The 142,254-nt window shown below is 52.0% G+C and overlaps 1 protein-coding gene, 1 pseudogene and 6 gene segments (V, D, J or C); all 8 read right to left on the reverse strand.

Annotated features, from left to right (window-relative positions):
* The window catches only part of LOC123347477, a 508-nt gene extending 349 nt beyond the window's left edge, over positions 1-159 (reverse strand). Inside the window, 2 exon segments of the V gene segment in view lie at positions 1-25; positions 111-159. The exon segment at positions 1-25 is cut by the window's left edge and continues 349 nt beyond it. Coding sequence covers positions 1-25; positions 111-159 — 74 coding nt within the window.
* Positions 160-3,049: 2,890 nt separating this feature from the next.
* Positions 3,050-3,671, reverse strand: LOC123347478. The segment is given in 2 exon segments: positions 3,050-3,501; positions 3,590-3,671. Coding segments are annotated over 2 exon segments (498 nt in total).
* Positions 3,672-7,922: 4,251 nt separating this feature from the next.
* Positions 7,923-8,484, reverse strand: LOC123347479. The segment is given in 2 exon segments: positions 7,923-8,293; positions 8,386-8,484. Coding segments are annotated over 2 exon segments (417 nt in total).
* Positions 8,485-34,239: 25,755 nt separating this feature from the next.
* LOC123347480 lies at positions 34,240-41,437 on the reverse strand. The segment is given in 3 exon segments: positions 34,240-34,280; positions 35,375-35,744; positions 41,384-41,437. Coding segments are annotated over 3 exon segments (465 nt in total).
* Positions 41,438-116,147, reverse strand: LOC123347481. Its single transcript, XM_044984886.1, has 4 exons — positions 116,076-116,147; positions 52,411-52,715; positions 44,662-44,773; positions 41,438-41,688 (listed from the first exon to the last, which is right to left on the reverse strand). Exons 1-4 carry the CDS (start codon positions 116,119-116,121, stop codon positions 41,438-41,440), a joined length of 714 nt encoding a protein of 237 aa, XP_044840821.1. The 5' UTR covers positions 116,122-116,147.
* Positions 116,148-124,114: 7,967 nt separating this feature from the next.
* Positions 124,115-127,197, reverse strand: LOC123347201 (annotated as a pseudogene).
* Positions 127,198-131,932: 4,735 nt separating this feature from the next.
* LOC123347203 lies at positions 131,933-132,871 on the reverse strand. The segment is given in 2 exon segments: positions 131,933-132,735; positions 132,826-132,871. Coding segments are annotated over 2 exon segments (471 nt in total).
* A 1,233-nt stretch (positions 132,872-134,104) lies between these two features.
* On the reverse strand, positions 134,105-135,114 carry LOC123347202. The segment is given in 2 exon segments: positions 134,105-134,904; positions 134,999-135,114. Coding segments are annotated over 2 exon segments (363 nt in total).
* Between the last annotated feature and the right edge of the window lie 7,140 nt (positions 135,115-142,254).

Raw genomic sequence — 142,254 nt, forward strand, 5'->3', positions numbered from 1 at the left:
ACCAGCTGCACCTGAGAGAGGACACCTGGGGAAAAGAACAGAGCTGACTCTCGCCTGGAACCGGTGCACTCCCCACCTCGGTGTTTCTCAGCGTCCCATGAAATACTCACCTGATGGGGCGGCGAGTAGGAAAAGGGAGCAGAGCAGTGACAGTGTCATGGTGATTGTTAATGGAGACACTCCCCAGCGGGCAGGACCGGGCAGTTCTGTGTCTGGGGAGAGACTGAGGCTCCTAGAACCGGGGGTCTGTATTTAACCAGGAACCCCTGGGGCTGGGATTTGCATGCGGGTTCCCCAGGGTGGGTATAAGAGATGACAGGGGATGAGCCCTCAGTACATGGCGATGTCCTCTCGCGACAGTGTTACCAGATCTGCCCATTACTTTGGGGTCTGCTCCTTTATTTGGGTTACTCTTTGGGGGGCAGGGGGTTCTGTAATTCTATCAATGTACAGCTTGTGTCACGTGTGTTTTCATGTGAATCTCTACTTCTCCCTTATGTCAGCACGTTCAAGCTGACCCCTTATGTGTCCCTGGACTCAATGGACTGGGTCAAGCAGCACTTTCAAGCTGCCACCCTTATGTTTCCCAGATTCAGCAGGTCCCTATCCCCACTCTCACGTCACAATTGTACTGGTAGTAACCTACTTGATGAGCAAACCCCGCAGGATTTGCCGTGCTACAGGGATTTTTAGCTCAGGTGAAAGAAGCGTTGCTGCAGAGTGAATGGGGGAAGCTAAAAACACAAAGGAGTAAAGTTCAGCGAGAGAGAGAGAAGCAACCAGCTTAACCATAAAAGTTATTTATTGAATACAAGTGATAACTACACAAGGAGGCTAAACCCACAGAACATACATTATTCAAGGTTAATACCTAAGGTAGAAGGGAAAACAGAGAGAGAGAGAGAGAGACAAAGAGGAGGAGGATCTCACTGCTCCCTGAAGCTTGAACTGGTCGGTGTTCCCAGGTGATGGTGGTAGCTCAGGGTCCTGAGTATGGGAGACAGGCAGATCCCCCAGCAAGATCAGTCAGGAGATGGAGTCCCAGTGGAACTGATGCATAGCTTCAATCTAAGCACCAGAACACTGACTTGCATATAGGGAGGGTTTTTTGCAGAGAAAGAACAATGGAGATGTCTTAATCTTGTCACCCTTGTCAGGCGGGGTCTAGCTGTGTCTCCCAACACCCTTCACTGCTCTCTGCAGGCCTTTCTCTGGTCCCTCTTGGTTCAAGCAGAGTCGGGGGGTATCCCTCAAGAGTCAGGCCAGAGACTGCGCCCTGGTGCCCCCCAAGCACAGAGCAGACTGGTATCAACAGGTGTCCCCTTTACACCCCAGAGAGACAGTGCGCTCATCTCAGTGCCCATGGAATGGGAGGCGGCGGGTTGGAGAGTCTAGAGGAGAGGGTCCTGGGCTGGGACTCAGGAGAATCTGCTGGGACAGGCAGTAACATGCGGGTTGGTGGGGGGGGAGTACCAGGTAGACCTCTGTCCCGTGAGTGCCGTGTGGGGGACGGGAGAGCCACCCCCACCCTTCGTGTCACAGGGTGTGATCCAAAGGCTGCTGAAGTCAATGGGTGTCTCTCCAGTGGAGCAGGGGCTAGTGCGAAATGGGCTGGGTGAATAAAATCAGTACGTGCGATGGACGGGCCGGGTCAGTAGAAGTGAGATCGTCCTGGGAATCTGTTGGGGGAGGAGCCGCAGTGGCGGGGAGAGAAATCAGAGAATGGTAGGACTGGAGGGGACCTGGAGACGCCTTCGAGTGGAGTCCCCTGCACTCCTGGCTGGGCGCAGTGTGATCCAGACCAGCCCTGACCCGTGTTTGTTTCCCGGATCAGAGACCGAGAAATACCTTCAGTGAGCGGGGAGGGGGCTGGGCATGGAGAGAAGACGCATCTTCAGGGCTGTGTTGTGATTACAGAGGCGAGGGGCCCTCGGCTGGGAATGAACAGTCCAGCTACTGCGGGTGGGTGTGTCACGGGCCCTGCTGTGTGACCCTGGGAAGTCATTTCCCCAGGCGGTGCCTCGCCTTCCCCTTTGTCTGTGCAGTCTGTGAGCTCTTCAGGGCAGGGCCAGAAAGCAGGTGCCCAGGGCAGTGACCCCTTCTGGGCTGGGGAGTGAGGGCACCAATGTCACATTGACAATAACCGCAACTCCTAATGTCCCGTTATCTACACCAGGAACGAGAATACATTGAGTCCGCTAGGGAACGTGGCTGAAAGCTAAATGGGGTCATGTGGCAAAATGCGACATTTCCTCTCCCGAATCTGGGTTGTAAGGCGGGGAGGTGGCGCATCCAGTTTCTATTCTAGTCTATTCTGTCTGCACGTTCCGATACAGAGGTTACCACAGCATCTGGGCGCCTCCCTGTGCATTGCTCTCACTCACCTTGCAGTTCCTATCACTGTGTGAGGTTTCACAAATTCCCATGTCCGTCCCAGCCCTATGCACAGTGACATCATCAGTTCTTCCAGCGAGGCTCAGTGGTGAATCCTGAGGTGTGAACGGCAGGTGAGTGGGAGGGAAGCAGCGGGGGATGGGAGCAGGGCCGGCTCCAGAGCCCAGCGGGGCAAGCAGCCGCGTGGGGCGGTCCTTTCCCGGGGGGGCGGCAGCCTGGACCGGCGGACCTGCCGCAGTCATGCCTGCGGGAGGTCCACCGGACCCCCGGGAGCAGCGGACCTGCCAGTTCGCTGGTCCCGCGGCTCGGCTGGACCTCCCGCAGGCATGACTGCGGCTGCTCAACCGGAGCTGCAGGACCAGCGAACCGCCCGCAGCTGCGGGAGGTTCAGCCGAGCCGCGCGACCAGCGGACCCTCCGCAGTCATGCCCGCGGGTGGTCCGCTGCTCCCGCGGCTCGGGGGCGCCTCCCGGGCATGACTGCTTGGGGCGGCCAAATTTGTAGAGCCGCCCCTGGATGGTAGCAGACCGGGAGAGTCGGGGTTTGCCGGTGATTTCCTTGTTTAACCCTTAGTCCTGCAGTGAGAAGTGACATTGTTGTCACTGCTGTTCTGCAATATCAGGGTATCGACTGCTTGTGTGAACGTTATGACACCTTCACTTGTAGAGATTCTCGCTCCTTCTCTGCACCTGTCTCTGTGTGTCTGAGAGGAAAATCCCAGCATTAAATGCCCTGAATGTCTGTATAGCAACCGCTTCCCCTTTTTGTGCCAGTCCCGCTTTGCTCTGAGTCACTGTGTGTCTGGCGCAGTAATAGGTGCCGGTGTCTGCAGCTGTCAGCGAGCGGAGCTGCAGCAAGAACTGGTTCTTGGCGGTGTCTGCGGCGATGGTGATTCGGCTCTGGAAAGCCGGGGCGTAGTTGGTGCCCTGGCTAGGTCCGTATATATACCCCATATATTCCAAGCCTTTCCCAGGAGCCTGCCGGATCCAAGCCCAGTCGTAGTTAGAAGAAATGGAGTTACCAGACACGGTGCAGGTCAGTGAGAGGGGCTCTCCGGGCTTCACCACGCCGGGCCCGGACTGGACCAGCTGGATTTGGGACCGCGCACCTGCAAAGACAGGACACGTTACAGTTAAATCCTGACCTCTCTTCCTCGGGGTTCGATCATTTCCCCCGAAATTCTCCTCCTGACTTACAGGGCGAGATGGCGAGTAACACCAGGAGCGGCAAAACCTTCTCCATCTTCTTTAAAAGGTGAGAAAAAGGACAAAGAACGAAATTCACTTCAGCCCCTGGGCAGGCGGGTCCCGAGAGAACCCAGGAGCTGCTATTTAAACGGGGATCCTGGCCGGGAGATTTGCATAAAGATCAGACACTCCGACATCACCCTTGAAAAGAGGCTGAAACCGCCCCAGCTCTTCAGCTCAGTTGCGCTCTCATGTCTGTGTAATAGGGCGGGAAATGAACCGGCGGTCAGCGAACGCTGTGTGATCTGGCCTCTTTCTTTCATCAGACTAGGAGTCTCCCAATGAACTGAATAGGCAGCAGCTTTAAAACAAAGGGAAGTAGGTACCTCTTGAAAGCGTGCACAGCCTGAGCCAACCTGTGGAACTTGTGGCCAGGGGATGCCCTTAAGGCCAAAACTAAAACTGGTTTTTAAAAGAATTAGATGAATTCACGGAGAACATAAAGCATAAGCCAGGCCTTACTGGGTCCGCCAAATGTCCATCTGGCCCAGTCTCCTGTGGTCTGGAGGTGCCAATGCCAGGTCCCCAGAGGGAATGAACAGAACAGGGAATCTGAGAGTGATCCACCCCCTGTCACCCATTCCCAGCTTCTGGCAAACAGAGGCCAGGGACACCATCCCTGCCCAGCCTGGTTAACAGCCATTGATGGACCTGTCCATGAATTTAGCTCGTTCTTTTTTTTAATCCTGTTATAGTCTTGGCCTTCACAGCATCCTTTGGCAGGGAGTTCCACAGGTTGACTTTGCATTGTGTGAAGAAATATTTCCTTTCAAAGGCAGATTTACATTGAAACAAAGGGTTTCTCTGGCACCGGGCCCCCCAATGACAGGGGGCCCCAGGGACTGGCAGCTGGGGGGGCAGAAGCTTGGTCCTGCTGACGCCTGGAGCTCACGCTGCAGGATCCGCCCCCACCGGCAGTCAAGCTCCCCCATCTCCCGCCTCTTCCCCCTCCCTCCCAGCACTTCCCCCACCGTCCAACAGCTGTTTTCCGGTGCTCTGGGAGGGGGAGGAGCTGGATCGCAGCGCACTGGGGGAAGGAGGCAGAGAAGAGGGGGGTGGAGAAGGGGTGGAATCAGGGCAGGGCGGAGCAAATGCGGGGCCCCGCCCTACACATACACCCCCACGCCCCTGCTGTGAGCCTCAGGGAAGGGGGCTGGGGTGGGGCAGGGGGCTGGGAGCACCCCACCACCCCAGCCCACACACCATCCCACTGCCCTGACTCCTGCACCCCCCTCACATACACCCAGCCCCCTGTCCTCCCTGACTCCTGCACCCCCACAACATTCCTACCTGCACCCCTCGCACCAAATGGAGCTGCCCCAGGTAAGTGCTCCACACCCCAACCCCCTGCCCCAGGCCTGAGCCCCCTCCCTCACCCTGGCCAGATCCTGCACCCCAACCCCCAGCCTGCTCCTGCACCCTAACTTCCTCCCAGATGCTGCGCCCCCTGCCCTGAGCCCCTTCCCGCACCCTAAATCCTCGCCAGATCCCGCACCACAACTTTTTAAATATTATTTTTATAAAGTTCTCTTATCCAAAGCACTTTACAGTAGTTAGCTAATGGTACCAACAATACTTGGAAAGATCGTTAAATGATCAATCAATCAAGGTACTTTATTTTCACTTTACTTTCATGTACTTGATATTACCTAGAGGAGGAGGATGAAATGACAAACGGGAGCAGGGGGGAGATAAGAGAATTTTCTTTTTCTTGGCTGGGTCTCCAGGAAGGGCCCCCAAAATGAAGCTGAGCACAGGGCCCCAGTAACTCTAAATCCGCTACTGCTTCCTTTTCTTTGGTTTAAACCTGCTGCCTGTTCATTTCATGTGGTGACCCCTAGTTCTTGTGTTATGAGGCTAAGTGCATCCATGGCTATTAGCCAAGGTGGCCAGGAACACCCCCCCCCCCCCATGCTCCCGTTGTCTCTAGAACTCTGGCTACCAAAATCCGGGACTAGACGACAGGGGATGGATCACTCAACAAACTGCCCTTTTCTGTTCATTCCTTAGGCAGCACTTGGCTTTGGTCCCTGTCAGAGGAGAGGCTACTGAGCTAGATGGACCATTGCTCAGACCCTGTAGATCCAGCGCTATGTCCAAGAGCAGGTTCTGTTACTGGTGCCCATCACCGTAACTTTGGGCACCTCCTGTTTGTTATTTGATTATAAAGTTGTTGTTCCTTTGAGATGAAATCAGTATGATGATGTTGCCTTGAATTTTGCAAAGAGGGCTCTGCGATTCTTTGTCCTTTCCCGACATTGATAGGTCTTGTCCCGCCCCGCGGTGCCCTGGGAACAGGGGATGATATGACGGGACACCGGGAATTATGAGCTGTCCCCACCCAGGCTGCTGCATAATCGACTCCGCTCCCTGCCTGGTGCTGGCTGCGGTAGGATTCCATTCTGCTCCGGAGCAGCGCCCCCGTCTGGCCGCATCCAGAGCTGCAGCTCCTGCTGTCAGAGAAAGGCCTCACGCATCGCTGGCTGGATGTGGGAGTGAGACGCCCGAGTGGGGAGGGGGGATTTTTGTAGGTGGGGACCGGGCAGGGAGAGAGATGAGCTGAGTTACCCACTTCCTCTCAGGCGGTGTCTGGCAGAGACCGGACCGGAACCCGAATCTCCTTAACCCAGTCCCGCGCCTTTCCCCTAATCCTACCCCGGCTTCCTCCCCTAACGAGCTGCAGCGGGAGGGCTGATTTTTGGAGGCGCTGGGCCCCGGCAGCCAGGAGCGGCGCCAGGGTTTTGGGCGCCCTAGGGCTGGCTCTAGCGGCACGCCGCGGGGGGCGCTCTGGCGCTCTCCGGTCCCGCGGCTCCGTGGACCTCCCGCAGGCTGCTCCACCGGAGCCGCGGGACCAGCGGACCCTCCGCAGGCACGTCTGCAGGAGGTCCACCGCAGCCACCAGCCGTCCTCCCAAATCCTGGCGTCCTAGGTCGCCTAAATGGAAGCGCGGCCCTGCCGGCAGCTCTCACTGACTTCAGGCAGAGCAGTGCCCGCTTAGCGCCTCTGACACTGGCTCCTCCGGGCTGACATTTCCTAAAGCGGTGTCTGAGTTTGGCGATTCGCCTAGCGCCTTAGGAGCCAAGACAAAAATCTCAGGGTCTAAATCGTCCAGGCCATCACTGTTGCCATTGGGTAAATCCACGTAGGGGCTGTGGGTACCCAAATCCCACTCGTGTTAGTGGGAGGTGGGTGCCCAAATACCCTAGGCGGCTTGGGTAATCTCCCCCTTAGTGAGCCTGGCCTCAGTTCTTCGTCTGTAAAGCGGGGTTAATGAGGCTTCCCTGGCTCGGTGCGGATTGTGACGGTCAGATCCAGGAATGGTTGGGCGTCGCTTACAGATAGAGAAGAACAGAGACAGTTTGCGGTCTGGGCATCCAGCTGCCAGCGAAATCCCACGAGATTCTGGCTCCGAAATGCCGCGGGGTTCTAAATAACCCCGCACCCTTAATCCACGGAGCCCATCCCCTGCGTGTTGTACACCGGGGTGTGGGGCGGGCGTGCGGCTAATGTGAAATTTGCGGATATGGGTGGGGTTTTGGAACAGGATTTAAGGGAACTGGGCTCTCCAAACCCGCTGGATTTGGGCGCGTTTTGAATTGTTGACGTCATTTGAGTGGGGTTGGAAAGAGAATTTGGAAATCAATCCCGTGGTTGTAAAGAGGCAGATGCTCACATAAAACGCAGGAGGAACCAGCGCAGGGGAAGTAAGAGGATTCAGAATATGGAGCAGGGATTGGGGTAAAGGCGGGGCAGGAGGGACGCCGGGAAGTTGGCGGACAGGAAAGCGGCAGCTTCTGGGCTGTAGCCAAAGGAGGCTTGTGATTGTGGTTGGGTCGGGGCTGCCTGGGACACACACTGGGAAGGCGGCAGAATATGGCTGGCGGGGATATTAAACCTCCTTCTTCTGGGTTTGAACCAGTGATAGTCAAACCTCAGGGATTAAAGAGCCGATTTAGTGATCGACATTACCCGAGAGAGCCACAGCGTGAATGACAGGAGATGTTTAATGTGTCGATACACATAAATGTTTGTATCTTGTATTTGTATTGATATTTGTATATCTATAGCTATCAAACCTCCAACAGTGCTGGGAACGAGACCTGCCGGTGCTTGTCTGATTGGTTCTCCCTGGGGGAGCCCTGCGATGGGATCTCTGTGTGTCCGTGTTACAAGGAGCTGCGTTAGGAGACGAGGAACCCCCCCCCCCGCCCCAACCTCCTTTGGGCCCGTGTCTCACCCCGCTTCTAGTGGAGACGTGAGTGTGACAGGGCCCCGAGTGACTCTAGACAATCCGCTCCCCCTTTTTGTACCAGCCCCGCTTTGCTCCGTGTCGCTGTGTGTCTCTGACGCAGTAATAGGTGGCGGTGTCCGCAGCCGCGAGGGAGGCCAGCTGCAGGGAGAACTGGTTCTTGGAGGTATCCGAAGAGATGCTGGTCCGGCTTTGGAGAGACGCGGTGAACCACTTTCTCCCGTCGTGTGGGTATATACGTGCTACCCACTCCAGCCCTTTCCCGGGGGGCTGCCGGACCCAGTCCCAGGCGTAGCTGCTGCTAGTGATAGAGACCCCGGAGACAGCGCAGGTGAGTGCGAGGGTCTGTCCGGGCTTCACCGCCCCCGGGCCGGTCTGGACCAGCTGCACCTGGGAGAGGACACCTGGGGAGAGGGAAACAAAACATGGAGGAAATTAGCCACCGAAGGAATCTGTGCATCTGTCCCGATTCTCCCGCTGTCCGAGAGACACTCACAGGTGAAGGCGGAGAACAAGGGAAGGAAAAGCCACAGACAGTTCATCCTCCTTTTCAAACTCCCCAGCGGGCAGGACCGGGCAGTTCTGTGTCCGTGGAGAGACTGAGGCTCCTAGGATCAGGGGTTGGTATTTAACAGGAACCCCCCGGGGCAGGGGCAGGGATTTGCATGCGGGTCTCCCCAGCGGGTATAAAGGGAGGGACACCGCTAGGCAGGGAGCGCTGTCTGTGGGAAGCAGCGTCCCGCATCCTCTCACGTCTTAGCGTGTGACCCAAAGTCAATTCACCGTCACTGGAGCCCTTCAGGGAAGCAAGGGGCTGTGGATCGGGTCCCTACACTGGGGGCTTCCAATCCAGCCGCGCCTGGTGCCGAATGCCCCGGGCAGAGCTGAACAATAGAAACAAGAGAGGGGAGATGTCCAGAGACGTGACACTGTCCCGGGAGTGTTGGATGGGGAAGGAGCCGCAGCTGCGGGAGCCGCCCGCACAGGCTGTTTCCAGGCACCAGAGAGCGAGAATCCGCTTCAGGGGGAGGGAGCGAGCTGGGCACGGAGGGGCGGGGCGGGTTGTGGGCTCTGTCAGAGTAAAGGCCGTGACGGCAGTAACCCGGGGACAGTCTGAGCCCACGCTCGGGGGAAACGCATCGCCCTAGTGTCCGCTGCTGTTCCTGTAGCAGAGACACCTGTGAGGGGGAGAGACTGTGAGCTGAGAGACACACGCTGCTGGAGGGAGTGAAACCTGCTCCGTGTACAGGTGTGTGTTAGGCTGAACCCAGAGAGCCCCTTACACCGGCATGTAAAGTATCCGGTGACCCCATTCCAAGCTGCGCGGTTCCGGACACTGTTCAGAAAGGCAGGGAATGGCTCAGGGACAACCAATATTCTTGGGTCATACACTCTGCTCTTTCTCTCCAACACCGGGGCGTCCACGGAGACGGCTGACAAAATGTCTGCTCATGACCCAGAGGAGAAAGAGGGCAAACTGGACTGGCGTAAGGTGCCTTTACACTGGTATCACCTCATCCAAAGCAGGCATTGCACTGTTATAACTACACGGGTGAAAACATTATACCCCTACCTCAAGCAGTGTTATGAGTTCAACAGCTGTGTGCGGACTGGAGCTGAGTGCTCTAGGGAGTCATGACTGGTTTAGAAACAGAGTTACTCCGGTTTGTCTTGGGCCTTGTCTGCAGGGGAAATTAGTTTGGGTAGAACCTAAAATGTGAATTTAAATCCATGTACGTATCCTGGTCTAACCCCAAGTGTGCACTCTCCTTTGGGTAGAAAAGTGCCTTTCCAGGGTTTAGCGTCTATCCCCTGGCCTGCACTTGGACTAACTTCTTTCTTTCTTTCTTTCTTTGTTCACAATTGAGTAAAAGGTGTCTCTGTACTGGAGCGGTGGCTATTAGGAAAATGTGTTGGGCGTATGAAATTGATATAAATGGCCTCCGGGAAACGACACTCTTGTGGGAATGTCCGATGGGGAAGGAGCAGCATCTGAACGTGGGGGAAGGGCTGGTTTAGGCCGCAGAGCCTGAAAAGCAGCTGTGGTGAGAGGGATGGAAAAGGGGATGGAGAGAAGAGGCAGCTCCTGGCTTTGTCAGACCACAGGCTGTGGTGGCAGGACACAGGGCAGAATCTGACCCGCAGGCTGGGGAGAAACCAAGCGCCTTATAATAGGTGTGTTTCATGTAGAAGAACTGCCTCGGGGTGAGGGTGGGCGGGAGAAACACTGCTGCCCCCTAAGGCAGGAATGGGATCTGTGGTGCTGATTTGTGTTTCCGTGCGCTTGTGTCAGTGCTACCTTCTACTGCAGGGGCGGGCAAACTTTGTGGCCTGAGGGCCGCTTCGGATTTCAGAAATTGTATGGAGGGCTGGTTAGGGGAGACTGTGCCTCCCCAGACAGTCAGGCGTGGCCCGGACCTCGCCCCCTATCGGACACCTCTGGCTTCTGACCCCCTGAGAGCGCCCTGGCACTCCTGTCCCATCCAATCCCCTCCTGCCCCCTGTCAGCCCCGGAACCCCCGCCCCCGATTGCAGAAGAAATCAGGGAGAGGAGCCCCTGGGTCCTGAGTGATTTTGTGTAACTCCACACTCCCATTAATCTTTCCCTGCCTGTTCATGTAACCATTGTAATGAAACAAATGCATTTATTTTCTCAGGGAGTCTGACGAGATCCTGCGGTAGCTGAAAGGCAAACGGTTTGCAGGAAAAGGGGGTAAGTTCTGGATTCTCTGTGAAAAATCTATTCCTCTTCAACTCAGTCCCTTCTTTCCTCCCTGTCACTGGGCTACTTCTGGCACAGTAATAGGTTATAGCGTCTGCAGATGCGAGGAAACATTGCTGCAGGGGGTGTCCAAACACTGACGGTTAAAGAGAATGTGTGGGATTGAGCTTTTGTGTTAATTATTATCATTCAATGGCTTCCCCCCCCCGCCCCCAGAAAGACCTAAGGGAGTTAGGCAGCCAAATCTCATTGAATGTAAAATTCCATTGAGTTTTCATATAATTTCACTTCATTTGCAATCCCATTGGGAACAATTCAGTACTTTTCATAGCTATTAAGGCCAGACGGGATTACCAAGGGACATGATCACCTAGTCTGACCTGCTTAACACAGGGCACTGAACCTCACCCGACGATTCCTGCAACAACCCATAAATAATCTTCGAGTTTTAGTATCTGTTTTAGTAAAACCTGTGTGTGGCGCAGATTATCATCCACCTTCCTCTGAGAGACAAAGTGAGTGAAATAATATCTGTGATTGGACCAACTTCTGTTGGTGAAAGAGACAAGCTGTGTGGCTACACAGAGGTCTTCTTCAGGTCTGACCTTTTCCAGACCTGCAGAGACGCTCTGTGTTGCGCAAACACGTGTCTCTTTCACCACTGGAAGTTGTTTCAGTAGCAGATATTACCTCACCCACCTTGCGTATCTTAATATTTTTGGCACCATCATGGCTACAACAACAGTGCAAACATCCTTCCTCCGAAGCATCAGCTACCGTTGGAGGTAGGATACCGGATTAGACAGACCTCTAATCTCATCCGATATCTAATCATGTTTCTATGAGAGAGAAAAAAACTCACTTGTTCCTTTCAGAGTTTCGGATTACAAGAGCATTCTCACTCTCTCTCGCTTTCTCTCTGGGGATGCTTGTATCACTGCTCCTCCTACCGGAAGGAAATCTGGGGCGTGCGTGTGTGCATGTGTGTGTGTGTGTACACACGTTCTACACTCACAGGGGTGATGATGTAAGTATCGATGTGATTCCAATCCCATTGAGATTAACCGTTTCGACTTTCTCTGTGTGAACACTCATGCACTGGTTATAAACCTTGCTTCCAGCATTTTTCCTGGCTCCCAAGCTGAACCGCTGGAATGAATTTGAAACAGAAAAAAGAGCGTGCTCACACCAAAGTGGCACCCATTTAACTAAACTGATTTATATTGATTCGGAGTAATTGATATTTGTAGATTAGTCCCCAGGGAGCAGTAGCAGTTATTCTTTAAGGTCACCGTGCCATGATTCTCAGGAATGTTTAGCACAGGAGTCTATTTGGGGAGCGGGGAGGTGGAAAGGGGAAACAGAAGATGTCCCTTCATTTCCATCTAGTGCAAATGCCCTGGGTTTGTGTTTCCCTTTCTCTAGGCAGATAAATTACAGCAAGACAAGAGGCCTGAAAGTCTGCTCAGAATCCACGCCCCCTTTTTGCACGGTTCCCTGCGTGCTCTGTGTCACTGTTTCTGCCTGGCGCAGTAATACCTGGCGGTGTCTGCAGCTGCCAGGGAGCTGCAGGGAAACCTGGTTCTTGGGGGAATCAGGGGAGATGGTGATTCGGCTCTGGAAGGATGAGCCGTAGTTTTTCTGCCGGGTGGAACTGCTGTAATATCCCCGTCCCAGCCACTCCAGCCCTTTCCCGGGGGGCTGCCGGACCCAGTGCCAGGCGTGACCGGTAGTGATGGAGTGGCCCGAGACGGTGCAGGTCAGGGTGAGGGTCGCTCCGGGCTTCGCTGCTCCCGGGCCGGACTGGACCAGCTGGATCTGGGCACGGACACCTGCAAAGAGGAGGGAATTTATTTCAGGAATTATAATACTGTTCAGGTTCAGATACTCCCCGGGGACTCCCCCTGCTCTGTTGAAGTCAAGGGACATTTCTCGCTCCCGTACAAGCGAAGCAGAACTTTCCCTACCGCCTCCCACAGACACTCACCAGAATGGGTGGCTAAGAGGAAAAGGAAGGCGAAGAACGAGTCCATGAGGGTCTGAAATCACGAGCAGACTCCCCAGCGTCCGGCGCGGGCAGTTCAGTGTCTGGGGAGAGACTGAGGCGCCTAGAACCAGGGGTTTGTATTTACACAGGAACCCCCGGGGCTGGGATTTGCATGCGGGTCTCACCCAGCGGGAATGGGAGATGAAAGGGGCCGGCAGGGAGCTGGTTCTGGGCTAAATGGAGGAAACAGGTCGAGGTGCTGCTGCCCTGCAGCGGAGCATGGGAGAATTGACCAGCTGCTAAATTCATTCCGGTTGCAGGGGCCTGGCCCTTTCCATCTGGCGAAACTCGGGGTGATGATCTCTCAGATCAGCTTCGCGGGCAGAAAAGTAAAGAAGTGCATTCTGGGTAACTGGGAACTAACCTTAGGTAGAGTTAGCGCCTGGCTCTGCTCCCAGTGAAGACAGCGATGGAATGGCCAGGGTCCAGCCCCGCCCCCCCAATGACAGCAGGGAGGGAGGGAGGGAGATCTGAACTAGTCCCGCAGAGAGCAGTGATGTCAGGCAGGGTTTGAACCAGTGTAAATGAGCAGAATCTGGTTTTCATTGGCTGAACTAACAGGAGGATTGGGCCAGATGGAGACGGGTCTGAGTCCAGCAGAACTGGGTGGGAAATAGGCTGTTTCCCCTCAAAAACTTGTATCTGTCAGAAAGAAAGAAAGAAATATTGAAAAGTACAAATTTACAATAATCTACAAAAAACAAAATATCTTTCAACCAAATGCCCCAAATAGATATTTTCTGGAAAAACTGTAGCTAAATTCCTAATTGTCCATTGCAGAAAAGCTCTGACGGGAAATTTTTGCCATCCATTTCAGTCACTGATATGCCCTAAATTCCATAGTGTTTGAGCCCCTCACAATCTTCAGGTTTCAGAGTAGCAGCCGTGTTAGTCTGTATCCGCAAGGTGCCACAAGTACTCCTGTTCTTTTCACAATCTTCAATGTGTTTCCGCTCATAACTCTCCCGTGAAGTAGCGAAGTGTCATTATCCCCATTACACAGACTGAAAACTGAGGCAGAGAAAGACAGATTCTCAGAGGGATTTAGGTTCCTAAACATCCAGATAGGAAGGTATTGGGATTTTCAAAAGTACCCAGGTGTCAACAACTCATTGAAATCAGTGGGAGTTAGGGAAATACCTACACCGTAAGCACCTAAATATGGTAAAAACAGGTGGCCGTTGGTGAGCTAAACTGCTGAGGTACTTAGGCATCTAGTGGGATTTGCACATCTGCAACTTTAGGTGCCCAGCTTTGGAAATCTGGCCTAGAGGGACTTGTGCAAGGCGAGTCTTGTGCTTAGGGAGGCTCTGGAATCTCCATCACTGGAGATTTTGAAGAGCGGGTTCGACAAACACTGTCAGGGATGGTCCAGAAGATAAAACTTAGTGCTGCCATGAGTGCAGGGAACTGGCCTAATGACCTCTCGAGGTCCCTTCCAGTCCTACTATTCTGTGATTCTGGGGGAGGGGGGCAGTCACAGAGACTAACGAACGGCCGGATTTTTAAACGTGTTTCAACGGGAATTATTAGGCGCCCGAATGCGTTTATAAATCTGGCTCTAAGTGATTTGCTCAGGTCTTGCAGAGCAGTAAACGGGGCAGCTGCGCCTCTGGCCAGCTCCCTGGTCCCCGAGTCCCACTTTCTCCCGGTCAGTGAAGATTCGAACTATTTAGGGGAAACCCACTGGAAACATTTCAGGGTTGGAAACCAGCTATCCGCGCAAGGGGGCGGGAAGATCTCAGGCGCCTTGGGAGAGGGCAGGGCGGCTGTGACAGGGAAGAGACGTAGCCGCCCCATTCAGGGAGACTCTCCCCTCCCGGCGCTTGTCCCGGCGCGTATCACCGTGGGTCCCACCTGGTGCAGTAATAGGTGGCGGTGTCCGCAGCGGTCAGGGAGCGGAGCTGCAGGTAATACTCGTTCTTGGCGTCATCTTTGGTGATGCTCGCTCGGGTTTGCAGGCCGGGGGCGTAGTTCGTGCTCCCGGAGAAATGGATGCGCCCCACCCATTGCAGCCCTTGGCCGGGGAGTTCGCGCACCCAGTTCCACCAGGCGCGGGTAGCGATGGAGTCCCCCGACACTGCACAAGTCACCGTGAGGGACTCTCCGGGCTTCACCACTCCCGGGGCGGACGGGACCAGCCGGATCTGCGAGAGGACACCTTGGCAAAGGGGGAGACAAGGAGAAGTGACGCTCCACGCTGCGCTGGGGGCAGGGAGGAGAGCGGGGGCTGCGTGTCCCCGAAATACTCACAGAAGGGAGCCGCCAGGAGGCAGAAAAGACACCCCGGCAGCAGCAGCAGCAGCGCCATTTCTCCGAGGTGCAGCAGGAAGGGGACACCCCGCAGCAGGAAGAAACGGGCCAGCGCGGCGCAGTGCCCCAGGCTCGCAGGATCCGGGGCTGGTGTTTAAGCAGGGCAGGGATTTGCATGTGGGTTTCGCCCAGCGGGGAGGGGAGGTGAAAGGGCTGGGCGGGGGGCGGGGGGCTCTGATTTAGCCGGAATATTCTCCTGCCTCCGGCCTGCGCCTCACACCGGGGTGAGACACGGAACTGCTCTATTTGTGGGAGCCTGGGCTGGCTCTTGGGTGACAGAGTACACTTCTCAATATATTCCACACACTGCCACGGAGCTTGAACCCCGGTAGCTCTCCCTCCGCCTCGACTGAGCGCCCGGACCTGCGCTCTCCGCTGCTGTGTGTCTGTGTGGTGATGCCCCTGGCTGGGTGCGGAATAAGACCTGGGTCTTACCATAGGTGTGATTGTTCGGGTGTTGCGGACCCCTGCTGGGTGGCACGTGTGTGACTGTATCGCTGTGTGTCCCGGCCGCCTGTCACTGGAATTAAGGAGAATGATCTCCACTATAGGGACAGGGAAACTAAGGCACGGAGCGGTGAAGTGACTTCCCACGGTCACCCAGCAACAGAGTCGGGAACAGAACCCGGTTCTCCTAAATTTTAATCCTCAAGGGGCACCCTGCTTCCTTGTAGGACTTCTTGAATGGCGCGTGGGTGCAAATCCATGTGTGTCTCATTGCTGCTCTCTGCTGGATTGAAGGAGTCCCGCCCGAGGAGAAATGCCGGGTCTGTGGGTGTGTGTTTGTGAGGCCTCCTGGCTCCTGCTAGGTAGAGAAAAGACCAACTCGTTCTGTATGGGGGGGTGTGTCCCTCCCTGCTCGTCCGTATGGGGAATCCGGATCAGCTTTTGTGTGTTTCTGTCATTGCTATCTCTTACTGGGAGTAACAAAACCATCTCTGTGTGTGTGCGCGCGCTACCCCTTGTGTGTGTGTGTGTGTGTGTACGTTTGTGTATTTCATTGCTGCCTCCTGCTGACGGAGATGCGACCCCCGCCCCCCCATGTGTGTTTGCTAGTCTCAGTGGCAGTGCGTGACTTCTCGCTCGCTCGCCTGTGGTCTGTGTGTCCGTGCTGCCGCCTGCTGGAGGAAATGAGACGTTCTCAGGGTGGGTGTGTAGAAACAGGTGTGTTTTTCATTACTGCTCCCAACGAAACGGAATAAGACCCGTGAAGTCTGTGTTGTGTTGCAGGGGACTTGATACACGAGGTATTTTCCAACTTCCCCTCCTGAAAACCCCTCCTGTCAGCTAGTCCCTCTCCCTCTCAGCTCCTAACGCCCAGTGCTAAGGGGCGGGGGGATGGAGGGCGGGGGGGCTTTGCAAACCGGTTTCCCTTCTAGCTCCGATCCCTGCTTTGCTCCGGCTCACTGCCTGGGTCTGGAGCAGTAACCCAGGGCGGTTCCCGCAGCTGACATGTCACTCAGCTGTGGACAGAACTCGTCTTCAGGGACATTCCCAGAGATGTTGAGTCGGTTTTGGAAGGATGAGCAGTAGGAATGTAGGGTTCCCCGCCCCTGTAACCCTCCCTCTGGGGACTGGCGGATCCAGTCCCTCTCCACAAGATAACCACCGATACAAGTCAGTTCGAGGGTCTCCTCTGCTGTCACCAGCTCCCAGTCGGAATGGACCAGCTGGATCCGGGAATGGTGATACTGAAGTACGAGCAGAGATCAAAGAAATCAGTAAGTGCTACCACCCCGCTGGGGGTGAATGGCTTGGTGTGATGAAGTGGGATTGTTCTTAAAGTTTCCTCTGAACACTGTAGGGGTGCCTCCGTTTCCCCTATGCAGTTCTTAAGTCTCTAGGTGGTGGGATAAGGGGGTGTAATTGTTGCAGAGCAAATGGTCAGTGTACATAATTGGCCGACACTGTGTCTCCTGGCAGCTAATGGCCTGGGCCCTCCCCCCCTGAAAGGTGAGAGCTAAAGGTGTTGGAGAACAAAGGAATCCGGTGACCTCCTGGCCAGGGAAAGGAACAAAGCAGAGGAGGAGGGGCTGGAGGGGGTGTCAGTTTGGGGCTGGCTGGGGACATGGAGTGAGTGCAGACGTGGGTGTCTGGCTCACTGCCCCCCAAAATGGACCCAGCTGAGGTTTCCTGTTCTCTGTACCTACAAGCTCTGTTTTAGACCCTGTTCCTGTCATATAATAAACCTTCTGTTTTACTGGCTGGCTGAGAGTCATGTCTGACTGCAGAGTTGGGGTGCAGGGACCTGTGGCTTCTCCAGGACCCTGCCTGTGCAGACTCGCTGTGGGAAGCACACGGAGGGGCAGAGGATGGTAAATGCTCCAAGGTCAGACCCAGGAAGGTGGAAGCCATGTGAGCTTCTTGCCCTGGAGACAGTCTGCTCACAGAGAGGACACTTCCCCAGAGTTCTGACTGGCTTCGTAGGGAGCAGTTCCAGAACATCATCTAGGGACTCTGTGACACTAGGACTTTTCATAAGAACATAGGAATATAAGAACATAAATACAAACCCCTGATTCTTGAAACCTTGGTCTCTGCCCGGACACAGAACTCGCATTTCCACCTCAGACATTCTCCTCTTTCACCAGCTCCCCTCATGAAACCGGGCTTTTTCTTGTCCCTCTCGGCTGCTCCATCGTGTGGAGTATTTCCAGCTCCTGTATTGATTTGGGCAGGAGATTTCAAAGGAAGTTGGGTGAAATGGGATGGTGAAAGAGGAGAATGTCTGAGGTGGAAAGGCCAGTTCTGTGTCTGGGCAGAGACTGTGGCTCCGAGAATCAGGGGGTTGTCTTTAAAGAGGAACTCCCTGGGCGGGGATTTGCGTGCAGGTTTCACACACAAGGGGATGGAAGATAGAAGGGGGCTGGCATCAGGACCTCTGGCTAGATAACTATCTCCCTGTCCCTTGGAGTCTCCTTATAAAAGCACAAAGGAGAGACACAAGATTTGCCTTTGCCTGGAAATGTTCCCACTGCCAAAGACCTGCATGTGCTAAGAATGATTCCACAGAGGATGGAGCAGTGATGGGTGCATATATCATATGGGAGAAAATGGCGCTGTTTTGGGGGAAAGCTTGGCTCTGATCCAGGGTTATACACCCCATCTCGTTCTTCTCCAGTGTTTTCTGTTTGCTGTTGTCTTTCCATTATGAATTGCTTTAGCTTTGGCAGGTGTCAGAAGCTTTGCTCCACCTCCACATCCCTTTAGAGAGAGAGCAAGTTTTAGGCTAAATATTTACACAAGTGGTGTCTGAGGCCTTTCTTTCTTTCTTTCTTTCTTAGGAGGCAATTCTGGTTTTCAAAGTCAATTTGGAAAGAGGAAGAGCCAAATTTCTAAGGTGCCTGTGAGCGGCCTTCAAAATCGCCAAGGTGCACAACAGCCTTTGATTTCAATGGGGAAAAGGTGCCTGTTTGTGTTTTGAAAATCCCACTAGACACCTAGATGCCTTTACAAATGTGGCCCCAAATGTCTTGGGCACCTTCAGCTTCCCTTGGTTTCAGTGAGATTTATTGGATGACCAACACTTCTACAAAGGTTATCAGTTCCCCATGTTGGATTTTCTAAAGAACCTGAGTAATTTAGGAGAAATTCCTTTGACTTTCAATGAGATTTAAGCTCATAAATCACTGAGACATATCTACAAGGTACTTAGGAGCCTAAAGATGTTGATAGATCTCCAGTGGGATTTGCAAAACTCTTTAGGTGAGTTAGGTACCTGAGTCCTACTGTTGTAAATACTACTCGGTATCTATCTGTGCCTGTACATACTTGGGACCAGACTTGTAAAGATATTTAGGCACCCAGTGAGAATTTTCAAAATCATTTAAGTGCCTAAATACTCTGAACTCTGGCCCCTAGTTGCTTTTGAAAATCCCACACCTCATTCATGTGTGTTTCATTAGCAATAAGTGATGCAGCAGCCAGAGTTGTAGGGAACAGATATTTATTGAACCAGTGCTATGTCCTTGGAGGCCCATGTTTTTCTATTAGCAGCTTGAACAAGCTTGAAATGCTGAGCCTGTGGTGTGGCACCAAATTAGGCCTCATATAGATCCAGACCCTCTTTTATCCTCTTCCTCTCATCTTGTAATTCTTGGATATTTCAGTCAAAACTATTTCTTCTTCAAGCACAATCATAGAAATTATTTGTGGTAACACACACACACACTGACAGCATATTACATTCAGATAATGATGTGACCATCGATACATCTATCCAAAGTTGAAAATAAAATATAATGGTGTGACTGATCATCCATCCATCCATCCATTCTTTCCTGTCAAAAGCATGTACAGAGAAATCTCATTAATAGTGTGAAATCCATCCAGTCAGTTTTAATTAGTAAGAGAAGCCTAAAATGCAGCAAGTCCCCTCTCTCTGTAACGTGGAGAAATACACTGCCATTCCTTAACATCCCGGTGACATGATTTTTCAAATGGGTTGCATCACGGTGGGATGGTAGTATTTATTTGCAGCACAATGATAAGTGGCAGTGTCTTCAGTGGTCAGTGAATTCAACGTGAGATAATATCCATTTCTGGAAGTGTCCCTAAACAAGAAACCCAGATGCCTGATTTGCATGAAGTGTACATGCTTCAGTGGCAGATATAAAAGCAACCAAGTGGTTATTTTGTTGCTACCTCTCTCCTCCCCCTTCTGTTCTTTAGGGGAAGCATCTGCGCAGCTCAGGAAATGAATTTAAAAGCAAGTCAGAGCAGTCAGTGATTGGGGGGGGGGGTACTGGGGAGTGTGGACTCCTGGGTTCTATTTTCACTTTTGGAAAGAGAGTGTAGTTTAGTGGGTTAGAGCAGGAGAGATTGGAGTCAAGAATCCAGGTATCTATTCCCAGCTCTGTGAAGAGACTAGGGTGCAGAGTGCCAGAGACTCTGGGAGTCAGGACTCCTGGGTTCTATCCCAGAGCTGGGAAGGGAATTGGGTCCAGTGACTTACAGAAGGGGGGTTTTGTGAGCCTGGGCTCTTTCCCAGGTTTGAGAGCACGTTGGTGTCCAGTGGATAAAGCAGAAAGGGCTGGAAGTTCGCACTCTGGGGTTCTATTCCCAACTCTCAGGGGAGAGTGGGGTCAAGTGATTGGAAAAGGGGAGTTATGAAGCTCCCCATCTCCTGACTGAAGCACTGACTTTATTTGTGACCCAGGGAATGTCACTAGAGTAAGATTTTCAAAGGGACTGAACATTCCAATGACTTTAGGCTGGGGGTTCTCCCAGAAAACCTGGCACCTAACTCCCCTAAATCCGCTTGGAAATTCAAGCACTTTGTGATCGTTTAGATATCTCCATGCTTTAAGGTAATGGGATAATATGAAGGTACAAATGCCTCAAGCAATGTGCACTGCGGGGAGCCATAGAAATTAGTAAAATCCTCCTGTAATTCAGGATTACTTTTGCTTGATGCAAGGTTGGGGGTGAAGGGAACCTTGACAGCGTGAGAGCGCGCGCGAGAGAGAGAAGCAGAGAGAGAGAGAGAGAGAGAGAATGGATTTTGTTTCAATATACAAGTGAAAGTCATATAAATAGCCAATTTTTTACTGTCTTGGATCGGAACAAGAAACACCTCTGTTTCTTTCCCTTTCAACTATGACTGATTCTGTTCTTGCATTAATTTCAGTTAACTTACACATATACATGAACGGTCTGTCACTGACCTAGGGAGAAATTCACTGGAGCAGAAGTTACTGGAGTTATGTTCATTTACACCAGGAGAGAATTATTTATATATTTAAATACAGAGAAATTTCTTTTCTTTTCTTTTTTCTTTTCTTTTCTTTTCTTTTCTTTTCTTTTCTTTTCTTTTCTTTTCTTTTCAGTTGTTGGACCATGCAGCACATTCTGCAGCACCTGGATTTGAAGCAGGAATCTAGCCCGCTGAAACCAGTGGACATTGAAGTAAATAGGGAATCTCAAAAGCATCTAATACATTAGAAGCCTAAATTTCATTTTCAAAAATGACATGGAGTAAAAATTTCAGAAGCACTCAGTAACCTAGGAACCTACATCCCATTTTTCAAAAGTGACTTTAGGATTTAAGATCTTAAATTCCCTTCACTTCACATAAGATTTAGGGAAACATTCTCAAAAGTACCTACGTGACTTAGTGCTGGGTTCTGAAAGGTGTGTAACTCTGAAAAAAATGCCTCTGGGGGCTAAGGCTGAGGCCTGTTTTTGTCCTAGAGTGTATCATGGTGGTTTATACATCCGGTGGGTGTTCCTAGCATGTTGCTGTGTCTTGTGGACTCAGGCTGTCCACTCGCAGGTAGAACTCGTCCTTGGAAGGGTGGTGGCAGGCCAGTCCTCGCCCACAGACAACCTGCCAACCTGAAGCATATTCTCACCAGTAACTGCACACCGCACCATAGTAACTCTAGCTCAGGAACCAATCCATGCAACAAACCTCGATGCCAACTCTGCCCACATATTTACACCAGAGACACCATCACAGGACCTAACCAGATCAGCCACACCATCACCGGTTCATTCACCTGCACGTCCACCAATGTAATATATGCCATCATATGTCAGCAATGCCCCTCTGCTATGTACATCGGCCAAACTGGACAGTCTCTAAGGAAAAGGATAAATGGACACAAATCAGATATTAGGAATGGCAATATACAAAAACCTGTAGGAGAACGCTTCAACCTCCCTGGCCACACAACAGCAGATCTTAAGGTGGCCATCCTACAGCAAAAAAACTTCAGGACCAGACTTCAAAGAGAAACTGCTGAGCTTCAGTTCATCTGCAAATTTGACACCATCATCTCAGGATTAAACAAAGACTGTGAATGGCTTGCCAACTACAGAACCAGTTTCTCCTCCCTTGGTTTTCACACCTCTACTGCTAGAACAGGGCCTCATCCTCCCTGATTAAACTAACCTCGTTATCTCTAGCATGCCTCTTGCTTGCTTATATATACCTGCCCCTGGAAATTTCCACTACTTGCATCCGAAGAAGTGGGTATTCACCCACGAAAGCTCATGCTGCAAAACATCTGTTAGTCTATAAGGTGCCACAGGATTCTTTGCTGCTTTTAGTGATGGTAGTTCGATCTTGAATATCAGGGAGATAGCGAGTGTTCCCATATTTGTCTATAAATGCGAGCCACACCAGACCTTTTCCTGGGGGCTGCCTGATCCAATGCCACCAGTCTTCTCCAGTAGAGAGGGCAGAATCTGAGACAGCACAAGTCAGATTGAGGGACCCTGAGACTGTCATCTCTCCTAAACCGGACTGGGTCATCTTAAACCCCAAGATGGGGCCTGGCAAGAGAGGGAAAATCCATTAATGGAAGAGGTAATGAACCAGCAATCAAGGCTGGTTTTCTCAAAGATGTACACGCAAGGTCCCACTGAGACTGAACGGGAACTGGACACCTCATTCCCTGAAACCCAGCCCAAGTCATTATTTCCCACAGTCAATCCCCAAATACACGTGTGGAAGGATGAGATGAAAATGCAGAACAATAATAGTTTCATATTTTTCTTTACTGGAGAGACTTCTCTGCCACAAATCACCAGCTCCTTTCCTTGGGACAAACTCAGGTTCTGAGATTCTGGAGTTTCTGTTTAAAGGATAAACCTGAGGGAAGCAATTTGCATGCAGGTTTCACAAGCAGAGTATAACACATCAAATGAGGCTGGACCAGGGGAACAGATGGGTAAATGCAGAATCTCAGCTCTTTGTGGGTGTACCTCTCAATGGGTGAAACTGACTCCAGTGCAAAGGGACAGCACAATGCACAGAGGGACAAATTCACTGGAGTTGTGTCCACTTCATTCAGCAGAGTATTTATTCCTTTACCCCTATTTTGAGAGCTTAAGTGATGCACAGGAATTTTACTAGCCCTCTACACAGAAGTTAATTTCACCCAGTGTCACACAAAGAAAGAAATAAAAATTGGGGTGAATGAGAATAGGGCCTTTTACCTATAGAACTGATATGCCCCAATGACTGTAGGTATCTGAGCTCATCGGAGACTTTAACATATTTCATCTTACATCATCTCTGTGAGGTAGAGAAATAATGTTATCCTCATACAGATAGGGAAAACTAGGCATGAAGGACCAGATTTTAAGGCTATTTAGTTACCTGAACATGAAGACAGGAAACTAGCAGGATTTTCAAAAGTACCTAAGCTCCTACCTCCATCTTTAGGTGCCTAAATACCTTGTAAACATCTGTCCCAAAGAGATCAAGAACCAGATTTTCAAACATATTTAGGCAATTAAAAAAGAAGATATGCGCCTAGTGGTATTTGAAAAAGCATTGAGCCGCCTAAGATCTTTTGAAATCAATGGGAGTTAGGTGCCTTTGGAAAAATCCCTCTGGGTACCTAAAAACCTTTGAAAATCTGGCTCTAAATTTTCTACTGAAAATCTTCCCCACAGTACAGAATCCAAGGAAGATCTCCTGGCCCTTGTCACATGAAATGTAATCCTGTTCTTCAGTGTCTCAAGCTAGTGTCGCCAGCACCAGAATATCCTTCCCCTGACGAGGATAAACAAAGAAGTTGAGATTCGCGAAGCTGCCTAGAGGCTTTGAATGCTCAGTTCCTTCTGGAAAACAAGTGAGTGTCCAAATCCTTTAGGTGGCTTAGAAAATTTCAGGCTGAAACTTTAACAACGAACATGAAAACAAAGGAGGCAAATGCACAAAGAAAAATGATGAGCAAAATATAAAGGGGCTGATTCTTCTCTTGCATACACCATTTTTACAGCAGTGGAACTGCCTGGACTTTAATGGAGTTGGTCCCGACTTACTCCTGTGTATGTGAGAGGAGAATCAGGCTCAGTATTTCAAAGACTGGTCACTGGGCCCTTGGAAATGAATGGGACTCTTCCGTTGGGAGGAGAATAAGGCGATAAGAAGAATAATTGGAAGGGGTGTGAATGGAGCATAAGGGAACTGACTGTCAAGGGCACTTGGGCACCTAATTCCCATAGGCTTTGACAATCCCTGCCGTATCTTGTGCTGCAGGCATCTCACTCCCATTTTTATAGTTAGTTTAGGGTGGGATTTTCCAAAACTCTTCAAAAGAAAAGTGGCCTGAATTCCCTTAACAGGGGATTTTCCTGAGTGTCCCTATGTACACAACACAGCCAAGCAGCACAGCAATATGAGTGTCAGGACTGGATCCCAGGGCTTCTGATCTCTAGTGCCAAGCCTAGACTAGAACACAGATCTTCTGACTCCCAGTTAGCTGCCCTGCCCATTGGGAATGACTTCCTCGCCTTTCTCCTGCAGGATGGTGACTACTTTGGTCCACAGGTGTCCTCTCTGCCCCCCTTCATATTAACACACACATCTGCATCCCAACAACAGCAACCAGAGCTACACATACAGCACCTGCACAACGCACTCTCCACAACTCTACAATAGAGATATACACAGCCAGACCAATATCACACACACACACACAGCAGCAGCAGCACCTCCTCATACTGTTTAAATAATTTCTAGTAACATCCACATGGATGAATAGTATTTAAACCAATCACCATTAGCAGCGTTTCTTCTCATTGTAATTGCTTTCTCACACTGACAGAGATTGTTCTCATGGTGTGTGTGAAGAGAGAAGCTTCTAGACTGGGATTTTCAAACAACACCAAGAAAATTCGATATCCAGTTCCCATTGGATTTGGATGCCATGTGGGCACCCATCTCTCTTAGGTGCCTTTGAAAAATCCCACTCCTACAATACAAATCACATAGAGCAACAGTATCACAGTCACCTGACTGTGCGGATTAGTCGGGGGACAAAAATACCTTCCACAGCTGCAAAAATGAAAAATAAATGGAGTCAAAGTCTCATTTCCTCTGGGTTCGGAGGGGAAACTTCTTAGGGGACTGGCTGGCAACTGCATAGACACAGGGGGCCGCGGATTGTTTCTCCGAGTGCAGTCTCGGCAGAGAGGGACAGATTTAAACGGGAAACTATCTCCGTGATTTGCATATCCCCTTCCTTATAAGAGTCAGACTCCTTCCATCAACTATGTGAATTACCCTCCGTAGGGCTCCGAGTTGAGTCAGACTCTCTCTGTGTTTCTGCAAACCTGCGGTGGGCTCCTGAATAAACATTTGCTTAAGAGGGAAATGAACAACCGCCTGAAATTCATACAGATGATTCTAGCGTCTGATCCAATGTCTGTTGTACTCACTGCAAAGCCTCCATTATAGGTTTGGGATTAGGCTTTCAGGGAGGAGACTCTTTGGCTACAAAGCAGGGCAGACGCAGCTGACAATCTCTGTGTACCAGGGTCAGAGGTGTGTGAAAGCCGATGGTGTCTCTCAAGAAGGTTTTGGAACTATGGCTGTAGGGAGCAATTTCCTCTATCTATCACACTGACAGAAAAGGTGCCAGCTCATACCAAGGTCCCCATCTCGAAACTAAACACTGACAAGCATTGGAACCAGTCTGTCTCACCCGTGTGCCAGTATTGCTAAATTAGGTATTAGAATGGTAAGAATGTGTTTAGTGTTTAGGCTTTATTGAATGCTGTGAGTTGCTGCACGCATTAATGTCACTTATGTATCCCATAGAATAAAGTAATGTTTGAGTGGTTGTATTGTGAGCCTCTGTGACTGTGTGAATCACCAGACTGGAGAAATACATTAATTAGAGTGATAAGCTGAAGATCAAGAGAAAGCGTTACCTCCTTCCCAACAGGAAGTGTCCATCACTACCAGGCGGTCTATTGTGGAACATTAAAGAGAACAAAATACTTGTTTTTGCTGCTCTGCTCCCAATGAAGTTAAGTCATGCAAGTTCCTTTCATCTACTGAGTTTGCAGTTCAGAGCATATGGTGGGGGTGGGAAGAGAATAGATACCCCCAGCAAGAAGGAACTGGTTATCTGTACACTGTTCGGACTGGGGGGGGGAGTTTTCTAGGCATAAGCAAGAGATCCCCAGCTGCTTAGTCTGGGTTAGCCCTATAGAACATATAGAGGTTCCTTATTATAAATACTTCTATTACTTTGAGAAACTTAAGAATGTAGCTCATATATGTATATGTTTACCTGCATTAACCTTGTAAAGAACTCTCTTGTTTCCTATTCCTATTTAATAAATCTTCACGTAGTATAAGATTGGCAAAAGGGGCACACATCCATAGTTAGGTATCAGAGGGGTAGCCGTGTTAGTCTGGTTCTGTAAAAGCAGCAAAGAATCCTGTGGCACCTTATAGACTAACAGACATTTTTGCAGCATGAGCTTTCGTGGGTGAATACCCACTTCTTCAGATGCAAGCCTCTTGCATCCGAAGAAGTGGGCATTCACCCACGAAAGCTCATGCTGCAAAAACGTCTGTTAGTCTATAAGGTGCCACAGGATTCTTTGCTGCTTTCATCCATAGTTAGGGTGCTCTTGAACAGCTCTGGAACAGTCACTGGGAGGAGCCCTTCAGTGTGTCAGCCCCCATAGGGTCACACTCTCACTAGGGTAAGTCACTTGGCTTCACCACCTCTTGGGACCAAAACTTAGAGTGTTAAGCCCCCCTGCTTCACGCCGTGGGCTCCCTTCAGGTCCCTTCTGTTGGTTGATTTGTTTTGTCCAGATTTCTGTTTGTTTATTTGTTTGTTTGTTTGTAGTGGGTGTTTAAGTAGAAGAGGTCCTGCAGTGAGAGTCCTTCTTGGTATGGTGGAAAGGAGCTGCAAAGTAGCTCTTAACTCCCTTACGCATCTTTGACATTTCAGAGCTAATTAATTCCTTTCTCTTTAGAGAGACATAACCAGACAGGTCTCTATATGCAGCAGTAGGAGACTCTGTAAGATATTTGGACATCAGTCTTTTAACGGGAAATCCAACATCTTCTCCTCCCTAAGTCCCCTAATAGCAAGGGATAGATTCACCAAAAGATTTAGGAGCCTAATGACCACATTAGAAACTGCAATCCTACAATCAGGCCTAAAATGGGATTGAAACCCCACCCCAGCTGTCCCTGAATTCTGTTGACACCTGAGCTCACTTTGCACCTCAGTTTTTGCAGTAAAAGTTCCCTGAACACCTATATTTCTGCCTGTGAGTATGGACTTTGCAGCCCCTGGTCTTTTCTCCATGGTGTGGCAGTGTGCAGCACAGGGCTGTAACCTGTAGTGCGCAGCAGCCCATGGTGATTAAAATGCCCCCTGTATACCCTGCTAGTGCACAGAGATATTGTTCTGGTTCAAACAGGGAGGAGTTAGAGCTTCAAGCTGGAGCACTGAGCAATTCTGGGAAGGAGATAAACTCCCCTCCTTTCAGAGTGAGAAGAATCTAAGAAGGGTGGATTATGAGAAATCTTCCCCTTTTGAGCAGGTGAGTTAATAATTGCCAAATATTGGGCTTCTTCCTGTAAAATAGCGAGGGCTGGCCCCTCTGGGAGACAGAAGGTTGAGCTAAGTGGGCCCTTGGGAGAGTGTTGGGGATGACAATTCTTAGGGTCCCAGGTTTCTGATGGCTGCTCAAAGATAACCGTGATTATCGCAGGCTAACTGAGAGTAAAGATTCCTGGTTTGTCTTCTCAGCTATGCAAGGGAAGAAGTCTGTAGTGGTAACAGCAGGAGTCTAGGTAGAAATATTCTACCTTTCCCAGAAGATGTTGTGAAGGCCAAGAATATCATAGGGTCCAAAAACCCTAGATAAATTAATAGAGGATAGGTCCATCAATGGCTATTACCCAGGGTGGGAAGAGACGGTGTCCCTAGTCTCTGTTTTACCAGAAGCTGGGAGTGGGAGATAGGGGATGGATGACTTGATGATCACCTGTTTCTGTTCATTCCTTCGGAAACACCAGGCTTTGGATTTCTGCCTCTCTTCCCCCGCCCTCTTTCATGTTGGTGTCAGTGTTATCAGTGGGGAGCGAGTTACATTCTGGAACCATTCCGTCCTCAGGGTAACCCGGTCACCGAGTGCGGAAACAGACTTTGCAAAGGTGTTTTGGAATATTTCTGGTGTTTTGGCTACATTGCTGGAAATAGTTTTGGAGTCACTGTGGCTTGGTGTGAGGAGAAGGGTCAGAGCTCTGGAGATGGGATAAAAACCATCCCTGTGCAGAAGGGCAGCAGAAGGCTCCGCCAGTGGATAAATCCTGCAGGCGGCTTAGGTGGGGCTCGGGAGCTGGAGAGGAGCTTCTGCTGGCTCCTCTAAAAAGGGGTGAAGTTCAACCACAGAGAATGATCAGGCTCAGTACAAAAGCGATAGATGATCACTGACCCCCACCCCCCGCCTTCCAGTCCATAATCCTCCCTCAGGGCTCCGCATTCCCACTGCTCTTCGCTAAGGGCTCGGCGTCTCCATTGACTTCACTGGGGAAGGAGGGATCCGTAACGGCAGAGTATCTGATCCGAAAGCTCTGGTGGGCACTGGGGGCATCCACGGAGTGAGGGCGGATGCACCTGTTCTTTCCTCCTGCTCCGTGAAATAGACCCTGGGCATCCGCTCCCTGCGCTCCCCGGGGGAGTGGGGTCAGCAGAGCCTCTGTCTCCTGGCACAGCTCTGTGCGGTGTCCCTGAGGGGAGACACTCCGTGCATGTTCTCAGTGCTGGGGAGCAGAGCTGCTGCCTTCCCCGGTCTCTGCAGGGGGAGGTTTGTGTCTGAGCTCAGACTCGCTTCCCCGCACTGTGTGTCTCGCACAGTAATACACGGCGGTGTCCTCGGGCTTCAGGCCGGTCATTTGCAGGTAGAAGTTGGCGCTGTCCTTGGAGGCTGTGAATCGCCTCTGGATGGAGGCGGAGTAGTGATTCGTGACTGAAGATTTGTGATAGTGAACCAGCCACTCCAGGCCCTTTCCCGGCTGCTGCCTGACCCAGTCCATCCACCGGTCGTTAGGAACAAACCTGCTCACGGCGCATTTCAACTGAGTGGATTCTCCGGGCTGCTTCACTTCGGGACCCGACTGGGTCAGAACAACCTGCGAACGGGCCCCTGGAGAGGGAGGAGGAGGGAAAAGAGGGAACAGGGAAGGAACCAGCCACGTTAAATACATTCTCCATCGGTTAACAGGAATAAAATAAATAAAATAACAAAGAAATGAATACAATCGTGTTTACATGTAACGACATTAATGCCAATAATGTCCCATCTGCCAGCGTGTCCAGTGCGTTCAGGGGAAGAAAATACCTGCCAAAGCCGCTCCAATGAAAAGTAAGTGGCGCCAAAGTCTCATTCTCCCTGATGTTGGAGGGGAAACTTCTCGGGGAATTGGCTGGTACCTGCCCAGACACAGGGGGCTGAGGATTGTCTCTCCGGGTGCAGCGTGGGGAGACTGAGCGAGAGATTTAAACAGGGACCGGCCACCTCTATTTGCATATCCCCCTCCTTATAAGAGATACAAACACCTTCCCTTAATAGGCTGAACTACTTTCATTGAGTCTCTGATAGGAGTCTCCTTAGGGGTCGCCAGCCTATCAGAAGTGCTGTGCCGAGCCTTCCTTTATTCACTCTGATTTAAGGTTTCGCGCGCCAGTCATACATTGTAACGTTTTTAGAAGGTCTCTTTGGATGAGTCTATAATACAGAACTAAATGGTTGTTGTATGTAAAGTAAATAAGGTTTTTAAAATGTTTAAGAAGCTTCATTTAACATTAAATTAAAATGCAGAGCCCCCCGGACCAGTGGCCAGGACCCAGGCAGTGTGAGTGCCACTGAAAATCAGCTGCGTGCCGCCTTCGGTCCACCTACCATAGGTTGCCTACCCATGCGAGTGATGCGACTCTTTACTGCGTGTATGTGCAGCGCCTGGAACATCAGGGTGAGACCCTGATTATACTTTCACATCACTGGGGAAATGTCAATGACGTCACATAACTAGCCATTAATGTCTAGGGACTGCTCTTAAATCAACTGTGTTGAAGGGAAATATTCCCATTGTCTTTAGTGGGGTTCGGCTCATGTTGTGTGAGAGAAGAATATTTGGCCGGAGAGCAGAACAGATGGAAATTAAACATTCTATGAGAACCAGGAAGTGGGAACATTTATGATCTCTTTTAAGATTAAGTGGGGTTTAAAGCTGCAGGCCTTGGAACCGGGGTTGCATCCTGTGATTTTTAGGGAGGGTAAAATTCAGCTTGGGAAATTGTAAAATGACAAATAATTTGAACCAAAATCTCCGCTTCCTGGATGTAGAGAAATACAATTTTAAAGGATGGGAAGTAAATGAGAACCTGTAGACAAGCCAGAGTTTCTGTATAGGGAGAGAGAAAAGGTCAGAGGCAGGGCAGAATTTAACCGGGGCATTTGGTTCATACTTTGCATAGACACCTATAAATAGAAGAGACACTCTCCTTAGTCTAGGGTCTGAGCATTGTAACCATGGGTAGCGAGAAAGAGGGAAAGGGAGATGTGTATTCGATAGACAGATAGATCGATAGATAGATAGATAGAGGGGGTGGATCGAGATAGATAGATAGATAGATAGATGCAGGAATGGATGAACAGAGGGCTTGGTAATTGGAATTGGCCCTATGTTCACACATTGTATAGATCATCGTTTATTGATGAGGCCAATAGAAAAGTATTTAATGCCTTTCTAAGTTAACATTTCACAACGATGGACCATCACTGCACAGTGTCTCTAGGACTAGCTGGGTGACTTTCTATACCTGGGTGTTTAATGCCTTTTGCACATACTATTTATTCTACACTGTATAAATATTTCAATCAAACATTTGACGCCGAGGGTCTCCCTAACCTTTTCCCGTCAGACAGAGACCAAGCCCTGGATCTTTGTCTTTTGTGGCACTGAGGGCAGGTCTACACTACGGGGGAAAATCGATATAAGATACGCAACTTCAGCTACGTGAATAACGTAGGAGAAGTCGAAGTATCTTATATCGAATTACCTACCGTCCTCACGGCACGGGATCGATGTCCACGGCTCTCCATGTCGACTCCGCTACTGCCGTTCGGGTTGGTGGAGTTACGGAGTCGACAGAAGCGCGTTCAGGGATCGATATGAGACGCAATATATCGATCCCGGAGCAATCGATTGCTACCCGCCGATGCGGCAGGTAGTGAAAGGCTAAATCTGCCCATCATGAACTGAACAAAGTGTTCCCTCTTCCGAGTTTCCAGTGCCGGGACTGTCAGCATTAAACCGGCTGGGACTTCCCCTACAGACCACAACGGGAGGTTTGTGTCTGAGCTCAGCCCAGCTTCCCCTCACTGTGTCTCTGGCGCAGCAACACAGGGCGGTGTCCCCTGGTTTCAGGCTGTTTATCTGCAAGTAGAAATTGGAGCTGACCTTGGAGACTCGGTCTCTGACTCGCCCTGGATGCTGGGAGAACAGTGGCTGCTCACTGAAGATTTCCAGTAGCTGACCAGCCCTTGCAGCCCCGTCCCGGGCGCCTGCCTGACCCAAGCCACCCACCTGTCGGACGGGCGAACAGAAGGAATGAGGGACCCAGACACATTAACTCCTTACCCGGTAAAACAATAGGTGTGAAACGAAATAAAAGACATGCTACACATCACATTAATATGAACGCGAAAATAACAGCATTCCTATGGCGTCCCCAGTGCTCTGTAGGGGATAAAATACCTTCCAATGCTGCGAGAATGAAAATTAAACGCAGCCAAAGTCTCCTCTTCCCTGGTACTGGAGGGGAAAGTTCTCAGGGAATTGGCTGGTTATTGCGCAGACACAAGGGGCTGCCGATTGCCTCCTCGGACCTGGGCATGCTGCGGTCCTGATGGGTAGTAAATCACGTTTCAGCTCTGCTAGAGCGAGAAGCCAAAGTCTCAGGTCTCTGCCTGGGTCAGGTGTTCTGCTGATATTGACTCTTTCACTCTCCCTCAAGGCTGTGGCTTTTCAGTGCTGGGGTTGCAGGGTCTGGGGGGTGGCAGGGAGCTGAGGCTTTTTGTAAGGGGCTGATAAATTCATCCCTTGCTTGACTTGAAATCCCCAACTCAGAGCTGAAATAGGGGAGTGATTTAGCCGGAGATCCGGCTCTGGGAGTGACTGTGTCCATAACACACAGCACGATAAATTGATTGGAGAGCTGGTAAATTGTTAAGGTAACTTCCTCAGCAGAGAACTTTCAGCCTCTATCACTGAAATATAAATTTCCCTACTGTGCACATAGGCCAAGATTTTTTAAAACCAAGATTTAATTGTTTAAAAAAATTGACTGATTGTGTTAAGTGCCTCAATTTTTATGCGTTGAGTTTGAGACACCTTAGAATAGTGGTCCCCAAACTTTAACAGCCCGCGAACCACTTTCACTAAATTGTGAAACCCCCTCCTAAAAATGAACATTTCTAGGGATTTACGTTTAAATCTTCTCAGTGTGATGGATGCCCTGGCTTCGCTCTGCAGAGCTCTTGGAAGGCCGGAACCACTGCTCCCCAGCTGACGGGGAAGGGCTTGGGCTGCCAGCCCGAACTGCCGGCCCTGCTCTCCCTGGGTCTCGGGCTGCCGGCCCCACTACGAGTGCTGGGGTTTGGGCTGCCGGCTCCCCCGCTGACAGGGGCAGGGCTCAGGCTGCCAGCCCAAACTGCCAGCCCTGCTCTCCTTAGGGCTTGGCCTGTCTGCCCTGCAACCGGGTCCCAGCTGCTGCCTCCAATGCCTGGGGTCCTCTGAGGGGGAGGAATAGCTTAGTGGTTTGAGCATTGGCCTGCTAAACCCAGTGTTGTAACTTCAATCCTTGAGGGGGCCATTTAGGGAAGTGGGGTAAAAATCTGTCTGGGGATTAGTCCTGCTTTGAGTTGGGGGTTGGACTAGATATCTCCTGAGGTCCCTTCCAACCATGATATTCTATGACTCTGGCCACCAGTGGTGATTTTTTTCTGGCAAAGCCCCTGTAATGTTCTGTGAAACCCAAGGGGTTCGCAAACCCCACTTTGGGAACTACTGCCCTAGAAGGAGGCTGCCTTTCAGAGTTTTGGGGAGTAGAACTTTCTCATGAGAAACCCTCTGCAGGAATTCCATGCTGGGCACCCAATATTTAATATACATAAAACACTTATGAAAATAGTATCTCCCTTCAGAGGAAGTTGGTCCCTATACAGATGACAGAACAAGAGCTGAGAAAGCTAAGTTCTTCAGGTGCATAGGGCTGGCCTTAGGCTTATGCAGCATACACAGCTGTGCACGACAACCAAAAATTTGCGGCACCACCGGAACAGCAGATAAGAGCGGGTCAGCTCCTGCAAACCCAGCGTGCCCTGCAGTCTCCTTAGGCAGGTGCCTTATTCACAGAGCCGATTGCGCCGGCGCATTCTGCATGAGGGAGAGGGTCCCTGGTCTCTGTGGGGAATTGTGATTCTCCGCCGCTGTGAGGTGGGCTGGGTGGCTCGGTATCCTTTGCTGCCTCATCCCTCCCACCCCCCGGCCTGTGAACCCTGGCTGCCACAGCGTCTGCTGCTAGGTGTGAGTCAGTGATACGGGGTGAGGTCTGTGGGGCCAGGGCGGGGGTAGTGGCTGTGCCCCAATCGGGCATAGGAGCACCAGTTTAATAATACTGCATAAGGCTCCACAAATCCTAAGGCCGGACCTGATGGCAACGAATTGATGGATATAATAATGGGGGTAAATCATACCTATACTAACCTATAGAAGAAGGACACCTTAACTTTGGTAAGGGGAGGAAATAGAAATAAGGAAGAGGGGAGAAACCCCCTATTGAATATGCATTAGACATGGTTGGTAACATCAGCATAACATATTATAAAAGTGGCATCCCAGGGCAGTAGAAGGGAGAGAGCGATGTAGCCCTTGGGAGGGGCCAGAATGGTGGCCACTGGCAAAGATGAGGAAGGTGAGGATGATGAGGAAGATAATGGCTAATATTTCAGGTTGTTCTGCAAAGGAAGGTGTGAGTATGGATGTTCAGATGTACTTTCTGTATTATCTCTATCTACCTTACTGAGTTCGAGTGCGTGATTTCGCTAAACGTGTTAATAAATTATTTCTTTGTAAATCTAAAAGAGTTCCTACAGTGTGAGGGTTGCACCTGGTAACAGTGAACCGCTCGCCATGCACTTCAGCCAAGTGGATTCTCCAGGCTTCTACATTTCTGGACCGGACTGGGTCAGAACAATCTGTGTCTGGGTCCCTACCTAGGAAGGCGGGAGGAAGGAAGATTGAGGGAACCAGGAGCATGAAATACATTCTCCTTTAATTAACAGGAGAATAAATTAAAGAAGAGCATTTTACAAAATATATTAATGTCATTGCAGAAAAAACAGTGATAGTCACCTGCTTCTGCAGTGGATTTGTGGAGAGAAAATAGCTCCCAGAGCTGCCACAAGGAAAAGTAAATGGAGCCAAAGTCTCATTTTCCCCGGTGTTTGAGAGGAAAGTTCTCGGGGGATTGGCTGGTAACTGCTCAGACCCAGGGGCTGTGGATTATGTCTCCGGGTGCCTCCTGGGCAGAGAGAGAGAGAGAGAGATTAAAGTAGGAAACTGTAACCCCTATTTGCATATCCCCCTGCTTATAAGAGACACTATCTTCTAGCCTGCTCTATAGATTCCAGTGACATTTGACAAGAGGGTGTCTTTGCCAGGGAGCCTCCTGCTTAAAAACCCATTCCCAAGTTATAAACAGGGGGCCTCTTTGGCCTTTTAAAATCCCAGTCTTGGCTCTTGATTTTCTATCGATAATCAATAACTGAGAACTGCTTGTCGATAACTGTACAGGGATCTTACTTATTCTGTTTTGCTGACTGCTGACTGATTGTTGTCGGGTACTCGATAAACCGGTATGTGTATCGATTGAATACCCTCTTAAACCAGGCTTGCCATTTCAGTTGGGTGGGTGCCTGGCCCTCATCTCACTGTATCGCTAGTTCCCTTCTGTTACCAACGTTTTAATCCGTTTGAATGAATGAGCCGGAGCACCAGCCATCGTCAGTCGGGGGAGCAGCCCTGGGATCCACGGAGCTTCCAGAATTCACCTCAGTCAGTGAGGCTCTGACCCCAGAACAATTGTGCTTCCTTCGTCCTTAGCCAAAGCTATAAACAGACACGACCCAGCTCTCTGGCATTGACCAATGGGGATTTGGGGAGCAGCCTTGTTCCCTTCTATAACTGCCAGGGTTTGTGTTTTCACCTCTCCTGCTTTCTATCCTCACACTGGTACTGAGAGGTGAACATGAGAATTTTCAGACTGTTTTGGCAGATAAAGCTTTCTTTTCACCCATATCAGTGTCTGTAATAGAATATCTGGGACCGAGTGAATCCCCACCGCGCCCAGTGCGGGACACCCCGTTCCCGGTATCGCAGCCTCCTGTGGATCTAGATCTGACTGACCAGCCGGGTTCATTTCCACCATTTGAAACGGAGGAAATTATTGTCTCCTGTGAGCTCCCAGCGCGGCCTGTCAGCATCACACCCGCTGGGACTTTCTCTGGTAACCGCCACGGGAGGTTTTTGTCTGAGCTCAGCCCGGCTTCGCCTCACTGTGTCTCTGGCACAGTAATAGCGGGCGGTGTCCTCGGGCTTCAGGCCGGTCAGTTGCAGATACAGCAGGTTGTTGGAGTTGTCTCTGGAGATGGTGAATCGGCCCTTCACTGCGTCGGAGTAGTAGATAGTACCCCCGCTGCTGCTGATAACCGAGACCCACTCCAGCCCCTTCCCGGGAGCCTGCCGGACCCAGCTCATGCTGTAGCTGCTGAAGGTGAACCCGGAGGCTTTGCAGGAGAGGCGGAGAGAGTCTCCGGGCTTTTTCACATCCCCTCCGGACTCCACCAGCTGCACCTGGGACCGGACACCTGAGAATAAAGTAACGTTAAGAATCGTATCAATATTGTTTGGGAAGAACACAATATTCCCCTCTGTCTATAAAGAAATTACGGGAAAAAATACCTTCGAAAGCCGCTACAATGAAAATTAGGTGGAGCCAAAGTCTCATTTTCCCTGGTGTTGGAGGGGAAAGTTCTCAGGGGACTGGCTGGTCACTGCACAGAGACAGGGGGCTGCGGACTGTCTCGGCTTGTGCAGCCTGGGGACAGAGAGAGACGGATTTAAACCGGACACTGTCACCCTCATTTGCATATCCCTCTGCTTATAAGGGACAGCAACTCCTTCCCCAGCGATCACACTCCCTGCTTGGTGAAATAAGGGGGGAGTGTGCCAGAGAAATAAGGGGAGAGAGAGAGAGATCTCCCCTACTGGTTCAAACCCACGGCCTATCTCGTCCCCTTTCCCTGTCTCTGTCAGTGGCCCCACCAGAACTTCAGGGAGAATGTACAAAACAGCGACATTTGGAATCTTCCACTCCCCACTTCCCGCATTGAGAGATTTAGGGCCCTGACCCTCTTGGCTCATAAGAATTTATCTCGTTCTTCTTTGAAGCCAGTTATACTTTGGGCCAAAACAACATCTCGTGGCAATGAGTTTCCCTGGTGAATTGTGCGTTGTGTGAAAAATAATTTTCTCTTGTTTGTATTAATGCTGCAGCCTATCGGTTTAATCTGATGAGCCCTGGTTTGTGTATCTGGGGAAAGGGTATGACATCACATGACCTTCTCATAAACAAACTAGGAAATACAACCTGGATGGAGCTACTATAAAGTGGGTGAATAACGGTTGGAAAACCATTCCCAGGAAGTAGTTATCAGTGGTTCACAGTCATGCTGGAAGGGCACAGAGCAGGGATTGGTTCTGAGTCCGGTTCTGCTCAATATCTTCATCAATGATTTAGATAACGGCATAGAGAGGACACTTATAAAGTTTGCGGACCATACCAAGCTGGGAGGGGTGGCAAGTGCTTTGGAGGATAGGAATAAAATTCAAAATGATCTAGACAAACTGGAGAAATAGTCTGAAGAAATAGGATGAAATTCAATAAGGGCAAATGCAAAGTGCTCCATTTAGGAAGAAATGATCAGTTGCAGACATACAAAATGGGAAATGACTGCCTAGGAAGGAGTACTGTGGAAAGGGATCTAGGGGGCATAGTGGATCACAAGCTAAATATGAGTCAACACTGTAACACTGTTGCAAAAAAAGCAAACATCATTCTGGGATGTACTAGCAGGAATGTTGTAAGCAAGACACGAGCAGTAATTCTTCTGCTCTACTCTGCACTGATTAGGCCTCAGCTGGAGTATTGTGTCCTGTTCTGGGCACCACATTTCAGGAAAGATGTGGACAAATTGGAAAAAGTCCAGAGAAGAGCAACAAAAATAGTTAAAGGTCTAGAAAACGTGGCCTACGAGGGAAGATTGAAAAAAATGGGTTTGTTTAGTCTGGAGAAGAGAAGACTGAGAGGGGACATGATTTCAAGTACAGAAAAGGTTGTTACAAGGAGAAGAGAGAAAAAATTGTTCTTCTTAACCTCTGAGGATAGGACAAGAAGCAATGGGCTTAAATTGCAGCAAGGGAGAATTAGGGTGAACATTAGAAAAAACTCTCTAACTGTCAGGGTGGTTAAGCACTGGAATAAATGGCCTAGGGAGGTTGTGGAATCTCTATCATTGGGGATTTTTAAGAGCAGGTTGGACAAACACCTGTCAGGGATGGTCTAGATCAGAGGTGGGCAAACTACAGCCCGCAGGCTACATCCAGCCCATGGGACAGTTCTGCCTGACCCCTGAGCTCCTGGCCAGGGAGGCTAGCCCCCGGCCCCTCCCCCACAGTTCCCCCTTCCCCCACAGCCACGCCGCCACATGGGCAGCGCTCTGGGTGGTGGGGCTGTGTGCTCCTGCCGAGCAGCGCAGCATCGTGTCTGACTCCGGCCAGGTACTCTGGCTGGGTGGCGCGGCTGCTCTGAGCATAGGGTGACCAGATGTTCCGATTTTATAGGGATAGACCTGATATTTGGGGCTTTTCCTTATAAAGGGACCTATTACCCCTCTACCTCCTGTCCTGATTTTTCATACTTGCTATCTGATCAGCCTATCTGAGCAGCATGGTGAGGAGGCCAGGGCCGGGGGGTTGGATAAGGGGTGGGGCGTCCCGGGGGGCAGTGAGGGGACAGGGAGCAAGGGGCAGTTGGATAGGGCAGAGGTTCTGGGGGGCAGTCAGGAGAGGGGAGACAGGGGGTTGGATAAGCGTGAGTGTTCCGGGGGGCCTGTCAGGGGGCAGGGGTGTGGATAGGGGTCAGAGCAGTCAGGGGACTGGGAGCAGGGGGGTTGGATAGGTGGTGGGGTTCTGGGGGCAGTTAGGGGCAGGGGGTCCTGGGAGGGAGCAGTTAGGGGACAAGGAGAAGGGGGGCTTAGATGGGTCAGAGATTCTGAGGGGGGCAGTCAGGGGGCAGGAAATGGGAGGGGTCAGAGGCCAGACTGTTTGGGGAGGCACAGCCTTCGCTACCTGACCCTCCATACAATTTTGCAACCCCAATGTGGCTCTCAGGCCAAAAAGTTTGGCAACCCCTGATCTAGATAATCCTTAGTCCTGCCATGAGTGCAGGGGATGGGACTAGATGCCCTCTCAACGTCCCTTCCTGTTCTATGATACTGTGATTCTAACTACTGCACTTCACTGCTTGAACCCACAAGGCTGCAGCTTCTCTGTTCAAGACCTGCAAGGGCTGGGGAACGAGGGGTTTAAAGCAGGGGCAGTGAGTAGCCCCAGCTGCATCATGGTCCCCTTTTCCTAAGGGTCTGATCAATCCCTCTGTGAATGGGCTCCAGTTCCCAGCCTCGAGCTCATGGAGGAGAGTGACGCACTAGGGTGTCTAGCAAGGACTGTGTGATGTATCTTTCACACGGTGCCTGATACTTAATCAAAGCCCTGGTCAATTCATAGATCATCCTTACAATATTGGGGCCTGTGTCATTTCAACACCAGTTTTCCTACCGTGCACACAGGATAAACTGTTTACCAAGGACTAGTGATTTAGTGTCCCTGGGTTTTTCTTTGCCACTTTGAGGCAACTTAGAGGGGCTTGATGTTGAGAAGTTGGGTGGTCAGCACCTCCAGAGAGGTGCAGCAATATGGGTCCCCAACACGGGGCCTGATGATCATTTATGAAAATATTGGACACAGATGTTACATTTTTTAGGTGAGAGAACAAAGGATGATTCATTTGCTTATATGATATTGAAATAATTTATTTTTCTATGGCATATTTGAAAGCACCCAGGGCAGTTAAGCACTCTGTGCCCATTGAAAACAAAAGGCCTTTGGGCACTTGAGAAGTGTCTGTATGTCGTCAAAATGTCCCCCTTTTGCTGAGAAGCAGAGATGTGGTAAATAAGACTGGTGTCCATTTGAGCCCCTTCTTCTGGATTAGAGGAATTTTTTACGCAATGGTGCTGCTTTTCTGTCTCTCTAGGGTTGGTCCCGATGGCTCCGGTTGAAGATGTCGGTTGTTTGTGCCCTGGGAACACTCATCAATCGCGTTATTCTTGCTGTGTCTCTGCTCACCTGGCGCACATGGAATTCTGACCCTGCTCTGCACATTGGCTGAAGTCAGAGCTAGGAGAGGGACACTAAAATGCCCCTGTACTTAAGGTGCATGAGGCACTGTAGGATTGTGCATGAAAACAGGACTGTAGCAGGGTGCTGGTGCAAAGGCACCTAATTAGCCCCTGCTCAGCCAGCCCCAATCAGGGGAAATAGATTGGGGCTGGGGAGAAGTCTGGTGCCTGGCCCTTAGAACTGGCTGCACCTGTGGGGCTGAGGGTTCAGGGGCTATAAATGCTGGCTGGCACAGGGCCGCCCAGAGGGAGGGGCAAGTGGGCCAATTTGCCCCAGGCCCTCACGAGAGTGTTTCATGGGCCCTGGAGCAGGGTCCTTCACTCGCTCCAGAGGCCCTGGAAAACTCTCATGGGGCCTGGGTCCCCAGAGCTTCTTCCGCTCCGCGTCTTCAGTGCCGGGGGGTCCTTCCGCTCTGGGTCTTCAGCGCCAGGGAGGCCTTCTGCTTCAGGGCGGAAGGACCTTCTGCTTCCAAATTACTGCCGAAGTGGGACCCACTGCCGAAGTGCAGCCCGGTCTTTGGTGGTAATTTGGTGGAAGGGGGTCCTTCCATTCTGGGACACACCACCGAAGGGCCCCGAAGACCCATGGTGGGGACCCCCCCACCACTGAATTACTGCCGAACACTGGGCTGCACTTCAGTGGCGGGTCCCGCTTTGGCGGTAATTCGGCGGTGGGGGGTCCCCGCTGAGGGTCTTCGGGACCCTTTGGTGGCAGGTCCCGGAGTGGAAGGACCCCCCGCCACCGAATTACCATGAAGCGGGGGCTCGCCGCTGCCAAAGGCCCCTGGAATCCTCTGGGCGGCCCTGGGCTGGCAGTCAGAAGAAGGAGAGAGGCCAGGGGAAGGTGAGTCTCCAGACTGAGGGCAGACTCCGGGTAGGAGAGGAGATTGTCAGGCCTGCAAGCTCTGTAAATAGTATCACTGGTGGTGGGAGAACGTGTGTAAATAAAGCCAGGGGTGCTGCACATAGAGAAGCCTCCCTGTGCAGTACTGGGGCCGCAGAGGGCCCCAGGAAGAGGGGTGGGCAGAGGGCCCTGTTACAAGGCCCATATCCAGGAGCGTTGCCAGCTTTTCTGCCCCCCTAGGCGGCGGAAGGTCCCACCCCAAAATGCCACCCCCCCACATAGGCGGCAGAAGGTCCTGCTTCCGAAATACCGCCGCGGTCACTGCCCCCAAATTGTAGAGCCCTAGGCAACCACCTAGGTCGCCTAATGGGTTGCACCGGCCCTGCCCATATCCCACCCAACTGGCACAGAATTCAGTGTCAACAGAAGGGGGAAGGCAGGGGAATCAGGATAGTGCCCTTCTAAACTGGTGCGTGGGGTGAAGAGATTCCTCTGGCTAGGCGGGACACAGTCCAGGCAGAGGCCTTTGTGTAAGCAGGGGCGGCTCTATGTTTTTTGTGACCCCAAACATGGCAATCAGGCGGCCTTCAGCGGCACGCCTGCGGGCGGTCTGGGGTCACGCAGATTTGGTGGCGTTTCTGGGGGTGATCTGCCCATCCCGAGGTTTTGGCTTACCCCCCACCGAATTGCCGCCATAACCGTGGGACCAGTGGACCTCTCGCAGGCAGGCCACCGAAGGCCGCCTAACTCCTGCCCTCACAGCGACCAGCACGCTGCCGCCTGTGGCTTGCCACCCCAGGCACACACTTGCTGCGCTGGTGCCTGGAGCCCTGCCTGTGTGTAAGGCCATTCACACGGGGTGAATTTCATCCACAGAGAATTATCCATGGGCTGAGGGGGCAGGTCACTGGAGAGTGGCTGACCAGAAAGCCCTGGCGAGTCAGTGGGGGCATTGCAGAGTGAGAGCGGATGCACCTGCTCTTTCTCTAAAATAGCCACTGGGTGTCTGCTCCCTGAGCTCCCCAGGGGCATATGGAGTCAGCAGAACCTCTCTCTCCCCTGGCAGTTGTGTGAGATCTCCTTAAGGGGAAATACTTTGTCTCTCTCTCTTCTCATTGCTATGGAGCGAAAGCGCCACCCCCAGGAAATCCCTTCCCCGGTCTCTGCAGGGCAGGTTTTTGTCAGATCCCAGACTGATTTCCCCTCACTGTGTCTCTCGCGCAGTAATACACAGCGGTGTCCTCGGGCTTCAGGCCGGTCATTTACAGGTAGAAGTTGGAGCTGTCCTTGGAGGCTGTGAATCGCCCCTGGATGGTGGGAGAATAATACTCGCTCTGCCCTGGTTTCCAGTAGCCGACCAGCCACTCCAGCCCCTTTCCCGGCTCCTGTCTGACCCAGTCCATATAATCGCCGGAGATAGCGAACCCGCTCACGGCGCATTTCAGCCGAGTGGATTCTCCGGGCTTCTTCCTTTCTGGACCTGACTGGGTCAGAACAATCTGTGACCGGGCTCCTGTAGGAAAGAGGAGGGAGAAAAGGGAACAGTGAGGGAACCAGTCACATGAAACATCTGTGACAGGTTGGATCACAGAAACTCCCTGGGGAGCTGCCCCCTGACGTTCCAAGACTACTTCTATCCCTGTTTTCCCTGCCAGCTCAGGACTCCAGCACCCTGTCTTGCTGAGCCAGACACTCCCGTCTGCTCCAACACAGACCCAGGGTCTGAATTACTTGCCTCAAAGCTGCAGGTTTACCTGAAAGCAGCTCACAGAAGTGTTCCTGTCTTTAGCACTCAGATGCCCAACTCCCAATGGGGTCTAAACCCAAATAAATTCATTTTACCCTGTATAGAGCTTATACAAGGTAAACTCATCAATTGTTCTCCCTCTATAACACAGATAGAGAGATATGCACAGCTGTTTGCTCCCCCAGGTATTAATACATACTCTGAATTAATTAGTAAGTAAAAAAGTGACTTTATTAAATACAGAAAGTCGGATTTAAGTGGTTCCAAGTAGTAACAGACAGAACAAAGTAAGTCACCAAGCAAAATAAAATAAAATGCACAAATCTATGTCTAATCAAACTGAATAGAGATAATCTCACCCTCAGAGATGTTTCAGTATGTTTTTTTTCTCAGTCTGGACACCTTCCAGGCCTGGGCATGATTCTTTCCCCTGGTACAGCTCTTCTTCCAGCTCAGGTGGTAGCTAGGGGATTCTTCATGATGGCTCCTCTCCTCCCCTTTCTTCTGTTCCACCCCTTTATATATCTTTTGCATAAGGTGGGAACCCTTTGTCCCTCTGGGTTTCCACCCTCCCTCACTGGAAAAGCACCAGATTAAAGATGGATTCCAGTTCAGGCGACATGATCACATGTTATTGCAAGACTTCATTACCCACCTGCCAGCACACATATATACAAGAAGACTCACACAGGTAGAACACAGCCATCTGCAGACAATGGTCCTAGTTAATGGGAGTCATCAAGATATCAAACCACCATTAATGGCCCACACTTTACATAATTACAATAGGCCCTCAGAATTATATTTCATATTTCTAGTTTTACATACAAGAGTGGTACATTTATACAAATAGGATGATTACACTGTCGAAGAAAAACTAAGTTCTCGCTTTTTGTTTGGGTACAGCAAAATCAAATACTTTATTACTTTCTCTAGTGATCACAAGAGGGAGAGAGTGTCATAGGAAACTGGGTTGCCCCTTGTCCCGGACGGATCTCTCTCAATTAGTAAACAATCATAGCAATCATTTATACCTTTGTAACAGACAATGGCTAGCAATCCTGGAGACATTAAAGGAAAACATTTGCATTTGTTTATACATAAGCCTATTCGCTATCTTATTTGTCTTCAATACTAGAACGAAAACAAGACTGCATTTTACAAGGTCGTAATGACTTTTCACACAATTCACTCTGTACCACATTATCTTATTTCTACCTATCTCACAGCATTAGAGTCATAGCCTAACTCCTGCTAAATTAGCTAACATACATTAAGATCCCTTCAAACCTTTATTAATTATTTCTTGGCCTCCACACTCCCCCCTTTTGTACTTCTAGTACAACAAATACTTCAAATCTCAATTTGCATTAAACCATGGATTTCAGAGTCTACAGCAGACATGTCAATCTTAGGGGTTTTCATGGGATGTAATGACAATGCATGATTAGCATGAACATGAAAAGTATTATTACTATCATTACGTCTTTTACAGCAACAACAACAATAACAGAATCCCACACCAACTAATAACACTACAAACAATCACATCCCCATAGGAATAAAATAATGGGGTTGTCGGACAGTTTTGGTTACAAAGCACAATACATCATACTTAATACATAAAGTAGACACTCTATAAGCTGTATGAAAGGCATTCTGTTCAGCATGATATATATTCTGAAGCATGTGAATTTGCCCTTGCAACTCAGAGATTCTTCGCCTTATTTCTTGGCCTCCACAACACTCAGTATATTATAAGCTTTGTAAGATACCTTACAAGAGACCTTTTGCATGAAGCATATTCCAGTTACATTATATTCACTTATTACATTTTTATAAAACCTGTGGCAAATTCAGGCCAATTAGCTACCTGGAGAGGGGTAACAATTAGCCCGGAAGGCTTAGCCAGCAAAATAAGGTTCAGCTGGGGCAGGGGTTAGGAAGAAACTAATCAGGTTCAGCTGGCCCCAGTTGCTAGAGACCTTTTTAAACCCTCCCTGACAAGGAAGCCGGGGGGGAAGGAGGATGAGAGAAGCAGGGCAGCTGCCAGCAAGGAGGGCTGAACTCTGAGACTCGCTGCAGGACGGAGGGCATTCTCCCCAGGGGGGGAAAAGAAACTAGAGCTAGGGGGCTGGCTGAGAAGGAATCAGCCCGGCCTTGTGAGATTGAGAAGGGTTTTTTTTCCCTTGTGCCCTAGCCTGTGCCTCTGAGGCTGGGAAGGACTGAGCTAACAAACAGAGGGGCAGGTATTTTGCCACACGTGGTGTCAGGAGTGGTATCGCCTAGTGGGTGAGGCTCCATGGCAAGCCGTAACTAGGCAGGAGGTGAAGGAACCACCGGCAGTCCCAGAAAGACTGGAGGACTGGGGAAGAAGGGCTCCGGGAATGCGTCCCAGCAGCCCGAAAAATAGGGGGCTGCCTAAGGGGGGGTACCGATGTTATGCCTGTGGTGAACTAGGGCACATTGCTGCCCAATGCCCTAACCTTGGGGAGCCTATGCAGTGCGAACTAGGGGAAATAGGGGACCGTGCGGGCTAATCAGTCTGGTCGGGGACACGATGGTCCCTCATAGATACACTCGGCCCGTTAAGCTGAACGGGATAGGGACCACAGCATTAATAGACTCAGGCAGTGCAATTACGCTGGTCTCTGGGAAGCTGGTCAGGCCGGGCCAACTATCCCAGGCCAAGCGCTCGGGAATATCCTGTGTACATGGGGATGTCGGCTACTACCCGACCGTCCCTGTACGCATTGAGGTGCTCGGAAACCCCACCGAGGTGACGGTAGGAGTCGTTCCGAAACTCCCTTACCCTGTCCTTATCAGACGAGACTTCCCGGGATTTGATGGCCTACTCCCCGGGAAAGAGGAGGAAGGGTGGGAGAACCCTGGGGCCCCAGGGGCGGCCCAGATGGGGGACCCTCTCCCCGCTTTCCACGAGTTTGGCCAGGACGTGTTCTCCCCACCGGGGAAGCCCAGGAAACCTCGGAGGGAACGGAGGGCCAACAAAAGGAGGGGGACGAGGATCCTGACCCGGTACCTGACGCCTACATTGGCGGGGGAAAGAAGGGGCGCAGCTGACAGCGGGGCCAGGCCAGCTGACTCCAGCCCATTTGTTGGGCCAGGTTCCCCGAAGGCTATCTCTGAGGGGGAGAGGGAGGAGGACCCCCCCGAAATGGGGCCCATAGGGGCCGCACGTGGGACTTTTGGTCAGGATCAGGCCAATGATCCCCTATACCACAACATTTGTAAAGAAGTAGTCGAGGTGAATGGGGTCCCGGTGGAGGGAAGAGCTAAGGGACCAGGACCGTATTACATGATTAAAAAGGATTTGCTGTATAGAGTAGTCCGGGTCCAAGAGCGAGTCATCGAACAACTCTTGGTCCCCCGGTAGCATCAAAGGGCGGTAATGGACCTGGCCCACAGTCATCTGTTCGGGGCCCATCTAGGGATGGATAAGACCCTCGACCGGGTTCTACAGAGGTTTTTTTGGCCTGGCATTTATGCAGCCGTCTGGCAGTATTGTTCCTCCTGTCCGGAGTGCCAACTACATGGGCCCCGACCATACTTACGGGCCCCTCTGGTCCCTCTACCGATTATTGAGATCCCGTTCGAGCGTATAGCTATGGACATAGTGGGGCCATTAGAAAAGTCAGCCCGGGGCCATCGGTACATCCTAGTAGTATTGGATTATGCCACCCGATACCCCGAGGCCATCCCCCTGCGGAATACCATGTCCAAGTCCATAGCCAAAGAATTAGTCCAGATATTCTCCAGAGTAGGGATACCTAGGGAGATCCTGACAGACCAAGGGACCCCCTTTGTTTCCAAGCTGATGAAGGACTTGTGTGACCTGCTCCACATACGGACCCTCCGAACGTCGGGCTACCACCCCCAGACCGATGGCCTCGTTGAACGCTTTAACAAGACGTTGAAAAACATGTTGCGGAAGGTGATCAGCTGCGATGGAAAAGACTGGGACACCCTGCTACCATACGTGCTGTTTGCCATCCGGGAAGTTCCTCAGGCCTCCACGGGATTCTCCCCCTTTGAGCTGTTATATGGTCGGCACCCCAGGGGCATACTGGACCTGGCTAAAGAAGACTGGGAAGAGCAGCCAAACCCGGGGAGAAACATTGTGGAACATGTGCTACAAATGAGAGACCGAATCGCCAGGGTCACCCCCCTAGTACGCGAACACATGGAGAAGGCCCAAGGGGCACAACGGACCTACTACAACCGTCAAGCAAAGGCCCGGAAGTTCCAGGTGGGGGACCGGGTGATGGTGCTCATACCCACGGCAGAGAGCAAGCTCCTGGCCAGATGGCAGGGACCCTATGAGGTAATTGAGGCAGTAGGGGAAGTTAACTACAAGGTCCGGCAGCCAGGTCGCCGGAAGCTGGAGCAGATCTATCACATAAATCTGCTGAAACCCTGGCAGGATAGAGAAACCCTGGTAACGGTGTTGGGGGCGCCACCCCCTAAAGACGATCAGCCCAACCAGGTGGGAATATCCCTGGAGCTGACCCCAGAACAACGATCCGAGGCGGTCAGCCTGGTCAAATGCAACCAAGACGTGTTCTCGGAGAAGCCCGGTAGAACTACGGAAGTTCACCATCACATCTTCACAGAGCCCGGGGTGAAGGTGCACGTCAAGCCATACCGGATCCCGGAGGCCAAAAGAGAGGAAATTCGGAAAGAGGTCAGGAAGATGCTGGCCCTAGGGGTTATTGAAGAGTCTCATAGCCAGTGGTCCAGTCCCGTGGTTCTGGTGCCAAAGCCAGACGGCAGTATGAGGTTCTGCAACGACTTCCGCAAGCTGAACGAGGTATCCCGATTTGACGCCTACCCCTTACCCAGGATCGACGAACTGATCGACAGATTGGGAAAGGCCCGGTTCATGTCTACCCTGGACCTTACCAAGGGCTATTGGCAGATCCCCCTGGCGAAGACCGACAAGGAGAAGACGGCCTTTGCGACCCCGGAAGGACTATATCAATACACCGTTCTTCCCTTTGGATTACATGGGGCCCCCGCTACCTTCCAGCGGCTAATGGATAAGCTGTTACGGACCCATAGGGAGTACGCTGCTGCCTATCTTGATGATGTCATCATATATAGCCCCGACTGGGAGACGCATCTCGGAAAGGTAGAGGCAGTCCTAGATACCCTGAGAAATGCTGGACTGACCGCGAATCCCTCCAAGTGTTCGATCGGGTTAGCTGAAGCCAAATACCTGGGGTATGTAGTGGGGCGGGGCGTGGTGAGGCCCCAGCTCAACAAGCTAGACGCCATACTAAAGTGGCCCCGGCCACTGCGGAAAAAGCAGGTCCGAGCTTTCCTGGGACTCGTGGGGTACTATAGGCGGTTCATTCCCCACTTTGCCACCAGGGCATGCCCCTTAACGGACCTGACCAGGGCTCGGGGCCCGGACATAGTGAAATGGTCTGCTGCGGCCGAAGCCGCTTTTGTGGATCTACGAATGGCCCTCTGCACGGACCCTGTCCTAGTAGCCCCAGACTGGGGGCAGGAGTTCGTCCTACAGACGGACGCCTCGGAAGTAGGCCTGGGGGCGGTGCTTTCCCAAATGGTCGGAGATGACGAACACCCCGTCCTCTACCTCAGTAGAAAGCTCCTGCCTAGAGAACGGAAGTATGCCATCGTGGAGAAGGAATGTCTGGCGGTAAAATGGGCCGTAGAAAGCCTCCGCTATTATTTACTGGGACGGAGATTTGCCCTAGTCACGGACCATGCCCCGTTGCAATGGATGCACCAGAACAAGGACAAGAACGCGCGAGTGACGAGATGGTTCCTGTCGCTTCAGCCCTTCCACTTCACGGTTCGGCACCGGTCCAGGACTCAACATGGCAATGCGGATGGCCTGTCAAGGGTACATTGTTTTCCGACCCAAGTGGCCCAAACCCCGTAGTGTTGAGCGGGGGGGGGGGGGGGGGGGGTTATGTGGCAAATTCAGGCCAATTAGCTACCTGGAGAGGGGTAACAATTAGCCCGGAAGGCTTAGCCAGCAAAATAAGGTTCAGCTGGGGCAGGGGTTAGGAAGAAACTAATCAGGTTCAGCTGGCCCCAGTTGCTAGAGACCTTTTTAAACCCTCCCTGACAAGGAAGCCGGGGGGGAAGGAGGATGAGAGAAGCAGGGCAGCTGCCAGCAAGGAGGGACAGCTGAACTCTGAGACTCGCTGCAGGACGGAGGGCATTCTCCCCAGGGGGGGAAAAGAAACTAGAGCTAGGGGGCTGGCTGAGAAGGAATCAGCCCGGCCTTGTGAGATTGAGAAGGGTTTTTTTTCCCTTGTGCCCTAGTCTGTGCCTCTGAGGCTGGGAAGGACTGAGCTAACAAACAGAGGGGCAGGTATTTTGCCACACACCATTTAGACTTCACAACATCCTTTCATATATTTATACCTGCTCCTGTATTTTTTTACTCCATGGATTTGATGAAGTAGGTTCTAGCCCACAAAAGCTTATGCCCAAATGAATTTGTTAGTCCCTAAGGTGCCACAAGGACTCCTCGTTATTCCACATCAGTTAACAGGAGATGAATATCAATAAAAGCAGGTTACAAAATAAGTTTTTAGATCATTGCAGAAAACCAGGAATTGTTGCCCCCTTCCCCAGTGCATGTATAGGGAGAAAATACCTTCCAGAGCTGCCCCAAGGAAAGGTAAATGGAGCCAAAGTCTCATTTTCTCTGGTGTTGGAGGGGAAAGTCCTCAGTGGAGTGGTTGGTAACTGCACAGACCCAGGGGGCTGCAGTTAGTCTTTCTGGGTGCTGCTGGCACAAAGACAGATTTAAACAGGGTTTGTCAGATGCTACTGGTGTGGTGCTCTGCTCTGTTCAGTGTTGATATCAATCGGCTGCGTGCGTGAGTTCCCTCTGTGCGCTGCCCCGGCTCTGCGCAGATAGCTGACACAGCAGACCCCGAGAGAACCCCCAATGACCACAGACTCTAGTAAGGTACGAAGGCACGTCGGCCAGGTTTATTGTCGAAGGGAAACACAGTCTTCAGCTCCCGGGCAAATGAAGTCCAAGGTGCTACTAAGGTGCTGCTAGCCAGTACATATGTACCCCCTGGCAATGGACTCAGCTCAGTCAGTGGCGGGACTTTCCACTGCCCCCTGGGCTGGACAAAGACACTGCCCCAGGGATGCATTCTTATACACAGGTACAAACAAATTACACATCAATCCTGACGTATTAAGGTACAACCCCTCTATGCAGCAAGGTGCCGCCTTTCGCCTTGTACATGTTGGTTAGAACAAAACAACTCTATCCATCATAGTCCCCTTTTGGCCCTGTCATTGGGATGGGTCGGCCTGTTCCTTGTTATCTGTGTGGAGTGTAAGAGTGTGCGAATGTTCTGATATCTGGTGTCCAGCACCTTTTAGGTACGTCTCTTTTTGCAGCATCAATCCTTTCCTCGCCAGCTTCTGTGAGCAGGGCCTGCCTCTGGCTCACAGCTTCACTTTGCTTTATGTTAGCAAAGCCTTGACCATGACTTTAGTTCAGGCCTTAGACCTCATAGCAGGCCTCTGATACCAAGGTTTGTATCTCAGGGCCTGTGATGAAGTGTGAGGTTTCTTGGGGTTTTCTGTGATTTCCAGTGGTTTGCATGCACAGAGGGTGGGACTCAATGTCCCTGGGTGTTACTGGTTTAACGAGGTGAGGGGAGAGGGAGTTTGTTGTTCCAGAGGACCGGAGAGGGACTCGCGACCCCAGCCAATGGCCTGGAGGAGGGAGACCCTGGTGACTGGTGACCTGGTGACCCGGAGACCCAGCTCAGGAGACACAGCCGGTTCTGGCCAGTGGGAGGACAAAGGGCTGCAGAGAGAGAGGACCCCGGTGACCTGACCTGCCGGCTCCAGCCAGAGGGGCCAGAGGGGGGCTGAGAGGAAAGGAGACCCAGGCCTTCCTGTTTACAACCCTGTTTACCTAGAGAGAAGACAATGGACAGAGGCAGGGCTTGGGGCCGGGTATATGGGAGGCCCAGCTAGGAAGCAGGGGGGCTCTGGGCTGGAGAGGGGGAGCAGGCAGAGCCCCCCTGGCTGCAGGGAGACTGGGATGTGCCGTTCTTGTGAGAGGCCAGGCCTGAGGCCCTGAGAGTTTCCTGTGCTGTGTTCAACTCTCAATAAACCCTCCTGGTTTATGCTGGCAGAGAGTCACTCCGGTCTAGAGAACAGGGGGCATCAACCCCTTTCAAGGGTGAGGAGACCTGGGAGGTCCAGAGCGCGTGGACTCCCTGAGGGGGCCCACGGCGAGAGACAGACATGTTAAGGCTCAGAGAGGTGCGGCTCCAGGAGGTGGAGGGGCCTGACCCCGAGAGAGAGTGGACCCCCGAGAAGGGCTGTCACACTGAAAGGGGCACCCCCCACGGACTGCACGGGGCCAAGAGTGGGCACCATCTGTGAGTCTGTGACAGGGCCTCCTCTTACTACACAGGGGACAGTCACCTATGTGCAAGGATCCCTCTCCTTATCAGAGACAAACTCCCTCCCGAGCCGTCCCGTTTTCTTTTCGTGGGGTTCAGAGAAAATGGACAACTCTTTTCTCTTGCTCTAGGCCTGACCCAAAACTCATTGAACTCAGTGGGAATCTTTTCTTTGGCTTCATTAAGCATCGGCTCTGACACTCTGGTAACTACAATGCCACAAATATCTATAGTCATATTTTCCACCAGCCTGTCTTGCCTACTTCTGGGAGCACCCAGGACCATAGCATCTCAGCACCTCACCAGATTTATGTATTTAACCTCACAACACTCCAGTGATGTAACAAAATGTACTTTCTACCAAGCAGGGACCCAGGCACAAAGAGGGAGATTTTAAAAGGTATTTAGGTGCCCTGAAATGGAATAAGGCACCTAGTGGAATCTACAAAAGTGTCCAGACCTCAAACCCCTGCTGATTTCAATGGAATTTAGTAGTTTAGGCATCTTCAAAATGTCATTAGATGCCAATGTCCTTCTTTGGAAACTAAATACTTTTTAAAATCTGGCTCTGAGTTGCTCAAGCTCAGGCAGGAAGACTATTAAAAATAATAATGTTTACCAATGTCTTCATCTATGGTTCAAAGGGAAGAGGCAGATCTTAATTTGGGCTTCATCTCAAAGTCGTTGGTTTCCATGTGAGTGGAAGCTCAGTCGAGATGTAATTTTCTTTTGAAAATATTCACCAGTTGTTTTCCCCCAAAAGTTCCAGGGAGAATTGGTGAGTCAAAGGGCACCTGAAGTTTCTATGCACGTACGAGCAGTTGGGGGAAGTATGGAGTTGAAAAGTGACGGTTTCCAATCAGGGACGGCTTCAAGCACCAGCACGCAAAGTGCGTGCTTGGGGCGACAAGCTGCGGGCGGGGGCTCTGCCGGTCACCGCGAGGGCGGCAGGCAGGTTTGCCTTTGGCGGCAGCCTGCGGAGGGTCCACTGGTCCCACGGCTTCGGGGACCTCCCGCAGGCGGGCCGCCGAATCCACAGGACCAGGGACCTCCCGCAGGCAAACCCACGAAGGCAGCCTGCCTGCCGTGCTTGGGGCGGCAAATACCTAGAGCCACTCCTGACTGCAGATATGGTAGAGACCATACCCCTTACCTGGGACCCGTCTTGGGGCGGGAGTAAACCGTTAGGGTCACAGGCAGTATAGTTATAGTGTCACTTTTGCAGATTTACTTTACTTACCAGTGTTCGGGAGTCCTCTATAGCATATCCAGATTACTTACCTCGTTGAACTGTTGTTAGTCTAATAAACATTTTACTCCCGCACTCTCTTGTTGGGTTTTATTCTGGGCAATCTTAAACCCCGATGATAGAGGCAGGTAGGGAGACGAATCTCTCGACTGGTCTCCAGCCATCCTAAAACCAGTCAACACTAGGGGCTGTAAGAAAACAGGTTGCAAAGATGGTCCCTCCCACAAAGAGCCCCAATCTCAGCCTAGGACAAGATACAACAGCGTGAGCTAGGTAGGCAGAAAGGGGATAGTGATGTAAGAAGATATTATCTCATCTGCTAGATATTTTGTCAGCAAGAAAAGAAGATATGAATGAGCCCGAGCCTTTAAAATAAATGTTGTAATTGTTGTTAGTACTAATGACTGGTTCTCTAGTAGTATCTAGAAGTTCCAAACATACAGTTAGGGAGACTCCCCGCTCCAAAGATCTCAGTCTAAACAGACACAGAGTAGGACGGGAAACAGAGGCACAGAGCAGGAAAATGACTTGTCAAAACTCACCCAGAAGGTCAGTGGCAGAAGGGAACCCAGGTGTCCTGAGGCCCAGTGCACTGCCCTGTCCACCAGGCAACGCTGCCGCTTCATTTTGTCTGTTAAAGTCGTTTCCCTTCACCTGCCTATGTTCTCCGCAGCCCAGTCTTTGTTTTTCTGTTGATTCGTTCGGGGGACGCTAGTGAACTTGGTTTCGCTTTTCAGAATCTGCTTCCCCTTTTTGTACCAGTCCCGCTCAGCTCTGTGTCACTGTGTCCCTGGCGCAGTAATAGGTGCCGCTGTCTGCAGCTGTCAGCGAGCGGAGCTCCAGGGAGAACTGGTTCTTGGAGGAATCTGCACTGAGGGTTGCGCGGCTCTGGAAAGACGGGCCGTAGTATATGCGCCAGTTGGAGCTGCTCCAGTCGATCTGTCCCACCCACTCCAGCCCTTTCCCGGGAGCCTGTCGGACCCATTCCCAGTAATTACTAGTGACCGAGTCACCGGTGATAGAGCAGGTCAGTGCGAGGGTCTCTCCGAGCTTCACCACGCCTGGGCCGGACTGGACCAGCTGCACTTGGGACAGGACACCTGAGGGGAAAGTAAAACATCGCATCAATTACCCGAATCCTCCCCCATCGCGGGGCATTGACCTTCCCCTGCCGCAGTGACTTACATCCCGGGGCAGCCAGCACAGAAAGGAAAAGCACCAGAAACGCCATTATTTGCAATCAAGGACAAAAATGCGCCCAGCGGGCAGGACTGGGCAGTTCAGTGCCGGAGCGGGACTGCGGCTCCTAGAACCGGGGGTTTGTATTTAAACAGGAACCGGGATTTGCATGCGGGTTTCACTCAGCGAGGATAAAACGGGTGACAGAGGGCGGCTCGGGCTAAAAGGGGACATGTCCCCAGACACAAAGGGGGAGAATTCAGCTGTGCTCCAGGATTGAAATCTCAGTTTGCCTCCATCGGCAGAGAATCAGCCACGTTGCATATGTACAGAGGACCATTGTCATGGCCAGATGGGGTCAGAGTCAGACCCAACTTCTGTCTAGTGCAATATCATCTCTCTGACAATGACCCGCCACAGATGGTTCAGAGGAAAGTGTAAGAAACTCTGCAGTGGGCAGATGTGGGGTAACCTCCCTTCCACATTAGATCTCATCCTGATTTCCAATAGGGAGAGTTTGGCTTAAACCCTGAAGAACCCAGTTTAACATCCCTTTCAAATACAGGTTGTGATGACTTATGATAAGTGTGGATATCACTGATATCCATATAAATCTCCTGTTGTCAGGGTTCTTGTCCCACTCTGAACTCTGGGGTACAGATGGGGACCCGCATGAAAGACCTTCCCTAAGCTTATTTCTACTATCTTAGGTTAAAAACTTCCCCAAGGCACAAATCCTTCCCTGTCCTTGGATGAGTAGGGCTGCTACCACCAAGTGAGTTAGACGAAGATTCAAGAAAAGGACCACTTGGAGTTTCTGTTTCCCCCAAATATTCCCCAAACCCCTTCACCCCCTTTCCTGGCGAGGCTTGAGAGTAACCAAGGTGAGCACCGACCAGCCCTTGGGTTTCTAGGACACTAAAAACCAATCAGGTTCATAACAGCAGAACTTTATTAAAAAGAAAAAGTAAAAGAAGCACCTCTGTGAAATCAGGATGAAAGGTAATTTTACAGGGCAGTCAGAGTCAAAACAGCGGATTCCCCTCTGGTCAAACTTTTAAAGTTACAAAAACAGGGATAAACCTCCCACTTAGCACATGGAAAATTCACAAGCTAAAACAAAAGTTACCCTAAGGCAGGGTTTCTCACACAGGGGTCGCCGCTTGTGCGGGGAAAGCCCCTGGTGGGCCGAGCAGGTGTGTTTACCGGCCCGTCCGCAGGTCCCACTGATCGCTGCTCCGGGCCAATGGGAGCTGCTGGAAGCAGCATGGACCAAGGGAGTTACTGGCCACTGCTTCCAGCAACTCTCATTGGCCCGGAGCAGCGATCTGCGGCCAGTGGGAGCCAGACCTGTGGTCGGGGCAGGTAAACACACCTGCCCAGCTGGCCAGGGGCTTTCCCTACACAAACAGCGACCCCTGTTTGAGAAACCCTGGGCTAATGCATTTCCTTGCTATTACTTACTATGTTTGTACGTTTAGACGTATCATTCAGCAGGAACTGGATTACTTGCTTAGTCTCTCTCTCTTTGTCCACTGAGAGAACAACAACGACCCAAACAAAAACCTTCCCCCACAGATTTGAAAGTATCTTCTCCCCTTATTAGTCCTTTTGTCAGGTGCCAACAAGGTTATCGGATCTTCTTAACCCCTTACAGGGAAAGGAGGGATTTTATGCTACCCATAGCTCTGTGTTTATGACACTTGTCTTTCCAGGTCACAATTTGTGACAGGAGCCTGCCTCTCATCCCGCGAAAGCCAGAGATCAATGATAACACTGTGGTTAAACCACTGAACTGGAAATGGAAAGAGCAGAATTCCTGCCCTCACTCTGGCATGCTGCATGTTTGGGCAAACCATTTAATCACTCCCTGCCTCAGTTTCACCACCTCCAGCATGGTGGATAATGATACTTCGCTACCTCTCAAGGAGGGTGTTGTGAGAATAAAATGTATTCGGGGTGTGAGGTGTTCAGATATTGTGCAAATGAGAGTCGAATAATAATAATTAATAATAATACAAGAAGGAGGAGGAGGAGCAGACAGAAGGTGGTCAATAGAGAGACGAAGAAAGGTGAGGTAGCTCGGCCATTATAGACTATGTGTACGGGCTGCCGTGTGAGATTTTGTAGCGTCTCAAAGTGAACAGTGTCAGACGCTGTTAATGTAAAATACTGTTTGCTTAAGTATAACGGTCCTATTGGTTTCAATCAGTTTAGCTGGAGTCTCTGAAACTGAAAACGAAACGCACATTCCCCATTTCCTTGTCATTTTTCTTTCGGAACATGGATCTGCACATCAGGCCCTGAGATAAGGGTTAAGTAGGCGGAAGTCTGGTCACTCCTCTTCAATGCGCCCCCAGTGGTGGTCTCGTCAAAGGGGGCAGCGCCTGGGCCAGGATACCGCAGGTGAGGTTCTCGCAGAGCAGGCTGTTTGCGGGACAGGGAAGGGAGCTGGAGCGCCCCTGAAAAAATACATCATTCTCTGGATGTAAATAGCTAAATATTGTTCAGTTTTCTGCGAAATTAACGACAGAAAGAAAACAACATCAGTGTAATTGATTTCTTCCTTTGTCTCGTTATCAAGATTTACAGCCCTCGACCGCCCCTAAGGGCTGAATACGTTGTTTTCAATATACAGCAGTAGCTTTTTGCCCGACTGTAAATTCATTTCCCCGCATTGTGTGTCTGGCACAGTGTGACGATGTGGTTCTGGCAGGACCCAACTGAGAGTGCCAAATCAGGACCAATTGCTCAAACAGGGCAGTCACAGCCCTAGGCTGGGGTTTTTCCACCTCTAAGGCAAACCAAACCAGCCAGACAAAAAGGACTTCGGTCTCACCCCACTGGCTAACCACAAGTCACACGAGCAATTTCCTTAGACACTCCAGTCTCCCAGTATCACCACCAGTGCACTCGTCCTGGGGATGAATGGTTATGGAAACCAACACCCCAATAAAAGAAAAAGGTTCTCTCGATCCCAAAGGACCAAGCCCCAGACCCAGGTCAATATACACATCAGATCTTACCCACAAATCACGCTGTTGCCAATCCTTTAGAATCTAAAATCTAAAGGTTTATTCGTAAAGGGAAAAAGGTAGAGATGAGAGGTAGAATTGGTTAAATGGAATCAATTACATACAGCAATGGCAAAGTTCTTAGTTCAGGCTTGCAGCAGTGATGGCATAAACTGCAGGTTCAAATCAAGTCTCTGGAACATCCCCCGCTGGGATGGGTCATTCAGTTCTTTGTGCAGAGCTTCAGGTTGTAGCAAAGTCCCTCCAGAGGTAAGAAGCAGGATTGAAGACAAGATGGAGATTAAGCATCAGCCTTATATAGGCTTTTCCAGGTGTAAGAATCTCTTTGTCCTTACTGTGGAAAATTCCAGCAAAATGGAGTCTGCAGTCACATGGACAAGTCTCTGCATACCTTGCTGAGTCACAAGGCGTGTCTGCCTTCTCTCCATGGGTCAATTGTGTAGCTGATGGTCCTTAATGGGCCATCAAACAGGCTAGGCAGAGCTAACACCAGCTTGTCTGGGATGCTTTCCCCAGAAGCACAGCACCAACTTGAAATACAGACAGCATAGAGCCAACATTCATAACTTCAACTAAAAATGATACATGCACACAGACAGCATAATCATAACCAGCAAACCATAACCTGGTCTTAGACACCTCATATGACCCTCTTTACATCAGATTTGGTGCCACTACAGGACCTTGGTTGCAACCCATGTTCTATGTGGTCCCAATTTATATCAATAACGTCACACACAGTGATACCGGGCGGTGTCCTCGGGCTTCAGGCCGGTCATTTGCAGATACACCGTGTTGATGGAATTGTCCCGGGAAATGTTGAATCGCCCTTGAACCGCCGGAGAGTACCATTGGCTCGATCCGGTCAGTTTGCTGACCTCAGCCACCCACTCCAGTCCCTTCCCGGGAGCCTGGTGGACCCAGTGCATTCTGTGGTTGCTGAAGGTGAACCCGGAGGCTTTGCAGGAGAGGCGGAGAGAGTCTCCGGGCTTTTTAACATCCCCTCCAGACTCCTCCAGCTGCACCTGGGACCGGACACCTGGCAATAAAGACAATAATCATATAAACGCTAGTTTCAAATACTCAAACATTCCTCTACGTCTCCAGTGCAACAGAGAGAGAAAAAAAATACCTTCCAAAGCTGCTACAATGAAAACTAAATGGAGCCAAAGCGTCATTTTTCCCGGGGCTGGAGAAGAAAGTTCTCAGGGACTGGCTGGTCACTGCACAGACCCAGGGGCTGCGGATTGTGTCTCTGGGTGCAGCCTGGGCAGAGAGAGGCAGAGATTTAAAGAGGAAGGTGCCACCCCTCCTCCCTGCTTTGCATATCCCGCTCATTATAAGGGACACAAACTCCTCTCCTCAGAGATGCAAACTGCTAGCGCGCTGGCTCAGAGCGGGGTGGGGGTCAGACGCTCCTTATGCTGTTGTATATGGGAGAAACTAACAGCTTCCTTGAATAACCGGAATTCTTCACCCAGGAATTTGGGGCCCCCTGTGAAATCTATTCTAGTCAACTAAGAGCTGGTGGGAGATTCCACTCGGAAGCCCCCACTCCCCGTGCACCCTGGGGCGGTGGCTCTGTGGGGTCAGTGATGGGGTCAGGTCCGAGGTTTTCACTGATTTGGGGGACACCCGCTGGAGGGTGAAGATTCCCCGCGGCGCTGGGGCAAAGTGGCCCCTTCCCTTTCCCAGCAGGGGTCCACTCCGCGGACATGCGCAGTGACCGGGGGCCGGGTCCCCAGCAGGAGCGCTGTCATAGGTCTCACCCCCACTTGGAGCTGTTGGGTTCCAATGTGGGGACCTGCACTGGTTTCCCTCTAAACTAAAATCCTAGTTTAGATCTAGTAAAAGCTGCCACCACTCAATCAGGTATGTGGATTGAGACACAGTCCTTCCCCAAAATCCTAGGGGATTCCAAGAGCCCCAAATCCATGGAGTTCTTACACCCAGGAGAAATAAACCATTCACCCCTGCTTCCTCCCCCCTCCCTTTTCCTAGGAGAGACACCGGGATCTAACTACAGAGGGATACCTCCCCCTCCCCTTTCCCTGAGAATCCACCCAAAGAAAGATCAACCAAGTCCTTAATAGAAAGAATTTATTAAAGAATAAAAAGAAAAGTCACTGTCTCTGTAACCAAATTGGAACAATATACAGGGTCTAAACTTATCAATCTCAGGAGAGAATCCCCCCTCCCCCTTTCTTTCTCAGTGAAAGCAAAGTAACAGCAAACAGGAATAAAGAATTTCCTTTAGCAAACACACAATTGCAAATATAGAAAGCAACTCAAAAGACTAATCCGCCTTTCTAATTAATACTCACTATTAAATAGTAGGAACTACTCCAGGAGAACTTGGAGACATGACTGACCTCTCTTAGATCCAAAGAGAGCTCTAACAAAGAACACAGACAAAGGCTTCCCTCCACAGAGATTTGAAATTATGTTGTCTCTGATTGGTTCTCTGGTCAGGTGGTCGTCAGGTACTGCATGTTAACCCTTTACAGGTAAAAGAGACCTTAACCCTTAACTATCTGTTTATGACAAGCGCCTAGTGCACGGAGCAGGGCGGTGCTGCAGATGGTCGCTGGAGATGGGAGAAGTGCTCGGAGGAAAGTCTCAGGCCAGAGTTCAGAGCTGGATGCGCAGCGCCGGGGCGGTGAATGTGCTGAGGGCAGAATGTCTCGGGGTGGGGGAGGGCCACCGAGTGTCACTGACAGCGGAGAATGCCAGGGGGGGTTTAGAAAAGCCTGGGGGGAGTCTTCACCCGCAACTCCTCATTGCCCGGCTTCTCGGGGTTCGGGCTGATGGTGGGAATTTGCAGCTTAGAGGCCGGCCGGTGCAGTGCCTGGGTATGATGGGGATAACGGCGATGGGCCGGTTCAGGAGTGGGTCTCGCGTGGGTTGAGCCGAAGTGTAATTCCTAAACCGGAACCTGGAGTTTGTCTGTGGGGAGGGGCTGCGGGTTTTTGTTGGTTTGTTTGTTTGTTTCCAGTTTTCTTTTTAGGAGGTGCCAAAATTCCTGTGCTTTACATATTGCGGGGAGGAGGATGCGTGGGGGCTGTAGCACATTCACACGCAGGGCTGCCCAGAGGGGGGGCAAGTGGGGCAATTTTCCCCGGCCCCAGAGGGGCCCCCACCAGAGCTTTTTGGGACCCCTGGAGCAGGGTGCTTCACTGGCTCCGGGGGCCCCAGAAAACTCTCGCGGGGCCTGGGGCCCCGGAGCTTCTTCCGCTCTGTGTCTTTGGCGGCGGGGGTCCTTTCCCTCCAGGGCGGAAGGACTCCCTGCCACCGAATTACTGTCGAAGCGGGACCCGCCACTGAAGTGCTGGGTCTTCTGCGGTAATTCGGCAACAGGGGTTCCCGCCGGGGGTCTTTGGGGAACTTCGGTGGCACCAGAGTAGAAGGACCCCCCCCACCGCCGAATTACTGCCGAAGGGGGCTTCCCGCCGCCGAAGACCCCAGGCCCCCTGAATCCTCTGGGTGGCCTTGGCACAGAGATATTGTTCTGGTTCAAACAGGGAGGAGTTAGAGCTTCAAGCTGGAGCACTGAGCAATTCTGGGAAGGAGAAAAACTCCCCTCCTGTCAGAGTGAGAAGAATCTAAGGAGGAGGGAAGATAATGAGAAATCTTCCCCTTTTGAGCAGGTGAGTTAATAATTTCCAAATATTGGGCTGCTTCCTATCAAATAGTGGGTGCTGACCCCTCTGGGAGACAGAAGGTTGAGCTAGGTGGGCCCTTGGGAGAGTGTTGGGGCTGGCAATTCTTAGGGTCCCAGGTTAGGTCCTTCAATGGCTATTAGCCAGGATGGGGTGGGATGGTGTCTCTAGCCTCTGTTTGCCAGAAGCTTGCAATGGGCAACAGAGGATGGATCACTTGACGATCACCGGTTCTGTTCATTCCTTCAGAAGTACCTGGTATTGGCCACTGTTGGAAGGCAGGATACTGGGCTAGATGGACCTTTGTTCTGACCCAGTATGGTGGTTCTCATGTTCTTATTCCTGGGGCCTTTCCCTTCATTTCTTAGGGGCACCAGAGACAAAATGCAGCAGCCAGGACTCCTGGGTTCCACTCCCAGCCTTGGGAGTTCTGCCTTTCAGTGCTAAGGGGTTGGATTCTGGAGTGCTTGTAACGCAAGGCAGAAGCAGTGTTGGCAGCTGCTCCTCCCTGGGGCTCATAAACCCAGACTGGTTCTCCGCAAGGTCAGTTTTAGTGCAGGCTTTAATAGGATTTTCCTCACAGTGTGTATCTGGCACAGTAATACACGGAGGTGTCTCCGGGCTGCAGGCCGGTCAGTTGGAGGGACACGTGGCCTTTGGAGGTGTCTCTGGTGATGGGGAGTCGACTTTTGAGACCATTGCTATAAGCAGTGCCCCCATCAGCCCAGATACCTCCCATCCAGTCCAACCCTTTCCCCGCTGGCTGGCGGGCCCAGTGCACCGCGTAGCTAGTGAGAGAGAATCCGGACACGGTGCAGGTCAGTGTGAGGGTCTCCCCGGGCTTCTTCACTCCCCCACCGGACTCCACCAGGCGGACCTGGGAATAGACACCTGCAGAGGGGAGATAAAGGGGGAATATTGCAGTGATTCCCGGAGGCGCAGTTATTAGGGAACACGCGGTACCGAGCGCCCAGCGGCAGCGCAGATCCCACCCGTACCCGCGGGGAGCAGCAGGAGGAAGGCGATGGCCAGGCTGGGGGTCATGTCTGCGGCTGGCGGCTCGGTCCCCAGGCGGGATGGGAAGCTGAAGCCCGGCGCTGGCTCTGAGCGGGGTGAGCGGCCGGGACTGGGCTATGAACAGGCCCCCGGGGAGCTCATTTGCATGGGCCGGGGGGTGGGGACAATATAACGGGGGGACCCAGGAGGCGTGTGACACTGTAGCTCATTGTGAAATCTAATACAGGTGGGTTAGAGAGTCCGACCTTAGCAGCGAACCTTCCCTTAAGGTCATGATTTTACCCTTATTTCATGTGTAAAACAACTGTATGGAAACAGTTGTGTTATCTATCTATCTATCTATCCCTGTACACCTCCTCTATCTATCTATCTATCTATCTATCCCTGTACACCTCCTCTATCTATCTATCTATCTATCTGTGGATTTTTGCCTCTCTTCCCCCCGACCTCTTCAATGTTGGTGTCAGTGTTATCAACTGGGAGCAAGTTACATTATTGATCCGTTCTGTTCTCAGGATAACCTGGTCACTGAGTGTGGAAACAGATTTTGAAATGGTGATTTGGAATATTTCTGGTGTTTTTTTGCTACTGTGGAAGCAGAGAAAAGGACAAAGGGAATTTGAATGCAGATATCTTAACTTTTAGGAGTAAAGTAAGAGTCAGACTAACACTAGCTTTAATAACATGAGATTTCAGGCAGGGCCTGGGCAAGTAGAAAGCAAGTGGAACAAAAAACTCTAAGAGATACTGTTTTTTGTCCTTGTGTTAGATAAGAATGGAATGTAGATTGTGGCAGAAATTCATGAGAAAAAGGGAGATATCAGGAAAGAATATGTATAAACAAGATGCGGTTGTTGATCATTACTGTCTGCAAGAAAAGGTGTAAATGCTTGTCCTAACTGTTTATCTAATAGAGACCTGGCTGGGATGGGGAACCCCACCTGTGTGTACTCTCCCCTTGCAAGTGTCAGGAAAATAAACTGTCTCGGACTTGTTGCAACCAACCTGCAAGTGAAGACTCTGTTTTCTTCCATACTACATTGCTGGAAATAGTTTTGGAGTCACTGTGGCTTGGTCTGAGGAGAAAGGTCAGAGCTCTGGAGATGGGATAAAAGCCATCCCTGTGCAGAAGGGCAGCAGAAGGCTCCGCCAGTGGATAAATCCTACAGGAGGCTTAGGTGGGGCTCGGGAGCTGGAGAGGACCTTCGGCTGACTCCTGTGAAAAGGGTGAATTTCACCCAGAGAATTATCATCCTCAGTACAAAAGCGACAGATGATCACTGACCACCCCCACTCCCACCCCCCGCCTTCCAGTCACTGGGGGGGATCCACAGAGTGAGGGCGGATGCACCTGTTCTTTCCTCCTGCTCCGTGAAATACACCCTGGGCATCCGCTCCCTGCGCTCCCCAGGGGAATGGGGTCAGCAGAACCTCTGTCTCCTGTCTCTAGCCATTTCGCTGCCCCAAGCACGGTGACATGCTTTGGGGGGCACTCTGCTGGTCGCCGGTCCCGCGGCTCCAGTGGACCTCCCACAGACGTGCCTACGGAGCGTCTGCTGGTCCCGCAGCTTCCGTGGAGCAGCCGCAGGCACACCTGCGGGAAGTCCACTGGAGCCGCCTGCCGCCCTGCCGGCGACCGGCAGAGCGCCCCCCGTGGCATGCCGCCCCAAGCATGCGCTTGGCACGCTGGCGCCTGAAGCCATCCCTGGTGGCAGGGAAAGCACTGGGAGGGGGAGGGGCAGGAACACAGCACGCTCAGGGAAGAAGTGGGGGAGGGGGGAGCTTGGCTGCTGGTGGGTGCGGGAGGAGCCCGCCCTGCTCCAGGAGCCCCAGGAGCTGGCAGGACCAAGCTTCTGCCCCTGCAGGAGAGAGCAGTGGGTGGGGGGCAGAGAAGAGCTGGCGGGGCCTTACTGCTGCCCAAGCAGGGTGGGACAGGCCGGTGCCCCTTTGGAGTCCGGGCCCAGTGCCATGGCACCAGTGGTACCTGGTAAACCTTGTACTGGTCAGTGGCTGGGGAGGGGTGGGATCACAGGGTTGCACTGGGCTGGGACACTCACTGGAGAGTTAAGTCTCCCTGGGATGGGAAGCGTGATGTGTCTGGGAGTCTTTCCATAGGTGAGGATGCAGGCAGCTCTGAAGTTATTACTGGCTTTGGAACGTATCTGCCAAGATGGGATGGATCTAAGTAGTGAGGCTGGTGGATCATTTTTGCTACTATATTGAATTCTTAAAGGAAGAGGACAAGAAGTGTTTGTTAAGGCTACTGAAAAATTACACAGACTTGATTATTAAAAATCTACAATAACAACTTCTAGATTCTATGTAGCTTTTACAGATCTCGGGCCTATAAAACACCAACAGTTGAGTGGAGTGAGGGACTACCAGCAATGAGGCTGCCATGTGCTCAGGATAGAATAGAGAATTTGAACACAGAATGGGAATATCATAGGACGAGTGAATGAAGATTTGACTTCAACTTCTTTTTTTATCATCACTAGTGGCTTGAGCTGATCTTTATGCCATATTTCCTGGGATGAAAGAAGTAGGAATTCATCTCTTGCTACTCCCAGTCACAACAGCTACAGGTGAGGGTTCTTTTTCATCACTGAATAGAATTTTGTGTTCGGAAAGAAGTCGCCTTCTGCCTGGTGATGTGAATGAACTAATGAGCATATCAACTGAGGGAATGGAAGTACCAGACACACGAGGAGCCACCAAAGATGAACGCACTGCATTCAACAAGTTCATTAAAAGAGTTGTGCAAAATTATAACAAGAAACGAAGAAGGATGTAGATGTAGCACTTCATAGAAGGCTTGAGTAGCCAACTTTACTTTGTGTGATGATTTTAAAACATGAGTTAAATCTAATAAAATGGTCATGAAACTTTTTCAGTTCTTACTATGGTGTCATACAGCCCAGCTTCACCCTCACTGTCCCATCGCCCATTGGCCCTGACCCCCCTGTAAATTCAAACCCTCCCTCCCAAATTTCAATTACTGGGAAAACACTGATGATGTCATCAAGGGCTGAGGGGCGGGGTCTGTTAGCTCCATGGTGACTCTATGAAATTGTGAAACTTTATTGTGGGCTGGATCCTTAGCTGCACCGTTCACGCTAAGACTGTGATTTCCAAATGTCACATGGATGAGAAAACAAAACAAAACGTGAGTCTCTTTTGAAAGTCCCAGCAGTGCCCACATTTACCTGCTCGCTAGAGTGGGGATCATTCAGCTCCACCCACTGACACCCGCGGAGAGTCCGGGCAGTGATTGCCCAGTGTCCGTGGGGTGAAAACAATCCAGAAGCCACTTGGGAAAGTCCCGGCAGTGCCACATCCTCAGGCCCAGCGAAGTGGGGTTTGTTCAGGCGCTGGGTGATCTCTGCCCACAGCCCCGCCCGGACTCTGAATGGCCCATTTCCATATCCAGCCTCCAGCTCTCCGGGCCTCAGTCTCCCCGCTCTGACCCAGGGGCTGGGATAGTTCCCGGCCTCCCGGCGGCGCTGTGGGGAGAAAGGCGATAACCGCGTGTGAAGGGCCGAGATGCCGCAGTGAGGGGCCCCCACACGGGTTATAATGAACTAATCACCTTCCGCTGCGTTAATCTGCTAAACGTCCCAGTTTGCTGAAAAGGCCAGAGCCTCCCTGGTGTAAATCCGGAGTAACTCGAGTCTAGTGGAAGCAGCTGCGGTGACTTTACACGAGCGGAGGATTTGGCCCTAGGAGCAATTCGCTCCATCGGTTGGGTCTGATGCGAACCCCAATGCGCTTGTCCCGTTTACACTGACAGACGCTGCCCTGTGAGTGTGACACGGAGACGGGCCCTGGGGGAGCCAACGTGCCAGGTCTACCAGGGGAGAGCGACTCAGAACAGGACTCACTCCGGATTGGGGTTCACAGATGAAGCGGGGATCTCTGCGCCGCAGGCCCAGCGGGGCTCTGGGCAGGAAGGGAAGACACGTTGCCCGGGAACGGAAGGGTTAAAACTGCAGGGAGGTTTGTGCAGGGGCGGCTCTACGAATTTGACCGCCCCAAGCAGTCATGCGCGGGAGGTGTCCCAGAACCCCGGGAGCAGCGGACCTCCCGCGGGCATGAGAGCGGAGGGTCCGCTGGTCGCGCAGCTCGGTTGGACCTCCCGCAGCTGCGGAGGGTTCGCTGGTCCCGCAGCTCCAGTGGAGCTTCCGCAGGCACACCTGCGGGAGATCCAGCCGAGCAGCCGGCCGAGCGCCCGCTCCGCAGTCATGACTGCGGGAGGTCCGCCGCCCCGCCTGCCGCCCCTGCCCGCAAATGCCGCCCCACGCGCGTGCTTGCCGGGCTGGGGTCGGGAGCCGGCCCTGGGTTTCTGTTACATTCACCCGGGTGCCGGGTCTCCTGTCCCAGCCGGGTGCGCTGTGTGTGTCACTGCTGCCCCCGCGCGGCTGCCGGGAGAAGGGCGATTCCGCAGCTTGGGTTTTTGTATGATCACAAACCGGTTTCGTGTCACTGTGTCTCTCGCACAGTAATAGCGGGCGGTGTCCTCGGGCTTCAGGCCGGTCATTTGCAGATACAGCTCACTCTTGGGATTATCCCTGGAGATGGTGAATCGGCCTTTCACTGAATCAGGGTAGTATGTACTACTCCCACCCGTGTTTATAGCAGCGACCCCTTCAAGTCCCTTCCCGGGAGCCTGGCGGACCCAGTCCATCCAGTAGCTGCTGAAGGTGAACCCGGAGGCTTTGCAGGAGAGGCGGAGAGAGTCTCCGGGCTTTTTCACATCCCCTCCGGACTCCACCAGCTGCACCTGGGACCGGACACCTGGGAATAAAGACAGGCCATTAATATCGGTATAAAAACAGCGGTAACACAATATTCTCCCTGATTGATCTAACCTTGTTATCTCTAGCTTGCTTCTTGCTTGCTTATATATACCTGCCCCAGGAAATTTCCACCACTTGCATCCGAAGAAGTGGGTATTCACCCACGAAAGCTCATGCTGCAAAACGTCTGTTAGTCTATAAGGTGCCACAGGATTCTTTGCTGCTTTTACAGAACCAGACTAACACGGCTACCCCTCTGATACAATATTCTTCTCACTCTGCCAGTTATTCAGAGGAGGAAAATACCTTCCAAAGCTGCTAGAGCCAAAATTAAAAGGAGCAAAAATCCCATTTTCCCGGGTGTTGGAGGGGAAAGTTCTCAGGGACTGGCTGGTCACTGCACAGACCCAGGGGCTGCGGATTGTGTCTCCGGGTGCAGCCTGGGCAGAGAGAGGCTCAGATTTAAACAGGAAACTGTCTCCCTCATTTGCATGTCCCCGCTTTATAAAAGACACACACTCCTGCTGCCAGTGATCTGAGTGACTCGCCCCAGCGCTCCGGGTGCAGGAGACAGACTGTCCTGGCCTGTGTGTCTGTGCAGCGCCGGGCACAGGGTCTGGGGTCCTCCTGACACTTTCGGACCCCTGGGAGGAATGACCAGCTCCCTGCAGTGACTGTATTTCCTCAACCAGGAACTTAGGGGCTATTTATTGTAAAGTGATATGGCGAGGGGAGGGGAGGGGAGACTCAGTTTTGGAGCCCCGTCCCATGCGCAGAGGGGCCGTGTAACGTCCGGTCAGTGGGGCCCGTGTCTGGCGAGGCTTCAGGCAGCACTGAAGGGAGATTGTTATTCACGATGGATATTTTTATTCGTGTCCACGCTTCTGTTCCCATTCACACTCCACTTCCCATTTATACGGAGATTCTGTGAAATAAAACTGAGCACAAATCTGCTGTTGTGTTGGCTGTTGGGGTTGATTCCTGTTTCCCCCCCTTAAATGGGGCCATTTTAAGAAGCAAACACGATGTTAACCCGCTGTCGGTTTTGGTGATGGGCTTTGTCACTCTGGTCTAGTCTCTCACACAGTGACACCGGGCGGTGTGTTCCGCTCTCCTGCTGCTCCTTTGTAAATACAGAGGGCTGCTGGGACTGTCTCAGGAGACAACGAACCGCCCTTTCACTGAATCGGTGCAATGAGAACAATTTCGTGTGTCCTGCGCCCTGGAGACCCGCTGCAGACGCTTCCCAGGAGCCTGACGGACCCAGCGCTGAAGTGGAACCCGGAGACTTTAGAAGAGGCGAAGTCAAAGGGCGCCTGCAAGTTCCATGTACAAACGAGCCGTGTATGTAGGTGCAGAGCTGAAAAAAGAATGTTTTCCAACCCCCAAAGCCCCTCTTCAGTCTCCTCCCCAAGGCTGTGCTGTTTTCTCATTGCTCCCCCTGGTGGGGAATAGAGAAGGGGACTCTGCAGCCCCCCCCCCATCACTGACCTCCCTTTTGTATTATAATTTAAAGCAGAAAATAAGTATTTGGGGGGTTATTTATTCTTTTAATCCAAGATTATTTTGCTCCTTTGAAAATGTCCCTTGTGCCAGAAACAGCCAGGTTTTGCTGAACAATTATTCAAGTAACCAGAAAAACAAACAAACCAAAAAGAAAAACAAAACAAACAAACTTGGTGGGTTCTAGTGCCAAAAGCTGAGAGATCACTGCCCTTCTGCTTGACTGTATCTCTGAGAGTGGGGGAAGAAAGCGGAATCCCAGCATGCTGAAGTAAAGAGGGTGCTAGGCTGAAACCCAATTAATCAGGTTGAGGATTTATGGCCTGTATTATGCAGGTGATCAAACTAGAGACTCATACTAATCCTTTCCAGTCTTTAATTCTATGAATCTGTAACTGTCCTGGAGGTTGTGTTCATTTTTACTTTGGGGTCTGATAAGGGTCACATTCAAATATGACCATAAGAACATAAGAATGGCCATATTGTCTCAGACCAAAGGTCCATCTAGCCCAGTGACCCGTCTTCTCACAATGGCCAATGCCAGGTGCCCTAGAAGGAATGAACAGTATTCCAGATGTGGGCTTACCATGGATTTATATAAGGGCAATAATATATTCTCCGACTTATTCTCTATTCCTTTTTAACCCTAATATCCTGTTTGCTTTTTTGACTTCTGTTGTGCACTACGTGGACATCTTCAGAGAACTATCCACCATGACACCAAGGTCTCTTTCCTGACTCGTTGTATCTAAATTAGCCTCCATCATATTGTATGTATAGTTGGAGTTACTTTTTCCATTGTGCATAACTTTACATTTATCCACATTAAATTTCATTTGCCAGATTTTTTTTAGCACTTTGTTATTGTTTGTTTGAAACAATTGTTTGTTGGTTTTGTGAGATCTTTTTAAAGTTCTTCACAGTCTGCTTTGGTCTTAACTATCTTGAGCAGTTTAGTATCATCTGCAAACTTTGTCACCTCACTGTTTACCCCTTTCTCCAGATCATTTATAAATAAATTGAATGGGATTGGTCCTAGGACTGACCCTTGGAGGACACCACTAGTTTGTCCTCTCCATTCTGAAAATTTACCATTTACCATTTATTCCTACCCTTTGTTCCCTGTTTTTTAACCAGTTCTCAATCCATGATAGGATCTTCCCTCTTATCCCATGACAACTTAAAAGCCTTTGAGTGGCCTTGTCAAAGGCTTTCTGGAAATCTAAGTACACTATGTCCACTGGATCCCCCTTCTCCACATGTTTGTTGACCCCTTCAAAGAACTCTAATAGATTAGAAAGACATGATTTCCCTTTACAGAAACCATGTTGAGTTTTGCCCAACAATTTATATTCTTCTATGTGTCTGACAATTTTATTCTTTACTATTGTTTCAACTAATTTGCCTGGTACTGACGTTAGACTTACCAGTCTGTAATTGCCAGGATCACTTCTAGATCCCTTTTTAGGTTGGATATTAAGAAAAATTTCCTAGCTATCAGGGCAGTTAAGCATTGGAATAAATTATCTAGTGTGGTTGTCGAATCTCCATCATTGGAGATTTTTAAGAGCAGGTTAGACAGACACCTGTCAGGGATGTTCTAGATGGTGCTGGTCCTGCCATGTGTGCAGGGGACTGGACTTGATGACCTCTCGAGGTCCCTTCCAGTTCTGTGATTCTATGAAAATCTAAAATCAGCAGCGGATTGAAGGAGAGAAGTTACTTCAAAAAGGGACCGATGAGCCACATGAACCACATTCTCCAATAAAGAACATGAGAGCACTGAATAAAGCTGTGTTATAAATCACAGCCATTGCAGTATCACACAGAGAAAAATCTCTCGCCCTTCAGGAGATGCATTAGGAAGAAAATACTTTCCAAAGCCGCAGCAACAAAAACTAAAAGGAGCCAAAGTCTCATTTTCCCTGGTGCTGGAGAGAAAAGTTCTCAGGTGATTTGGCTGACAACTGCACAGACCCAGGAGCTGCCGATTGTGTCTCCAGGAGCAGCCTGGGCAGAGAGAGGCAGAGATTTAAACAGGAATCTGTCACCCCTATTTGCATATCACCCTCCTTATGACACATAAAACATCCTCACTTAATGAGCCCAATTTACCTGCCTGGGGATTCAGAAAGTGGCCAGAGGAAGCAAGAGAGGAACATTCAGGGCTCAGGGCGCTCAGGCTGGGTTCTCTGCTCTGTCACAGACTTCCTGTGTCACTGGGGAAGTAAACCTGTGGCTGGATTTTTCCAATTACTGAGGCATCACTGTACATTCTCTGAAGCACCGAGGAGCCCAACTCCCATAGATGTACCTCAGTTCTCAGGCTGTGAAATGGGGATGATCGAACTTTCCTCCCTCTGCGGGGTGCATGGCAGATAGATGAGACAGAAAGTATGAGGTGCTCAGATATGATGGTGACTGGGGCAGAGGGGGATATATGTGTATCTAGGAGAAAAAAGTCTATTACTCTGGGTGTGATGCGAGGATCACTTAAATGAATGGAATGAGCTAGTCAATTATCTTCATTTGACCTTGGGCCATTCCCCAATGCAGCAATTAATGGCTTTTCCATCCCATGAGAAAACTGCTGGTTGGGTGACATGATGAACTTGAGCAAAAATGTCTGGTCTACGAAAAGAGAAGCGACTTTAATCCTTGTAGGGCCTGATGCGACAGGCCTTTATAACTCACTGGAAGCCACCCCACTGAGTACAACATCATTTGTGTCACGCCCTGTGTTCAAAAACCTGATGCTGGAAACTTTTTGGCCATTGCTCAAAATATAAATGTAAATGTTTCACCAGTTGCCATGGAGTTCTCGCTAAACCGGAGCTAATTATGGTGCAGAGGATGCTTCCCTCATAGGGTCATCAATTGTGTTTGATGCAGAAAACTCTCAGAGCAATCAGTTTAGTAGAAGAGCCCTGGGCAGATTCCTAGGTATGGGTAAAATACCAAATCTGACTAATTATATTGAGACTGTTGGTGGGATTGAGGAATGAAGGGTGTTGCCCAATATTAGTGAGGTCATGGACCTTCACCTGTCAAAAATTTAATGTCATTTCTGCATCATCAGGCCGAGATAATCCCAGTACAGATGAGGATGATGATAGTAGAACCTAGCTCCTATATAGCCATAGATTTCAGAGCGCTTTACAAAGCAGATAAACGGCATTATCCTAATTTTCCACGTGGGGAAACTGAGGCACGTGGAAATGAAGTGACTGGCCCAAGATCACCCAGGAAATAAGTGGCAGACCTGGAAGTAATTTTCAGCTCTCTTAAATCTCAATTTACCACTTACCACTATGGACACCTGCAATGCACAGTGCAGTAAAGGGTAGAAAAGGCAGTAGACCAGCTCTGTAAACTGGCTGACTATTTTCCGCTCTGTGTTAGGTCTGATTCTGTTGTCAGTTACTCAGTGTAAATCTGGAATAATTCTGTTTAGTTCATGGGAGTGACCCCGGATTTAGGCCAATGTAACTGAGAGCAGAATTTGGCTGAATCTTTTCAAATCCAGTCTCTTCTCCTTTGACACACTCAGAAATTGTCAGAAGGCTTTTTCAGGGTGTGTATTTGCATGTGTGTTTTTGTTTGTGTATCTTAGTGTAAGTGCTTGAAGGTGTGGATGTGTGTGTGGGGGGTTCTTGTATGAGTGTATGTCTGTGATTGTGTGTCTATGTAGGTGTGATGATGTGTCTCTGTGTTTGTGTGTGTGTGTGTTTGGAATAGAAACGCGGCTGACAGGAGCTCTTAGCGGGGCAATGTCTGACGTACAGAGCAACTCCAGGGTGACTCTTTAAAACTCACTTAGAAATGCCCTTTACCCTCCACTATTTATAATCCAGGGACCAACATTTCTTCCCCCGACCCTTTCTCTGCGATGCGCCCATGACCGAGTTCTGTGCAGTCTGCGGCGCGCTAGCGACCCATACCCCAATGTGGCCCTCAGCCAAAAAGTTTGCCCACCTCTGCGCTAGGACCACAAGCAGCATCAAATCTATCACCGCTGAGTGTCATCATCAAGATCATTTACTTAGTTAATTATTAATAAGCAATGAAGTGTAGACAGAAACTTTCTCCTGGTTGTGTTTAAAAAACTTGTGTGACATGAACGCTACGTGTTTCCAAACCATCCCCAGGATGTAATATTGAGGTATAGTAACAAAAACAACAACAAAAATATTTCCATTCCCACTGACTTTCAGACAAGTAGCAGCATTCACGCTGAGACACAGATCTCCATTCCCATGACCACTCGTGTTCCCTTTCATATTCCCACCCTCATTCACACACACTGGAGAGAGAGAGAGAGAGAGAGAGAGAGAGAGAGAGAGAGAGAGAGAGAGAGAGAGAGGGAGAGGGAGAGAGGTGGGAATGTTCTCAGGGTATGTCCCATAGACAGTTACACTGAACGATGCTCAGAGGATGAGGGTGGGTGGGTGGATGGCTCCATAATGCGCCATGGTACTAGGCTCTCAGACTGGCTGGAGACCAGTTCATTGATGAGGCTAATAGAGGTGAGACAATGTACAGGGCAGGGAGTCAAATAAATCTATAAACAGACACGACCCAGCTCTCTGGCATTGACCAACAGGGATTTGGGGAACAGCCTTGTTCCCTTTTATAGCCGCCAGGGTTTGTGTTTTCACCTCTCCTGCTTTCTCTCCCCACACGGGAACTGAGAGGTGAACATGGGACTATTTGGGCTTCTGTTTGGCAGATAATAATTCCCGTTAACCCATATCAGAGTCTGTGTAAGGGGACTGTTGTTGCTTTGAATTGTACATGATGATCAGTGGTTCAGGGAAGCATCCAGTGCAGAGGCAGCCCCCCAGAGTGGGGACATGTTAGCCCCTGCCCTAAGTGACCATGACAAGGTTGGGGGTCGAGGCCCCCCCCAGGAATCCTGGGCCCAGCCTTGTTGGGGTTACGAGGTCTCTGCCCCACAGGAGGTGGAAGGGAGGCCCTCGAGGTCAGGCAGGGCTGTGGGTAAAGGCAGTGGGAGCGAGGACTCAGACTGTTTCGTTTGCCCACTTCACCGGCATAGTGTACAGGCCAGGAAAGTTCCCCACACTAGCGGGACCATCCCCCGCTTACATCTGTAATAGAACATCTGGGACCGAGTGAATCCCCACCACGCCCAGTGCAGGACACCCCGTTTCCGGTATCTCCACCTCCTGTGGATCTAGACCTGACTGACCAGCCGGGTTCATTTCCCCCATTTCAAACAGAGGTAATTACTGTCTCCTGTGAGCTCCCAGCGCGGCCTGTCAGCATCGAACCAGCTGGGACTTTCTCTGCTAATCGCCACAGGAGGTTTTTGTGTGAGCTCAGCCCGGCTTCCCCTCACAGTGCAGGGTGTGTGTCTGGCACAGTAATAGCGGGTGGTGTCCTTGGCTCTCAGGCCGGTCAGTTGCAGATACAGCAGGTTGTTGGAATTGTCCCTGGAGATGGTGAATCGGCCTTTGTCTGTCGCTGTAGTATGTGCTGCTCCCACATTTGGAAAGGGGCTGGGGGGGGTGGATGAGGAGGTTCTAGGGGAGCAGTTAGCAGGGCCGGTTCTAGGCACCAGAAAACCAAGCACGTGCTTGGGGCGGCCCATTTTCAGGGGCAGCATTCTGGCCATCTGTTTTCTTTTTTCTTTTTTTTTTTTGCTTTGGGCTGCAAAAGCCTAGAGCCAGCCCTGGCAGCAGCAGCACGTTGTGCGCTGGGGGTGCCCTGGGGCTGCTGCGGTTCGCACCGAGGGGGAGCAGTGCCCGCACCTTGTGGCTGGGCCGGGCAGGCTCCAAGCGGGGGACACTTGGGCTGGGGGCCACCCCGCGGGGCACACGGAGCCACCTGCAGGTGCCACAGGGTGGCCACCCCCAAGCTGCCCAGGGACTGCGGCAGGGTGGCCAGAAGCAGCAGCAGCAGCAGTGCCATGGGGCGAGGGGGACACTGCTGTGCGGGGCCCATGTCCCGCTCTCCAGGATTCCGCTCCCTCTGGGGCAGCCAAAAATCTTTTTGTTTGGGGCAGCAAAAAACCAAGAGCCGGCCCTGCCCATGGGTAGGGCAGGTTCAAGGATGTTTCGTGCCCTAGAGGAAACTTCCACCTTGCGCCCCCCTCCCCGAGCCCTGTGGCAGCTCTCCACCCTCCCCAGGCACCCCTCCCCCGCGGCAGCTCCCCCTGGCCTGAGGAGCCGTGCGGCAGCTCCCCGCCCCAGCTCACCTCTGCTCTGCCTCCTCCCCCGATTATGCTGTCACCGCTCCACTTCTCCCCCTCCCAGGATTGTGGCGCCAATCAGCTGTTTGGTGCCGCAAGCCTGGGAGGGAGAGAAGCAGAGCGGGGTGGGATGCTCAGGAGAGGAGGTGGAGCAGAGGTGAGCTGGGGTGGGGAGCGGTTCCCCTGCATGCCGCCCCCCCTTACTTGCTGCAGGAGGCCCTCCCCTCGCCCCCCTGCCCCAGGTCCCTCTGCTGAAATGCCGACAACAACCAGGGCAGCTGAAGATCCGGCCGCCATGGTTGCTGCCACCGAAGGACCTGAAATGCCGCCCCCCAAATGCCAGCGCCTTAGGCGACTGCCTAGGTTGCCTAATGGGTTGCACCAGGCCTGCCTGTGGATCAAGATGTCCTGATGTGATTTCCCAATTTTGGAATCTGGAGACACAGAGAGCCTGGTCCCCAGGCATGACACCCGCCCACAGCGCCAGCTGAGGCCAATGAGAGATACGGGCCCTGAGCATCTTCTGGCGATTAGGGTCAAGGTGTGTCAGGATAAGTGCCCAAAATATGAGGTAGCCCAAACCATCACTCCTGGCTCGGTGAGTCTCTGGGTGCACTTTTCAGTGCGCAGCACAAGGAAGCAGAGTGTTTAAAATCCCTTGGTGGAAGGGGCTGGGAGAGGGTGGGATGTAGGGGAGACAGGGGGTTGGCTCCTGAGACCCCACTGTGGGCAATGCCCCGTCTGTCTCATCCCCTAGAGCACAGACTGTGTGTTCCAGTCAGCTGGCACTTTAGAAATTCATTTCCCTTTTTTGTGCCAGTCCCGGCTCTGCTCTGTGTCACTGTGTCTCTGGCGCAGTAACAGGTGCCAGTGTCTGCAGCTGTCAGCGAGCGGAGCTGGAGATAAACTTCATCCTTCCAAGTATCCCTGGTGATGGTGACACGAGGTGGGACAAGAAGCAATGGGCTTAAATTGAATCAAGGGAGGTTGGACATTAGGAAACTTTCTAAGTCTCAGGGTTGTTAAGCACTGGAATAAATTTCCCAGAGAGGTTGTGGAATCTCCCTCACTGAAGATTCTTAAGAGCAGGTTAGACAAACACCTGCTGTCAGTGATGGTGTCTAGATAACACTGAATCCAGCCATGAGTGCAGGGGACGGGACTAGATGACTTCTCCAGGTCCCTTCCAGTCCCAGGGTTCTATGATTCTACAGATGGATATTGAGCTCTGAAACCTGAGGACTGATTTGTTTTTCACTCTGGTTGTAGATGCAGTTCCTGTGCCCAGGGCTGGATTGTTTGGGGAAGTGCTGCCCCCGCGCGGCGCATGGCGGAAGGGCGGTTCTGCGTCTCTGGTTTTTGTACGAGCCCTGCCGGGATTCCCCCCACTGTGTCTCTCGCACAGTAATAGCGGGCGGTGTCCTCGGGCTTCAGGCCGGTCATTTGCAGATACAGCAGGTTGCTGGGATTGTCCCTGGAGATGGTGAATCGGCCTTTGACTGCATCAGCGTAGTATGTGCTACTCCCACTGCCACTGCTGATACTGGCGACCCACTCCAGCCCCTTCCCGGGAGCCTGTCGGACCCAGCTCATCCAGTAGCTTCTGAAGGTGAACCCGGAGGCTTTGCAGGAGAGGCGGAGAGAGTCTCCGGGCTTTTTCGCATCCCCTCCGGACTCCACCAGCTGCACCTGGGACCGGACACCTGAGAACAAAGAGATGTTATAAATCTGTAATATGAGCTGCAGCCGTGTAATGTCCCCCTATTTCTCCAATTCAATTACGGGGAGAAAATACCTTGTAAAGCCGCTACAGTGAAAAGCAAATGGAGCCATAGCCTCATTTTCCCTGGTGCTGGAGGGGGAAGTTCTCAGGGACTGGCTGGTCACTGTACAGACCCAGGGGCTGCGGATTGTGTCTCCGGGTGCAGCCTGGGCAGAAGGAGGCAGAGATTTAAAGAGGAAACTCTCACTCTCATTTGCATATCCCGGTCCTTATAAGAGACCCAAACTCTGATGTGATTTCTTAGCGTTCAGAGGGAAGGAATCAGATTATCTCAGACTGTGTGTTTGTGCAGCCCCGGCACAGTGCGATGGGATCCCAAGTACACATTTGATAAGGGAAAAGCAAACAGAGGGAGGGTGTAAATCACTCCTAGAGGCTGGGGGAGGAGCAGCTGTGACGGAAGGTGTGTGGGTAACTCAGCAGCCACCCCAACCCACTTCCCGGGTTTCTGTGGGACCCACCAGCCCTTGGGATTAAACCCGGTCCCGGCGCATTCCAGCAGGTGGATGCTCCGGGCTGCTTCGCTTCAGAGCCCGCCTGGGTCAGAACAACCTGCGACTGGGCCCCCGTGGGAGGGGTGAGAAGGGAACAGTGAGGGAAGCGGCCACAACAAACACCCCCTCCCCCCCGTCACCTAACGGGAGACCAAACACCCCCCGCCCCAGGCAGAAGAGAGTCTGCGCTACAGTGAGACCCCCTAGCAGCGGGGAGCGGAGCGGAGCGGGACGGGACGAAACGACACGACTCTGGGAGTTGGTCCCTGCAGCCCTTTGTTCTAAGCGAGGGAACCGCTCGGAAAGTGACCTGACAGTCCATGCACCGAGGCTGGGCGGGATGAATAGTTCAGCCTGTGAAGGGTTTGTGACCCGTTCCTGTGGAGTCTTCACCAGCAGGTTATTTACATTGTGGCTCTGGTCACCTGACAAACTGGGCTTCGGCCCCTGTTCTATACATCAGCTGAAGTCAACTCTAGACATCTGAGCTGAAACTTGCCCCGTTCTGAAAGTCCAGGAGGCGCTGGAGGGCAGAACAGGCCCACATCCCATCTGCTTGCAGAGGTTAAACATGGACCACGTGCGGCAGAGCAGGTGGGAATCTGGATTGTTCACCTCTGAACGTCCGCATGATATTGAGAAACTCCTCTGGGTTAACTGTGCCTTGTGCTTGGAGGTGAGATGTACCTGAGGCAGCCGAGTGCACGTGTAAAAGCGGATCTCCCTAAACATTTATTTTTGTTATGAATTGGTGTCAGGGTTCCCTCTCCCACTACTCAGAACTAGGACCAGCTCTAGGCACCAGCAAATCAAGCACGTGCTTGGGGTGGCACATTTCCAGGGGCAGCATTCTGGCGGATATCTTCAAGAAGTCCAACATCAAGCCCCAGCTCTCCTTGGGCAACAAAGTGCCACCAACTGCCTGGATGTGGCAGGCAGCAGCCCTCTGGGCTACTGCTACAAAGTCTGACTGACCCCGGAGTCCGCCAAGAGCCACTTCATGTTCCTAAAGCCCTACAGCAAGGGTCGGCAACCTTTGGCACACAGTTCACCAGGGTAAGCACCATGGCTGGCCAGGCCAGTTTGTTTACATGCTGGGTCAGCAGGTTCCACTGATCGCAGCTCCCACTGGCCCCGGTTCACCGCTCCAGGCCAATGGGGGCTGTGGGAAGCGGCACGGGCCAAGGGATGTGCTCACTGTGGCTTCTTGCAGCTCCCATTGGCCTGGAGTGGTGAACCATGGCCATTGGGAGCTGTAATCAGCCAAACCTGAGGATATGGCAGGTAAACAAACTGGCCTGGCCTGCCAGGGTGCTTACCCTGGCGAGCTGCATGCCAGAGGTTGCCAATCCCTGCTCTAGTCTGTATTTCACCTCCGCACATATCACAGGCAGCGCGAGTTACTCAGGCCCTCTGGTGGCCCATGTGGTTTTCAGCTCCTCTGTCTCAATAAGAAATTCAGGTAGATACACCCGGCTCAAGCAGATTCAGATGCAGTCGTTGCCGAATGCTGCATCAGTACCGCACCCAGTCAAACAAACAAAAAAGTACCCCCAAAAAAGGAGGGGAGGCAGCCAAATTTTTTTTGCTTGGGGGGGGGAACCTAGAACCAGCCCTGCTTTGTACAATACTTGCTTGCAACAATGAAGAGGACTCAGAGGGTCCCTTATTCTGTGTTGTGAAGTGCCTGGGATAGGGAATCATGTTTGTGCTTTTACCTAAGGGAGAAATAAAATGATCTCAAATCCCAAGACATCCTTCCCTGGCCTGATAGAGCATGTTCTGGGGTCAGGGAAAAGCTTCCCTTATTCCTCATTGCCTTTGGGTTAGACCAGGGGTGGGCAAACTACGGTCTGTGGGCTGGATCCGGCCCATCAAGGCTTTGGATCTGGCCCATGGGATTGTCACCCCCTTGTGCCATGGGCCTCACGCTGCTCCCAGAAGCAGCCGGCACTATGTACCTGCGGCCCTTGGGGGAGGGTGGGCAGCAGGCTCCACGCACTGTCCTAGCCTGCAGGTGCTGCACCCCACAACTGCCATTGGCTGGGAATGGGGAACTCTGGCCAATGGGAGCTTAGGGGGAGGTAAGTATCAGAGGGGGAGCCGTGTTAGTCTGGATCTGTAAAAGCAGCAAAGAGTCCTGTGGCACCTTACAGACTAACAGTCGTATTGATGCACGTGCTTTCCTGGGTGAATACCCACTTCGTACTTGCATCCGACGAAGTGGCTATTCACCCACGAAAGTTCATGCTCCAATATGTCTGTTAGTCTATAAGGTGCCACAAGACTCTTTGCTGCTTTTAGGTGTAACCCCTTTGGGGTCTAGAGAGCATAGCCCCTTTAAATCTTTTTCCCAAGGGGGAGGGGGAGAGTAAGAAAAAGGAGGGAAACTCCAGGGGGCAGGGCTGGAGCTGGAGGGAGAGAAAGGAGAAGCAGCATGGCTGGCCCTGGAGAAGGAAGCAAAGAGAGCCTGCTGGAGGCCTGAGGAGGACAAGCCCGATCGGGGACAGCCCAGGACAGGAGCCAGGAGAAGTCCTGTGCCAGGGGGAATCGCCCGAGAAGGACAGGCCGGAGCTGGACCCAGTATCACGGCTGCCCGGAGCTGCCTGGGGCTGTAAGTACTGGGGTTTGTGACTCTGCACTGGAAATAAGGAGGGAGGCTGTTAAATAGTTAAGTGGGGAGGTGGTCGCTCTGTGTGGCTTTGCAGAGAGCGGCAGAAGAGGCACCGGAGGGGTTTGCTGGGGAGAGTTCACTGGCGCCGAAGACGACCAGGAGCACCCAAGACTCACCACCGGACTGGAACTTTGCTCAGGCCTCTTGAACTCTGTGTGCAGACACATTGCTCAGTGTCTGTCCTGTCAGACTGTGCTACCACTGGGTCCGTGGGGCCTTGGTTTGAATGCCCCCCTGTTTTACTGCTCCCCCTATATTTCCCCTTGTTGTTTTTCTCCTCCCAGCCCTCTGTAAATAAATATCTCCCTTTGTTATATCCATTGTACTTTTCCTGTGGGTGTGTGTGTTCACTCTGGGGGGTTTGGAACAGGTGCCCCTGGGGTGGAAGGGATTTCTCCTGCTGCGTTCCTGCACGCGCTGTCTCTTGGCCAGAGCTGCCTGCAGAGCAGACTCCATCTTGGCCACGAGGGCGCTATAGTTACACTTGGTGGCCCGTACGGGGAATTTGCAGTACACACACACACATACCCACACCCCTACGTTGCGCACCCTGGGTTTTTTCTTCACAGAGAAAAGAAACTCCTGAGTGACTTTCATCTCAGTAAAAAAAAAAACGGAGAGAGGATTATTAGAAGACCTGTGCCGAGGGGCACGAATCCCAGTAACCAAAGCTGTGCTGGTGGCGGGGTTCCCAGAAGAGATGGAACCAAATGAGATTGAGGAGAGCCTAGATGCAGCTGAAATACTGGGGAGGGTAAAGGTCCACACCCGTATTTACAACCGCGAAGTGCAGGGCATGGTAGCACTATGTACTCACTCCAAGGAAGCAGATCTTGACAAAGTGCCCAAAGAGGTGAAAGTAGAAGGTATCCCCTGGACAATTCTGGGGGCAGAGCAGTCCCCTCCTAGTGTGCCTGAGTCACTCAAGGTGGATTCTTTAGCACAGAAATTGCAAGCTCTGATGGTAGATGAGAAGCGAACAAAAGAAGAATTAATTTTAGCATTAGGAGGGGCTCCAACACCTGCAGCACCCAGCCTGGTGGGATGGGCCAAAGAGCTGGAAAATGCTCTCAAAGATGCATTGAAGCCAGTACATGAAAATGCTCCATACAAGCGGTTACGTTCATTCTCAGGGGTGTCACCTGTACCCTCAGGGGAGGATGATTACGAGACCTGGAGGGATTTTACGGTGCCACTTGTCCAAGAGTGGGAATGCTCTGATGCTGAGAAGCGGAAACGGGTGCTTGAGAGTCTGAGGGGACCTGCCATGCGAATTATCCGAGCCCTGAAAGACTCTCAACCAGCTGCCACAGTGCAAGACTATTTAACCGCTCTTAAGAGTGTCTACGGTGCTACTAATAGCAGTGAAGACCTGTATTATCATTTCCGCCATACCTATCAGGAGCCCCACGAACGATTGTCTGATTTCATCAGGAGACTAGAGGATTTGCTACAGCAGGTAGTGCGGAAGGAGGGCATCCCCACCAAGCGCATTGATTTCGCTAGGTTGGACCAAATCCTCCGGGGCACCCGACAAGATGGGTTAATGTTGTGGAAACTGCAGCTGAGGGAGCGGGCCCAAGACCCACCCCCATTCCACAAGCTCATTCAAGAGATACGTGAGGAGGAGAAGCGATTATTGCAAGCAGATGCAGTGTTGCAGCCGAAGATGGCAGGGAGTCACACCACCACAGTGCTTGGAGAGATGGAAGATGCCCCATCAGTGGCAGCAGCACTGAGAGATTTGACCCAAAAAGTGGCCATAATAAAAGCTCAGGGACATACTGTGCCATCCTCAAGAGAGGAGAGTAGCAGGAGGGGTGATAGCCAGCATGAAGGTTTCTGTTATAACTGTGGAAGAGATGGTCACTATGCCTTCGACTGTCAAAACAAGACAAATCATGCAAGGGTATCTCAGAGATTGCAGCAGACCATTAGGAGGCTTCAGGGAAACACCAACAGGGCTTGGGGAAGGAGCAACCCAAGACCCTGAAATTTCAAGGCTCCCCCAAAAAAACCACAAACAGAGGCTACCCACGTGGGCTGATAGGCCCCCAAGCTATAGTACCTGTTCGTATAGAAGGACAATTGTGTAAGGCATTGCTGGACAGTGGATCACAGGTCACCATACTTTATGAATCTTACTACCAAGAACACCTGCAGCACTTGTCCCTGCGTCCCCTGTCTGGCCTGACAGTCTGGGGAATTGGCTGTGACTCCTGCCCCTATCGGGGATATATCCTGTTAAATGTTCAGTTCCCAAAGAACGTTGCGGGGGTAAACCAGGAAATAGAAACTTTGGCACTGGTCTGCCCAGATCCAAAGGGAAGAGAATATGCACCTTTAATCCTAGGGACAAATGCAAACCTGTTCCAGAGGTTGGCGTGGAAATGCCATAAGATGGCAGGGAACAACTATCTGCAGGAGCTGCCAATGCATGCTTTATGTAAAGCTGCATACCAGCGAGCCAGGGGGCCCCCATCCCAAGAGAAGACCAAGGCTAGGCCTTTTGGGAGGGATAGTTTCCAGTTTGGGGATTCCCCCATTCCTGCTGAGTGGAAGGACCGCCTGTGTGACAAGTTAATCAAGAGGAAGGCTGTTTTCTCTATACACAAATGGGATGTTGGGTGTGCACATGATGTGAAGCACCATATCCAAATGCAGGATGGTCGGCCTTTTCCAGAGAGGTCGAGACGATTAGCCCCCGCTAATATTGAAGATGTGAGGCAGCACCTACAGGAACTGGTTCAAGCAGGTATCATTCAGGAATCCAGGAGCCCCTACGCATCGCCGATCGTCGTAGTACGAAAGAAAAGTGCAAAGGTGCGCATGTGCGTCAACTATCGCACTCTGAACCGGCGGACGATCCCTGACCAATACACAATGCCCCGGGTGGATGACGCTTTGGATAGCTTGAATGGTAGCTGCTGGTTCTCTGTCCTTGACCTCCGCAGTGGATACTATCAAGTGCCCATGGCACCCGAGGACCGGGAAAAGACAGCATTCATCTGCCCTTTAGGATTTTACCAATTTAATCGCATGCCTCAAGGAGTATCTGGAGCTCCAGCCACATTTCAGCGACTCATGGAGCGGGTGGTAGGGGACATGCACCTGTTGAAGTGTCTGGTATACCTGGATGACATTATAGTGTTCGGGCGCACTTTAGAAGAACACGAGACTCGGCTGTGCAAAGTCCTGGATCGTTTGGAACAGGCTGGCCTCAAGTTATCCTTAGACAAGTGCATCTTCTGCCAGACATCCGTGCGGTATGTGGGACACATAGTGTCTGCAGATGGTATAGCTACAGACCCAGAGAAGGTGAAGGCGGTAACTACCTGGCCAAGGCCCACAACTCTCAAGGAATTAAGGTCATTTCTGGGATTCTGTGGCTATTACCGCAAGTTTATCAAGAATTTTTCGCACATCGTACATGCACTCACAGAGCTCACCAAGGGATACCCCCCCCACACAAATAAGAAGAAGGGGAACTCACCTCGCCATAAATACTTCAATGTGGGTGCACCTTTTGGAAAACGGTGGACTGCTGAGTGTGAAGAAGCTTTCCATAAAATCATTCAACAGCTCACGCAAGCACCTGTTTTGGTGTACGCTGATCCCACCCAGCCGTATGAACTTCATGTTAATGCAAGCTACACTGGTTTAGGCGCTGTCCTTTATCAAGAGCGTGAGGGCAAACTCCGACCGGTAGCATTTGCAAGTCGAGGTCTCACACCGCCTGAGAGAAACTACCCTGCACATCAAGTGGAGTTCCTGGCATTGAAATGGGCCATCACAGAGAGGTTCCATGACTACCTCTATGGGGCCAAGTTCACTGTAAAAACTAATAATAACCCTTTGACATACATCAAGACAACAGCAAAATTATCCGTAGCAGGACACCGGTGGTTAGCGGCACTCTCTGCCTATGATTTCACTCTGCAGTATCGACCCGGTCGAACAAACATGGATGCAGATGCCTTGTCTCGGCAACCTCACTCTAAGGATTTATTACTCAATAAGCAGATAAATGTGGGGACCTCTGAACTGAGAGCTTTATGCCAACGGGTATCCATTGTGAAGGAAAAATCCACAGCCAATGGAGAACGGGCAATTGACTGTCTGGGTGCACCACCAGAAGCCATACCCATAGCCTACTCAAGTTTTACTAGAGTACAGGACCCACAGCTGCCCAAACTAAAGGATCGAGAGGTAGAGTACGCCCAGCGAGCTGATCCACGGATGAAGGACATCCTTTATGCATTGGAAAGGGAAAAAGATCCCAGGGCTATTCGACCGAGTCACCCAGAGGAGGCCCTTTTGCTGAAAGAATGGGATCGCTTATTGGTTTGGGATGGACGACTTTACCGAGGGCAGAAGCATCCCCAGAGGCCTCACCATAAGCAGTTGGTGCTACCGCAGAAGTACCGGCAAGGCGTGTTAGAGGCGTGCCACAATCGAATGGGGCATCTGGGAATCGAGCGGTTGGAGGCCCTAGTTAAGGCAAGATTCTATTGGCCCCAAATGGGGCCTGACATCGCCCACCATATTCGCACCTGCACCAGATGTATCCAACAAAAGACTCTGCCTAAGCAGGCGGCTCCTCTTGTTAGCATCACAAGTTCTGCACCCATGGAGCTTGTCTTTATGGACTTTCTGTCATTAGAGCCTGACCGCCGGGGTACTGCAAATATCTTGGTGGTCACTGACCATTTTACTCGTTATGCCCAGGCTTATCCCACCAAAGATCAAAAAGCTTCCACGGTTGCCAAGATCCTGTGGGAAAAGTTCTTCGTCCACTATGGATTGCCCGCCCGACTACACTCAAATCAGGGACGGGATTTTAAAAGTCAATTAATAAAAGAACTTTGTAAAATCATGGGGATAAAAAAATCACGCACCACCCCTTATCATCCCCAAGGGGATCCACTACCAGAACGATTCAACCGCACACTACTGAACATGCTGGGAACTCTGGAGCCTCAGCAGAAAAAATACTGGAGCCAGCACGTAGAGCATTTGGTTCATGCATATAACTGCACTCGACACGATGCAACTGGGTTCACACCATACATGTTAATGTTCGGTCGAGAGGCCCGGTTGCCGATCGATCTCTGTTTTGAAGTGTCTTCAGATGGGGCACTCCCAAAAACATACTTGGGGTATGTGACGCGCTTAAGAGATCAACTGAAGGAGGCATATCGAATAGCAACGCAAGCAGCTGGTCACCAAAATCAAAAAAATAAAACCCAATATAATCAGCAAGTGAGGCAACAGAAGATTCGGGTTGGTGACCGAGTTTTGGCCCAAAATCTCAAACTACAGAAAAAACACAAAATTGCAAATGGTTAAAAGTCACACCCGTACATTATAAAAAAGAAACTTGGGAATCTACCAGTGTATCGCATACATGCTAAGGGCAGTCGCGGCCCCACCAAAACTCTCCACCGGAATCATCTGTTACCTATAGGACAAGTATTGTTTCCCCGTGAGGATGTTTCCACAGATTCTAAGACTCCCGGACCTGCAAGTCGGACACGGTCCCAACGACGGAAATCTACCCGTCCTCTGCAAACACCCAGCTCCTCGGAGAGTGAGAATGAAATAGGGTTTGGTGAACATCCAGTTGGAAATGACCTGACCCTAATGGATCCTTTTGTTGTCACGCAAAGAGATGGTGAAGGGAAAAACCCCACACTAAGCATTCCCAAGGCCTCACTGTCCCAAGCTGTGGAGACCCCCCAAGAACATAATGAGGAAGGCTTAGTGCAGGCAGAGAACCCTGTACCCCAAACAGCCACTTTAAACCCAGATGCACTTGAATTCGTGCCTCAAGGACCCATCATCTTGCCTCCATGTCCAGTGGTGTCACCTCAGCCAACATCTGACAGCCAGCCTAGACGTTCCTCTAGGGAAGGGAAGCCCAGGTGTGTGCTGACGTATGATCGTTTAGGGGAACCCAGTGACCTACAGATTCCTGGGGTGCCACGGGGGGCAAGCTGCCTCATGGGAAACCTGTTCCACCCCTCGGGGTCCTGTGGGATGGATGATGGGAATGCTTCTGACGAATGGGGGCCCTGGGTCTCCTGCTGGGGATCCATGGCTTAAAGTTGCCTACCTTGACGGGGACATCAAGGATTATTTCTTTTGGGGGGGGAGAGTGTAACCCCTTTGGGGTCTAGAGAGCATAGCCCCTTTAAATCTTTTTCCCAAGGGGGAGGGGGAGAGTAAGAAAAAGGAGGGAAACTCCAGGGGGCAGGGCTGGAGCTGGAGGGAGAGAAAGGAGAAGCAGCATGGCTGGCCCTGGAGAAGGAAGCAAAGAGAGCCTGCTGGAGGCCTGAGGAGGACAAGCCCGATCGGGGACAGCCCAGGACAGGAGCCAGGAGAAGTCCTGTGCCAGGGGGAATCGCCCGAGAAGGACAGGCCGGAGCTGGACCCAGTATCACGGCTGCCCGGAGCTGCCTGGGGCTGTAAGTACTGGGGTTTGTGACTCTGCACTGGAAATAAGGAGGGAGGCTGTTAAATAGTTAAGTGGGGAGGTGGTCGCTCTGTGTGGCTTTGCAGAGAGCGGCAGAAGAGGCACCGGAGGGGTTTGCTGGGGAGAGTTCACTGGCGCCGAAGACGACCAGGAGCACCCAAGACTCACCACCGGACTGGAACTTTGCTCAGGCCTCTTGAACTCTGTGTGCAGACACATTGCTCAGTGTCTGTCCTGTCAGACTGTGCTACCACTGGGTCCGTGGGGCCTTGGTTTGAATGCCCCCCTGTTTTACTGCTCCCCCTATATTTCCCCTTGTTGTTTTTCTCCTCCTAGCCCTCTGTAAATAAATATCTCCCTTTGTTATATCCATTGTACTTTTCCTGTGTGTGTGTGTGTTCACTCTGGGGGGTTTGGAACAGGTGCCCCTGGGGTGGAAGGGATTTCTCCTGCTGCGTTCCTGCGCGTGCTGTCTCTTGGCCAGAGCTGCCTGCAGAGCAGACTCCATCTTGGCCACGAGGGCGCTATAGTTACATAGGGGGAGGTACTTACAGGCGAGGGGAGTGCACGGAGCCCTCTTCCTCCCCTCCCCCAGCTCAGGCGCCGCAGGGACATGGTGCTCGCTGCTTCTGGGAGTGGCATGGGACCAGGGCAGGCAGGCAGGGAGCCTGCCTTAGCCCCAGTGGGAGCTGCTGCCACCCTGGAGCTGCTCCAGGTAAACAGCGCTGGGCAGGAGCCTGCCCCTCAAACCTCCCCTGCCCCGAGCCGAGCCCCCTGATGCACCCACACCCCTCCTGCCCCCAACCTGCCTTGAGCCCCCCCCCCACTTCCCTCCCCCTGCTCTGAGCGCCCTCACTCACTCCGCACCCCCTCCTCCATCCCTCGGTTAGATTGTGGGAGACAAGAACATTTGGCAGCAGGACCAGAATCTGAAACTAGAAACTCTCTGAGTACAAGGGGAAGCAGGTTCAGCCTTTTTGTAGCCATGGGAGACCTGACAGTGACAATTGGTTGGTAGCTAATGCAGGGTGGGAATGTCACACGAGCCTTTGGGGAGTCCTGGGCCAAATCTCACTCATTGGGAGCTGCGTTCTGTGACCCTAGTGCCCCCCTGGCCCCACCGCCACCAACAACGGGCCTCTGCTTCTCCCTCAGCGGCCGCCTCTCCCGGACTGGGGTTCACAGACGAAGCGGGGGATCTCTGCACCCAGCGGGGCTGTGGGCAGGAAGGGGAGACACGATGTCCGGGAACGGAAGGGTTAAAACTGCCGGGAGGTTTGTGTTACATTCACCCGGGTGCCGGGTCTCCTGTCCCAGCCCGGAGCGGTGTGTGTGTCACTGCTGCCCCCGCGCGGCTGCCGGGAGAAGCGCGATTCCGCATCCTGGGTTTTTGGATGATCACAAACCGGTTTCGTGTCACTGTGTCCCCCGCACAGTAATAGCGGGCGGTGTCCTCCGGCTTCAGGCCGGTCATTTGCAGATACAGCTCACTCTTGGGATTATCCCTGGAGATGGTGAACCGGCCTTTCACTGAATCAAGGTAGTATATAGTACCCCCACTGCTGCTAATATAAGCGACCCATTCCAGCCCCTTCCCGGGAGCCTGTCGGAGCCAGCTCATCTCGTAGCTGCTGAAGGTGAACCCGGAGGCTTTGCAGGAGAGGCGGAGAGAGTCTCCGGGCTTTTTCACATCCCCTCCGGACTCCACCAGCTGCACCTGGGACCGGACACCTGGGAATAAAGACAGGCCATTAATATCGGTATAAAAACAGCGGTAACACAATATTCTTCTAACTCTGCCAGTTATTCAGAGAAGGAAAATACCTTCCAAAGCGGCTACAGCGAAAATGAACAGGAGCAAAAATCCCATTTTCCCGGGTGCTGGAGGGGAAAGTTCTCAGGGACTGGCTGGTCACTGCACAGACGCAGGGGCTGCGGATTGTGTCTCCGGGTGCAGCCTGGGCAGAGAGAGGCACAGATTTAAACAGGAAACTGTTTCCCTCATTTGCATATCCCCGCTTTATAAGAGACACACACTCCTGCTGCCCGTGATCTGAGTGACTCGCCCCAGGGCTGCGGGTGCAGGAGTCAGACTGTCCCGTCCTGTGTCTGTGCAGCGCCGGGCACAGGGCGCTGGGATCCTCCTGACACTTTCGGACCCCTGGGAGGAGTGAAAAGCTCCCTGCAGTGACTGTATTTCCCCACCCGGGAACTGAGGGCCTGGCTATTGTGAGGTGATATTGGGGCTGGGGGTGACTCAGCTCTGGAGCCCTGTTCCAGGGGCACAAGGGCCATGCACTGTCCAGTCAGGGGGGGTCAATGTCTGGGGAGGGGTCGTGTCCCAGGGATCCATTGGGCTAAACCACCCGCTGGAGAGGGAAGATTCCCCATGGCGCTGGGGGGGAGGGGGGATTGGGGACGGAAGCCCCTTTCGCTTCCCGGCAGTGACCGGCTCCATTGAAATGATCCGTGACACTAGGAACGTGATCGGAGCAAGCCTGGCTCGTGCTTTGGGCCAGGTCTGGGGCCCGCCTGTGGGTGCAGGTGGGAGAAGCTGCAGACGGGGGAGTCTGAGGACAGAGTTAAGTTTGCAGTGGAGCCTCCCTGGGATTAGTGGACCAAGCGCGGCCTGACCAGGGACCAGGGTTTCTTGCAATTGGTTCTGGCCACTAATAGAGACAGGAAAATGGCCTAGTTCAGTGGCTGTCCTGTCAGCCGTTCCAGACTGTACTGAATCAGGAGTCTGATTTGTCTCGCATACTCCAAGTTTCACCTCACATAAAAACTGTATCAGACATCAAAATACAAAAGTGCCACAGCACCTTATCGAGAAATTGCTGAGTCTCATTTTTATCATATAATTAGAAAATAAATTGATTGGAATATAAATATTGTACTAAATTTCAGCCTATAGAGCAGTATAAACAAGTCATTGTCCCTATGAAGTTTGAGTTTGTACTGAATTGGCTAGTGCTCTTTATGTAGCCTGTTGTAAAACTAGACAAATGTCTGGATGAGCTGATGCATCCCCAGGAAGACCTCCGCTTACCCCGTCTGAGAACCACTGCCCTGTCCCGCTCCTTACAAGAGATGCAGACTCCTCTCCTCCGAGATGTAAATTATTAACACAATGGCTCAGACGCTTCTTATCCTGTTGTATATGGGAGAAACAAACAGCTCCCTTGAATAACCGGAATTCTTTACCCGGGGATTTGGGCCCCCTATGAAATCTATTCTAGTGAACTAAGAGATGGTGGGGGATTCCGCTCGGAAGCCCCCACTCCCCGTGCACTGTGGGGCGGTGGCTCTGTGGGGTCAGTGACGGGGTCAGGTCCGAGGTTTTTGACTGGATTGGGGGACACCCGCTGGAGGGTGAAGATTCCCCGCGGCACTGGGGCAAAGTGGCCCCTTCCCTTTCCCAGCAGTCGCCTGCTCCACTGACATGCGCAGTGACCGGGGGCCAGGTCCCCAGCAGGAGGAGCGCCTAGTGCATGGAGCAGGGCGGTGCTGCAGATGGTCGCTGGAGATGGGAGAAGTGCTCGGAGGAAAGTCTCAGGCCAGAGTTCAGAGCTGGATGCGCAGCACCAGGGCGGTGAATGTGCTGAGGGCAGAATGTCTCCGGGGTGAGCACCGAGTGTCACTGACAGCGGAGAATGTCGGGGGGGGGGGGGGGGTTAGAAAAGCCTGGGGGGAGTCTTCACCCGTGACTCCTCATTGCCTGGCTTCTCGGGGTTCGGGTTGATGGTGGGAATTTGCAGCTTAGAGGCCGGCCGGTGCAGTGCCTGGGTATGATGGTGATAACAGCGATGGGCCAGTTCAGGAGTGGGTCTCGGGTGCGTTGAGCTGAAGTGCAATTCCTAAATCGGATCCTGGAGTTTGTGTGGGGGGCGGGGCTGTGGGGTATTTTGCGGGAGAGAAACCAAGATTCCTGGGCTTTGCATATTGCTGTCAGGAGGGGCTGTAGCACATTCATATCTGGGATCCAACCCCTGGGGAGGGAGAGATGTCCAGAGGTCACCGCTCTTCGAATGAAGAGGGAGCCTGGATTAGTGGTAGAAGGGAGGGGACCAGGCCAGGATGAGCTGGTCTCTATGGGGCGATGACAGTAACTGTGGTGTCGGGTATAGAAGGCAGAGGGTGCACCCAGCCTTTTCGGTCTCTGTGGCATGAGGGAGGCTGTGGGTAGCCGTGGTGGGTAGGTGCAGAGAGGGGGAAAATGGGCAGTAACGTAGGGTCTGTATGAGGTGAGCGTGGCCGTGAGGGGTAGTGGGGGGAGGTGTAAAGGGGAGGGGAGAGTTCTAGTGTGAGGGGTCATGCCAATATAATACTCTCTTGCATCCAATGAAGTGGGTATTCACCCAGGAAAGCTCATGCTGCAAAACGTCTGTTAGTCTATAAGGTGCCACAGGATTCTTTGCTGCTTTTACTCTCCTAATGACACTTTTAACTGACTGGAAGTGAAAAATATGAATCCGAGCAGAGAGAGGATGAACTGGGGAACAGGAGGAGGCAGGACCGCAGGTCAGTATTGGAGGTAAGCATTCGTAGTGCTTTTCTTTGAGGTATTTCTATTAGGATTCGTATTTCCATTTACGTTGTTATTCACATTCCAGTTCACCCTCCCATTCATATTGCCAGTCCCATCCGTAGGAGTTCATAGTCATATAACTGTTCCTATTTCCCCCTGTAGTCCCATTTATACTCCACTTCATATCCCCATTCACATTCAGGTTCAGATTAATACCCCCTGGACACTTCCGTTTCGATTCCCCTTCCCATTCATATTTATGTTGGATCCATACCCACTTTTCCTTCCTCTTCCCACCACGGAGCATGAAACTCACAGACGTGTTTCCTTTGGATTGCGGTGGGAATGTGGATCTGGGCATCAGATCCTCAAAGGCTTCGGTGCCACTCAGGAGGTGCATAGACGCTTGTGCTGCCCCCTCTACAAAAGGGTGGATTTTTATCCAGAGGATGATCAATGGGCTGAGGGGGGAGATCACTCAGAGATCACTGACCCCGCCCTGCCTGTCAAACAACCTCACTCTGGGCTCCGCACACACCCTGACCTGCACTAAGGGCTCGGCTTCTCCACTGACCTGACTTGAAGGTGTACACTGTCCCCCAATGTGAAATAGTTGTATACATTCAAGTCAGCGGCACTGCTATGGGTACCCGCATGGCCCCACAGTGTGGCAACATCTTTATGGCTGATTTAGAATAACGCTTCCTCAGCTCTTGGCCCCTAGTTCCCTGGGGCTGGAGTGGAAAGTCCCCAGGGACTGGCTGGCAACTGCACAGACCCAGGGGCTGCAGATTGTGTCTCCGGGTCAGGGCCGGCTCTAGGCACCAGCCCTCCAAGCATGTGCTTGGGGCGGCACTTTCTAAGGGGCGGCACTCTGCCCCCTCCCCTCTTTTTTATTTTTATTTTTTATTTTTTTGCTTGGAGCATCATTGCCGGGAGCCAGCCCTGGCGCAGCCACTCACCCAAGCTGGAATCCGCACCCACTGCCCAGCCCGGTGGCACCCTGCACAGCCCACTCGGAAACGCGGTGCCGCCGGGAGTGGCAGTGGCAGCAGGACCTCTCCTCCCTCTGTCCCCGGCTCCTCACACGCTCCGGGTGCTCCTCACACAGCCAAGCCCGGGCTGCTGTGGCGGTGAGAGGGGCTCCCAGAGTGTGTGAGGAGCCCGAGAGGGAGGCGGGGTCCCCTGGCGCCGAGCCCGGACTGCGGCGGTAGCGAGAAGGGCTCCCAGAGTCAGGGCCGCCCAGGCGAGGGGGGGGGCAAGTGGGTCAATTTTCCCCTGGCTCTGGGCCCCACAGGGAATGTCGGAGGCTCCCCCCCGCCTCCGTCTTCTCCCATCCCCCGGTGTCTCAGCTGGTAAGGGGGCGGGGCTGCGAGCTGCAGCCCAGCGGCAGGAACTCAGGCCCCGCTGGAGACATCACGCCGCTTGAGCGCTGTCGGGGAGAGGGGGTAAGTGGCATCGTAAGGGGCCAGGCCGGAGCCGGGCACCCTCCGACCCCATCCCTCCCATCCCTGACCCCCAGCTCCGAGTCCAGCCCCTCTAAGCTGAGCACCCTCCCGGTCCCATCCCCCCCAGAGCCCTGACCCCCGCTCTGAGCCCAGCTCCTGTGAACCAGGCACCCCCCAACCCAGAGCCCAGCTCCCCACCCAGCCCTGGGCAACAGCAGCACCACCCCCAGGCAACGGCAGCCCATTGGCACCAACCATCACCATCACCCAGCAACAGCCCTTTATGTAATTGCAAATGTAGACAGGCCAGTAAAGCAGTTCATGTATTTGGTGTATTTTCAAATTATTACAAATTAATTTTTGAATGTATTTCACTGGTTATTTTTTACATTTCCAAATACGTTACTATAGTATTGCAACTTTTTTTTATGGAAGGGGCCCCCGAAATTGCTTTGCCCCAGGCCCCCTGAATCCTCCGGGTGGCCCTGCCCAGATTATGTGAGGAGCCAGGGAGGGAGGGAAGCATGGTCCCCTGGAGCCGAGCCCCAGCTGCGATGGTGGCGAGGGGCTCCCGGAGCGTGTGAGGAGGTGAGCGGCCGGCTGGGCTCGTCGGTGCTGAGCCCGTAGCCTCGCAGCCGGAGATCCTCGCCTTCCCGCCCGCCGGGGCTGGGCCAGGGCACCGTGAGGCTGAAGAGCAGCAGGTCCGGGGGGCTCTCCAGGTCCTCGGCTGCCAGCATGTTGGGGGTGAGGGCGGTGAGCACGAACTGATCCACCTTGGCCACCAGCAGCGCCGCGAAGCCCAGGGAGGGGGGCCGTGTTCTTCGCGCCGCCCCGTAGCTGCACCGCCACCTGGAAGTACTCCCGCTCCGCGCCGCCCAGCAGCTCCACCCGCATGGGGACAGAGTCACAGCTGGGCCAGGGCTCAGCTGCTGTGTGCTGGTAGCAGATCCCACGTTTCGGGGGGAGCCCAGTGCTGGGGCAGCAGGGGGTGTGAGTGGGGGGGCACTGTTGGGCAGGAGAGGGCCCTCATGTCTGGGGGGAGCCAAATTTGTTTTTGCTTGGGGCGGCAAAAAACCTAGAGCCGGCCCTGCTCCGGGTGCAGCCTGGGTTGAGAAAGGGACAGACTTAAACAGGAAACTGTCTCCCTTATTTGCATATCCTATTCCTTATAAATGACAGACTCCTTCCATTAATTATGTGAATTACTCTGAGTAGGACTCTGAGATGAGTCAGACTTTCTCTGTGTTTCTGCAACTAACAACCTGCAGTGGGCTCCTGAATATACATTTACCTAATGGAGAAATGATGCTCAGGCCGACCATGGTCTAAATATATAAAATAAATTCCCTTGCATTCCTTACCCGCCTCCCCTTTGCGTTTTCTTTCGGTTTTATTATGGGAATCGGAGCTCATATTGTCTCCCTGCGCTGCTCACAATCCGTTTCCCCTTTTTGTGCCAGTCCCGCTCTGCTCTGCGTCACTGTGTCTCCTGCGCAGTAATAGGTGCCGGTGTCTGCAGCTGTCAGCGAGCGGAGCTGCAGGGAGACCTGGTTCTTGGCGGTGTCTGCAGAGATGGTTACTCGGCTTTGGAGAGACGGGGTATAAGCTGTTTCCCACTCTCCGCCAACATTTTGGAAAATATGTCCCATCCACTACAGCCCTTTCCCTGCAGGCTGCCTGATCCAGCTCCAACCATAGCCACTATCGACAGTTTCACCGGAGACAGCGCAGCTAAGGGTGAGGGTCTCTCCGGGCTTCACCGCCCCCAGGCCGGACTGAACCAGCTGCACCTCACACAGAACACCTGGGAAAAGGAGAAAAAAAGCAAAGACAATATTAGCCATTGAACAAATCCATGGCTCTGTCCTTTTCCCCCCACTGCCCCAGAGACACTCACAGGTGAGGGTTGAGAGCAGGGAAAGGAAAAGCCACAGAGATTTCATTCTCGTTTTCATGAAATGAGGGAAACACCCCAGTGGGCAGGACCGGGCAGTTCTGTGTCTGGGGAGAGACTGAGGCTCCTAGAACCAGGGATAGGTATTTAAACAGGACCCCCCCAGGGCAGGGATTTGCATGCGGGTTTCCCAGGGTGGGTATAAGAGATGACAGTGGGCGGTGTCTCAGCACATGGCAATATCCCCTCGGAGACAAGTATCCCATTTATACCACACAGAGACAGGGGGCTCAGCTCAGCACCCAGATCCTGACAGCGGGATGGGGCTTCCTGAGAGTAGGAAGGAGGGTCCCGTGTGTAGCTTCTCAGCCTGGGAGACTGGAGTCCTGGTTATTACATTCGTCACCGATCTACAAACCCCTGGTGTGACCTTGGGATGCCACTTAAAGTAACCTTTGCCTCAGTTTGCCGTTAATCCGATTGTTAAACAATAATAGAATACAATTTATTTAAATATTTGTGTATGTTTTCCACTTTTTCATATAAATTGATTTAAATTACAAGATAGAATACAAAGTGTACAATGCTCACTTTATATTATTATTTTTATTATAAATATTTGCACTGTAAAAACAAAATAAATAGTTTTCAGAGTGGTCGCCATGTTAGTCTGTATCAGCAAAAAGAACGAGGAGTACTTGTGGCACCTTAGAGACTAACAAATTTATCTGAGCATAAGATTTCCTGAGTTAAAACCTAGTTCATCAGATGCATGGAGTGGAAAATACAGTAGGAAGATATATATATGAGAACATGAAAAGATGGGGATTGCCTTACCAATTCTAATGAGACAAATCAATTACAGTGGGCTATTATCAACAGGATAACTTCAATGTATACCTTCAAGTCAGCGGCACGGCTATGGGTACCCACATGACCCCACAGTATGCCAACATTTTAATGGCTGACTTAAAACAACGCTTCCTCAGCTCTCGTCCCCTAACACTCCTACTCTACTTGTGCTACATTGATGACATCTTCATCTTCTGGACCCATGGAAAAGAAGGTCTGGAGGAATTCTACCAGGATTCCCACAATTTCCATCTGACCATCAACCTTAACCTGGACTAGTCCACACAAGAGATTCACTTCCTTGACACTACAGTGCAAATACGCAATAGTCACATAAACACCACCCTATACCAGAAACCTACTGACCGCTATACCTACCTACATGCCTCCAGCTTCCATCCAGACCACATCACATGATTCATTGTCTACAGCCAAGCTCTAAGATACAACCGCATTTCCTCCAATCCCTCAGACAGAGACAAGCACCTATAATATCTCTATCAAGTGTTCTTAAAATGACAATACCCACCTGCTCAAGTGAAGAAACAGCTTGACAGAGCCAGAAGTGTACCCAGAAGTCACCTACTACAGGACAGGCCCAACAAAGAAAATAACAGAACGCAACTAGCTGTCACCTTCAGCCCCCAACTAAAACCTCTCCAGCGCATCATCAAGGTTCTACAACCTATCCTGAAGGACAATCCCTCACTCTCACAGACCTTGGGAGACAAGCCCGTCCTCACTTACAGACAACCCCCCAACCTGAAGCAAATAATCACCAGCAACCACACAACAAAACCAGTAACCCAGGAACCTATCCTTGCAACAAACCCCGTTGCCAACTCTGTCCACATATCTATTCAAGGGACACCATCATAAGACCTAATCACATCACCCACACCATCAGGGGCTCATTCACTTGCACATCTACCAATGTGATATATGCCACGTGCCAGCAATGCCCCTGTGCCATGTACATTGGCCAATATGGACAGTCTCTGTGCAAAAGAATAAACGGACACAAATCAGTTGTCAAGAATTATAACATTAAAAAACCAGTCGGAGAACACTTCAACCTCCCTGATCACTCAATTACAGACCTAAAAGATGCAATTCTTCAACAAAAAAACTTCAAAACCAGACTCCAACAAGAGACTGCAGAACTGGAATTAATTTGCAAGCCTGACACCATCAAATTAGGCCTGAATAAAGACTGGGAGTGGGTGGGTCATTACACAAACTAAAAACTATTTCCCCATGCTAATTTCCCCCCTAAGGTGCCACAAGTACTCCTCATTCTTTTTAAATGAAATAGTATTTTTTCAATTCACCTAATAGAAGTATGGGAGTGCAATCTCTTTATTGTGGAAATTGAACTTACAAATGTAGAATTATGTACTAAAAGCTGCATTCAAAAATAAAACAATATAATGTTTTAGAACCTACAAGTCTACTCAGTCCTACTTCTTGTTCAGCCAATCACTAAGACAAACATGTTTGTTTACCTTTATGGGAGATACTGCTGCCCACTTCTTGTTTACAATGTCACCTGAAAGTGAGACCAGGCATTCTCATAACACTGAGTTATCTGCAATTAATGAACAGCCTAGTGTATATTAATAAGGGGCATAACAGAGAAGGGAAGGGGTAGCAGTCTCCATAGATTTCCTGTGTCACTTTCGGCAAGCCCCTTGGGGGCAGTTTTTCAAAAGAATTTAGGCACCCAAAGATGCAGATAAAGATTTACTAATGTGTCTAATCAGGCCAGAAACCCAACTTCCCCTGACTTTCCTAATGACCCTGTGACATTATCTGATTAAAATATGACTATATAGTTCATTGTTGCAACCACTGTTACATATTTGCAGCAAATCTTGTACAAAGGTTGTCGAGTGGTGTGTATATGAAAAGGTTTGATTTGTTGATTATGATTATGCTATCTGTATGCAAGTATCATTTTTGTATGTGACATTATAAGTATTGGGGGGCTCTATACTTGGATTTCAAATGTTTGCTCCTGGGGCAATGCCCACCAAGTTATTACCCAGAACACCTTGGAGCAGGGGAGGGCAAACTTTTTGGCCTGAGGGCCACATCAGGTTTCCAAAATTGAATGGAGAGCTGGTTAGGGGAGGCTGTGCCTCCCCCAACAGCGAGGCGTGGCCTGGACCCCGGCCCCTATCTGACCCCCCGCTACGTCTTGCCCCCTGACAGCCCTCCCAGGACTCCTACCCCATCCACCACCCCCCTGCTCCCTATCCCCTGACCACTCCCGGACCCTCTGCCCCTGACTGCCCCTCCCCACCCCATCCAACCCCACCTCCTTCCTGACTGCCCTCCTGGGACCCCTTCCCCCATTCAACCACCCCTGTTCCCCACCTTCTGACTTCCCCGACCCCTGTCTACACCTCCACCCCCTGACCACCACCCTGAACTCCCCTGCCCTCTTACTGCACCACCCAGAGCACCGGGTCAGGTGGCAGCATGGCAGCTGTGCTGGCCAGCCGCCCAGAGCATTGCGCCGGTGGCACAGCGAGCTGAGGCTGCAGGGGAAGAGGAACAGCAGGGGAGGGGCCGGGGGTAGCCTCCTGGGCCAGGAGCTCAGCGGCTGGGCAAGGGGGTCTCGCTGGCTGGGTGTGGCCCGAGGGACATAGTTTGCCCACCTCTGCCTTGGAGGGACTATTCAAATTGACTGATCCATGCAAAGAACATTTAACTAACAATGGACCATGGGAGACGCCCATCTACACTTAATGAAATGTCCTGCTCTGACTAGGCGAAATGCATGGACATGGGATTTGCCCACCATGTGACTCCAAACGCCATCTTGTTGCTGTGATTTTCCACAGTAAGAAAAATGGGATGCCCTCCACATGGCAAAAGCTATGAAAGGCCCTGGAAACCCCTCCATTTTGTCTTCAATCCTGCTTCTTACCTCTGGAGGAACCTTGGTACAAACTGAAGCTCTGAACAAAGGACTGAATGACCCGTCGCAGCTGTGGATGTACTCCAGAGACTTGACTTAAGCCAGCAGTTTATTCCAACACTGCTACAAGCCTGAACCAAGAACTTTACCATCACTGTATGGAATTGATTCCTTTAACCAAATTTAACTTTCACCTTTCTTTCTTTTTATGCATAAACCTTTAGATTTTAGATACTAAAAGATTAGCACTAGTGTGATTTTTGGGTAGGATCTAAGTTATATATTGACCTGGGTGTGTGGCTGGTCCTTTGGGATCAGAAAAACCTATTATTTGATTAAATTAGTTGTAAAGAACCACTCATCTCTGAATCCAGTGGTTTTGGTGGTGATATCAGAACTGGAATGCCTGAGGAAACTGCCTTTATGTTTTCTTGTTAGCCAGTGTGGTGAAACAGGAGTTTAATTTTGTGGCTGGTTTGGTATATCTTATCAAAGAGTAACCAGCAGTTCTGGGTTGTGTTTAGCCTATTTCTCAGCAGTTCATCATGAATTTGGCATTCTCAGTTATAGAATATCAGGGTTGGAAAGGACATCAGGAAGTCATCTAGTCAAACTTCTGCTTAAAGCAGGGCCCCTTCCCAGACAGATTTTTTCCCCAGATTCCTAAATGGCCCCCTCAAGGATTGAATTCACAACCCTGGGTTTAAGTAGGCCAATGCTCAAACCACTGAGCTCTCCCTCCCCTGCTAAGGGGCACTTTCACTCCCTCAGTCTCTTTTGGAAATATCCCTGGGTGTCTGTGTCTTTAAGCACCTAAGATTTTCTTAAAGGTATCTAGGTACTTAACACTTGTTGAAATGATGGAGATTTGGGGACCTCGGTAGTTTTTGCAATCTCACTAGATGCCTTACTCCCCTTACAAATCTGGCCTTTCATCTTTTTATTATACCTCAGTTCTCCATCTTTAAAATGGAGATCAAGATAGCTCTCTACTCTGAAGGGCTTTATAATGTTACAGTTATTAATCTTTATGAATCTCCCCCATACTACAATGAGGGGAACTAAAATGGCTGCACTGAGTTATTCCAGCTATGCCCCAACTAAGTGACTGGTCTGGAAATCATGAGATCTGGGTCTAATTCCCAGACTGGTGTGTCTTTGGGAAAGGCACTTAATCTCATTGGGGGCCTCCATCAGTACAAGGGAGTTATTCTATTTCCGTCCCTGACAGGTGTTATAAGGGTAAAGGAATTAAAGTATTGTGAGCTACTCGGGTGCTATTGTGATAGGGGGAACATATAAGTACATATATTGAAATTCATTTGATTTTGGTGCCTAAGCTCTATGGAGAACCCCAGACCCTAGAGGAGATGCAAATCCATAGCGCTATGTTCACATTATTCTATACTTTTCCGATTTACTGATTATGTCTGAATTTATCACTCATGGTGAAAGCAGAAGGTAAACATGATGTGTAGCACCCAGAACAATGGTACAGTGAAACAAGTGGGATTTGTCTATATAAAACCATGAATAATAGCCATGTGTTTTGTTATGAAATGTTCCACAGAGATTAGTTCTATCTGTCATGCAGGGATACATTTGTGTGGTTACACTGACTAACTCAGAATCCGGTAGGAGAAAGTGAAAAGTCAGGCTTTCATCTACCCACTTCTCTCTCTCTCTGTTCCTGGCTGCCTGCAGCAGATGTTATCTCCCGTCACACTCCTGTGCAGGCTTGCTCAGTGCGTCGGGCACGGGTGGCAGGGTCTGAGCTGACTGTGGGCAGGACGGATTTTGCGTGAGTGCTCTGTGCTGTCTAACAGTAACACGTGGTGGTGTCTGCAGCTTCCATGTTGTTCAATTGCAAATAGAGCTGGCCTTTAGCACTTTCTCTGGTGATGCTGTTTCGATCTGTATCCAATTTCTCCACTTATCCAGATCAATCCCAATGACTCCAGCTCCCTTTCCAGGAGGCTGCCGGATCCAGCTCCAGTTGTTATAATCAACAGAGGTACCATAAACAGAATAAGTACGTTTGGCAGGCTCTGTGGGCTTCACCTGCTCTGTTCCCCACTGCTCCAGCCGGATTGCTAATACTAATGGATAAGTGGTTTCCAACATTCCCAATGAGATGAGAAGCCTGGGTTTAAGTTGAACACGCATCAAAACACATATTTAACTGAAAACATTTGGGTAAAGCACAATGGGCTAGATTTTCAAGCATGTTTGGGCACCTAAAGGTGCAAGCAGGTGCCTAGAGGTTAGACGCCAAACTGCTATTGACAGTCAGTGGGAGTTAGGCATGTAACCAGGGCCGGCTCCAGATCCCAGCGCGCCAAGGGCGTGCTTGGGGCGGCGTCCCACGGGAGGGCGGCAGGCGGCTCCGGTGGACCTCCCGCAGGCGTGCCTGTGGAGGGTCAGCTGGTCCCGCGGCTTCGGTGGAGCATCCAGGCACGTCTGCGGGAGGTCCACCGGAGCCACGGGACCGGCGACCGCCAGAGCACCCCCCTCAGCGTGCCACCCTGCTTGGGGCGGCGCAATTCCTAGAGCCACCCCTGCCCCCACCCATACCTAGCCCCCCCTCTGCCCTGATGCCTCCAGCCCCCAGCGCTGACTCCAGCCCACCCCCAGCCCTCTGGGTCCTGGCTGCTGGCCCTGCACAATCCGCTGCTGGTCTGGGGTTCTGGCTGATGGATCCTTGCCAGCCGGGGTCCTGGCCGCAGGCCTCGCTCAGCCTGCTGCCGGCCTAGGTGAACAGAACCCCAGACCAGCAGGGGGCTGAGCAGGCCGGCGGCGTAAGATCAACATTTTAATTTCATTTTAAATGAAGCTTCTTAAACATTTTGAAAACCCTGTTTATTTTACAATACAACACTAGTTTACTTATATAATATATAGACTTATATAGAGAGACCTTCTAAAAACATTAAAATGTATTACCGGCATGTCAAACCTTAAATTAGAGTGAATAAATGCAGGGGCGGCTCTAGAAATTTTTCCGCCCCAAGCACTGAGGGTCCGCTGGTCCCGTGGCTTCAGTGGACCCTCTGTCCCGTGACTTCAGCAGACCCTCCTGCAGGAGGTCCACCGAAGCCACGGGACCAGGGACCCTCCGCAAGCAAGCCGTGGAAGGCAGCCTGCCTGCCGCCCTCGCGGCGACCAGCAGAACGCCCCCAGTGGCTTGCTGCCCCAGGCACGTGCTTGGAGCGCTGGTGCCTGGAGCCGCCCCTGAGTACAAGCTTTACTCAGAGATAATATCACGGCTAACCTGGTGGCTGAACTTTGTGACTTTGTCCTCACCCACAACTATTTCACATTTGGGGACAATATATATCTTCAAGTCAGTGGCACTGCTATGGGTACCTGCATGGCCCCTCAGTATGCCAACATCTTTATGGCTGACTTAGAACAACGCTTCCTTAGCTCTCGTTCCCTAACGTCCCTACTCTACTTGCGCTACATTGATGACATCTTCATCATCTGGACTCATGGAAAAGAAGCCCTCGAGGAATTCCACCGTGATTTTAACAATTTCCATCCTACCATCAACCTCAGCCAAGACCAATCCACACAAGCGGTACATTTCCTAGACACTACTGTGCTACTAAATGATGGTCACATAAATACCACCCTAATCCGGAAACCCACTGACCGCTATACTTACTTACATGCCTCCAGCTTCCATCCCGTTCACACCACATGATCCATTGTCTACAGCCAAGCTCTAAGATACAACCGTATTTGCTCCAATCCCTCAGACAGAGATAAACACCTACAAGATCTCTATCAAGCATTCTTAAAACTACAATACCCACCTTCTGAAGTGAAAAAACAGATTGACAGAGCCAGAAGAGTACCCAGAAGCCACTTACTACAGGACAGGCCTAAAAAAGAAAATAACAGAACGCCACTAGCCATCACCTACAGCCCCCAACTAAAACCTCTCCAGCGCATCATCAAAGATTTACAACCTATCCTTAAAGATGATCCCTCACTCTCACAGATCTTGGGAGACAGGCCAGTCCTCGCTTATAGACAGCCTCCCAACCTGAAGCAAATACTCACCAGCAACCGCACACCATACAACATAAACACTAACCCAGGAACCTATCCTTGCAATAAAGCCCGATGCCAGCTCTGTCCACATATCCATTCAAGTGACACCATCATAGGACCTAATCACATCAGACATGAAATCAGGGGCTCGTACACCTGCACATCTACCAACGTGATATATGCCATCATGTGCCAGCAATGCCCCTCTGCCATGTACATTGGCCAAACCGGACAGTCTCTACGCAAAAGAATAAATGGACACAAATCTGACATCAGGAATCATAACATTCAAAAACCAGTGGGAGAACACTTCAACCTCTCTAACCACTCAGTGACAGACTTGAAGGTGGCAATTTTGCAACAAAAAAACTTCAAAAACAGACTCCAAAGAGAAACTGATGAACTTGAATTAATATGCAAACTAGACACAATTAACTGTGGCCTAAACAGAGACTGGGAATGGTTGGGTCATTACACTAATTGAATCTATTTCCCTATGTTAAGTTCTCCTCACACCTTCTATGGGCCATCTTTATTATCACTTCAAAAAGTTTTTTTTCCCTCCTGCTGACGATAGCTCATCTCAATTGATTAGACTCTTCCTGTTGGTATGCATACTTCCACCTTTTCATGTTCTCTGTATGTATAAATATCTCCTGTCTGTGTGTTCCATTCTATGCATCCGAAGAAGTGAGCTATAGCTCACAAAAGCTCATGCTAAAATAAATTTGTTAGTCTTTAAGGTGCCACAAGTACTCCTGTTCTTTTTGCGGATACAGACTAACACGGCTGCTACTCTGAAACCTGTCAGAGAAAAGTGTAACCCTAATCTCTCCTATACACAACGCAGAAGCCATCTATTCTAAACAGCAGGAGTACAAGCTGCAGACTCTTCAAAAGACATTAAAAAGCTATAAATTTATTGTCTTCATTATATTCTTTTTTCAGCAAGAGTCCAAAAAGACTGAATATCTTAAAAAAATAGAAGATACACTGTTACCAAAGTTCAAATTAGTCCAACCTGGGAAAACCCTCTGGCTTTCTCATGAGCGATCCTTGGCTGTTGTCTTAAAATTACTCCAGCCATTATTACTGGCTTTGGAAAGTATCTACCAAGATGGGACGGATCTAAGGAGTGAGGCTGGTGTATCATTTTTGCTACTATGTTCAGAGAAGACTATTGCCATTCTCTCTCTCGTAAGTCTACAGTTGAACAATTAAACAACGCCATCCAGGCATCTGCTACAACAGTAGCAGATCTTTGTCCAGCCATAGAAACTACATTTGGATCAATCAGAGAGCTATCCACTGAACATGTACTGGAAGAAGCAAAGACTTCAGTCCAGAAGTTAACTAATGAAGTCATTTATATTGAATTCTTAAAGGAAGAGGGCAAGAAGTGTTTGTTAAGGCTACTGAAAAATTACACAGACTTGATTATTAAAAATCTACAACAACGACTTCTAGATTCTATTCAACCTCTATGTAACTTTTACAGACCCCTGTCTTATAAAACACCAACAGTTGAGTGGAGTGAGGCACTACTAGCAATGGGGCTGCCATGTGCTCAGGACAGAATAGAGAATTTGAACACAGAGTGGAATATCATAGGACGAATGAATGAAGCTTTGACTTCAACTTCTTTTTTATCATCACTAGTGGCTTGAGACAATCTTTATGCCATGTTTCCTGGGATGAAAGAAGTAGGAACTCATCTCTTGCTACTCCCAGTCACAACAGCTACAGGTGAGGGTTGTTTTTCATCATTGAATAGAATTTTGTGTTCAGAAAGAGGTCGCCTTCTGTCTGATGATGTGAATGAACTAATGAGCATATCAGTTGAAGGAATGGAAGTACCGGACACATGAGAAGCCACAATAGATGAATGCATTCCAGTCAAGAAGTTCATTAACAGAGTTGTGCAAAACTATAACAAGAAACCAAGAAGGATGTAGACTTAGCACTTCATAGAAGGCTTGAGTAGCCAACTTTACTTTGTGTGATGATTTTAAAACATGAGTTAAATCTTATAAAATGGTCATGAAACATTTTCAGTTCTTACTATGGTGTCATTCAGCCCAACTTCACCCTCAAGGTCCCACCCCCCATTGGCTCTGACCCCCCCTGTAAATTCAAACCCTCCCTCCCAAATTTCAATTACTGGGGAAACACTGATGATGTCTGTCATAGGTCTCACCCCCACTTAGAGCTGTTGGGTTTCAATGTGGGGACCTGCACTGGTTTCCCTCTAAACTAAAATCCTAGTTTAGATCTAGTAAAAGTTGCCACCACTCAATCAGGTATGTGGATTGAGACACAGTCCTTCCCCAAAATCCTAGGGGAGTCCAAGAGCCCCAAATCTATGGAGTTCTTACACCCAGGAGAAATAAACCATTCCCCCCTGCTTCCTCCCCCCTCCCTTTTCCTAGGAGAGACACCGGGATTTAACTACAGAGGGATACCTCCCCCTCCCCTTTCCCTGAGAATCCACCCAAAGAAAGATCAACCAAGTCCTTAATAGAAAAGAATTTATTAAAGAATAAAAAGAAAAGTCACTGTCTCTGTAACCAAATTGGAACAATATACAGGGTCTAAACTTATCAATCTCTGGAGAGAATTCCCCCTCCTTTCTTTCTCAGTAAAAGCAATCACAGTACAGACTTAAAGAAATTCTATAGCAAAACACAGAATTGCAAATACAGAAATAAAAGTATAAGAATACTAGTTCCTTGCTAATACTCACTAGCTTGAATAGAAGAATTTGTTGCAGAAACCTGGGAGGACTTGATTAAGATCTCTGGACTCTCTTAATTCCCAAGAGAGACTCTCTAAGAAACAAAGAACAGAAAAAAAAAAAACCTCCACAGGGATTTGAAAATATCTTATCCCTGATTGGTCCTCTGGTCAGGTGTCCACAGGTACTGCTTGTTAACCCTTTACAGGTAGACAAAAACCTTAACCCTTAACTAACTGTTTATGACAATGTCATTAAGGGCTGAGGGGCAGGGCTCTTTTATTTCCATGGTGACTCTATGAAATTGTAGAACTTTATTGTGGGCTGGATCCTTAGCTGCACCGTTCACGCTAAGACTGTGATTTCCAAATGTCACATGGATGAAAAAAAACAAAAAACAAAACGCGAGTCTCTTTTGAAAGTCCCAGCAGTGCCCACATTTACCTGGTCGCTAGAGTGGGGCTCATTCAGCTCCACCCACTGACACCCGCGGAGAGTCTGGGCGGTGATTTCCCAGTGTCCGTGGGGTGAAAACAATCCACGAGCCGCTTGGGAAAGTCCCGGCGGTGCCACATCCCCAGGCTCAGCGGAGTGGTGTTTGTCCAGGCGCTGGGTGATCTCTGCCCACAGCCCGGCCCGGACTCTGAATGGCCCATTTCCATATCCAGCCTCCAGCTCTCCGTGCCTCAGTCTCCCCTCTCTGAACCAGGAGCTGGGATAGTTCCCGGCCTCCCGGCGGCGCTGTGGGGAGAAAGGCGATAACCGCGTGTGAAGGGGCCGAGATGCCCCGGTGAGGGACCCCCACACGGGTTATAATGAACTAATCACCTTCCGCTGCGTTAATGCGCTAAACATCCCAGTTTGCTGAAAGGGCCAGAGCCTCCCTGGTGTGAATCCGGAGTAACTCGAGTCTAGCGGAAGCAGCTGCGGTGACTTTACACCAGGGGAGGATTTGGCCCCATGAGAAATTCGCTCCATCCGTTGGGTCTGATGCGAACCCCAATGCGCTTGTCCCGTTTACACTGACAGACGCTGTCCTGTGAGTCTGACACCGAGACGGGCCCCGGGAGAGCCAACGTGCCGGGTCAGAGACGGGAGAGAGACTGAGAACAGGACTCACTCCGGATTGGGGTTCACAGATGAAGCGGGGGATCTCTGCCCCCAGCGGGGCTCTGGGCAGGATGGGGAAACACGTTGCCAGGGAACGGAAGGGTTAAAACAGCTGGGAGGTTTGTGTTACATTCACCCGGGTGCCGGGTCTCCTGTCCCAGCCCGGAGCGGTGTGTGTGTCACTGCTGCCCCCGCGCGGCTGCCGGGAGAAGCGCGATTCTACAGCCTGGGTTTTTGTCTGATCACAAACCGGTTTCGTGTCACTGTGTCTCTCGCACAGTAATAGCGGGCGGTGTCCTCGGGCTTCAGTCCGGTCATTTGCAGATACAGCTCACTCTTGGAATTATCCCGGGAGATCGTGAATCGGCCTTTCACTGAATCAGCGTAGTATGTAGAGGTGACTTGAATTTGGGCGACCCATTCTAGTCCCTTGCCAGGAGCCTGTCGGACCCAGTTCATGTAGTAGCTGCTGAAGGTGAAGCCGGAGGCTTTGCAGGAGAGGCGGAGAGAGTCTCCGGGCTTTTTCACATCCCCTCCGGACTCCACCAGCTGCACCTGGGACCGGACACCTGGGAATAAAGACAGGCCATTAATATCGGTATAAAAACAGCGGTAACACAATATTCTTCTCACTCTGCCAGTTACTCAGAGGAGGAAAATACCTTCCAAAGCTGCTACAGCGAAAATTACAAGGAGCAAAAATCCCATTTTCCCAGGTGCTGGAGGGGAAAGTTCTCAGGGACTGGCTGGTCACTGCACAGACCAGGGGCTTCGGATTGTGTCTCCGGGTGCAGCCTGGGCAGAGAGAGGCACAGATTTAAACAGGAAACTGTCTCTCTCATTTGCATGTCCCCGCTTGATAAGAGACACACACTCCTGCTGCCAGGGATCTGAGTGACTCGCCCCAGCGCTCCGGGTGCAGGAGACAGACTGTCCCGTCCTGTGTCTGTGCAGCGCCGGGCACAGGGCGCTGGGGTCCTGCTGACACTTTCGGACCCCTGCCCTGGGAGGAATGAACAGGTTCCTCAAATGACTGTATTTCCCCACACAGGAACTGAGGGCCTGGTTATTGTGAGGTGTTATTTGTGATTCAGGGGGGACTCAGCTCTGGAGCCCTGTTCCACGCATCGAGGGGCACAAGGACCATGCAATGTCTGGTCAGGGGGGTCAGTATCTGGGGAGGGGTCGTGTCCCAGGGATCCACTGGGCTGGGCCACCCGCTGGAGAGGGAAGATTCCCCATGGCGCGGGGGGGATTGGGGACGGAAGCCCCTTTCCCTTCCCGGCAGTGACCGGCTCCATTGAAATGATCCGTGACACTAGGAACCATCGTGTTCGGAGCAAGTGGGAGAAGCTGCGGGGGGGGGGGAGTCTGAGGGCAGAGTTAAGGTTTTGCAGTGGAGCCTCCCTGACATTAGTGGGCCGAGAGCGGCGTGTCTGGGAGATTTTCTGCAGGGGGAGTCGAGGGAGGATCCAGGCTACTTTGAAGGAAGATGATTCTGCACGGCTGATATTTATATTCGTGTTTCTATTTCTGTTCCCAGTCACACGCCACTTCCCATTTACACTCGGGTTGTAAACTCAGTGGGACTGAGAGAGGTTTTATGGTCTGTGTTTGTACCGTGCCTAGGACTATGGGACCTAGACTGTAATTAGGAACATAAGAACGGCCAGACTGGATCAGACCAAGGGTCCATCCAGCCCAGTGTCCTGTCTCCGACAGTGGCCAGTGCCAGGTGCCCCAGAGAGAGTGAACAGACCAGGCGCTAGGACAGGGGTGGGCAAACTAAAGCCAGGGCCGGACAGAGGATTCCGGGGCCTGGGGTCCTGGGCAGTGGGGGGCGATAAGTCGGCGGGGGAGGGTCCTTCCGTTCCGGGACCCTCCCCAATGTGCCCCAAAGACCCATGGCAGGAACCCCCCACCGCCGAATTACCACCGAAGCGGGACCCGCCGCCGAAGTGCAGCCCCCACCACGGGTCTTCGGGGCACTTCGGCGGCGGGTCCCTGATGCCCAATTATCGCTGAAAATCCCACTGCACTCTGGCGGTGGGTCCCTCTTTGGCGGTAATTCAGTGGCGGCGTGGGTCCTTCTGTCCCGGAGAGGAAGGACCCCCCGCCAGCGAAGACCGGGAGCAAAGAAGCTCCGGGGGCCTGGTCACTGCGAGAGTTTTCCAGGGCCTCCAGAGCGAGTGAAGGACCCTGCTCCAGGGGCCCCGAAAAACTCTCTTGGGGGCCCCTGCTGGGCCCGGGGCAAATTGCCCCACTTGCCCCCGTCTCTGGGTGGCCCTGCTGTGCAGTGATTTCCACATGTCAGTGGGGTGAAAACAATCCAGGAGCCACTTGGGAGTTTTTCGCAGGCCCTGGAGCAGGGTCCTTCACTCGTTCCAGAGGTCCTGGTAAACTCTCATGGTGCCTGGGTCCCCAGAGCTTCTTCTTCTCTGCGTCTACAGCGCCGGGCGGAAGGACCCTCTGCCTCCGAATTACTGCCGAAGCGGGACCCGCCGCCGAAGTGCAGCCCAGTCTTCGGTGGTAATTCGGTGGTGGGGGGGTCCTTCTGTTCTGGGACCCACCGCCAAAGGGCCCCGAAGACCCACGGCGGGGAACCCCCCAACCGCTGAATTACTGCCAAAGACCAGGCTGCACTTCGGTGGCGGGTCCCGCTTTGGCAGTAATTCGGCGGTGGGGGGTCCCCGCTGCAGGTCTTCGGGGCCCTTCGGTGGCGGGTCCCGGAGTGGAAGGACCCCCGCTGCCGAATTACCACTGAAGCAGGGGCTCCCCGCTGCCAAAGGCCCCTGGAATCCCCTGGGCGGCCCTGGGCTGGCAGCCAGAGGAAGGGGAGTGGCCAGGGGAAGGTCAGTCTCCAGGCTGAGGGCAGACTCCGGGTAGGAGAGGAGATTGTCAGGCCTGCCAGCTCTGTAAATAGTATCACTGGTGGTGGGAGAACTTGTGTAAATAAAGCCAGGGGTGCTGCACAAAGAGAACCTCCCTGTGCTGTACTGGGGCCGCAGAGGGCCCCAGGAAGAGGGGTGGGCAGGGGGCCCTGTTACAAGGCCCATATCCAGGAGTGTTGCCAGCTTTTCTGCCGCCCTAGGCGGCGGAAGGTCCAACCCCAAAATGCTGCCCCCTCACAGAGGCGGCAGAAGGTCCTGCCTCCGTAATACCACCGCGGTCACTGCCCCCAAATTGTAGAGCCCTAGGCAACCACCTAGGTCGCCTAACGGGTTGCACCGGCCCTACCCATATCCCACCCACCTGGCACAGGCTTCAGTGTCAACAGAAGGGGGAAGGCAGGGGAATCAGGATTGTGCCCTTCTAAACTGCTGCGTGGTGTGAAGAGATTCCTCTGGCTAGGCGGGACACAGTACAGGCAGAGGCCCTTGTGTAAGCAGGGGCGGCTCTATGTTTTTTGTGACCCCAAACATGGCAGTCAGGCGGCCTTCAGCGGCACACCTGCGGGCAGTCTGGGGTCATGCAGATTTGGCGGCATTTCTGGGGGTGATCTGCCCATCCCGAGGTTTTGGCTTACCCCCCACCGAATTGCCGCCAAAACCGTGGGACCAGCGGACCTCTCACAGGCAGGACACTGAAGGCCGCCTGACTCCCGCCCTCACAGCGACCAGCACGCTGCCCCCTGTGGCTTGCCACCCCAGGCACACACTTGCTGCGCTGGTGCCTGGAGCCGCCCCTGTGTGTAAGGCCTCCACACGGGGTGAATTTCACCCACAGAGAATTATCCACGGGCTGAGGGGGAAGGTCACCTCTAGATTAGTGACCCCTCCCTTTCAGTCAATCATCGTCATCAGGGCTCAGTTTTGCCACTGACCTTCCCTCGGGGCTCAGCTTCTCCCTTCAATGGGAAAAGGAGGCAGCCTCGCACTGGAGACTGGCTGAGCAGAAAGCCCTGGTGAGTCAGTGGGAGCATCGCAGAGTGAGGGCGGATGCACCTGCTCTTTCTCTAAAATAGCCACTGGGCATCTGCTCCCTGCGCTCCCCAGGGGCAGATGGAGTCAGCAAAACTTGTCTCTCCCCTGGCAGTTGTGTGAGATCTCCTTAAGGGGAAATACTTTGTCTCTCTCTTCTCATTGCTATGGAGCGAAAGCGCCACCCCCAGGAAATCCCTTCCCCGGTCTCTGCAGGGCGAGGTTTTTGTCTGAGCCCAGGTCGGCTTCCCCACACTGTGTCTCTCCCACAGTAATACACGGCGGTGTCCTCGGGCTTCAGGCCGGTCATTTGCAGGTAGAAGTTGGAGCTGTCCTTGGAGGCTGTGAATCGCCCCTGGATGGTGGGAGAATAATACTCGCTCTGCCCTGGTTTCCAGTAGCTGACCAGCCACTCCAGCCCCTTTCCCGGCTCCTGTCTGACCCAGTCCATATAATAGTCGGTGATAGCGAACCCGCTCATGGCGCATTTCAGCTGATTGGATTCTCCAGGCTTCTTCCTTTCTGGACCGGACTGGGTCAGAGCAATCTGTGACCGGGCCCTGTGGGAAAGGGGAGGGAGAAAAGGGAACAGTGAGGGAACCAGTCACATGAAACATCTGTGGCAGGTTGGATCACAGAAACCCCCTGGGGAGCTGCCCCCTGATGTTCCAAGACTACTTCTATCCCTGTTTTCCCTGCCAGCTCCGGACTCCAGCACCCTGTCTTGCTGAGCCAGACACTCCCGTCTGCTCCAACACAGACCCAGGGTCGAATTACTTGCCCCAAAGCTGCCGGTTTACCTGAAAGCAGCTCACAAAAGTGTTCCTGACTTTAACACTCAGATGCCCAACTCCCAGTGGGTTCTAAATCCAAATAAATTTATTTTACCCTGTATAAAGCTTATACAAGGTAAACTCATCAATTGTTCTCCCTCTAGAGGAGAGGCTGAGGGAACTGAGATTGTTTAGCCTGCAGAAGAGAAGAGTGAGGGGGGATTTGATAGCTGCTTTCAACTACCTGAAAGGGGGTTCCAAAGAGGATGGATCTAGACTGTTCTCAGTGGTAGAAGATGACAGAAAAAGGAGCAATGGTCTCAAGTTGCAGAGGGGGAGGTTTAGGTTGGACATTAGGAAAAACTTTTTCGCTAGTAGGGTGGTGAAGCACTGGAATGGGTTACCTAGGAGGGTGGTGGAATCTCCTTCCTTAGAGGTTTTTAAGGTCAGGTTTGACAAAGCCCTGGCTGGGATGATTTAGTTGGGTTTGGTCCTGCTTTGAGCAGGGGGTTGGACTAGATGACCTCCTGAGGTCCCTTCCAACCCTGAGACTCTATGATTCTATGATTCTATAACACAGATAGAGAGATATGCACAGCTGTTTGCTCCCCCAGGTATTAATACATACTCTGAATTAATTAGTAAGTAAAAAGTGGTTTTATTAAATACAGAAAGTAGGATTTAAGTGGTTCCAAGTAGTAACAGACAGAACAAAGTAAGTCACCAAGGAAAATAAAATAAAATGCACAAGTCTATGTCTAATCAAACTGAATAGAGATAATCTCACCCTCAGAGATGCTTCAGTAAGTTTTTTTTCTCAGACTGGACACCTTCCAGGCCTGGGCATGATTCTTTCCCCTGGTACAGCTCTTGTTCCAGCTCAGGTGGTAGCTAGGGGATTCTTCATGATGGCTCCTCTCCTCCCCTCTCTTCTGTTCCACCCCTTTATATATCTTTTGCATAAGGTGGGAACCCTTTGTCCCTCTGGGTTTCCACCCTCCTCACTGGAAAAGCACCAGGTTAAAGATGGATTCCAGTTCAGGCAACATGATCACATGTTATTGCAAGACTTCATTACCCACCTGCCATCACACATATATACAAGAAGACTCACAGGTAAATAATAGCCATCTGCAGACAATGGTCCTAGTTAATGGGAGTCATCAAGATATCAAACCACCATTAATGGCCCACACTTTGCATAATTACAATAGGCCCTCAGAATTATATTTCATATTTCTAGTTTTAGATACAAGAGTGGTACATTTATACAAATAGGATGATCACACTCAGTAGATTATAAGATTTGTAAGATACCTTACAAGATACCTTTTGCATGAAGCATATTCCAGTTACATTATATTCACTTATTAAATTTTTATAAAACCATTTAGCCTGCACAACTCCACAACATCCTTTCATGTATTTATACCTGCTCCTGTCTGTTTTCCTCCATGTATCTGATGAAGTAGGGTCTAGCCCACAAAAGCTTATGCCCAAACAAATGTGTTAGTCTCTAAGGTGCCACAAGGACTCCTTGTTATTCCCCATCAGTTAACAGGAGATGAATATCAATAAAAGCAGGTTACAAAATACCTTTTTAGATCATTGCAGAAAACCAGGAATTGTTGCCCCCTTCCCCAGTGCATGTATAGGGAGAAAATACCTTCCAGAGCAGCCCCAAGGAAAAGTAAATGGAGCCAAAGTCTCATGTTCCCTGGTGTTGGAGGGGAAAGTCCTCAGTGGAGTGGCTGGTAACTGCACAGACCCAGGGGGCTGCAGTTTGTCTTTCCGGGTGCTGCTGGGACAGAGACAGATTTAAACAGGTGTGGTGCTCTGCTCTGTTCAATGTTGATATCACTCGGCTGCGTGCGTGTGTTCCCTCTGTGTCTGCCCCAGCTCTGCGCAGATCGCTGACACAGCAGACCCCGAGAGAACCCCCAATGACCACAGACTCTAGTAAGGTACGAAGGCACGTCGGCCAGGTTTATTGTCGAAGAGAAACACAGTCTCCAGCTCCCGGGCAAATGAAGTCCAAGGTGCTGCTAAGGCGCTGCTAGCCAGTATATATGTACCCCCTGGCAATGGACTCAGCTCAGTCAGTGGCGGGACTTTCCACTGCCCCCTGGGCTGGACAAAGACACCGCCCCAGGGATGCATTCTTATACCCAGGTACAAACAAGTTACACATCACTCCTGACGTATTGAGGTGCAACCCTTCTACGTAGCAAGGTACAACCAGGGCCGGCTTCAGGAAGTGCGGGGCCCAATTCGAACATTTTCAGCGGGACCCTGGCAGGGATGACTAAAAAATAAACATGTTAAAAAAAAGGCCTTTCATTTCTTAGCAACCAGTTCCCTATAAAAAGTTCTGATTTAAGGGCTGTGCCACAGTATGTATTTCTTGTACCAATAGAGTTACCATACATCCGTATTTTCCCAAGAGGAATTTTTAAAATTTAGCCCGACATGTCCGGCAAAATACGGCTGTATGTTAACCCTACCTAAAGTTCTTTTTAAAAAAGATGGGCCTGAACTAGAAATGAGCTCTGTTTCACATGTGTGGGTCCCCACCACTCCCTGGGGGTGTGCTAGGGTGACCAGATGTCCCGATTTTATAGGGACAGTCCTGATTTTTGGGTCTTTTTCTTATATAGGATCCTATTACCCCCCATCCTCATCCTGATTTTTCACACTTTCTGTCTGGTCACCCTAGGGTGTGCACATGTGTGGGTCCCAGCTGCTCCCTGCCCCCTTCATTGAAGCAGGTGTGCAGGGTTACTGCCCTGGGAACTGCAGGGTACCAGTGGACATGGGGCTGGCTGGAGGCAGGGCAGGGGCTGGCTGGAAGTAGGATCTGGCCACAGGCAGGGCAAGGGGTGCGGGTCTGGCTGGAGCCAGGGGTGTGTGGGGTGGGTGGGCTGGCTTCAGGCAGGGCTGCAGGGGCAGGTGCGGCAGGGGTTGGCAGGGCTGGAGACAGAGGAGTGTGGGACTGGCTGGCTTCAGGCAAGGGAGTGAGGCAGGGGTTGGCTGGAGACAGGGCAGAAGGTGCGGGGCTGGTGTGGGCACGACGGTGTGCAGGGTTGGTGCGGGAAGGGCAGGGGGTGTGGGGCTGGTGCAGGCAGGGGGTCCAGCATGGGCTGGCTGCGGCCAGGGGGTATAGCCCACCCTGTATGGTGAGTGCCCCCTCCTCCTCCCTCCCCCACCGGGTTAGCAGCAGCAGCAGCCTGGGGCTCCCCTGCTTCCACGACCCCTGCCCTGTAAATAGCCGAGGGAGCCCTGGGGGAAGAGGCGGGGCTCCCGTGGCTATTTAAAGCATCGGGGAGGCAGAGGCAGCTGGATCCCCCTGCTACCACAGGGCTCTGGGGGCTATTTAAAAGGCCCAGGGTTCCCCTGCTTCTATCACCCAAGCCCTTTAAATAGCTGCGGGAGCCCTGGGGAAGCGGTGGGGCTCCAGCAGCTATTTAAAGGGCCAGGGTGGTAGAAGCAACGGGAGCCCCGGACTTTTTAAATAGCCCCCACAGCCCCACAGCCCTACCCAGGACTCCAGCAGCAGGGCTTCGGTGGCAATTTAAAGGGCCTGGGGCTCCAGCCATTGCTGGGAGCCCCAGGCCCTTTAAATTGCCCCCTGGGGAAGCTGGGCCACCTCGGTACAGCACACTGGCTCTTGCCGGTACGCCGTACTGGGGCATGGGTGTGGGGCCCTCTCAGGGGCGGGGCCCGATTCAGGGGAATTGGTTGAATTGGCCTAATGCCGGCCCTGGGTACAACCCCTCTACGTAGCAAGGTGCCGCCTCTCCCCTTGTACATGTTGGTTCGAACAAAACAACTCTCCATCATATTCCTCTTTTGGCCCTGTCATTGGGATGTGTCGGCCTGTTCCTTGTTATCTGTGTCGAGTGTACAAGTATGGTGTCCAATACCTTTTAGGTATGTCTCTTTCTGCAGCATCAGCCCTTTCCTTGCCAGCTTCTGTGAGCAGGGCTTGCCTCTGGCTCACAGCTTCACTTTGCTTTATGTTAGCAAAGCCTTGACCATTACTTTAGTTCAGGCCTTAGGCCTCATACCGGGCCTCTGATACCAAGGTTTGTATCTCAGGGCCTGTGACGAAGTGGGGGGTTTCTTGGGGTTTTCTGTGTTTTCCAGTGGGTTGCATGCACAGAGGGTGGGACTCAATGTCCCTGGGTGTTACTCGTTTAACGAGGGGAGGGAAAAGGGAGTTTGTTGTTACAGAGGACCGGAGAGGGACTCGGGACCCCAGCTGATGGCCTGGAGGATGGTGACCCCGGTGACTGGTGACCTGGTGACCCGGAGACCCAGCTCAGGAGACACAGCCGGTTCTGGCCAGTGGGAGGACAAAGGGCTGCAGAGAGAGGACCCCGGTGACCTGACCAGCCAGCTCCAGCTGGAGGGGTCAGAGGGGGGCTGAGAGGAGAGGAGACCCAGGCCTGCCTGTTTACGACCCTGTTTACCTGGAGAGAAGAGAATGGACAGAGGCGGCTTGGGGCCGGGGGTATCAGATGCCCAGCTGGGAAGCAGGGGGGCTCGGGGCTGGAGAGGGGGAGCAGGCAGAGCCCCCCTGCCTGCAGGGGAACTGGGATGTGCTGTGACTGAGAGAGGCCAGGCCTGAGGCCCTGAGAGTTTCCTGTGCTGTGTTCAGCTCTCAATAAACCCTCCTGTTTTATGCTGTCTGAGAGTCGCTCCGGGCTAGAGAACAGGGGGCATCAACCCCTTCGGGGGTGAGGAGGCCCGGGGGGCCCAGAGCGAGGGGACTCCCTGAGGGGGCCCACGGCAGAGACAGACGTGCTAAGGCTCAGAGAGGTGCGGCTCCAGGAGGTGGAGGGGCCTGACCCCGAGAGAGAGTGGACCCCCGAGAAGGGCTGTCGCACTGAAAGGGGCACCCCCCACGGACCGCACGGGGCCAAGAGTGGGCACAATCTGTGAGTCCATGACTGGGCCTCCTCTTACTACACAGGGAACAGTCACCTATTTGCAAGGATCCCTCTCCTTATAAGAGACAAACTTCCTCCTGAGCCGTCTCGTTTTCTTTTCGTGGGGTTCAGAGAAAATGGACAACTCTTTTCTCTTGCTCTAGGCCTGACCCAAAGCTCATTGAACTCAGTGGGAATCTTTTCTTTGGCTTCATTAAGCATCGGCTCTGACACTCTGGTAACTACAATGCCACAAATATCTATAGTCATATTTTCCATCAGCCTGTCTTGCCTACTTCTGGGAGCACCCAGGACCATAGCATCTCAGCACCTCACCAGATTTATGTATTTAACCTCACAACACTCCAGTGATGTAACAAAATGTACTTTCTACCAAGCAGGGACCCAGGCACAAAGAGGGAGATTTTAAAAGGTATTTAGGTGCCCTAAAATGGAATAAGGCACCTAGTGGAATCTACAAAAGTGTCCAGACCTCTAACCCCTGCTGATTTCAATGGAATTTAGTATTTTAGGCATCTTCAAAATGTCATTAGATGCCAATGTCCTTCTTTGGAAACTAAATACCTTTTAAAATCTGGCTCTGAGTTGCTCAAGCTCACGCAGGAAGACTGATATTAAAAATAATAATGTTTACCAATGTCTTCATCTATGGCTCAAAGGGAAGAGGGAGATCTTAATTTGGGCTTCATCTCAAAGTCGTTGGTTTCCAGGTGAGTGGAAGCTCAGCTGAGATGTAATTTTCTTTTGAAAATATTCACCAGTTGTTTTCCCCCAAAAGTTCCAGGGAGAACTGGTGAGTCAAAGGGCACCTGCAGTTTCTGTGCACGTACGAGCAGTTGGGGGAAGTACGGAGTTGAAAAGTGACGTTTTCCAATCAGGGACGGCTCCAAGCTCCAGCACGCCAAGCGCGTGCTTGGGGCAGCAAGCTGTGGTGGGTGCTCTGCCGGTTGCCACGAGGGCGGCAGGCAGGTTTGCCTTTGGCGGCAGCCTGCGGAGGGTTGGCTGGTCCCCTGGCTTCGGCGGACCTCCCGCAGGCGGGCCGCCGAATCCACAGGACCGGGGACCTCCCGCAGGCAAGCCCACGAAAGCAGCCTGCCTGCCGTGCTTGGGGCGGCAAAATACCTAGAGCCGCCCCTGACAGCAAGATATGGTAGAGACCATACCCCTTACCTGGGACCCGTCTTGGGGCAGGAGTAAACCGTTAGGGTCACAGGCAGTATAGTTATAGTGTCACTTTTGCAGATTTACTTTACTTTACTTACCAGTGTTTGGGAGTCCTCTGTAGCATACCCAGTTTACTTACCTCGTTGAACTGTTGTTAGTCTAATAAACGTTTTACTCCTGCATTCTCTTGTTGGGTTTTATTCTGGGCAATCTTAAACCCCGATGATAGAGGCAGGTAGGGAGACGAATCTCTCGACTGGTCTCCAACCATCCTAAAACCAGTCAACACGAGGGGCTGTAAGAAAACAGGTTGCAAAGATGGTTCCTCCCCGAAAGAGCCCCAATCTCAGCCTAGGACAAGATACAACAGCGTGAGCTAGGTAGGCAGAAAGGGGACAGTGACGTAAGACGATATTATCTCATCTGCTAGATATTTTGTCAGCAAGAAAAGAAGATATGAATGAGCCCGAGTCTTTGAAATAAATAATGTAATTGTTATTAGTACTAATGACTGGTTCTCTAGAAGTCCCAAACATACAGTTAGGGAGACTCTCCACTCCAAAGATCTCAGTCTAAACAGACACAGAGTAGGAGAGGAAACAGAGGCACAGAGCAGGAAAATGACTTGTCAAAACTCACCCAGAAGGTCAGTGGCAGAAGGGAACCCAGGTGTCCTGAGGCCCAGTGCACTGCCCTGTCCACCAGGCAACGCTGCCGCTTCATTTTGTCTGTAAACGTCGTTTCCCTTCACCTGCCTAGGTTCTCCGCAGCCCAGTCTTTGTTTTTCTATTGACTCGTTCAGGGGACACTAGTGAACTTGGTATCGCTGTTCAGAATCCGCTTCCTCTTTTTGTACCAGTCCCGCTCTGCTCTGTGTCACTGGCGCAGTAATAGGTGCCGGTGTCTGCAGCTGTCAGAGAACGGAGCTGCAGCGAGAACTGGTTCTTGGAGGAATCTGCACTGAGGGTTGCGCGGCTCTGGAAAGACGGGCCGTAGTATATGCGCCAGTTGGAGCTGTACCAGTCGATCTGTCCCACCCACTCCAGCTCTTTCCCGGGAGCCTGTCGGACCCATTCCCAGTACCTGCTAGTGACCGAGTCACCGGTGATAGAACAGGTCAGTGCGAGGGTCTCTCCGGGCTTCACCACGCCTGGGCCGGACTGGACCAGCTGCACTTGGGACAGGACACCTGAGGGGAAAGGAAAACATCGCATCAATTACCCGAATCATCCCCCATCGCGCTGCATTGACCTTCCCCTGCCGCAGTGACTTACATCCCGGGGCAGCCAGCAGGGAAAGGAAATGCACCAGAAACGCCATTATTTGCAATCAAGGACAAAAATGCGCCCAGCCGGCAGGACTGGGCAGTTCAGTGCCGGAGCGGGACTGCGGCTCCTAGAACCGGGGGGTTGTATTTAAACAGGAACCGGGATTTGCATGCGGGTTTCACTCAGCGAGGATAAAAGGGGTGACAGAGGGAGGCTCGGGCTAAAAGGGGACATGTCCCCAGACACAAAGGGGGAGAATTCAGCTGTGCTCCAGGACTGAAATCTCAGCTTGTCTCCTTCGGCAGAGAATTAGCCACGGTACATATGTACAGAGGACCATTGTCATGGCCAGATGGGGTCAGACCCAAGTTCCATCTAGTCCAATATCATCTCTCTGACAATGACCCACCACAGATGGTTCAGAGGAAAGTGTAAGAAACTCTCCAGTGGGCAGATGTGAGGTAACCTGCCTTCCACATCAGATCTCATCCTGATTTCCAATAGGGAGAGTTTGGTTTAAACCCTGAAGCACCGAGTTTAACATCCCTTTCAAATACAGGTTGCGATGACTTATGATAACTCTGGATATCACTGATATCCATATAAATCTCCTGTTGTCAGGGTTCTCTCCCCACACTGAAGTCTGGGGTACAGATGGGACCCGCATGAAAGACCCCCCCTAAGCTTATTTCTACCATCTTAGGTTAAAAACTTCCCCAAGGCACAAATCCTTCCTTGTCCTTGGATGAGTAGGGCTGCTACCACCAAGTGAGTTAGACGAAGATTCAAGAAAAGGACCACTTGGAGTTTCTGTTTCCCAAAAATATTCCCCAAATCCCTTCACCCCCTTTCCTGGCGAGGCTTGAGAGTAACCAAGGTGAGCACCGACCAGCCCCTTGGGTTTCTAGGACACTGAAAACCAATCAGGTTCATAACAGCAGAACTTTATTATAAAGAAAAAGTAAAAGAAGCACCTCTGTGAAATCAGCATGGAAGGTAATTTTACAGGGCAGTCAGAGTCAAAACAGCGGATTCCCCTCTGGTCAAACCTTTAAAGTTACAAAAACAGGGATAAACCTCCCACTCAGCACATGGAAAATTCACAAGCTGAAACAAAAGATACCCTAAGGCAGGGTTTCTCACACAGGGGTCGCGGCTTGTGCAGGGAAAGCCCCTGGTGGGCCGGGCAGGTGTGTTTACCTGCCCCGTCCGCAGGTCCTGCCGATCGCTGCTCCGGGCCAATGGGAGCTGCTGGAAGCAGCATGGACCAAGGGAGTTACTGGCCACTGCTTCCAGCAGCTCCCATTGGCCCGGAGCAGCGATCTGCGGCCAGTGGGAGCCAGACCTGTGGTCGGGGCAGGTAAACACACTGGCCCGCTGGCCAGGGGCTTTCCCTACACAAACAGCGACCCCTGTTTGAGAAACCCTGGGCTAATGCATTTCCTTGCTATTACTTACTATGTTTGTTCGTTTAGATGTATCATTCAGCAGGAGCTGGATTACTTGCTTGGTCTCTCTCTCTTTGTCCCCGGAGAGAACAACAACGGCCCAAACAAAAACCTTCCCCCACAGATTTGAAGGTATCTTCTCCCCTTATTGGTCCTTTTGTCAGGTGCCAGCCAGGTTATCTGAGCTTCCTAACCCCTTACAGGTAAAGGAGGGATTTTATGCTACCCGTAGCTCTGTGTTTATGACACTTGTCTTTCCAGGTCACAATTTGTGACAGGAGCCTGCCTCTCATCCCGCGAAAGCCAGAGATGAACGATAACACTGTGGTTAAACCACTGAACTGGAAATGGAAAGAGCAGAATTCCTGCCCTCACTCTGGCACGCTGCCTGTTTGGGCAAACCATTTAATCACTCCCTGCCTCAGTTTCACCACCTCCAACATGGTGGATAATGATACTTCGCTACCTCTCAAGGAGGGTGTTGTGAGAATAAATGTTGCAATAAATAAAGCCAAGTCCGTCAGTCTGTTCCAGTGGAGCGCCCCCGTGGGAGTTTTCCACGTCCTTTTATTGTAAATGGTTACATAAATCATCCTATTATGCGCATGTACTAACTTAATCCAACTTCTCGCCCCCTCCCCTGATTGGTGCTCTATGCATTGCGTGTTCCAGTGGTAAACACCTGGTCGGCGCTTAATCAGTGTGTCTCCTGATCGGATGTTGAGGGGGGGAACCACTTCCGCCGCTCTAAATTCGGGGGCGGTTTTCCAACCCCCTTAGTGCTTAAGAAGTGTAAAGTTCCTACATCCCCTCCTTTTCTGTTTTGTCGACCCGTGCCTGGTCCGCATGTTTCATGATTTTATATGCATACATGACGGCTTGGGGTGTAGGCCGGGGTTTGCGCCGACAGGGTGTAAAACACATCCTAATTATATTAGGAATACACTGAGCAAAGCAAAAAAAACCAATCAAGCAGGCGATAACAATCAAAGCATATTGCAATACAGTTCGGACCCATCCCATGGATGGCAGCCACGCCCAGAGGTCATCCCACCATGATGGGTTCCTGTCCTGCTGAATGTGTTGTGCCAGTTCTTGGAGGTTATCTATGTGTGCTTGAATCCGTTTAGAATTGTCCGTTACATTAAAACAACACATGCCATATACCTCCTCACAACCCACATGGCTGAGCAATAGCAGGTAATCAATTGCCGCTCGATTATCTAATATGGCATTGCGAAGCTCCTCCTGTTCTTGATTCAGCAAGGCGAAGGCGGCAGACGTATAATTAATATTTTTCGCTAAGGCACATGCCAATCGACTAAGCTGTTGGTGATTGGCTACTCCCAAAGCTGGGAGACCCACCAAGGAGACAGCCAGAGAGATGTACTCAGCCCGACTGAAAAGGTTGACATTGGCATTACATTCTGATCTCATGGGGGTTGAGCTTCGCCGGCGTCAGGTGCGGGCCTCATTAATTCGGGAGCCAGTCAACATTGACCTTGTGGGGAGTATCAATGTGAGCCTGCTTAGGCAGCACTGAGCTTCTGAAATATTGGCCGGAATATAATTAAAGGTCCTCTGTCCACATGTAAAAAACCAACCCTCTGGTAACATGATGTGCCCGTAATTGCTGGACACATTTTGAAAGCGCGTACAATTCCATTTTGGGGTACCCACCCGCAAACATCCTTTTGGGGGCCAGTGATGTGTGCAATTAACCATCCGTGCACAGGTCAAATTGGCGTGATTGGCTACCCGTGGGGTAAAGAGGCACAAGGCACTTGCGGGTTTCACATAAGTGGCCTGGCCCCATAGGCTCATTGAAGAATATTGAATCTCGGTAACATTTATAAAATTAGACATCCCCGTTGCATGTGCAGCACTGCCCGGCGCCTTACATACTGGGACCAGGCAGGTGCCCAACAGGCCATGCATCTCAGGGGCCTGCTGTAAACAAAAGGAGGATTGATTGGCAAGGATCGCAAGTCGAGCCCATATATTATAACGCATGCGGCTATACAATTCGGGTTCGGCCCCAACCAATGACACACAAAAACAACACAACAATATAATAAAAGAATTAGTGGTCAAACAGGCAAAAATGGCAGCAGTAAAATTTTCGGGGGTAGGCTCGGCCTTGTTATTCTCCAACGTCTGCTGAGCCTGCTGCGCCAGTCGCTTCACCTGCCCCCAGGTAACCTTTGGTGCCGTCTTCATGGCTCGGCACACTGGAAAGGTCTCGGTTAGGCTCAGATTGAAGTTGGGTATCGGGTTCTTGAGGCCTTGATGCCACGTCATCGTGCCACGGTCGCACATTTTTGGCAGGGACCCACAACGGACCTGTGGGAGTAAGCACAGCGGCATGCTCTCGTCCCCAGGTTATCAATGGAACGGGGCCATACCAATTAGGGTCTGGGCTCTGCCTATATTTGACAGATGGGCGTGGGAGCGGGGTTTCCGTCTTAAAATGTCGTTCAGTGGCTGTAAAATTCTGAAAAATATTTAAAGTATTTAGGGTAAACAATACTATCGCCAATTGATTTTGCTTGGTGCCCAGGGTTGGCCCATCATCCCCCACTGTTTTGTTTTGCTTTTTCAGGTACTCTTTAAGTGTACGATTGGTTCGTTCCACAATGGCTTGACCAGTGGAATTGTACGGAATACCAAAGACGTGGTTAATTTGCCACTGCGTGCAAAAATCCGCAAACCTGTGAGAAATGTAGGCGGGGCCGTTATCGGTTTTTATCTGTCGGGGGCGGCCCATAACGGCCACCGCAGCAAGAACATGATTAATCACGTGTTTGGCCTGTTCGCCCTGTTGGGGGGTGGCCCAAATATAATGAGAGTAGGTATCAATGGTAACATGTAAATATTTCCAAGGAGAAAAAGGGGGATAAAGCGTGAAATCCATTTGCCAAATTTGGTTGGATTGAAGACCGCGGGGATTAACACCCAGTTCGGGATAATGATGAAGACTTGCACAATGATTATAGGTTTGAACAATACGTTGGGCTTAAATTAGGGGTATCATAGAATGCTTCACTAAAAATTTAGCATTTTGATGAAAAAAGGCATGACTATCAATGGGATCTGAAAAGAACAGAATGAGTTAACTAAAAAAAGCCAAAGAAAAAACACTGGCCACAGTCAAGGACACCGCGCACAGCTAAAACTTGGCGGACAGCCAAGAAAGAGGGGGGCTTGGCGGACAGCCAAGAAAGAGGGGGGCTTGGCGGACAGCCAAAAAAAGCAGCAATGAAGGTGGCAGAACTCGGCCAGGCACTAACAAAATGTGTTAGCTAAAAGGGGAAGGGCAGTAAACTCAGTCATGAATGGTAATATGTGATCCAAATTTGCTTAACAAATCTCTTCCCCATAGGGATACAGCAATATCCATGATATAGGGTTTAAGGAGAATCTCCTTTCCCCCTTGTCGCGGAGTTATAGCAATCCATCGGGTGCTTTGTTGAGCAGCCTGCAATCCGCCCACTCCCCAAATAGCTGGCACTTCGGATTTGTCCAAGGTGGACGGCCACTGCCGAGCGGAGATGACTGTAACGTCAGCTCCAGTATCCACCAGCCCTTCAAGGGGGATACCGTTGCAGTAATAGGTACCCTTAAATTTTGCTCGTCCTATTGCTTGAGTGATCGCCGCCACCTGAGGATGGGCCTTCGCTAAGGTGGACCCGAAACTCCCAGCGTCCCGGGTCACATTTGTTCCCCCTGCGGGCAAACAGAAGGGAAGGATCACCATCTGGGCCCATGAATCCCCTCGATGCAGCTGTTTTGGCATATGAGGCCAGATTTGGACATAAATACTTCCCTTATAATCACTATCTATTACCCCAGGGACTATCTGAATGCCATGTTTTCCGGCATGGGAACGAGGGAGGATTAGCCCCATAGTGCCCGGGGGCAGGGGTCCAGAAAGTTGGGTAAGAATTGCCACCACCTCCCCGGGGAAAGTAAGCTCCCTATCTTCCTGCAACAACAAATCAATTCCCGCACTTCCTAGGGTGGCCGCCGGGGTATCATAGGCGGTGCCTCCTCCCACCTTTGGGCCGGGGCTGGGGGATCGCCCGTTGCCCAGTTTCCCGGAGGTTGGGCATTGAGCGGGGGATTGCTACGGCATTGATTTGCCCAGTGGTAACCCTTCTTACATCGGGGACAAATAGACCTTGGTCTATCGGACTGCTGTTGCGTCCCGGTATTGGCCCCCAGGGCCCGACACACTCCCTCTTAAAATGGCCTGGTTTCCCACAATTAAAACACTTTCCCTGGGGTTTGGACCCCTTCTGCATGGCTGCTGCCAGCAAATTCATCTGATGCACTTGAGTGCCCACATCTGTGCACGCTTTCAGCATTTCTGCCAGAGTGTACTCCGGTTTGGTCACAATGGACTGTAACACCTTGCGGCAGTCCGCATTAGCATTCTCATAAGCGAGTTTCCTCATTAATTCCCACTGGGCTTCAGGATTATCTACCTGCCTCTGAATAGCCTCCTGTAATCTGTTAATAAATTCCACATACGACTCTTGAGGGCTCTGGCGGGTTGACGGTAAAGGACCGGGAGGGTTTCCCCGTCACCGGTACTTTAAACAGGGCTCTTAAAACACAACGCCCCACAACTTGGAGCGTTACGAGAGGGATATTCATAGCCTGCTCCCGTATGCTGGCAAACTGTCCTGCTCCATACAGCTGCTCGGGAGTATAAGCCCCCCCCCGATGCCCGCCCCTGTTGTAATGCTTCCTGTTGAAATTCACTATCCCAAATAACATACTGCGCGGGGCTTAAAAGCATCCTACAAAGATCCTTCCAATCTTGGGGGAGCATGCTATATCCATTTGCAATCCCTTCTAACATGCCTCGGGTAAAGGTGGATTTCAATCCAGACTCAGTAACCGCTCGTCTCGCTTCTCGGAGAACGGAATAGGGGAGGGCTGTGATCTCCACTTCAGCCTCCCCCTCTGCGTTGCCAGGGCGATGTGTCACTGGGAACGCAGCCTATAGCTCTCTTATCTCTTCACTGCTCAATTCTCCCTTCTCCCTTTCCCTCTGTATCATTGCCTGAAAAGGGGACAGCCGAAAATTCGGCCGTGAAGAGCCATCCGCACCCGGACATGCATCATGGCATTCGGGTACTGCCTCAGGCGGTTTGGGGGGCAAGATCCGAGGGTAAGGAGGGGGGGGCCGAAGGCACGGGGGCGAGAAGGATATCCCTGGAGGACGCTCCAATTCCGGTTGTCTCCAGAGCCTCCTTACATCGCTGCCAAAGCAGGAGCCACTGCACCGCGGCTCGAGACTCCGCGTGCAGTGTCGCCCCTATCTTTATCCAATCATCTACCGACAGTGACCCGTGATCCGGGTACCAAGGTCATTGGCGATTGATTTCAGCAAGTAGCTGTTCTAACTGACCCAGGGAGACTGGCCTGCCAGCCTGTTGCATGATAGCCTGCAGCTCTTTCGCATGAACTTTCTGCTGAGCTGACAGTTTCCCCCCCATACTCACGGAATGAAGCTTTTCCAGCGAGATTCGGTGCACCGAGGGCTATTCCAGCCGGTGAGCAGGGGGAATCATGTCGGGGTCACCAGATGTTGCAATAAATAAAGCCAAGTCCATCAGTCTGTTCCAGTGGAGCGCCCCCGTGGGAGTTTTCCACGTCCTTTTATTGTAAATGGTTACATAAATCATCCTATTATGTGCATGTACTAACTTAATCCAACTTCTCGCCTCCTCCCTTGATTGGTGCTCTATGCATTGCGTGTTCCAGTGGTAAACACCTGGTCGGCGCTTAATCAGTGTGTCTCCTGATCGGATGTTGAGGGTGGGAACCACTTCAGCCGCTCTAAATTCGGGGGCGGTTTTCCAACCCCCTTAGTGCTTAAGAAGTGTAAAGTTCCTACAAATAAAATGTATTCGTGGGTGTGAGGTGTTCAGATATTGTGCAAATGATAGTCAAATAATAATAATTAATAATAATACAAGAAGGAGGAGGAGTAGGAGGAGCAGACAGAAGCTGGTCAATAGAGAGACGAAGAAAGGTGAGGTAGCTCGGCCATTACAGACTATGTGTACGGGCTGCCGTGTGAGATTTTGTAGCATCTCAAAGCGAACAGTGTCACACACTGTTAATGTAAAATACTGTTTGTTTGCTTAAGTATAACGGTCCTATTGGTTTCAATCAGTTTAGCTGTATTTTCTGAGACTGAAAACGAAACGCACATTCCCCATTTCCTTGTGATTTTTCTTTCGGAACATGCAGCTGCACATCAGGCCCTGAGATAAGGGTTAAGCACGGCGGAAGTCTGGCCACTCCTCTTCAATGTGCCCCCAATGGTGGTATCGTCAAAGCGGGCAGCGCCCGGGCCAGGATACCGCAGGTGATGTTCTCGCAGAGCAGCAGGCTGTTTGCGGGACAGGGAAGGGAGCTGGAGCGCCCCTGAAAAATGTTTCATTCTCTGGATGTAAATATCTAAATATTGTTCAGTTTTCTGCGAAATTAACGGACAGAAAGAAAACAACATCAGTGTAATTGATTTCTTCCTTTGTCTCGTTTCTCGTTATTGAGGTTTACAGCCCTCGACTGCCCCCAAGGGCTGAATACGTTGTTTTCAATCTACAGCGGTAGGTTTTTGCCCGACTCTAAATTCATTTCCCCGCACTGTGTGTCTGGCCCAGTGATACCGGGCGGTGTCCTCGGGCTTCAGGCCGGTCATTTGCAGATACACCGTGTTGACGGAATTGTCGCGGGAAATGGTGAATCGCCCTTGAACCGCCGGAGAGTACCATTGCTTGGATCCAGTCGGTTTGCTGACCTCAGCCACCCACTCCAGTCCCTTCCTGGGAGCCTGTCGGACCCAGTTCATACTGTAGTTGCTGAAGGTGAAGCCAGAGGCTTTGCAGGAGAGGCGGAGAGAGTCTCTGGGCTTTTTCACATCCCCGCCGGACTCCACCAGCTGGACCTGGGACCGGATACCTGGCGATAAAGACAATAATCATATAAACGCTAGTTTCAAATACTCAAACATTCCTCTACGTCTCCAGTGCAACAGAAAGAGGGAAAAAAATACCTTCCAAAGCTGCTACAATGAAAACTAAATGGAGCCAAAGCGTCATATTTCCCTGGTGCTGGAGGGAAAAGTTCTCAGGGGACTGGCCGGTCACTGCACAGACCCAGGGGCTGCAGATTGTCTCTCCGGATGCAGCCTGGGCAGAGAGAGGCAGAGATTTAAAGAGGAAGGTGCCCTCCCCGCGCTTTGCATATCCCGCTCATTATAAGGGACACAAACTCCTCTCCTCAGAGATGCAAACTGCTAGCACGCTGGCTCAGAGCGGGGTCAGACGCTCCTTATGCTGTTGTACGTGGGAGAAACTAACAGCTCCCTTGAATAGCCGGAATTCTTTATCCGGGGATTTGGGGCCCCCTGTGAAATCTATTCTAGTCAACTAAGAGCTGGCGGGAGATTCCGCTCGGAAGCCCCCACTCTCCGTGCACCGTGGGGCGGTGGTTCTGTGGGGTCAGTGATGGGGTCAGGTCCGAGGTTTTCACTGGTTTGGGGGACACCCGCTGGAGGGTGAAGATTCCCCGCGGCGCTGGGGCAAAGTGGCCCGTTCCCTTTCCCAGCAGGGGCCCGCTCCACGGACATGCGCAGTGACCGGGGACCGGGTCTGCAGCAGGAGCGCCTAGTGCACGGAGCAGGGCGGTGCTGCAGATGGTCGCTGGAGATGGGAGAAGTGCTCGGAGGAAAGTCCTAGGCCAGAGTTCAGAGCTGGATGCGCAGTGCCAGGGCAGTGAATGTGCTGAGGGCAGAATGTCTCGGGGTGGCGGAGGGCCACCGAGTGTCACTGACAGCCGAGAATGTCGGGGGGGGGGGGTAGAAAAGCCTGGGGGGAGTCTTCATCCGTGACTTCTCATTGCCTGGCTTCTCGGGGTTCGGGTTGATGGTGGGAATTTGCAGCTTAGAGGCCGGCCGGTGCAGTGCCTGGGTATGATGGGGATAACAGCACATTCATACGCAGCGCCGCCCACGGGGGGGGGCAAGTGCGGCAATTTGCCCAGGCCCCACAGGGGCCCCACCAGAGCTTTTTGGGACCCCTGGAACGGAGTCCTTCACTGGCTCCGGGGGCCCCAGAAAACTTTCGTGGGGCCCGGGTCCCCGGAGCTTCTTCCGCTCGGGGTCTTTGGCGGCGGGGGTCCTTCTGCTCCGGGGCGGAAGGACTCCCCGCCACCGAATTACCGTCGAAGCGGGACCCGCTGCCGAAGTGCCGGATCTTCTGCAGTAATTCGGCGATGGGGGTCCCCGCCGGGGGTCTTTGGGGCACTTCGGTGGCGGGTCCCAGAGCAGAAGGACCGCCGCTGCCGAATTACCGCCGAAGGGGGCTTCCCGCCGCCGAAGACCCCAGGCCCCCTGAATCCTCTGGGCGGCCTTGGCACAGAGATATCGTTCTGGTTCAAACAGGGAGGAGTTAGAGCTTCAAGCTGGAGCACTGAGCAATTCTGGGAAGGAGACAAACTCCCACCCTGTCAGAGTGAGATGAATCTCGGAAGGAGGGCGGATTATGAGAAATCTTCCCCTTTTGAGCAGGTGAGTTAATAATTGCCAAATAGTGGGCTGCTTCCTATGAAATAGTGGGTGCTGACCCCTCTGGGAGACAGAAGGTTGAGCTAGGTGAGCCCTTGGGAGAGTGTTGGGGCTGGCAATTCTTAGGGTCCCAGGTTAGGTCCATCAATGGCTATTAGCCAGGATGAGCAGGGATGGTGTCTCTAGCCTCTGTTTGGCAGAAGCTTGGAATGGGTGAGAAGAGGCTGGATCACTTGATGATCACCGGTTCTGTGCATTCCTTCAGAAGTACCTGGTATTGGCCACTGTCGGAAGGCAGGATACTGGGCTAGATGGACCTTTGGTCTGACCCAGTCTGGCTGTTCTCATGTTCTTTTTCCTGGGGTCTTTCCCTTCATTTCTTAGGGGCACCAGAGACAAAATGCAGCAGCCAGGACTCCTGGGTTCCACTCCCAGCCTTGGGAGTTCTGCCTTTCAGTGCTAAGGGATTAGATTCTGGAGTGCTTGTAACACAAGGCAGAAGCAGTGTTGGCAGCTGCTCCTCCCTGGGGCTCATAAACCCAGACTGGTTCTCCGCAAGGTCAGTTTTAGTGCAGGCTTTAATGGGATTTTCCTCACAGTGTGTATCTGACACAGTAATACACGGAGGTGTCCCCGGGCTGCAGGCCGGTCAGTTGGAGGGACACGTGGCCTTTGGAGGTGTCTCTGGTGATGGGGAGTCGACTTTGAGACCATTGCTATAAGCAGTGCCCCCATCAGCCCAGATACCTCCCATCCAGTCCAACCCTTTCCCCGCTGGCTGGCGGGCCCAGTGCACCCCTAGGTAGCGAGAGAGAATCCGGACACGGTGCAGGTCAGTCTGAGGGTCTCCCCGGGCTTCTTGACTCCCCCACCGGACTCCACCAGGCTGACCTGGGAATAGACACCTGCAGAGATAAAGGGGGAATATTTCAGTGATTCCCGGAGGCGCAGTTATTAGGGAACACGCGGTACCGGGCGCGGAGCGGCAGCGCAGATCCCGCCCGTACCCGCGGGGAGCAGCAGGAGGAAGGCGATGGCCAGGCTGGGGGTCATGGCTGCGGCTGGCGGCTCGATCCCCAGGCGGGATGGGAAGCTGAAGCCCGGCGCTGGCTCTGAGCGGGGTGAGCGGCCGGGACTGGGCTATGAACAGGGCCCCGGGGAGCTCATTTGCATGGGCCGGGGGGTGGGGACAATATAACGGGGGGACCCAGGAGGCGTGTGACACTGTAGCTCATTGTGAAATCTAATACAGGTGAGTTAGAGAGTCCGACCTTAGCAGTGAATCTTCCCTTAAGGTCATGATTTTACCCTTATTTCATGTGTAAAACAACTGTATGGAAAAAGTTGTGTTATCTATCTATCCCTGTACACCTCCTCTATCTATCTATCCCTGTACACCCCATCTATCTATCTATCTATCTTTGGATTTTTGCCTCTCTTCCCCCCACCCTCTTCAATGTTGGTGTCAGTGTTATCAACTGGGAGCAAGTTACATTATTGATTCATTCTGTTCTCAGGTAACCCGGTCACTGAGTGTGGAAACAGATTTTGCAACGGTTATTTGGAATATTTCTGGGGGTTTTTTGTTTTATTTTTGGCTACTTTGGAAGCAGAGAAAAGGATAAAGGGAATTTGAATGCAGATATCTTAACTTTTAGGAGTAAAGTAAGAGTCAGACTAACACTAGCTTTAATAACATGAGAGTTCAGGCAGGGCCTGGGCAAGTAGAAAGCAAGTGGAACAAAAAACTCTAAGAGATACTGTTTTTTGTCATTGTGTTAGATAAGAATGGAATGTAGATGAATGGAATGAAATTCATGAGAAAAAGGGAGATATCAGGAAAGAATATGTATAAACAAGATGTAGTTGTTGATCATTACTGTCTGCAAGAAAAGGTGTAAATGCTTGTCCTAATTGTTTATCTAACTGAGACCTGGCTGGGACGGGGAACCCCGCCTGTGTGTACTCTCCCCTTGCAAGTGTCAGGAAAATAAACTGTCTCGGACTTGTTGCAACCAACCTGCGAGTGAAGACTCTGTTTTCTTCCATACTACATTGCTGGAAATAGTTTTGGAGTCACTGTGGGACTTGGTCTGAGGAGAAAGGTCAGAGCTCTGCAGAAGGGATAAAAACCATCCCTGTGCAGAAGGGCAGCAGAAGGCTCCGCCAGTGGATAAATCCTACAGGAGGCTTAGGTTTGGGCAGGGCTCGGGAGCTGGAGAGGACCTTGTGCTGACTCCTACGAAAAGGGCGAATTTCAACCAGAGAATGATCAGCCTCAGTACAAAAGCGATAGATGATCACTGACCCCCACCCCCGCCTTCCAGTCCATAATCCTCCCTCAGGGCTCCGCATTCCCACTGCTCTTTGCTAAGGGCTCAGCGTCTCCATTGACTTCACTGGGGAAGGAGGGATCCGTAACGGCGGAGTATCTGATCCGAAAGCTCTGGTGGGCACTGGGGGCATCCACAGAGCAAGGGCGGATGCACCTGTTCTTTCCTTCTGCTCCGTGAAATAGACCCTGGGCATCCGCTCCCTGCGCTCCCCGGGGGAGTGGGGTCAGCAGAGCCTCTGTCTCCTGGCACAGCTCTGTGTGGTGTCCCTGAGGGGAGACACTCCGTGCTTGTTCTCAGTGCTGGGGAACCAGGGGCAGCTCTAGAAATTACGCGGCCCCAAGCAGGGCAGCACGGTCGCTGCCCTTCCCCGGTCCCGCGGCAGGGGCAGAAGTGTCTGCGGCAGGTGCGCTGGTTCCACGGCTCCTGTGGAGCATCCGCAGTCATGCCTACGGGAGCTCCGTCCGAGCCGCAGGACCAGCGCACCCGCCGCAGTCATGACTGCGGAAGGTCCGCCGGAGCCAAATGCTGCCCTGCCAGCAAAATGCCGCCCCACGCGCCTGCTTGGCGCGCTGGGGTCTGGACCCGGCCCTGTGTGGAACAGAGCTGCTGCCTTCCCCGTTCTCTGCAGGGGGAGGTTTGTGTCTGAGCTCAGACTCGCTTCCCCTCGCTGTGTCTCTCGCACAGTAATACACGGCGGTGTCTCAGGCCTACAGTGGCTTGGGGCATTGGCGGGAGGCCAGGAGCAGCCGGCTGTGCTTCTGTCCCCCAGCCCCAGCCGTGTCGCTCAGGAGGAGGGGTTTTGGGGGGAGGGGTCCCACTCCACACTCACCGGTGGCGGGAAGCGGAGCGCCGTGGCTGGGAGCTGGCGGAGCAGAGTGGGCTGGGTCTGGGCTGCTCCGCTTTCCACTGCTGCCGGTGAGTGCGGGGTTGCTGGGGATAGAGGTGGAATGGGGGTGGGGCGGGGGTGGAGCAGGGCAGAAGGCTAAGTGGTGGGGCAGAGGGAGTTGTCTGGGATCCTACACGCCCCTAGGGATGGCTTTGCTCCTTGCAGTGGGTGCAGCCCATGGGGAGTGGGGAGGGAGCCGGGGATAGGGCTGGTTGCTGGAGCTGGTGCTGCCACGTATGCAGCACGCAGATGCCTAGGGAACCATGACATTTGGGGCAATTTGGCAATTATCTGTCCCTTTCGTAATGATTCCCAACATTGGGTTTGCTTTTCTGACTGTCACTGCACATTGACTGGATATTTTCAGAGAGCCATCCACAATGACTCCAACATCACTTTCTTGACTGTTAACAACTAATTTAGACCCCATCGTTTTATATATATAGTTGAGATTATGTTTTCCAATGGGTATAACTTTGCATTGATTAACATTGAATTTTGTTGCCCAGTCACGTTCGCCAATGCCCCAAGCCACTGGAGGCCTGTGGGCAGGGCCGGCTCCAGGCACCAGCATCCCAAGCAGGTGCTTGGGGTGGCAATCTGCAAGGGACGGCAGTCCATGTGTTTTTGCCCCCAAGCAGCGCGCCGAATTGTCGGCGGGGGCAGTCCCTGTGCCTTTAGGGCGGCTCACGCATTTCCCCGGCGGCGGCAATTCGGCGGCAGCTTCTATGTTCAGCTGTCCACAGCAGTGCCGCTTCTGTATTCTGGCTGAAGACAGAAGCAGTCACCAAATTGCTGCCACTGCGGAAACGCGCATGCTGCCCTCACGGCACACATGGACTGCTCCTGCCATTCACGGCGGCAATTTGGTGTGCTGCTTGGGGCAGCGAAAACAGTAGAGCCGGCCTGGCCTGTGGGGCCCCCCAAAGTGACCCCCACAGCTCCTGCCTCCCGGGCCTCGCAGGCCTTGAGTGCAGCCCAGACCCTGCGGGGGGAGCAGGTTCTTTGCCCCGCCCCCACAGATTCCTGGGGCCCCACACAGCCTCCCCACGGGGGGGGGGGGGGGGGAGGCTGCATAGGGCACCTGAGTGGCTAGAGACGGCTCTGCTGCCCTGCCTAGGAGCCCCAGGTAAGCACTGCACTCCTCCACTCCCTTTCCAGAGCCTGCACCCCTGCCCCTTCCCACACACCTCTCCTGCCCCAAACTCCCTTCCAGAGCCTGCACCCCTCACCCCCTCCTGTACCCCCACCCCCCTGCTCCAGCCCATAGCCTGCACACAGCACCCAAACTCATCCCAAAGCCTGCACCCTGCACCCCAATCCCCTGCCCCAGCCCAGGGCCTGCTCCCAGCACCCCTCCCCCCACCCACACTCCCTCGCAGGGCCTTAGGCAGGTGGGGAGCAGAGTTGGGGATGGCGAGCTCTGGGCATTTTGGGCACCACCAAAATTTCTACAAACCTGCCCCCCCACCCCGGGAGGTCCTTTGGGATCAGGAGAACCTATGATTTGATGAGACAGGTTGTAAAGAACCACTCATCTCTGAACCTCCTGTTTTCGGTGGTGACATCAGAACTGAGATGCCTGAGGAAACTGCCTTTATGTTTTCTTGTTAGCCCCTGCGGTGAAAGAGGAGTTTAGTTTTGTGGCTGGTTTGGTAGATCTTATCAAAGAATAACCAACAATTCGGGGTTGTGTTGTGACCCACTAAGCACGGTTACAAGCAGAAATCTCTTTCTGTCTATTGATCACAGGTTGGATCCCCGTGGTGTCCATATCTGGCACAGGAATGCAGAGCGGTGCGCTCGGATCTGGGGCTGCTCAATGGCAAATGCAGCAATTTAGCTGAGCTGTAATAACGTGGGATTGTCAGTGTGTGTGTGTAGGGGGGCGGGGGTATTAGCCAGGAGATTCTCACCTCTTCTACCTACATCCCCTGTTTCATGGTGGTTTAAGTAAAGGGTTTGCCCTGGAGCTGCAATGAAATGATAAAAAAACAACTAAATATCTCAGGAATTCTTCTACCACCCTCGAGGGGCAGCGAGAGTGGGATGGGTGAGAAAGGGGAGGGCGGGGGAGCTTTATAGACGTTTTATCTTTGTATAAACTACTCACCATTATCTGGCGTTTCTGTTAAAAGACCCGAGGGAAATAAAGCAAAGGAGTAATAATTTGGAGGCTGTGGTAACACAGGTGACATCCTGGTACCTTTAGGGAGTCAAAAGTTTACCTTTGAAAACTGATAAAACAGCAAGTTAGTGGAAACAGAATCTCATCTTCCTGGAGGTGGAGAAATGAGCGTGTCCAAGGATGGGGAGTCAATGAGAAACTGTGGAGAAGCCGGAGTCTCTGTACCCGGGGGGCGGGGGGGGGAGATGCAGGGACAGAGGCGTGGCGGGATTTAAAGAGGGCGTTGGGTTATTAATTTCCCTGGGCACCTGTAAACGTAAGAGCCTCTCCCCGCAGTGTGTGATCCCAGCTCAGTGAGCAAAGGCTGAGAGAGGGGGGAGGGGTGGAGTATCCATGGATCGATCACAGAATCCCAGAACTGCAGGGCTGGAAGGGAGGGGTCGTTCCCTCCAGCCCCTGCGCTTTGGCACCGCTGCAGCCTGAGGCCAGGGGAGGTGAGACAGCGGATCAGGCAGGGAGTCAGATAAGAACGGAAGCTGTTTAACAGGCTTCTAAGCAAACATCACACCGCTCTAGGGCACTGGTCAGGCTGTTTGGGGGAGTAGCCTCTGCTCGTTGATAGCTGTCCTGGTCCGTGTTTTTCCTTATCCCGGTTTTTCCCAGCACACAGAACATGGGGGTCACATGGGGAGTGTTTGGCATTTTCTGGGTTCTATAGAATGTGTTGTGAGGCGTAGAACAGTTTATGGGACCCCGCGTGTCAGTCCCCCCATCCCAGTCCCGAGGTGCCGGCCTCGGGATCGCTGCTGTCTGTGGCACTGGATTTGGCTGCAGAGCCGAGAACATTTTAATCATTTCAAGGAAGGGAACCGCGAGAGCCCAGCGCCCGGGCTGTCAGTGTCACAAACCAGCCGGGACTTCCCCTGCTGACTGCAACGGGAGGTTTGTGTCTGAGCTCAGCCCGGCTTCGCCTCACTGTGTCTCTCGCACAGTAATAGCGGGCGGTGTCCTCGGGCTTCAGGCCGGTCAGTTGCAGGTAGATCAGCTTCTTGGAGCTGTCTGGAGAGGTGGTGAATCGCCCTTTCACGGAATCTCCGTAATGGGTTGTTGCTCCATTAATTGCTGATACCCACTGCAGCCCCTGCCCGGGAGCCTGGCGGAGCCAGTGCATCCAGTAGCTGTCTATGTTGAACCCCGAGGTGGTACAGGTCAGTCTGAGGGAGTCTCCGGGCTTTTTCACATCCCCGCCGGACTCCAGCAGCTGGACTTGTGACCGAACACCTGGAATAAACGCATGTTAAAATCATGTCAGAGTGAATTGCCAACAATCCATCCCGCTGACTCCCCTACCCATACAAGGGGAGAAAATACCTCCCAACGCTGCTGCAACGAACACGAAATGGAGCCAAAGAGGCATTTTCCCCGGTGTGGGAGGGGAGCGGAAAGGTCTCGGGTGGGTCGGTTGGTAACTGCACAGACCCAGTGGGCTGCAGATTGTCTCGGGGTGCAGACTCGGCAGAGAGAGATTTAAACAGGAAACTCTCACCCTTATTTGCATATCCCCCTCCTTATAACAGCTAAAACTCCTTCCCAGTGACTCACTGGTGAGTGCCCTGGTCTGGTCACTCCCTCTGGGGCACTTGGCACTGGCCAGTGTGGGAAGACAGGACACTGGGCTGGATGGACCTTGGTCTGAGCAAGTCTGGTGGCTCTTATGAGCTCACATCCTGGTCTGGGGAAAAAAGGAGTGGGAAAAGCTTTGAACTCCTCAAGGGTTTAACAGACTCTCACCCTTTGGTGTTGTCCCAGCAGCTAAGTGGCCTATGCTCGGTCTACAGGCCCACCCCTGACACCCCTGGAGCGGACACGACTCTCCTCTTCAGAGTCAGGGAAGTGTCTTTAATTGCTGCCAGGGTTTGCCGCGGGGACTGGAAGGAGCCCCGCTCTGCCAGGCTTTCGGCGCTCTCACCTCCCCACATTTACAGGGACAGGCAAGAACCGGTATCTGACAGGTGTTTGTTGCTGTCCGGTTCTCAGAAGAGAAAGGTGAGACCCCTCAGCTCCCTGCCCCCGACATCCCTGGACATCCCTGTCTGTGTTTCTGATACTGTTTCTGAAAAGCCCGGGTTTCAGAGTTTTGCTGCGTGCTCCATGTTCTGTTCTTGCGCGCCAGGGCTGGGGCGCATCAGCGCGAGAGGAGATGTATCGAAAGGGGAATGAGGACCCCAAACGAGCAGCCAGCGGACAAGGCCACCAGCCCTGCGCTCTCTGACCCTAAAGATCCCTGACACCTCCCCTGTGGGGCTGCTGCTTCTCTCTGCAGGATCCCAATAAGTCCTACCAGGCTTCTTCCCTGTATCCTTACTCAGGGGCGGCTCCAGGCACCAGCGCAGCAGTCGCTCTGCCAGTCGCAGAGAGGGCGAGAGTCAGGCTGCCTTTGGCGGCGTGCCTGCGGGAGGTCTGCCTGTCCCACGGCTTCCCCGAAGACGCGGACCGGCAAATCACCGGCAGAAGGGCACCGAAGGCCGCCCGACTGCCGTGCTCGGGGCGGCAAAGAACACAGAGCCCCCCTGCCCTCGCTACCCCACCGCCCTCAGCGGCAAGCTTTGGGTTCACTATATGGAAATATAAATATTCATGAGACAGGGTGAATCTCAGCTCTGCAGCTCCGGCCCACGAGCAGCGGGGCTGGTGGTGGGGGGGGGTCGGTTTACGGGGTCCCGTGGGGCTGGGACACCCGCTGGCGCGGGCAGAGAATTGGGACTGGATCCCCTGCCCAGCAGTGACCGGCTGCACTGAACTGTGCGGTGCCCACAGGGAATGTTCCCCGGCACGTTTAGCCATACGGAGAAGAGCCAATTGCTCGTTGTTTCGCTCCCTGGAGATCCCCCATTAACGCCAATGGGAAGAGCCGTTTGCGTGAGGCGAGCAGCGCTCTGCTATGCACTGAAATGCGGGCTGTAGTCAGGACATGAAAGAGTTAATCCGCGATGTCAGAGTTTTCAGTCCTGAGGCCCCTCCCCCTCTTGCGCCCCAGGCAGGAGAGTTTTGCTTGTGTCGTTGCTGCCCCCATGCGGCAGCCGCGGGAAGTTCCGCAGCTCTGTTTTTTGTACGAGCATCCACAGGTTTCCTCTCAGCGTGAGTCTCTCGCACAGTAATAGCGGGCGGTGTCCTCGGGCTTCAGGCCGGTCATTTGCAGATTCAGCAGGTTGTTGGAGTTGTCCCTGGAGATGGTGAATCGGCCTTTCACAGCAGGCAAATACCACTGGCTCGATCCATCCGTGCTAATCTGAGCCACCCACTCCAGCCCCTTCCCGGGGGCCTGTCGGACCCAGTGCATATAGGCACTGCTGAAGGTGAACCCGGAGGCTTTGCAGGAGAGGCGGAGAGAGTCTCCGGGCTTTTTCACATCCCCTGCGGACTCCACCAGCTGCACCTGGGACCGGGCACCTGAGAACAAAGACATGTTACAAATATCGGTATAAAAACAGCGATAATGTTATAGTCTTCGGGCTCTGCTATTTAAGCTGGGGGAACAAAATACCTTCCAAAGCTGCTACAATGAAAACAGCTGCGATCCAAGGTCTCATTTTGCCTGGCGCTGGAGAGGAAAGTTCCCGGGGGATTGGCTCGTAAATGCACAGACCCAGGGGCTGCAGTTTGTCTCTCCGTGTGCTGCCTGGGCAGAGAGAGGCACAGATTTAAACAGGAAACTCTCCACCTCCATTTGCATATTCCCCTCCTTATAAGGGACCCAAACTCCTTTCCTGCAGGCTGTGAATTGCTTTCTCCAGGGCTGAGAGAGGAGCCAGATCGTCACTTCCTGTGGGTCTCTGCAGCGCCCAGCCCCAGTGCGATGGGGTGTAAAGGGGGAAAGAATCAGCTGCCGCGTATGAGCCCAATTCCCCGGTTATGAACTTAGGGCCGAATTGTCATCAACTTATAACGAGGAGTCCGGTAGCACCTTAAAGACTAACGGATTTATTTGGGCATAAGCTTTTGTGGGTAAAAAACCCACTTCTTCAGATGCATGGAGTGACAATTACAGATACCGGCATTGTTATACTGACACAGGGAGAGAAGGGAGTTACCCCACAACTCTGGTTCTCCACGTGTAAGGTAACTCCCTTCTCTTCGTGAGCCAGTATTGTTATGCCCATATCTGTAATTTTCATGCCATGCATCTGAAGAAGTGTGCGTGGGGGGGTTACTCACAACAGCTTGTTCCCAAATAAATCTCAGTCTTTAAGGTGCCATTGGATTCCTCGTTGTTTTTGTGGATACAGACTAACACGGCTATGTCCCTGATACATCAAATTATCCCATCCTGGGGAAGGGGTCTCCAGAGTCTCTGCCCATGTGAACATCGGGTCAGTGACAGGCCAGATTAACCTTTTGTGGGCCAGGCGCTAAACATATTTGTGGGCCCCTGTGGGGGCAAAGGAGCATGGCGTGGGGAGGTGAGTCCGCAGAGCGAGGGGCCAGCCAGGGCCAATGGGGCATAGCATGGTGGCGCCAGGCCCCCTCCACCCAGCCCAGTGCGAGGGCACTGTACAGAAACTGGCAGTTGCCAGGTGCACACTGGCCTGCCCAGCCGTGTACTGCCAGCGTGCCCCTTCCCCTCGGGGGTGGGCCCATGCCACACCCACAGCCCCCGACTCCCTATGCCCAGCGTCCCCCGGAACTGCTATGCCCCCACCACAGACCCTCCACCACAAATGCACAGCGCCCTGCACACCCCCACCCAGCACCCTCCCACTCAGCCAGCCACACCATCACTGACCAATGCACTTCCCCACAGCCCCACCACCACAACTCCACAGCACCCCACTCAGAACACCCACTTCCCAGCATCCCAACACACAGACCACCCCCACCGCCCCCCAAGAGACCTCCCACTGGCCAGCAGCCCCCCCACACCTCCAGAGATCCACACCCTACACCCTGGCCACACTCACCGGCCCTGCTGGAAGGTGACGGTCTCTGTCAGGCTGAACTGGCAGTGTGGCCGGGGCTGGTCCAGTGCCAGGACAGGGAATCACTCCAGCCTCTCGGGAGTGGCACGATTAGCCTGGCCAGGATCTGGCCGGACTCCCTCAGGACCCACTTGCCTGGAGATAGGATGACCCTACGTCCCCGTTTGGCCGGGACAGTTCCCTTTTTAAGCTCTGTCCCGGCCATCCTGACTTTTTTGGTAAAAACGGGAATTTATCCTGTTTGCTCTTACAACTGATCAGTTGGCAAGAGCCAACGAACAAATACCCAGTTTACCAGAAAAGTCCGGTGCCCCCCCCCCCCCCGCAGCAGGGTGTGGGGGAACATGTGTGTGTGTGTGTGGGGGGGTTGGTAACGCAAGGTGTCAGGCAGCAGCAGGGCTTAAGGGGATCAGTCCCAGCCAGAATGCAGCTGGGGGGGGGGAGGAGATAGGGGCCAGCCCCAGCCCCTGACAGCTGTGTAGGGAGGGTGTCAGTCCCAGCTCCTAGCAGTGGTGCAGGAGCTGGGGCAAAGTGGGAGGGGCTCAGCCCCTGTCCTGGCAGCGGCATGCAGAGCTCAGGGAGGGGGGACAGCCCGTGGCTGTGGCGTGGGGAGCTGTGGGGGAGGGGTCAGCCCCAGTGATTTAGAGTTAGTGGGGCCCTGTGCTCAGCTTCATTTTTGGGGCTCTGCCTTGGGACCCAGCCAAGAAACGGCACATTCTCTCATATCTCCCCCCCCCCCCGTTTTTCTTCTTTTTTTTTCTTCATCCTCCGGCAATAAGTAATAGCAAGTAAATGGAAATAAAGTGAGGTACCTTGATTGGTTTTGTAGTCAAACTTATTTTTTCACAGAACACTTGAAAATCACTGGGGGGTCTCGGTGGACCACTTAGTGATCTTTCCAAATACTGTTTGTACTGTTAGCTAACTATTGTAAAGCACTTTGGATAAGAGCCCTTTATTAAAAATGTAAAACAATCATTGGGGTGCAGGGTCTGGCCAGGAGCCCTTACCTGGGGTAGCTCCCATTTAGTGTGAGGGGTGCATGAGTCAGAGAGAATATCAAGGTTGGAAGGAACCTCAAGAGGTCATCTAGTCCAACCTCCTACTCAATGCAGGACTGATTCCTAGACAGATTTTTACCCCAGTTTCCTAAATGGCCCCCTCAAGAACTGAACTCGTAACCCTGGGTTTTGCAAATCAATGCTCAAACCGCTGAGCTATCCCTCCCCCATTGGATTGTATGAGGGGGCGCAGGAGTCAGGGCTGGGAGTGCAGGGTCTGGGACGCAGTTATGATGCAGGAGGGGGCTCAGGGTTGTGGCAGGAGGTTGGGGAGTGGAGCACTTACCTGGGGCAGCTCCATTTAGTATGAGGGGTGCAGGATTCAGGGCACAGGGCTGGTGTTGTGTGAGAGGGGTGCAGGAGTCAGGGCATGGGGCTGGGGGTGTGTGACAGGGTGCAGGAGTCAGGGCATGGGGCTGGGGGTGTGTGAGAGGGCTGCAGGAGTCAGGGCAGGTGGCTGGGGGTGTGGGCTGAGGTCCTGGGGGTGCTCCCAGCCCCCTGCCCTGAGCGGTTCACGGCAGAGGGCTGGAGGGGGTATGTGCAGGGGGAGTGCGGGGCCCTGCCTTTGCTCTGCCCTGCCCTGATTCCACCCCCTTCCCCAAGTCCCCGCCTCTTCTTCACCTCCTCCAGAGCATGCTGCAGTCCCGCTCCTCCTCCTCATTTGCACCAGCAAACAGATGTTCAGCGGCAGGGGAAGCACTGGGAGGGGGAGGGGCAGGAACACAGCACGCTCAGGGAAGAAGTGGGGGAGGGGGGAGCTTGGCTGCTGGTGGGTGCGGGAGGAGCCTGCCCTGCACCAGGAGCCCCAGGAGCTGGCAGGACCAAGCTTCTGCCCCTGCAGGAGAGAGCAGTGGGTGGGGGGCAGAGAAGAGCTGGCGGGGCCTTACTGCAGCCCAAGCAGGGTGGGACAGGCCGGTGCCCCTTTGGAGTCTGGGCCCAGTGCCATGGCACCAGTGGTACCCGGTAAACCTTGTACTGGTCAGTGGCTGGGGAGGGGTCGGGTCCCAGGGTTGCATTGGGCTGTGACACACACTGGAGAGTTAAGTCTCCCTGGGCTGGGGAGCGCGATGTGTCTGGGAGTCTTTCCATAGGTGAGGATGCAGGCAGCTCTGAAGTTATTACTGGCTTTGGAACGTATCTGCCAAGATGGGATGGATCTAAGTAGTGAGGCTGGTGGATAATTTTTGCTACTATATTGAATTCTTAAAGGAAGAGGACAAGAAGTGTTTGTTAAGGCTACTGAAAAATTACACAGACTTGATTATTAAAAATCTACAATAACAACTTCTAGATTCTATGTAGCTTTTACAGATCTCGGTCCTATAAAACACCAACAGTTGAGTGGAGTGAGGCACTACTAGCAACGGGGCCGCCGTGTGCTCAGGATAGAATAGAGAATTTGAACACAGAATGGGAATATCATAGGACCAGTGAATGAAGATTTGACTTCAACTTCTTTTTTTATCATCACTAGTGGCTTGAGCTGATCTTTATGCCATATTTCCTGGGATGAAAGAAGTAGGAATTCATCTCTTGCTACTCCCAGTCACAACAGCTACAGGTGAGGGTTCTTTTTCATCACTGAATAGAATTTTGTGTTCGGAAAGAAGTCGCCTTCTGCCTGGTGATGTGAATGAACTAATGAGCATATCAACTGAGGGAATGGAAGTACCAGACACACGAGCAGCCACCAAAGATGAACGCACTGCATTCAACAAGTTCATTAAAAGAGTTGTGCAAAATTATAACAAGAAACGAAGAAGGATGTAGACGTCACACTTCATAGAAGGCTTGAGTAGCCAACTGTAATTTGTGTGATGATTTTAAAACACCAGTTAAATCTAATAAAATGGCCATGAAACTTTTTCAGTTCTTACTATGGTGTCGTACAGCTCAGCTTCACCCTCACGGTCCCATCGCCCATTGGCTCTGACCCCCCTGTAAATTCAAACCCTCCCTCCCAAATTTCAATTACTGGGAAAACACTGATGATGTCATCCAGGGCTGAGGGGCGGGGTCTGTTAGCTCCATGGTGACTCTATGAAATTGTGAAACTTTATTGTGGGCTGGATCCTTAGCTGCACCGTTCACGCTGAGACTGTGATTTCCAAATGTCACATGGATGAGAAAACAAAACAAAACGTGAGTCTCTTTTGAAAGTCCCAGCAGTGCCCACATTTACCTGCTCGCTAGAGTGGGGCTCATTCAGCTCCACCCACTGACACCCGCGGAGAGTCCGGGCGGTGATTGCCCAGTGTCCGTGGGGTGAAAACAATCCACGAGCCGCTTGGGAAAGTCCCAGCGGTGCCACATCCCCAGGCTCAGCGGAGTGGGGTTTGTTCAGGCGCTGGGTGATCTCTGCCCACAGCCCCGCCCGGACTCTGAATCGCCCATTTCCATATCCAGCCTTCAGCTCTCCCTGCCTCAGTCTCCCCGCTCTGACCCAGGGGCTGGGATAGTTCCCGGCCTCCCGGCGGCGCTGTGGGGAGAAAGGCGATAACCGCGTGTGAAGGGCCGAGATGCCGCAGTGAGGGGCCCCCACACGGGTTATAATGAACTAATCACCTTCCGCTGCGTTACTGCGCTAAACGTCCCAGTTTGCTGAAAGGGCCAGAGCCTCCCTGGTGTAAATCCGGAGTAACTCGAGTCTAGCGGAAGCAGCTGCGGTGACTTTACACGAGCGGAGGATTTGGCCCTAGGAGCAATTCGCTCCATCGGTTGGGTCTGATGCGAACCCCAATGCGCTTGTCCCGTTTACACTGACAGACGCTGTCCTGTGAGTCTGACACCGAGACGGGCCCTGGGGGAGCCAACGTGCCAGGTCTGCCAGGGGAGAGCGACTCAGAACAGGACTCACTCCGGATTGGGGTTCACAGATGAAGCGGGGATCTCTGCTCCCAGTGGGGCTCTGGGCAGGAAGGGGAGACACGTTGCCCGGGAACGGAAGGGTTAAAACTGCCGGGAGGTTTGTGCAGGGGCGGCTCTACGAATTTGGCCGCCCCAAGCAGTCATGCGCGGGAGGTGTCCCGGAACCCCGGGAGCAGCGGACCTCCCGCGGGCATGAGAGCGGAGGGTCCGCTGGTCGCGCGGCTCGGCTGGACCTCCCGCAGCTGCGGAGGGTTCGCTGGTCCCGCAGCTCCAGTGGAGCTTCCGCAGGCACGCCTGCGGGAGATCCAGCCGAGCCGCGGGCCAAGCGCCCGCTCCGCAGTCATGACTGCGGGAGGTCCGCCGCCCCGCCTGCCGCCCCTGCCCGCAAATGCCGCCCCACGCGCGTGCTTGCCGGGCTGGGGTCGGGAGCCGGCGCTGGGTTTCTGTTACATTCACCCGGGTGCCCGGTCTCCTGTCCCAGCGCGGAGCGCTGTGTGTGTCACTGCTGCCCCCGCGCGGCTGCCGGGAGAAGGGCGATTCCGCAGCTTGGGTTTTTGTATGATCACAAACCGGTTTCGTTTCACTGTGTATCTCTCGCACAGTAATAGCGGGCGGTGTCCTCGGGCTTCAGGCCAGTGATTTGCAGATACAGCTCACTCTTGGGATTATCCCTGGAGATGGTGAATCGGCCTTTCACTGAATCAGGGTAATATGTACTACTCCCACCCGTGTTTATAGCAGCGACCCCTTCAAGTCCCTTCCCGGGAGCCTGGCGGACCCAGTCCATCCAGTAGCTGCTGAAGGTGAACCCGGAGGCTTTGCAGGAGAGGCGGAGAGAGTCTCCGGGCTTTTTCACATCTCCTCCGGACTCCACCAGCTGCACCTGGCACCGGACACCTGGGAATAAAGACAGGCCATTAATATCGGTATAAAAACAGCGGTAACACAATATTCTTCTCACTCTGCCAGTTATTCAGAGGAGGAAAATACCTTCCAAAGCTGCTAGAGCCAAAATTAAAAGGAGCAAAAATCCCATTTTCCCGGGTGCTGGAGGGGAAAGTTCTCAGGGACTGGCTGGTCACTGCACAGACCCAGGGGCTGCGGATTGTGTCTCCGGGTGCAGCCTGGGCAGAGAGAGGCTCAGATTTAAACAGGAAACTGTCTCCCTCATTTGCATGTCCCCGCTTTATAAAAGACACACACTCCTGCTGCCAGTGATCTGAGTGACTCGCCCCAGCGCTCCGGGTGCAGGAGACAGACTGTCCCGGCCTGTGTGTCTGTGCAGCGCCGGGCACAGGGTCTGGGGTCCTCCTGACACTTTCGGACCCCTGAGAGGAATGACCAGCTCCCTGCAGTGACTGTATTTCCTCAACCAGGAACTTAGGGGCTATTTATTGTAAAGTGATATGGCGAGGGGAGGGGAGGAGCCCCGTCCCATGCGCAGAGGGGCCATGTAACGTCCGGTCAGTGGGGCCCGAGTCTGGCGAGGCTTCAGGCAGCACTGAAGGGAGATTGTTATTCACGATGGATATTTATATTCGTGTCCACACTTCTGTTCCCATTTACACTCCACTTCCCATTTATACGGAGATTCTGTGAAATAAAACTGAGCACAAATCTGCTGTTGTGTTGGCTGTTGGAGTTGATTCCTGTTCCCCCCCTTAAATGGGGCCATTTTAAGAGCCAAACACGATGTTAACCCGCTGTCGGTTTTGGTGATGGGCTTTGTCACTCTGGTCTAGCCTCTCACACAGTGACACCGGGCGGTGTGTTCCGCTCTCCTGCTGCTCCTTTGTAAATACAGAGGGCTGCTGGGACTGTCTCAGGAGACAACGAACCGCCCTTTCACTGAATCGGTGCAATGAGAACAATTTCGTGTGTCCTGCGCCCTGGAG

Source organism: Mauremys mutica, chromosome 13 (assembly GCF_020497125.1).
Source record: "Mauremys mutica isolate MM-2020 ecotype Southern chromosome 13, ASM2049712v1, whole genome shotgun sequence".
Lineage (NCBI taxonomy): Eukaryota > Metazoa > Chordata > Testudines > Geoemydidae > Mauremys > Mauremys mutica.

Excerpts from the sequence above, each read along its gene's own strand:
- LOC123347481 (XM_044984886.1), bottom strand. The coding sequence starts at position 116,121 with ATGGCGTTTCTGGTGCATTTCCTTTCCCTGCTGGCTGCCCCGGGAT. Across the intron at positions 44,774-52,410 it reads ACAGCGGCACCTATTACTGC|GCCATCAAATCCCGGGAAGT; the intron begins GCCAGGGACACA and ends CCCGGGGAGTAG. Across the intron at positions 41,689-44,661 it reads CCTCAATGCGTACAGGGACG|GAGCCCGGTCACAGATTGTT; the intron begins GTCGGGTAGTAG and ends TCTTTCCTACAG.